Source organism: Somniosus microcephalus, chromosome 10 (genome assembly GCF_052327205.1).
Source record: "Somniosus microcephalus isolate GS21.2 chromosome 10, FLI_Smic_1.0, whole genome shotgun sequence".
NCBI lineage: Eukaryota > Metazoa > Chordata > Chondrichthyes > Squaliformes > Somniosidae > Somniosus > Somniosus microcephalus.
This window is the reverse complement of record NC_140996.1, coordinates 203,711,608-203,815,093: the sequence shown is the minus strand read 5'-3', so window position 1 is coordinate 203,815,093 and position 103,486 is coordinate 203,711,608. Positions and strand designations below refer to the sequence as shown.

The window sequence follows — 103,486 nt, the reverse complement described above, 5'->3', positions numbered from 1 at the left end:
ATAGCAGTTTTAATGCAACTGAGTAGCTTACTAGACCATTTTCGAGGGCAGTTAAAAGCCAACCACATTGAGCCCAATCATTGCCTTGGCTGAAGTAATTAACTCAGCACAGATCAGGGTTCAGACTTGGGACCTTCCAGTTAATATGACGTCTGCTTAGCTCAGTTGAAGGGTGCACACCCAAAATATAATTTTTAAAAATTCATTCTTGGGATCTGGGCGTTGCTGGCAAGGCCAGCATTTATTGCCCATCCCTACTTGCCCTTGAGAAAGTGGTGGTGAGCTGCCTTCTTGAACTGCTGCAGTCTGTGTGGTGAAGGTACTCCCACAGTGCTGTGAGGTAGGGAGACATACATCAGCTCCTCATAAGGTTTCTTTTCTCATTAAAGATGCTGATTGATCTGCTTTGTATTTCTAACATTTTCTGTTTTTATTTCGGTGATAGTGCTTTTGCCTCTGAGTCAAAATTTGTGAGTTCAAACTCCACTCCAGAACTCAAGCATCTAATCTATGCTGACACTTCAGTACAGTACGCAGGGAGTGCTGTATTGTCAGAGGTACCCGTCTCTTGGATGAGACGCTAAACCAAAGTCCTGTCTTCCTGTTCAGGTGCGTATAAAAGATCCCATGGCACGATTTGAAGAAGAGGAGGGAATTCTTCTTATGTTCTAGCCAAAGTTCACCTCTTCACCAACATCAATAAAACAGATTAACTGGTCATTTTTCTCATTTGCTGTTTGGGGGACCTTGCTGTGTGTAAATTGGTTGCTATGTTTGCTTACAAAACTTCAGTGACTACACTTCAAGATAAAAACAATTTGGTTGTGAAGAGCTTTGTGACATCCTGAAGATTTGAAAGGTGTTATATAACTGCAAAGTCCTTCTTTCTTTACAACACGACACAGTGCAATTAGTTATAAAGATATCAGGAAGCCACATTTTCATACCAAAATGAACAAATCTCATTCCAATGAGTGACACTGGGAAAAAAAAGCTGATACTATAGGACTACTGATAGGTTCATAATCTGCCTTATGCATAATATTTCCCTTTTTTTAGTTCATACAATAGATGTATTTTATACAAAAGCAAAATGCTGCAGATGCTGGAAATCTGAAATAAAAACAGAAAATGCTGGAAACACTCAGCGGGTCAGGCAGCATCTGTGGAGAGAGAAACAGAGTTAACGTTTCAGGTCAATGACCTTTCGTCAGAACTGGAAGTTTGAGATGGAACAGGTTTTAAGCAGGTGGAGGGGCGGGGAACGGGGAAGGGGAGGAAAGAACAAAAGGGAAAGTCTGTAATAAGATGGAAGGTAAGAAAGATTAAATGACAAAAGGGGTGATGGTGCGAGGAAAAAGAGGCTGGTAATGGGACAATAAAAGAAACAAAAGATGGGTCTAGAGGAGCTGAAAATGACAAAAGCAGATGTATTTCATACTTTAGGTATCATTAGTAATTATGTGGCCATTTCCTAGTATGTGGCTAATGAATTGTCCTGTTAAGCCTCTTTCCTCCACAGATCATGCACAATTGATGGTCTCTCCCAAACTCTCAACCTCCATACAAAAAGTAAAGCCTTCATGGCCACAAGATAATTATAGAATAGCAAGATCTTTGGGCCTATCTTAGCTCATCCATCTAGAACCGTTGCTCTCAAACTGAGGTCGGGTCCGCGGTGACGTTCCAAGGGGTCTGCAAAAAAAGCGCAGTCATTAGTAGCACGTTCGGAAACCAGTGACTGTCCACTGCACACAGCCCTGTGCTACTGTACTGAACCCTGCACACACAGCCCTGTGCTGGTGTACTGAACCCTGCACACACAGCCCTGTGCTGGTGTACTGAACCCTGCACACACAGCCCTGTGCTGTCGTACTGAACCCTGCACACACAGCCCTGTGCTGCTGTACTGAACCCTGCACACACAGCCCTGTGCTACTGTACTGAACCCTGCACACACAGCCCTGTGCTGGTGTACTGAACCCTACACACACAGCCCTGTGCTGTCGTACTGAACCCTGCACACACAGCCCTGTGCTGGTGTACTGAACCCTACACACACAGCCCTGTGCTGTCGTACTGAACCCTGCACACACAGCCCTGTGCTGGTGTACTGAACCCTACACACACAGCCCTGTGCTGGTGTACTGAACCCTGCACACACAGCCCTGTGCTGCTGTACTGAACCCTGCACACACAGCCCTGTGCTGGTGTACTGAACCCTGCACACACAGCCCTGTGCTACTGTACTGAACCCTGCACACACAGCCCTGTGCTGGTGTACTGAACCCTGCACACACAGCCCTGTGCTGGTGTACTGAACCCTGCACACACAGCCCTGTGCTGGTGTACTGAACCCTGCACACACAGCCCTGTGCTGTCGTACTGAACCCTGCACACACAGCCCTGTGCTGCTGTACTGAACCCTGCACACACAGCCCTGTGCTACTGTACTGAACCCTGCACACACAGCCCTGTGCTGGTGTACTGAACCCTACACACACAGCCCTGTGCTGTCGTACTGAACCCTGCACACACAGCCCTGTGCTGGTGTACTGAACCCTACACACACAGCCCTGTGCTGTCGTACTGAACCCTGCACACACAGCCCTGTGCTGGTGTACTGAACCCTACACACACAGCCCTGTGCTGGTGTACTGAACCCTGCACACACAGCCCTGTGCTGCTGTACTGAACCCTGCACACACAGCCCTGTGCTGGTGTACTGAACCCTGCACACACAGCCCTGTGCTACTGTACTGAACCCTGCACACACAGCCCTGTGCTACTGTACTGAACCCTGCACACACAGCCCTGTGCTGGTGTACTGAACCCTGCACACACAGCCCTGTACTGTCGTACTGAACCCTGCACACACAGCCCTGTGCTGGTGTACTGAACCCTACACACACAGCCCTGTGCTACTGTACTGAACCCTGCACACACAGCCCTGTGCTGCTGTACTGAACCCTGCACATACAGCCCTATGCTACTGTACTGAACCCTGCACACACAGCCCTGTGCTGGTGTACTGAACCCTACACACACAGCCCTGTGCTACTGTACTGAACCCTGCACACACAGCCCTGTGCTGCTGTACTGAACCCTACACACACAGCCCTATGCTACTGTACTGAACCCTACACACACAGCCCTGTGTGTCATACTGAACCCTGCACACACAGCCCCGTGCTGCTGTACTGAACCCTGCACACACAGCCCTATGCTACTGTACTGAACCCTGCACACACAGCCCTGTGCTGCTGTACTGAACCCTGCACACACAGCCCTGTGCTGCGTGATGTGCCTCAATAAATCCGAGACTCGATGTTAGCGAAACAAAACAAGGCTTTTATTGACTTAGAAGGTAACACACAGAGGAGAGGTATCTTCCATCCAGAGGTCTGCCGTACTGGATGTGATGCAGGCTGGGCCAGCTTACATAGGGGCCAGGTATGGGCGGAGCCCTACACACAGTACAATACAATGGTGAGGAAACGGAACTGAGGTAAGGGAAATGAAACTGAAACCAACCACAGTCACAGGCAGAGAATACCAATGAGTGATGAATGGAATATTTCATCACATTCACCCCTTCTATAGATTTAGTCTGTTCGGGGGTTTGATAGTCCTCTGCGACCGGCGTGGCTGTTGTGGTGCCGCGGGTGTCGGCTGGGTGTCCCCGGTGGCCTCCTGGGTCTCTGCCGGGGGTGCCGCCAGGGTTGTTGAAGGGGTAGTTGGTGGGGGTACCGTTGGTCGATGTTCTTCCGGGGGTGATGAAAGAGTAGTGGGTGGGTAAGAGTTGCTGTGATCGTTGTTGCTGCTGTTGTCGTGGTTGTTGTCGTTACCGGCTGGGGCGACGTCTTTTATGGACACGGTGTCCTCCCTTCCGTCGGCGTGCCGGACATACGCGTATTGGGGGTTGGTGTTAAGTCTGTGTGTTCTAGTTATTGTTAATAAGAATCACTGCACACAGACCACAAGAGTAAATTCAACAGGTCTTTACTAGTCGGCGGTCAGGCTGAACTGCCCAATAAATCATTACACAGCACTTATATACCGGTGTGGTCACCACCGGTATTACAGTATACAGCAGCCAAGATAAAGTAGTGCATCTCTTAAAATAGTTCTCTTAAAGGTGGAACGGTTACATACACCACAATCCTCCCTTTTTAGCTTAACAGTATATATTCCCCATTAAACATAACATAATAACATATATACACAACTTCATGTAAAACAGTTCACAGATTCAGTCTCTGAGGAGGCCTCCTGATCCGAGACGGATAACGCCTTTCAGGGGTCTCTGGTTCTCGTTGCTGGGGTGACTCATCTAGTTGATCCCCTATGGATAGGACATCATCATCAGGTATATTCACTTCTGAGGTAGATGCTTCAGGTTCACTAACTTCCTCCACGGTTGTCTCTGTCGTAACCATGGGCTCGACCCTTGTTCTCGATCCCACCAGTTGGTCAGCATGACGTCGCATTACATTTTCACCAACATCTACCGTGTACATCAGGGGTCCTTGTCTGGCCCGAATTGTTCCAGATTGCCATTTCTCGTTTTTATAGTCCCTGGCTAACACCGGTTGTCCTATTTCAAAACTCCGAGTGGGCTTGTTATTGATATGCTGGAACTGTTTGTTTTCGACTTCCCTCCGCACATTTGGTTTTAACAAGTCCAACCTGGACCGCAACCTCCTGTTATAGAACATCATGGCAGGACTTTGGTTTGTTGTTGCATGGGTGGCGTTTCGATATGCCAGTAGGAAATTGTCCACCTTGTGTTGCAGTGGAATCTGATCTTTGCTCATGGCCTTTATTGCCTTTTTGAACGTCTGTACAAACCTCTCGGCCAGCCCATTCGTAGCTGGATGATATGGGGCAGAGGTATAATGTTTCACCCCATTCTTCTTCAGGAATTTCTGGAATTCCTCTGACATGAACTGTGGTCCGTTGTCTGAACATATTTGCTCTGGCAATCCATTTCTTGCAAATATCGTTCTTAGCACCGCGATCGTCTTCTCCGAGGTAGTGGTAGTCATTTTAATCACTTCTGGCCATTTAGAATGTGCGTCCACCGCAATTAAAAACATGGAATCCATGAATGGACCAGCAAAGTCAATATGTACACATTGCCATGGGGTTGAAGGCCATTCCCATGGATGCAGCGGTGCAATTGGAGGTGCATTTTGGACTTTTTGGCACCCTGAGCAGCTTTTCGTCAGGTCCTCTATCTGTTGGTCGATACCCGGCCACCACACATAAGCCCTAGCAAGGCTTTTCATCTTGACTCCCCCCAGATGACCTTCATGTAGTTCTTTTAGAACTCTCTCTCTTAACTTAGGAGGGATAATCACCCTTGTTCCATACATCAATGTTCCCTGACAGATGGACAGCTGTTCTCGTCTTGCTGAGAATGCCGGTAACAGTGGATCACCATGGGCTGGCCATCCCTTTACTGTCAATTCGTAGACCCGGGACAGTGTCGGGTCATTCCTAGTCTCCCTTTCAATATTTGCATTGGTGACAGGTAAACATTCGATGATGGTCGAGTGAAATAACTCCACCGGGTCAACCGTCGGTGCCTCCTCCTCAGTAGGTAGTGGCAGGCGCGACAGCCCATCAGCATTACCATGCTGCTTTGTACCTTTGAATTCTATCTGATATTGATGTGCCCCTAGGAAAAGGGACCATCTCTGGAGCCTCTGTGCTGTCATCACCGAAACACCCTTCTTAGGGTTAAAAATGGATACCAACGGCTGGTGGTCTGTCAGCAGTGTAAACTTCTGGCCCTGCAGGTAATGATTAAACTTCTTTACTCCCCACACAAGGCTGAGAGCCTCCCTATCTATCTGAGCATAGTTGTGCTCAGCGGAGGTCAATGATCTGGATGCAAATGCGACTGGCCTTTCCAAGCCATTTGGCAACTTGTGTGAGAGTACTGCTCCAATACCATAAGGAGAAGCATCACAAGCTAAACGAATAGGTAGCGTTGGGTTGAAGTGAGCCAACACTTCCTCTGAGGTGATCAATGCCTTGCTTTTGTGAAAGCCCTTCTTACAGTCCTCGCTCCACTTCCATGGTACTTCTTTCTGCAAAAGAGCGTTCAGCGGGTGCAGCACCGTGGATAGATTTGGCAGAAACTTATGGTAATAGTTAATCAACCCTAGGAACGACCTCAACTGGGATACATTTTCCGGAGCGGGAGCCTTCACAACAGCTTCGATCTTGTCAGGTGACTTGTGCAGCCCTCCTGGTCAATGACATGACCATAGTACGAGATCCGTTTCTGAAAGAACTCACATTTCTGGCGATTAACCCGAAGTCCATATTCCTTCAATCTGGTGAGCACCAGTTTCAAATTTGCAAGGTGTTCCTCATCGTCATCTCCTGTAATCAGGATATCATCCAAGTAACATTGAGTGCTTGGAATTCCCTGTAATACCTGCTCCATGGCCCTCTGCCAAATTGCTGGAGCCGAAGCCACTCCAAAAACCAGCCTATTATATCGATACAAGCCTCTGTGCGTGTTGATTGTGAGATACTGGCGCGACTCTTCCTCAACTTCCATCTGTAAGTACGCTTGCGCCAGGTCTATCTTGGTGAAGTGTTTCCCGCCAGACAATGAAGCAAAGATATCCTCAATCCGCGGAAGCGGATATTGCACCGTGTGAAGCACCGGATTAACCGTGATCTTGAAGTCTCCACAGATGCGGACCTTCCCCGGTTCCCCTTGCTTGTTACTCGATGAACGCTTCATGACGGGAACAATGGGCGTGGCCCACTCACTCCAGTCCACCTTAGACAGTACTCCTGAACGTTCTAGCCCTTCCAGCTCAGCTTCCACAGCAGGTCGTATCGCATAAGGTACCGGTCTGGCTTTGAAAAATTTTGGGGTTGCATGTTCTGCAATCTTGATTTTTGCCGTAATTCCTCTCAGTGTTCCCAGTCCCTGTTGGAACACCTCTTTATCCTCATCCAATATTCTGGACAATCGTTCAGGTTTGACATCTTTTTTTCCGGAATCTACCGTTATTGCTTTTAGGGAGTGCCAGTCCATATTTATTTTCCTGATCCACTCCCGTACAAGAAGTGGTGAACCTCCCTCAGGTAGTACATATAAGTCCATTCCTTGGTGTTCTTTGCCCTTGTGTACCACCTTGACTTTTATCTTTCCGATGGGGTATACTCTTTGCCCCGTGTATGTCTGCAATACTATCTCCGTATCCCGTAGGGGAATATGTGTGAATAACCTTTTGTAATCTTGCTTATTCATGACCGTCAACGCCGATCCGGTGTCCAATTCCATCTTCACTTGGACTCCTGCTATCTGAAGTGTGACCCAGATAGTTTGTAGGTCAGCTTCCTTACTCACATTGTGAATTCTCAGACTACCCAGTTCCTTGCTGTTGGAGTCTGAATCCGAATTCTGTTCATCCGAACTCTTCTCAGCCACCTTATGTACCTTTCTGCACTTTTCCTGCGGTGACTTTTTGTTGCTGGTCTTCTTTCCTGACCGGCATACTTTAGCTATGTGACCAAGCTTGCCACATTTTCTACATTCCTGATTTTTAAACCAGCATTGGTTCTGATCGTGTGTTGTCTTTCCACAACGATAACATTTCGCTGTACCCAAAGCCATTTGATCTATGCTGAGTACCGCTGCCTTCAGCTGCATTTCCGCAGTGCCTCTCGCTGCGGCTTCGTGCGATGCTGCAATAGTGACAGCCTTATCAAGTGTAAGATCATTCTCTTCAAGCAGCCGCTTTTGTGTTCCTTCTTTCGACAATCCACACACGAATTTGTCTCTCAGTGCCTCTGTCAGTCTTTCCCCAAACTGACAGTATTTCGCTAGCTTACGCAGTTCAATTAAATACTCCGCGTTGCTTTCCTCTTTCAGTTGCGTTCTCGCATAAAATTTAAATCGTTCCGCTAACATCAGCGGTGTGAGGTTCAAATGATTTCTCAGGACAGCAACAATATTAGCGAAAGCCTGATCCGCCGGTTTAGCTGGTGATAGAAGATGCTTCAATAGCCCGTATGTCTTCGCACCCATTGAGTTTAGTAAGGTTAGTGCTTTATCTTCATCTGATATTTTATTTGCCTTACAATAAATCTCTATGCGTTCTACATACGTGGCCCAATCTTCAACATCGGGATCGAAATCGTTGATGTTACCACGCTTAGGCATCCTCGCAATCTTCTTGAGAAACAAAAAGATTTTTTTTTTTTTTTCAAAATGGCGGTTTCCCGCGCTTGTCTTCTTCCCCCGCCTACGAAAATGGCGGCTTCCCGCGTTTGCCTTTCTCCCCCGCTGGCTGTAATGGCAATTGCCATATTGCTGCGTTCGCCCTCCCCAGCTGTTCTCAAATCGTGCCTCCCAGCCCCTCTTGCAGTCCGGTCCTTTCCCCCGGCTGCGGCTGAGTTCTCCGCGTTTTAAAAAAAAAAATTTATCCCGCGCCTCGCGGCCTCGGTAGCTGCCCGGCCTTTTTCCCCGGTCGCGGTCGAGCTCTCTCTCGACGCTGTTGCGTCTCCCAGCCCGCTTGCAGCCCGGTCTTTTACACCGGCTGCGTTTGCATTCACCGCGGCTCCCGTGCCTTACGCTGCCCCAGTCTCAGCGCCTCTGGCCCCGACTTCTGTCCGGCTCTTTTCCCCGGCCGTGGTCGAGTTCTCCGCCCTTATATCCTCCGTTTTTCCCTCCCCTACTTCACAGCCAACGTGGCCGACTTGCTGCTCGTCGCTGATCGGCTTACCCACCACCGTGATAGAAGGGATGATCACTGCCTGTTGCTGATGGAAGGCTTCGTGTCAGAATTCTTCCTTTGCTCTGCAGACCCGAGTCTTTTCTCAGCAGAATGATGAGGGCGGCTGCCTCTTCTCGACGCCCGTTAAACTGCCTTGGGTATATCTCTGCCGCAGGGTAAGATCGTCATCGTCGCCACTGTTAAGTCTATGTGTTCTAGTTATTGTTAATAAGAATCACTGCACACAGACCACAAGAGTAAATTCAACAGGTCTTTACTAGTCGGAGGTCAGGCTGAACTGCCCAATAAATCATTACACAGCACTTATATACCGGTGTGGTCACCACCGGTATTACAGTATACAGCAGCCAAGATAAAGTAGTGCATCTCTTAAAATAGTTCTCTTAAAGGTGGAACGGTTACATACACCACAGTTGGCGTGGAGTAGGTGCACTGACTCCACGAGAGGGTCCGTCTTGTGGCCCCTCACATGCCTTCGCACGAATACCGGACCCGGGGTGGAGAGCCATGACGGCATGGATACGCCTGAGGTGGATTTCCGGGGAAAGACAAACATTCGCTCATGAGGCGTGGCATTAGTGGCAGTACACAATAGCGACCGTATCGAATGGAGCACATCTGGGAGGACTTCCTGCCAGCGGGCGATAGGGAGGCCCTTGGTCCTTAGAGCTAGAGTGACTGCTTTCCATACTGTCCCGTTCTCTCGCTCCACTTGACCGTTACCCCGGGGGTTGTAGCTGGTGGTACGGCTTGTGGCGATCCCCCTGGACAGCATGTACTGGCGTAGCTCTTCACTCATGAAGGACGCCCCCCTATCCGTATGGATGTAGCTCGGCATACCGAACAGGCAGAACAGGCTGTTGAGGCATTTAATGACCGTGGCGCTGGTCCAGTCTGGGCAGGGGAGGGCGAATGGGAAACGGGAGTATTCGTCCACAATGTTCAGGAAGTAAACATTGCGGTCGACGGACGGGAGGGGGCCCTTGAAATCTAAGCTGAGCCGCTCAAAGGGCCGTGTAGCTTTGATTAAGTGGGCTCTATCTGGGCGGTAGAACCGAGGCTTGCATTCAGCGCAAGTGCGGCAGTTCCTGGTCAGAGACCGAACTTCCTCAATCGAGTAGGGTAAGTTGCAGGACTTTATGAAGTGGAACAGCCACGTGACCCCTGGGTGGCAGAGGTCGTTGTGGAGGGTCTGTAGCCGATCCCCGGTGGCGCTGGCACACATCCCTCGTGAGAGGGCGTCGGGGGATTCGTTAAGGGCCCCTGGCCGGTAAATGATGTCATAATCGAAGGTGGAGAGCTCGATCCGCCACCTAAGAATCTTATCATTTTTAATCTTCCCCCTCTGTTTATTATTGAACATAAATGCTACCGACCGCTGGTCGGTAAGTAGGGTGAAGCGTTTGCCGGCTAGGTAGTGGCGCCAGTGGCGCACTGCCTCCACGATGGCTTGGGCCTCCTTTTCCACGGAGGAGTGTCTGATCTCGGGCCCTTGGAAGGTCCTCGAGAAGAAAGCTACGGGCCGCCCCGCCTGGTTGAGGGTGGCCGCCAAGGCAAAGTCAGACGCATCACTTTCCACTTGAAAGGGAGTGTTCTCGTCCACTGCCTGTAGCGTGGCCCGCTCAATATCCTGCTTAATGCTTTTGAAGGCGGCGTGGGCCTCAGCAGGGAGCGGAAAAGAGGATGCTTTCAAGAGGGGGCGGGCTTTGTCGGAGTAGTTGGGGACCCATTGGGAATAATAAGAAAATAACCCCAGGCACCTTTTCAGGGCTTTGGGAGTGTTGGGCAGGGGCAGCTCCCGTAGGGGGCGCAATCGGTCGGGGTCTGGTCCGATTTCCCCATTCTCCACCACGCTGCCTAGTATGCAGAGGCGCGTGGTGTTGTAAACGCACTTGTCCTCGTTGTAGGTGAGGTTGAGTTTTTGTGCGGTTTTCAGGAACCTCTCGAGGTTCAAGTCGTGATCCTGCTGGTTGTGACCGCAGATGGTGACGTTGTCGTGGTAGGGGAAGGTTGCCTGCAAGTGGTGGTCATCGACCATGCGGTCCATCTCCCTCTGGAAGACCGAGACCCCATTCGTCACCCCAAAGGGGACTCTGAGGAATTGGTAGAGGCGTCCGTTCGCCTCGAAGGCGGTGTACGGGCGGTCCTCTGGTCTGATAGGGAGCTGGTGGTACGCTGACTTGAGGTCGATGGTGGAGAACACCCGGTATTGGGCGATTTGGTTCACCATTTCTGATATGCGGGGTAGCGGGTAGGCGTCTAGTTGGGTGTACCTGTTGATCGTTTGGCTATAGTTGATCACCATCCGTTTCTTCTCGCTACCCCTTACCACTACCACTTGGGCGCGCCACGGGCTGTTGCTGCGTTCAATAATGCGCTCTTTCAGGAGCCTGTCTACCTCGGTCGCGATAAACCGCCTGTCCTCCCAGCTGTACCTCCTGCTTTTGGTCGCTATTGGCCGACAGTTAGGGGTAAGGTTCGCGAATAGCGAAGGCGGCTTTACCTTCAGGGTAGCCAGACCGCACACTGTGAGGGGCAGCTGGGGCCCACCGTAATTGAGCGTGATGCTTTGGTGGTAGCACTGGAAATCCAGGCCCAAGATCACGCTCGCACATAGATTCTTCATGATTAGTACTTTAAAATTATCGTATACAGTTCCGTTAACAGACAATTGTACCGTGCAGTAACCCATAATGGTTGATGTCTGGGTTTTATCAGCCATAGAGATGGTACCCCAAGTAGGGACCACCTTTAGGGAGAGTTGTTGTGCCAGTTCAGGGTGGATAAAACTCTCCGTGCTTCCACTGTCAATTAAACATTTAACCCCGCACCCGTTTACCTCGATGTCCACCATTGATTTGGATAGCGGGTGCGGCCTGGTCTGGTCCACTGTGACCGATGCCACTGTAGAGCACTGATCGAGACAAGATGGCGTCCACGCTGTCTGCTCACAAGATGGCGGCACACTGCGGTACTGAACCCTGCACACACAGCCCTGTGCTGCCGTACTGAACCCTGCACACACAGCCCTGTGCTGCCGTACTGAACCCTGCACACACAAACCTGTACTGTCGTACTGAACCCTGCACACAGCCCTGTGTGTCATACTGAACCCTGCACACACAGCCCTGTGCTGGTGTACTGAACCCTACACACACAGCCCTGTGCTGTCGTACTGAACCCTGCAGACACAGCCCTGTACTGTCGTACTGAACCCTGCATACACAGCCCTCTGCTGGTGTACTGAACCCTGCACACACAGCCCTGTGCTGCTGTACTGAACCCTACATACACAGCCCTGTGCTGTCGTACTGAACCCTGCACACACAACCCTGTGTGTCATACTGAACCCTGCACACACAGCCCTGTGCTACTGTACTGATCCCTGCACACAGCCCCGTGTGTCATACTGAACCCTGCACACACAGCCCTGTGCTGGTGTACTGAATCCTGCACACACAGCCCTGTGCTGCCGTACTGAACCCTGCACACACAGCCCTGTGCTGGTGTACTGAACCCTGCACACACAGCCCTGTGCTGCCGTACTGAACCCTGCACACACAGCCCTGTGCTGCCGTACTGAACCCTGCACACACAGCCCTGTGCTGGTGTACTGAACCCTGCACACACAGCCCTGTGCTGCCGTACTGAACCCTGCACACAGCCCTGTACTGTCATACTGAACCCTGCACACACAGCCCTGTGCTGGTGTGCTGAACCCTGCACACACAGCCCTGTGCTGCCGTACTGAACCCTGCACACAGCCCTGTACTGTCGTACTGAACCCTGCACACACAGCCCTGTGCTGGTGTACTGGACCCTGCACACACAGCCCTGTGCTGCCGTACTGAACCCTGCACACACAGCCCTGTGCTGCTGTACTGAACCCTGCACACACAGCCCTGTGCTGGTGTACTGAACCCTGCACACACAGCCCTGTACTGTCGTACTGAACCCTACACACACAGGCCTGTGCTGCCGTACTGAACCAAGCACACACAGCCCTGTGCTGCCGTACTGAACCCTGCACACAGCACTGTACTGTCATACTGAACCCTGCACACAGCCCTGTGCTGTCGTACTGAACCCGACACACACAGCCCTGTACTGTCGTACTGAACCCTGCACACACAGCCCTGTGCTGTCGTACTGAACCCTACACACACTGCCCTATGCTGCCGTACTGAACCGTGCACACACAGCCCTGTGCTGCCGTACTGAACCCTACACACACTGCCCTGTGCTGCCGTACTGAACCCTGCACACACAGCCCTGCACTGCTCTACTGAACCCTGCACACACAGCCCTGCACTGCCATACTGAACCCTGCACACACAGCCCTGCACTGCCGTACTGAACCCTGCACACACAGCCCTGCACTGCTGTACTGAACCCTGCACACACAGCCCTGCACTGCCGTACTGAACCCTGCACACACAGCCCTGTGCTGTTGTACTGAACCCTGCACACACAGCCCTGTGCTGCCGTACTGAACCCTGCACACACAGCCCTGTACTGTTGTACTGAACCCTGCACACACAGCCCTGTGCTGCAGTACTGAACCCTGCACACACAGCCCTGCACTGCCGTACTGAACCCTGCACACAGCCCTGCACTGCCGTACTGAACCCTGCACTTTTAACCATCACCGCACTCGCGTGCGAAAATCTCTAAGCCCTTGCCCACGTGCTGCTAATGATGACGTGATCCTCATCTAATTGCCACAAAATGCCTCATCAGTGATCCACTCTGAGGAGTACTTTCTGGTCACGTGCAGCCAGTTTGAACATGGCCCCGCCCCTCCCTCCGATGTGCATGATTGACGGGAAAAGAAAAAAAGATTTGACTACGACTGTAGGGAAATCTCAGCTTCCAAATGTATATCATATATAGTATTGTAGGAGTGCTTGAACTCCTAACGAAAGTACTGAGACTTAAGCCAGCAGTTAACCAAATGTGGTTTAATGCACTAGTAAAAGTTACAAACAAAAACGCAGGAGAAACTCTATACAGGTCTGTGCACCAACTGGTTCCACGAGGACAGAGAGGGAACGCCTCTCCCCTCTGACGTCATGACATCATCACGTTTCCCGCCGTTGGGAACGTCACGTGACCTGCGTGATGACGTCATCGCGCTGGATCGCCATTTTACCGAACCCGTGCTGTTTATACAGAGCAAACACTTAAAGGTAACAAGCCCCTGTTAAAGGCAATTATATACATTACTGCAAGAGTCTCTTGGTGGCTTTGCCACATACGTCCCCCCAGAATTGTCTTTAATAAGGAAAGTCAATCGCAGAGGAGGTCGGACAAGCCTGTTTGAACGACTCCTAAATTCCCGGAGAGGAAAACGCTGAGCAGCTGGTGAGCTGGAGGGGATAGCGGCCTGGTCAGGTGCGGCAGCAGCCAGTGGTCGACCCCTACGCGGTGGCTGAGCGGGCTCGACTGGCTGTTCAAGGTCCAAGTGCGCGGGCTTGAGGCGATCGACGGAGATGTGGTCTGGCCTACCCCCGAGGTCGACCAAAAAAGTCTTAGCCCCTGTCTGTAAAACCTGGAAAGGACCCGTATACGGAGGCTGGAGCGGGCTGCGATGGGCGTCTTGACGAACGAACACGAATTTGGCCTTCATCAACTCCACTGGAATGTGGGAGGCAGGAAAACCGTGTTGCGACGTCGGAACTGGCTGGAAGCACTGGGCCGCTTCCCGGTGGGCTTCCCGCTGAGTGGCTGCGGACCACGGCTGTGTAGGGGATTGCAGGAATTCGCCTGGTACCCGGAGCGGCTGACCGTAAACCATTTCCGCGGCCGAAGCCTGCAGGTCCTCCTTTGGTGCCGTGCGCAACCCCAGCATAACCCAAGGCAGTTTATCGACCCATGCCGCGTCCAGGAGGCTGGTCCTGAGCGACGCCTTCAATGAACGATGAAAACGCTCACACAGCCCATTCGCCTGCGGGTGGTAGGCCGTGGTGCGATGGAGTTTGGTGCCCAAGGCTGAGGCCACTGCGTTCCAAAGCTCAGATGAGAATTGTGGACCACGGTCGGACAAAACATCCATTGGAACCCCAAAGCGTGCTACCCATGACGAGATAAAGGCTCGAGCGACATCCGCAGAGGTGGTAGACATCAGGGGAACCACCTCTGGCCATCTCGTGGTGCGATCTACCATCGTCAGAAGGTGTGTGAAACCCCGCGACGGCGGGAGTGGCCCCACAAGGTCGACGTGGACGTGGTCGAACCGACGTTCCGGTACCTCGAAGGTGGCCAAGGGGGCCCTGATGTGTCATTGTACTTTGGCTCGTTGACAAACCACACATGTGTTCGCCCAGTCGCGGATGTCCTTGCGCATCCCTCTCCAGACGAATTTGGATGCTAGCAACTTCTGCGATGCCCTCATACCAGGATGCGAAAGTCCGTGTATGGCGTCGAAAACTTTCCGACGCCAGGTGGACGGAACAATCGGACGGGGGTCTCCCAAGGAGACGTCACAGAGTAAAGTGGTGCCCGCCGAATGGAACGGCACATCCTTCGGTTGAAGGCTGGCGGAGTCAGAACGAAAGGCTTGAGTGTCCGGGTCGGCAGCTTGGTCGGCCGCCATTCTCGCATAATCGATCCCCAACTGCACGGCTTGGACGGTGGCGCGGGAAAGGCAATCCGCTACCACGTTGTCCTTGCTGGCCACGTGCCGGATGTCGGTGGTAAATTCAGAAATAAATGTAAGCTGTCGCTGCTGTCGAGCCGACCACGGTTCGGCAGTCTTGGCCATCGCGAATGTCAGCGGTTTGTGGTCGACAAACGCAGTGAAGTGGCGCCCTTCGAGCAGAAAACGAAAATGGTGAATGGCCAAAAACAACGCTAACAGCTCCCTGTCAAAGGTACTGTACTGGCATTCGTGCCATCGCAGCTGGCGGCTAAAAAACGCCAGTGGTTGCCACATGTCATCGACCCATTGCTCTTGGACGGCCCCTATGGCGTAGTGCGACGCATCAGTCGTGAGAGCGAAGGTGGCTCCTGGCAGGGGGTGTGCCAACATTGTCGCATTCGCGAGGGCGGTCTTCGTGTCCCCGAAAGCGCAGTCCATTTCCGGCGTCCAAACTACGGGCTCCTTTCCCGGCTTCCCTCTGAGGGCCTCATGGAGTGGCCGCATGAGCTGTGCAGCCCTGGGAACAAAACGATGGTAAAAATTTACCATACCCAGGAACTCCTGGAGTGCCTTCATGGACTGCGGCCGCGGGAATGCGGCGATCACCTCCACCTTAGCCCGAAGCGGCATTGCCCCCTCTGAAGTGATGCGGTGGCCTAAGAAGTCGATTTGCTGCAGGCCGAACTGGCATTTGGCCGGGTTGACAATGAGGCCGTGCTGCTGAAGGCGACGAAAGAGAATGCGCAGATGCTTGAGATGGTCCTCCTTTGTGGCACTGGCGATCAGTATGTCATCCAGATAGACGAACAAAAATTTGAGATCCCGTAGCACCGAATCCATTAGGCGTTGGAATGCCTGCGCCGCGTTTTTAAGTCCGAAAGGCATGCGGAGGAACTCAAACAGGCCAAAAGGGGTGATGACTGCTGTCTTTTGGATGTCCTGGGGATGCACCGGTACCTGATGGTACCCACGGACGAGGTCGACCTTGGAGAAGATCGAATTCCCCGCCAAATGTGCGGAGAAATCCTGTATGTGCGGTATGGGGTACCGGTCGGGGGTCGTGACATCATTGAGGCGGCGGTAGTCACCGCAGGGCCGCCATCCACCCCCGGGCTTAGAGACGATGTGGAGAGGCGAGGACCAGGGACTATTTGACCGGCGAATAATCCCCAACTTTTCCATGGCGGCGAACTCCGCCTTAGCAGCTGCGAGCTTGCTGGGCTCTAGCCGCCGTGTCCTGGCGTAGACGGGAGAGCCGGTTGTCGTTATATGGTGCTCCACCCTATGTTTGGCGGTCGAAGCCGAGAAGGTGGGCTTAGTCAGCTCTGGAAAGTCCTCGAGGAGGCGAGAGAAAACGTCGGAGGGTGGCCGAGCGCAGGAGACCGAGTGCGGTGCGACCGTGCCGCGCACACAGGGAATACAGTCGAACGTGGTGGCGTGAACGAGCCGACGATTTTTTAAATCAACCAACAGGCCGTTGGCGCATAAAAAGTCGGCGCCTAGGAGTACCTGTGAAATTTTGGCGGTGACGAAGTCCCATATAAAGCGTTGGCCACTGAAGCAGACCTGGACCCGCCGTGTCCCGCAAGTATGAATCGCACCCCCGTTGGCAGCTTGGAGGGGAGAACCACGCCTGCCGGACTGAAGGTCGAGGACTGACGCGGGAAGGATACCGCACTGCGCCCCTGTGTCGCACAAAAAACGACGGCCTGAGATGGAGTCGGTTAAATAAAGTAGTTTCCCGGAATCGCCGACCGCCATCGTGGCTGCGGGGCACACCCCGGATCCGGTGCTCTTGACGCGCAGTTGCTTGTTCGGTGTTTTGGGCACGAAACTGCAAGGCGGACGGCAGCTTCTGGCCTTCACGCCAAACCGAGCGTGGTAATAACAGAAACCGGTTGTTGGAGACGTCGAGGCAGGGCCATTTGGGGCGGGGCGTCTCGCAATGGCGCAGTATTGTTGTCGGACCGCGTATATTTTATCCGCCTCTTCGACGAGCGCTATGCAATCCCCGGCGTCCGATCTGGCGAGGGCCGCCTGCACCTGTTCGGGCAGTTGACTGAGGAACAGTTCGCGGAACAGGAAATATTGCGGTTCAGACCCCAGGAGAGTGAGCATCTGGCTCATCAACTCCGAAGGTTTGGAGTCTCCTAACCCGGGCAGCGTGAGTAGGCGGCGTGCGCGCTCTGCCTTCGTAAGGCCGAATACCTGCATTAGCCGTGCCTTAATGGCGACATACTTGTCGGTGGCCGGGGGGTTCTCCAGTAGGCTGATGATCCCCGACGCCGTCGAGCTGTCGAGTGCGGAGACCGCGTAAAGATAACGGGTCTGATCCTGCACGACGTTGCGGAGCTCGAACTGCGCCTCTGCTTGTACGAACCAGGAGGCCGCCTGTTGTTCCCAAAATTGGGGGAGCTTCAAAGCCACTGCGTTGGCTTCCATCATGGCCCTGCATTCCGTTTCCGCCGCGAAGAATGTCCGCGAGGATTCGGGGTCACCAATGTAGGAGTGCTTGAACTCCTAACGAAAGTACTGAGACTGAAACTAGCAGTTAACCAAACGTGGTTTAATGCACTAGTAAAAGTTACAAACAAAAACGCAGGAGAAACTCTATACAGGTCTGTACACCAACTGGTTCCACGAGGACAGAGAGGGAATGCCTCTCCCCTCTGACGTCATCACGTTTCCCGCCGTTGGGAACGTCACGTGACCTGCGTGATGACGTCATCGCGCTGGATCGCCATTTTACCGAACCCGTGCTGTTTATACAGAGCAAACACTTAAAGGTAACAAGCCCCTGTTAAAGGCAATTATATACATTACTGCAAGAGTCTCTTGGTGGCTTTGCCACAGTATTAGAATTACATTTGAGATGGGGGGGACTTGATTACTAATCCATTTGAAAGGGGGTCCTTCATGCAAAAAAGTTTGAGAATCACTGATCTAGTAAAACCTGCAGTCTCTCCAGGATGCAACTGTTTCTCATAACTCCAAGGTTTTCACTCCCACTAGTCTACCTGGAAATCCATTCTAAATGTTAATAACTCTTTACATGAAGAACTTCATGACACATCAGGCCTAAGTTTGCTTTGTGCCAATTTCAATCATGCCCCCTTGTCCTACTCTCAAGGATAACTTTTGAGTCGTGCTCCACCAAAACTTCTGAGAATCTTGGGGCTATGGTCACCACAGACTCCTCTGATGCTGCTGCTCCTTCTGCCATTTTAAATCTTTTGTGCTCTACCTTTCACTTCTTCTCTCCTTCTCAGGCGGGTTTCTGAGCTTCTGGACCTGTAAGCTGCATTGGCCATTTAACTGCTGCAGCTAAACCCTATTTCCCTCCCTCCCACTGGTGAAGCAGCAGTTGGGAGCAAGATTCCCGCTTTAAACCTGTTTTGCATATCAAATTAGGCCCCCTTCTCCGGGGAAAATGCTGTTGGCTGCCGACAGGGTCACGAGGGCAGACCATGTTTCCAATGGGCTCAGGAAAATCTTGGATAGCCTCTCTATCCTGAGTAATTTACATATCAAACCACCTGGCCTGGATCCGCAGACCATCTGTCTCTAGCCTTCCATTCTCACTTATGATAAGAAAAGGCAGCTTTCATTTTAACTAGACATTTCAAAACTGTACAATATGAATTACAGCAATCTCCCTATCTGTCATACCTACCGCTCCCACTTGTACTTTCAAAAGTTCTGTTATGTGAGCAGTGTTAATTTAAATGTACATTGTTGTAGCACAATTCTAACAGGCCAAGTACACATTTGGGCTGGATTATCTATCCATTCAGCCCAATGTCTTGGAACGTGACAGCCTTTTCCAGGACTGGTATTACCTGAATGGTATCAGCCTGAACAAAAGTAGTCCATTGGGTGTATACAGATGCTGAAGTGGTAGCTGTTATGCTTGGATAGGAAATAGTGCCAGATTGTTTATAACATAGTTTTCTTGATTGCCAGCAAATAAGTAGATACAGCGGGACTTAAACTGCACTGCATTTGCATTTTTTAATCACTGAAAGTACAGCAGCTGGTATATCTGCCCCCACAGATTGATAAACAGGAAAATATAATCTTCACAGCAGCTGATGCATAGATCCGAACTTCAGTCAGACCAGAGAAGCAATCCTTCGAAACTGTTATCACATTTCCATATGCAAAACATATGCTTTTCTTTAGCTCAGATACATTTTTCTTCAGTGATTCAACCAATTAATCCTCAGGGATGTACAAAGGAATAGCTGAACCTTGTTGGACCAGGCTATTTTTCAATGTATAACACTGCTATCCATATTTGATCAGTAGAAGGACAAGAACATTTAATTTCAGCAATAAACATCCACATTTACTGCATGGGGTATGTTTTTGTTCCAAAATTATATTTGGTTTCTTTTTCTAATGCAGTGTTGTCCAAAATTGCATGTGGCTAATTGAAAACCCAAATGCGGTAATAGACATAGTTATTGAACACATGATCTCAATACTCATTCGCACAGTGTATGCATGTGTACTTTAACCTTTGTGTGCATTAGATGTGAGCAGTGTTAATTTAAATGTACATTGTTGTAGCACAATTCTAACAGGTCAAGTACATATTTGGGCTGGATTATCTATCCATTCAGCCCAATGTCTTGGAACGGGACAGCCTTTTCCTAAATCGGTACGGCGCAAGCAGAGTGTGCGCGAGTGTTTTTTGATCATCGTGTGTGCTTTGCTCTCTTGGTGACTTGGCTTATTGGTTATCTGCTAAAATGGTGTGCACCACAGGTGAAAACGCCGGATATCGGCACCATGAAAACACCGGCAGTATTGTATGGGGAGGGGAGCCGTCAGCAGGGTGAGCTCGACCAATTCAGAATAACCACTCCAAGTCAGCGGAGGAAAGCAAATCCAACCCATAACTAGCAGCTTCAATTGGGCATGTCATGCCAAATAGGGTGCGTCTTGATGTGCAAGACAACATTCTCAGCAATTACTCTGATGAAGTCAAAGTACTGCTTGCAACTATTGGACAAAAACCTAGAAGTCGCACTAAGATATGCTGTCTGATAAATTCATGCCAGAATTGCAAACTTTGGTGAAGGAGATTTGCACCGAATGGTGGTCGATGTTTGTTAAGTAAATATATATACAGGAGCAGGAGTCGGCTATTGTGTCTGATTCACCATCCAATTAGATTAGGGCTGATCTGCACCTCAACTCCATTTACCTGCCTTTGTTCCATATCCCATGATACCCTTACTGATCTAAAAATGAAAATTTCAATTGGCCCAGCATCCAGCACCTTTTGGGGGAGCAAGTTCCAGATTTTTAATACCCTTTTTGTAAAAAGTTGCTTCCTGATTTCATTGAAGCATCACTTTGCTCACTTTTCAATTCCAACCCCCTTGAGACAAGGGACAACATTCCATTAGCCTTCTTTAATACTTTTTGTGCAGGTGCACTAGCTTTTAGTGATACATGGGACATCTAAATCCTTTTGCTCCTCCACAGCTCCTAGTCTCTCAACATTAAGAAATTATTCCAATTTGTTTTTCTTGGATCAGTAGATGACCTTGCACTTTCCCCCACTGAACTCCATCCCATCTTCCTCTCAAACCTAATTTCAAATTCAGTCATATTATGGTCACTATTTGCAAGATGTTCCTTACCGTCAAGATGTTAACTAATTCTGTGAAGTGCATTTAACTGCATTGTGTGGAAGGTGTTCTACTAAAATTATTGCATGTGGCTAAAACAGTATCACTGTAGCAAAGCCTGTGGCTAGTCTGCGAAACAGTTCTAACATACAGCCAGAAATCTCAAATGCCAATTTCTCACTGCAATGTAATGCTCATTTCAGGGAGTAACATTATAAAGGAGCATTTCAGGTTATTATTTAGCATTTGTAGCTCTGTAAAGTGTGAAACTACACTGATTGACTACTACTCTACTAATGCTTATATTAAAGCACATTGTTGGGACATTGTGTAGGCAGCATTACCTTTTTGTGAATACATTACGGTGATGTACTGAGAACGTAATGTATGTGTTCGGGCAACACCAGCTCAAATATGGCTCAAAACAGAACTGGAAGCCTACACACAAATGGAATTGTAAAGTTGATAAAAATTAGCCAAATTCTGGCCATATGAACCCTTCAAGGTTGCAATTTAATCTCAGCGTTCAGATAATAATTGTAAACTATTCCATTTTTAGGATGTCACTTGAGCCCTTTGACTACTTTATTCAATTGTATCCATTTTCCTTCATACACCCATTTCTATACAATAGAACAAGTGAAACTAGGAGTCAGCTGGTTATGTACAACTTTTAAAAACAGGATATACAGGATTTTATTGTTGCAAGTGGAAGGCCAAAGATCTAATCCAATTTATTGCACATTGCTCATCCCCCTCCATTAGTATTCGTGCCTTTCAGACATCCTAATCAGGTTCACATTCAGGAAACAATGAAATGGCTGCCTGTGAATTAAGAGTGAACAATTTCAAGACCGAATATCTCTATGGCTGTCTGATTTTTACTAAGTAAATTAGATTACAAAATATTTTAGAATTTTTTAATTAAAAACATATTACACAATTCAAGTACACTAGTTTTAGCTGCTTGCTCATAAATCCTTGAAACAATGTTTATTACATATTATTTTCAATCACAGCTCCCCGAGGTCACCGCCGCCTCGGGCCTGGCTGATAAGCTCGGAGCCAAAATGGTCACCTCCTTTAGATTTCTTCTCAATTCATCTGTGCTATCAGTCCTTCTAATTCCGGTCGAGCCTTGAACCGGGCATTGAAATCAGCTTCAGTGTGCTGTGAAAACAGTGAAATGCAATTAATATCTGCCATGTGAAAAATCTGCATTGCATTTTGGAGATCAAGATTAGAGGTGGCATCACTCCTTAATAGAAGATCTGGAACATCATCCTGTTCACAACTGAATATTCTGGAACATTTTTTCAGTTTTTAATTTTTTTTCCCCCCTTAAAAATATTCTGTTCATAAATGATGCATGGTATTAATGAGAAAATATTTCAACCGTTTTGTTCAAATCAGTGAATTGAGTAATTTTAATTTTGCTGCAGCAATTCTACTGCTAATCAAAATAAGTAGTGTTCAAAAAATTAAACAAAAATAAATCATTTGTCTACTTTAATTCCACAAATCCAGCACTGGATAAATTATTGTCAAGCTCCGGGTGCGTATAGCTCGGTTCAAATTCCTTCATCCACATAGTCATAGAGTCATACAGCACAGAAAGAGGCCTTTCGCCCATCGTGTCCGCGCCGGCCATCAAGCCCCATCTATTCTAATCCCATTTTCCAGCACTTGGTCCGTAGCCTTGTATGCTCTGGCGTTTCAAGTGCTCATCTAAATGCTTCTTGAATGTTGTGAGGGTTCCTGCCTCTACCACCCTTTCAGGCAGTGAGTTCCAAATTCCAACCAACCTCTGGGTGAAAAAGTTTTTCCTCAAATCCCCTCTAAACCGCCTGCCCCTTACCTTGCAACTATGTCGCCTGGTTATTGACCCCTTTACAAAGGGGAAAAGTTCCTTTCTATCTACCCTATCTATGCCCCTCATAATTTTGTACACCTCAATCAGGTCCCCCCTCAGCCTTCTCTGCTCTAAGGAAAACAACCCCAGCCTGTCCAGTCTCTCTTCATAGCTGAAGCGCACCAGCCCAGGTAACGTCCTGGTGAATCTCCTCTGCACCCTCTCCAATGCAATCGTATCCTTCCTATAGTGTGGCGACCAGACCTGCACACAGTATTCCAGCTGTGGCCTAACTAGCGTTTTGTACAGCTCCATCATAATCTCCCTGCTCTTATATTCTATGCCTCGGTTAATGAAGGCAAGTAGTCCCATATGCCTTTTTAACCACCTTATCTACCTGTCCTGCTGCCTTCAGGGATCTATGTACATGCACACCAAGGTCCCTCTGATCCTCTATCCTTCCTAGGATCCTACCATTCATTGTGTATTCCCTTGCCTTGTTAGTCCTCCCAAAATGCATCACCTCACACTTTTCAGGGTTAAATTCCATTTGCCACTGTTCTACCCATCTAACCAACCCATCTATATCGTCCTGCAGCCTGAGGCTTTCCTCCTCACTATTTACCACTCCACCAATTTTTGTGTCATCTGCGAACTTACTGATCATACCTCCTACATTCATATCTAAATCATTAATATACACTACAAACAGCAAAGGACCCAGCACCGATCCCTGCGGTACACCACTGGACACAGGCTTCCAGTCACAAAAACAGCCTTTGACCATCACCCTCTGCCTCCTGCCACTAAGCCAATTTTGGATTCAATGTGCCAAATTGCCCTGGATCCCATGGGCTCTTACCTTCTTGACCAGTCTCCCATGTGGGACTTTGTCAAAAGCCTTACTGAAGTCCATGTAGACTACATCAACTGCGCTACCCTCATCCACACACCTAGTCACCCCCTCGAAAAATTCAATCAAATTGATCAGACATGATCTCTCCCATGCTGACTATCCCTAATTAATCCCTGCCTCTCCAAGTGGTGACTAATTCTGCCCCTCAGAATTTTTTCCAATAATTTCCCTACCCACTGATGTTAGGCTCACTGGCATGTAATTCCCTGGTTTATCCCTACTACCCTTCTTGAACAATGGTACTATGTTAGCTGTTCTCCAGTCCTCTGGCACCTCCCCTGTGGCCAGAGAGGTTCTGAAAATTTGTGTCGGAGCCCCTGCAATCTCCTCCCTTGCCTCACACAGCAGACTGGGATACATCCCGTCAGAGCCTGGGGATTTATCCACTTTTAAGCCCGCTAAAACCGCTAGTACCTCCTCCCTCTCAATACTAATTTGTTCAAGTATATCACAATCCCCCTGCCTGATTTCTATGCCTACATCATCCTTCTCCATAGTGAACACAGATGCAAAATATTCATTTAAAACCTCACCTACATCTTCCGGCTCTACACACAGGTTGCCACTTTGGTCCCTAATGGGTCCTACTCTTTTCCCTGGTTATCCTCTTGCCCTTAATATGCTTATAAAACACCTTGGGATTTTCCTTTATTTTGCCCGCCAGTGTTTTTTCATGCCCCCTCTTCGCTCTCCTAATTTCTTTTTTAAGTACCCCCCTGCAGTTTCTATACTCCTCTAGGGCTTCCACTGTTTTTAGTCCAGGGTTCCCTGGGCTTGTTGGTCCCACCATTGACCTTTACGGGAACATGTTGGCGTTATACTCTCTCTATTTCCTTTCTGAAAGACTCCCATTGCTCTGATGTGGATTTTCCTACAAATAGCTGATCCCAGGCCATTTTGGCCAGATCCTGTCGTATCATATTAAAATCGGCCTTCTCCCAATTTAGAACCTTTATTTCTGGTCCATCTTTGTCCTTTTCCATGACTACCTTAAATCTCACCAAAGTGCTCTCCTACTGACACATCTACCATTGCCCGGCTACATTCCCTAGAATTAGGTCCAGTACCGCCCCCTCTCTTGTAGGACTTTCTACATGCTAGCTCAAAAAGCTCTCCTGGGTGTACTTTAAGAATTCCGCACCCTTTAAGCCTTTCACACTCTGACTATCCCAGTTAATATTGGGGAAGTTGAAATCCCCTACTATTATTACCCTATTATTTCTACACTTCTCTGAGATTTGCCTACATATCTGTTCCTCTATCTCCCCCTGACTGTTTGGGGGCCTATAGTACACTCCCAGCAAAGTGCTTGCCCCCTTTTTGTTTTTATTTCTACCCATATGGCCTCATTAGAGGAACCTGCTAAGATATAGAAACATAGACGATAGGAGCAGGAGTAGGCCATTTGGCCCCTCGAGCCTGCTCCGCCATTTAATGCGATCATGGCTGATCATCCAAATTCAGTACCCGGTCCCTGCTTTCTCCCCATACCCCTTGATCCCTTTAGCCTTAAGAAATATATCCAACTCCTTCTTGAATATATTTAATGTATTGGCCTGTACTGCCTTCTGTGGTAGAGAATTCCACAGGTTCACCACTCTCTGGGTGAAGAAATTCTTCCTCATTTCTGTCCTAAATGGCCTACCCCTTATCCTTAGACTGTGACCCCTGGTTCTGGACTCCCCGACCATCGGGAACATCCTTCCTGCATCTAGTCTGTCCAGTCCTGTCAGAATTTTATAAGTTTCAATGAGATCCCCTCTCATTCTTCTAAACTCCTGCGAGTACAAGCCCAATCGACCCAATCTCTCCTCATACGTCATTCCTGCCATCCCAGGTATCAGCCTGGTGAATCTTCGCTGAACTCCTTCCATGGCAAGAACATCCTTCCTCAGATAAGGCGACCAAAACTGCACACAATACTCAAGGTGTGGTCTCACCAAGGCCCTGTATAACTGCAGCAAGACATCCTTGTTCCTGTACTCAAACCCTCTCGCTACGAAGGCCAACATGCCATTTGCCTTCTTAACCACCTGCTGCACCTGCATGTTTACCTTCAGCGACTGGTGCACAAGGACACACGGGTCTCGTTGCACTTCCCCTTCTCCCAATCTATTGCCATTCAGATAATAATCTGCCTTCCTGTTTTTGCCACGAAAGTGGATAACCTCGCATTTATCCACATTATATTGCATCTGCCACGTTTTTGCTCAATCACCCAACCTGTCCAAATCATCCTGGAGTTTCTCGGCATCCTCCTCACAGCACACACGCCCACCCAGCTTTGTGCCGTCTGCAAATTTGGAGATATTACATCTAGTTCCCTTGCCTAGATCATTAATATATATTGTGAATAGCTGGGGTCCAAGGACCGATCCCTGCGGTACCCCACTAGTCACTGCCTGCCACTCGGAAAAAGACCCGTTTATTCCAACTCTTTGCTTTCTGTCTGCTAACCAGTTCTCTATCCAAGTCAATACCTTGCCCCCAATCCCATGTGCCTTAACTTTACACGCTAATCTCTTATGCGGGACCTTATCGAAAGCCTTCTGTAAGTCCAAATACACCACATCCACTGGTTCTCCCTTATCTATTTTACCAGTTACATCCTCAAAAAATTCCAGTAGATTAGTCAAGCATGATTTACCTTTTGTAAATCCATGTTGACTTTGTCCGATCCTGTCACTGTTTTCCAAGTGCTCTGCTATTACATCTTTTATAATGGACTCTAGCATTTTCCCCACTACCGATGTCTGTAATTCCCCGTTTTCTCTCTACCATCGTTTTTGAATAGTGGGGTAACATTAGCTACCCTCCAATCCATGGGTACTGTTCCAGATTCCATCCCTCCTTACAGCAGTAATTGACTCCTTGATTAATATTGTGACACCCCCTCCTCTTTTACACCCCCCTCTGTCTCGCCTGAAGAGTCTATACCCCGGAATATATGTCTTGGCGATGGGGAAAATAGTTTTGGTTCTTGTGATGTATAAAGCGTATTCAAGCCGTTTTCTTTCATGCTTGGGAACTCCTAGGTATGGAATAGAAGCGTTTTCTTCAGCCTGTTTGTAAAGTCCAGAACCAAGTTGTGAGGTGAAGTTGTGACAGAAAGTAGAAACAGCTGCAGGGAGAGAGAGGATTCCAGCCTACACTGACCTGCGACTCAACACCCTACAAAGAGAGCCAGCTTCGCAACAGGCACATCTCTCCCAAAGCCTCTCATAATGCCCTTGATTAAGCAGTTGGCGATGAATAAGCCTGGTACACAGCATTGGACTTGGATGTCAAGGTGGCTTGTCATGTTGCAAAGATTCTTCCACATTGCTGAAGGCAGGTATGTGTCATATAATTGATGAGGAAACTTAGGGACCTGGCACAACAGCTGCTGAAAGGGATTACCTAGAGGTTCAGTATGAGTCCAATTGCTCATATATACAGGGTTCAGTGCCCATCATGATTGGGTTGTAGCAAGGAAGCAATTGTTGCTGCAGCTTTGCACTTCCAACTCATGGAACCACCATTGCCTGTGGTATACTGTGTGTCCGTGCTGTGATCATGATGCTGGTAGAAATGCAATCAATAATTTCATGGTGAGTGGCACACCATGATGCTCATGATGAGTTTCTGGTGTCTTGGCTGCCTAGTGAAGGATTAAATCTGCATGTGAGCTGTGAAGTGACCAACTACAACTATCCTCCTTGGGAGAAGGCAAAAGGGATTTCTTTTGGGTTGAGGTGACTCAAAAACAACACTCATGACGATGGCAGTTTGAGGCTAAGTCAATGATTCATGTTCATGGATGACTGAGCCACCAGACTTGCTCAGTAATGGAACCTGAAGGGTTTTAGATCTGTCACTGGGGGCTGAGATTCTTTCCACTCTGCTCCAGATAACTCTAGAAACAAATAAGAGGGTGCTAAACAAGTAGCTGGAAGCTCTGTGCTAGTAAGCTGCAGGGTTTTTGCTAGCTAACCTACACACTTGAAGGGTCTCTAAGCTGTGTCAAACTGTGCATAAACTCTCACAACTTTAGTAAGTGAGGTGCATCTTTACTGGTGTGGAATTTTCAGTAGCCTTGTTGCCCAAGCATAGTGACTGGCTTCTAGTGTCAGACACCCAGCTGACCAGAGGGAAAAAATGTTTTATGAATCAATATAGGATGTTCCTCCAAAGTTGCAGGGAGTTTATCCAGTGAGTAATTGAACCACACAGATGAGGAACATCCCAAGTCTAATCTCAGCTCGGATGGCAGGAGTAGTCAGGTGGCCTCAGCATCTCTGCGTTAGGGAGGGAAAACTGACCAGGTTTCCTACTCCTGATCAGCATCTGGCAACCACTGTTGGAAGTGCATGTGCACATGGGGACTGGATTGGGCTCCTAGGCAATACGCCATGCAGTGAAATAGCCTACCAACACAATGTCAAGGGTTACAAATTAATCGTGGTTTGGGCAAGGTACTTTTGAACTACAGACGCTGTAGTTTTGTAAGCAACATGGCAGCCAATTTGTAAAAAGCAGGATCCCACAAACAGCAAATAAAATAGATGCCCAGTTTATCTGGTTTTGGTGCTGCTGGTTGAGGGAAGAATATTAGCCAGGACACTTCAAATAGTGCCAAGGAACTTCTATATCCACCCTGAAGATCCTTAACATCTGATCCGACAATGGTGCACTCCTTGAGTACTGCAATGAGACATCAGCCTACATCAAGTCCTGAATAATATAACATAATTTTAAAATTAATCTTTATTCGTGTGTGTGTGTGTGTGTGTGTGTGTGTGTGTGTGTGTGTGTGTGTGTGTGTTTTCACCATGATAGGCCCCTCCCCCTTCCTATGCTGCACATCATTTTTCAGCTGACAGTAATGGAAATGTTTCCAGGCTTCTGCATACAGGTAGACTATCCTTTATCCGAAAACCTTGGGACCAGCTGTGTTTCGGTTTTCAGAATTTTTTGGATTTCAGAAGGTTTTCTGACAACAAACACTTAGCAACAGCTTGTAAACACTCGGGCCCTGCCTTGGAAGCGTCTCTGAAGCTGTTGCTAAGCTACAGAGACTCTTTCCACAGCCTGACTGTTTAAAAAAATGCTAGTGGAAGAAAAAAAATACTAGGGGAAGAAAAAAAACCTAACAAAATGGCTGCTGATTTCTGCCGTTAGATCGAGGTTTCCGGCTCCCCCTGCTCCGTATCTGAATTCCTTGACTTAGCGGGGGTCTGGGGCTCGACTGCCGCCGCCAGTTGTGGGAAAGCCGGATATTGGCTGACTCCTACACTAAGCTGGCCCGCAAATCAGGTCGGGGGGGGGGAGGGGGGAGAAAAGACTATCGGACGGGCCGCTGTATTGTTGGGTTAACTCTCCCGGTACCACCTCCACACTGCCCGGCTCGGCCTGCAATCTCCTACCCAGGAGGGAACTCTGTGACCCTCTGCCCTGCTCACAGGGAAAGACAGAGCTCCCAGACCACTCCTGTCATGTTTGGCGCCACTCGGGTCATGTCGTGCGCACGACTTACGCTCCACGAAAAAACTTTCAGTTTTTAGAGGTTTTCGGAAGTGCGGATAAAGGATAGTCTACCTGTACTCTGTTTTGAAATTGAATCCTAGGAGATATGTTAAAACAGCCTTACTGTATGAGGGAGAGAAGCCAAAGTTCAATGGGGTGAACTGACTGTGTGGGGAATATTTTATTTTTAATTATTTGTTCTTGGGAGGTGGGCAACACTGGCAAGGCAGTATTTATTTCCCATCCTTACTTGCCCTGAGGGAATTAAGAGTCAACCACGTAATGTGGGACTGGAGTCATGTATAGGCAGGACCATGTGGGGTGTCAAATTCCATTCCCTGAAGGACATTATTAGGCATGAATCTGCTTACAATTCTGTGCAATAGCAAATTGGGAAACCCGCCTGCTGTGCCAGTAGGCTGCAGTTAAGCTGTTAAAATTCAAAATACAAGATAGTAACACAGAAGCTACTGATTCAATATGTGGCACATACCTCACAAGTACCAAGATAATTGCCCGTACATTCCGATGCCTACGGGTGTGTACACACCTGTAGGGACATCGGAAATGCCGGTTTCAGGCATGCGAAGCGCATGCGCTGAAAACCGGTATTTCCGATCTGTCAAGAATGCCCTAGAGAAAGGCCTCTGTGGACGGATAGTTCCGCTTTCTGGAGAACCTCCGGTCGCAGAAAACTCTTAGAAATCTTACGCCTGGTAAAAGCAGGCGTAAGACCTGCTTTTACCAGCATAAGAGTTGAAAAAAAGTTTTAAAAAAAGTTTCACTCATTTATAATTTTAAAATACTTTTAAAAAAGGTGAGTTGATTTTTTAGCCCAGCAAAAACCTTTAAATTATTTTTTTCAAAAAATTACATTTTTGTTTAAAATATTTAATTTATTGTAATTTTAGCTCATTTTAAAAATGTGATTTAAAAAAAAATTATTTAATGTTTCACTGTGTTCTTGTGGTGATCTCCATTCATAGGTCTATCTGTCAAAAGTATGAAGGGAGATTCCCTTCTGCTATTGACTGGCCTGGCCCACGTGATCCCAGGGACGCTTGCGAACTGCCTGCGCCTCTGGGATACGTGGGTCCTGCGCATTTCGACTGTGGAGAGGCCCTGGATCGGAAGTGCACGCACCTCGGGAGCACTCCGGTAAGTCCGGAGATTTTTTTCCCCCGATCGGAGGCATCCGCACGCAGAAAGCCTCCTATCGGAAATTACGGGCCAATGCTACATACATCATGTGATGAAATATTCCATTCATCACTGCCTGTGACTGTGGTCGGTTTCAGTTTCATTCCCCTTCCCCCAGCTCCGTTTCCTCACCATTGTATTGTATATTGGAATGTGTTGTGTGTAGGGCTCCGCCCATACCTGGCCCCTATGTAAGCAAGCTCAGTCTGGCCTCATATCCAGTACTGCAGCCCTCCGGATGGAAGATACCTCTCTCCACTACGTGTTACCTTCTAAGTTAATAAAAGCCTTGTTTTGTTTCGCTAACATCGAGTCTCGGAATTATTGAGGCACATCAATTTTATTAACTTATTTTTCAACACAATGGATCAACTCCTGAAACCCGAACGTTTGGATTTGGATCAGCATGCTCCGGACGCATCAGCACGCTTCGGACACTGGTTTATGTGTATGGAATTCTTCCTGGACAATTCCGCAGCCGTCAAAGACACTACGGACGCTGTGAGTATGAAACTCGGAATTCTGCGGAATTGGGTAAGCCACCGGGTTTACCCCCTCATCCAAGACGCCGACACGTACCTGGCCGCCTGCGACATCTTAAAGGCGCATTACCAGCAGCCTACAAATGAGGTGTATGCTAGGCATCTGCTCGCTACTCGCGCACAGCGACCTGGGGAATCGGTGGAGGAGTTTCTAGGCACCCTGAAAATGCTTGGCAAAGACTGCAAGTGCCGAGATGTAAAAGCCGCAGTGTACACTGACGAGCTTGTTCGCGATGCCTTTATCACAGGCCTCAGCTCCACTTACATCCGGCAAAGACTGCTGGAAAAAATGGGATTGGACCTGAAACAGGCTGCAGACACCGCGCGATCCCTGGATGTGGCCCAGAGAAACGCGGACGCCTACTCTTCAGCCCTCGCCGTCCACGCCGCCACGTGTGCACCAAGGGCGCCGCCATCTTGGAAGGCATCTTCCCCGCCCGGCAGCCCGACACCGTCGGGGCCCCGCTCTCCCCCCAGAAGCCCTACGACAGCCGCGACGTGTCGGGGACCCAACTGCTACTTCTGCGGGCAGCCAAAGCACACCAGAAACCTGTGCCCGGCGAAAGGCACCACCTGCTTTAAGTGCGGTAAGAAGGGGCACTTCGGGAAGGTGTGCAGAGGGAACCCCGCCGGAAAACCAACCGCCGGAAAACCCGCCACCGCCGCGTGCGCGCCGTGGGAGCGGCCATCTTGGACGCCATCTTGCCCGACCTCGTGGGGTCCGCCATCTTATGAGCAGACAGCGTGGACGCCATCTTGTCTCGATCAGGGCCCTACAGTGGCATCGGTCACAGTGGACCAGACCAGGCCGCACCCGCTATCCAAATCAATGGTGGACATCGAGGTAAACGGGTGCAGGGTTAAATGTTTAATTGACAGTGGAAGCACGGAGAGTTTTATCCACCCTGAACTGGCACAACAACTCTCCCTAAAGGTGGTCCCTACTCAGGGTACCATCTCTATGGCTGATAAAACCCAGACATCGACCATTCTGGGTTACTGCACGGTACAATTGTCCGTTAACGGAACTGTATATGATAATTTTAAAGTATTAATCATGAAGAATCTATGTGCGAGCGTGATCTTGGGCCTGGATTTCCAGTGCAACCACCAAAGCATCACGCTCAAGTACGGTGGGTCCCAGCCGCCCCTCACAGTGTGCGGTCTGGCTACCCTGAAGGTAAAGCCGCCTTCGCTATTCGCGAACCTTACCCCTAACTGTCGGCCAATAGCGACCAAAAGCAGGAGGTACAGCTGGGAGGACAGGCGGTTTATCGCGACCGAGGTAGACAGGCTCCTGAAAGAGCGCATTATTGAACGGAGCAACAGCCCGTGGCGCGCCCAAGTGGTAGTGGTAAGGGGTAGCGAGAAGAAACGGATGGTGATCGACTATAGCCAAACGATCAACAGGTATACCCAACTAGACGCCTACCCGCTACCCCGCATATCAGAAATGGTGAACCAAATCGCCCAATACCGGGTGTTCTCCACCATCGACCTTAAGTCAGCGTACCACCAGCTCCCTATCAGACCAGAGGACCGCCCGTACACCGCCTTCGAGGCGAACGGACGCCTCTACCAATTCCTCAGAGTCCCCTTTGGGGTGACGAATGGGGTCTCGGTCTTCCAGAGGGAGATGGACCGCATGGTCGATGACCACCACTTGCAGGCAACCTTCCCCTACCTCGACAACATCACCATCTGCGGTCACAACCAGCAGGATCACGACTCGAACCTCGAGAGGTTCCTGGAAACCGCACAAAAACTCAACCTCACCTACAATGAGGACAAGTGCGTTTTCAACACCACGCGCCTCTGCATACTAGGCAGCGTGGTGGAGAATGGGGAAATCGGACCAGACCCCGACCGATTGCGCCCCCTACGGGAGCTGCCCCTGCCCAACACTCCCAAAGCCCTGAAAAGGTGCCTGGGGTTATTTTCTTATTATTCCCAATGGGTCCCCAACTACTCCGACAAAGCCCGCCCCCTCTTGAAAGCATCCTCTTTTCCGCTCTCTGCTGAGGCCCACGCCGCCTTCAAAAGCATTAAGCAGGATATTGAGCGGGCCACGCTACAGGCAGTGGACGAGAACACTCAAATTCAAGTGGAAAGTGATGCGTCTGACTTCGCCTTGGCGGCCACCCTCAACCAGGCGGGGCGGCCCGTAGCTTTCTTCTCGAGGACCCTCCAAGGGCCCGAGATCAGACACTCCTCCGTGGAAAAGGAGGCCCAAGCCATCGTGGAGGCAGTGCGCCACTGGCGCCACTACCTAGCCGGCAAACGCTTCACCCTACTTACCGACCAGCGGTCGGTAGCGTTTATGTTCAATAATAAACAGAGGGGGAAGATTAAAAATGATAAGATTCTTAGGTGGCGGATCGAGCTCTCCACCTTCGAGTATGACATCATTTACCGGCCAGGGGCCCTTAACGAATCCCCTGACGCCCTCTCACGAGGGATGTGTGCCAGCGCCACCGGGGATCGGCTACAGACCCTCCACAACGACCTCTGCCACCCAGGGGTCACGCGGCTGTTCCACTTCATAAAGTCCCGTAACTTACCCTACTCGATTGAGGAAGTTCGGTCTCTGACCAGGAACTGCCGCACTTGCGCTGAGTGCAAGCCTCGGTTCTACCGCCCAGATAGAGCCCACTTAATCAAAGCTACACGGCCCTTTGAGCGGCTCAGCTTAGATTTCAAGGGCCCCCTCCCGTCCGTCGACCGCAATGTTTACTTCCTGAACATTGTGGATGAATACTCCCGGTTCCCATTCGCCTTCCCCTGCCCAGACATGACCAGCGCCAAGGTCATTAAATGCCTCAACAGCCTGTTCTGCCTGTTCGGTATGCCGAGCTACATCCATACGGATAGGGGGGCGTCCTTCATGAGTGAAGAGCTACGCCAGTACATGCTGTCCAGGGGGATCGCCACGAGCCGTACCACCAGCTACAACCCCCGGGGTAACGGCCAAGTGGAGCGAGAGAACGGGACAGTATGGAAAGCAGTCACTCTAGCTCTAAGGACCAAGGGCCTCCCTATCTCCCGCTGGCAGGAAGTCCTCTCGGATGTGCTCCATTCGATACGGTCGCTATTGTGTACTGCCACTAATGCCACGCCTCATGAACGAATGTTTGTCTTTCCCCGGAAATCCACCTCAGGCGTATCCATGCCGTCATGGCTCTCCACCCCAGGTCCGGTATTCGTGCGAAGGCATGTGAGGGGCCACAAGACGGACCCTCTCGTGGAGCCAGTGTACCTACTCCACGCCAACCCCCAATACGCATATGTCCGGCACGCCGACGGAAGGGAGGACACCGTGTCCATAAAAGACGTCGCCCCAGCCGGTAACGACAACAACCACGGCGATAGCAGCGACAACGATCGCAGCAACTCTTACCCACCCACTACTCTTTCATCACCCCCGGAAGAACATCGACCAACAGCACCCCCACCAACTACCCCTTCAACAACCCTGGCGGCACCCCCGGCAGAGACCCAGGAGGCTACCGGGGACACCCAGTCGACACCCGCGGCACCGCAAGAGCCACGTCGGTCGCAGAGGACTATCAAACCCCCGAACAGACTAAATCTATAGAAGGGGTGAATGTGATGAAATATTCCATTCATCACTGCCTGTGACTGTGGTCGGTTTCAGTTTCATTCCCCTTCCCCCAGCTCCGTTTCCTCACCATTGTATTGTATATTGGAATGTGTTGTGTGTAGGGCTCCGCCCATACCTGGCCCCTATGTAAGCAAGCTCAGTCTGGCCTCATATCCAGTACTGCAGCCATCCGGATGGAAGATACCTCTCTCCACTACGTGTTACCTTCTAAGTTAATAAAAGCCTTGTTTTGTTTCGCTAACATCGAGTCTCGGAATTATTGAGGCACATCACATCACAATAGCGTGACCCAAAGTCACAACATATATTTTGTATCATAAAATGGATGTAAATCTGAGAGGCTTCTAGGGTTCTTTAAAAAAAAAAAAAAAAAAAATTGCAAACATATTTACCAGTTAAGAGACAAACGCAATGTTTAAAGGGAACATTGCAACAGCTGTAATCTACTGTGTATCGAGATAAATTCCAACCCCAGAAATGGGGGCTGAAAGGGTTAACAAGAGAACTAGGTGCTACCTTGCTTCCCAGGGCAGTTACCATTTGCTTAAGAAACAAACACGTGACCAGTGCCACATCCAACAAATCAATATGGTGAACGTCAATTTGTTCAGCACTGCTCAAGTCACTTTACGCCATTCATCTCTTGCTTTTTGTCAGCAGGAATTTAACGACACAGCAAACTCAGAGGTCACAGAGAAGCACCTCTTTTTCCAAGGCTGCACTTTTTTGAAATATAACTCCCCTAACGGTTGCAACAATTCTGTAAAATGAGGATCATTATAGACACTAACAAGGATAAATCAAATTCTCTCCCAGTGAAAACTAAAAGACGTAGTCTGCAAATGATTAATTATAGTACAATAATAACAGCACGAGTCGACAAGGGCAAAGCACCGAATGTGGTAGACATGAACTTTCAGAAGGCCTTCGATAAGGTGGCATATAAGAGACTCATGACAAAGGTCAGGACAAATTGAGTTCGGACCAAGTTGCAGAACGGATTAAAAGATGAATACAAAACAGAAAACAGAGGGAAGTTTCTCAGACTGGCAGAGAGTGGGAAATGGTGTTCCACAGGGAACCATGCTGGGACCACTGTTGTTTACCATATATATAAATAAATGATTTGGACTCAGGAATTGGAGGTACGGTGTTGAAATTTGCAGATGATACGAATTTGGGAGTATAGCTAATAATGTGGAGGACTGCACCAAAATACAGGAATACATAAACAGGCTTGCAGTGTGGGTGGATAGATGGCAAATGAAATTCAATACAGGAAACTTTGGTTTATCCGGAGGTTGTATGTCCGGAAACCTCGATCTACCGGCAGAAATCAGGAGCCGTTTCGTTAGGTTTTTTTTCTTCTCGTGGCTTTGTTTTCAACAGTCGGGCTCTGGAAAGTCTCTCAGAAGCTGCTAAGCTACAGAGACGCTTCCAAGGTACGGGCCGACTGTTTACAAGCTGTTGCTAAGCAACAGTGTTTGTTGTCAGATACGGAGATGAAAACCTCTGTATGCTTCAACATTAACTTTGTATGTCCGGCAGTTTTGATAGATCGGCAACAGCTCGGTCCCGTCAGTGCCGGATATAACAAAGTTTCCTGTACACCAAAGTGTGAGATGGTTTATTCTGATAGAAGGAATAAGGAGACCACATCTTCCTTGGAAGAGAAGAAACTAAATGGGGTAGAGGAGCAAAGAGATCTGGGAATACAGATACATAAATCGCTAAAAGTAGCAACACAAGTTGATAGGGCCATAAAGAGTGCAAACAAAGTACTGGGGTTCATATCTAGAGGAATAGAATACAAAGGCAGGGAGGTAATGTTAAATTTATATAGAACTTTAGTTACAACACACTTAGAGTACCGAGAACAGTCTGGTCTCCATACTACAAAAAGGACATTGAAGCACTGGTGAACATACAGAGAAGATTTACTGGGCTGTTACCAGAATTGAGAGGATGCAACTACAGGAAACTTTGTGCTATCCGGCACCCACGGGACCGAGCTGCTGCCGTTGCCTCAAAACTGCCGTACTCTCCAGAGTTAATGTTGAGAGATACGGAGATTCTTATCTCCGTATTTGACAACAAACACTGTTGCTTAGCAACAGCTTCTAAACACTCGGGTGTGGCCTGCAAGCTCTGTAGATGAAGCTGTTGCTATAGCTACAGACCTTGTACAGCTTGACTGTTCAAACAAAGCAAAAAAAACAAACAAAAAGAATAAAAAACGGCTGCTGATTTTTGCCGGTGGCTCCAGATTGCCGGATAGCTCACCTCCGGATAGCACAAAGTTTCCTGTATCAAGAAAGATTGAGCAGACTGGGGCTCTTTTCTCTGGACAGACGACCAAGAGGCGACATGATAGAGGTTTTTAAAATTATGAAGGGGTTCATTGGGGTAGATGTGGAGAAACTATTTTTACTTGTGGACAAATCCAGGACAAGGGGGCATAAATATAAGATAGTCACTAACAGATCAAATGAAGAATTGAGGAGGAATTTCTTTACACAGAGAGTGGCGAGAATGTGGAACTCGCTGCCACATGGCATGGTTGAAGCAGAGAGCATTGATGCATACAAGAGGGAGCAGGGAATAGAGGGATACGGAGGCAGGGTGGAAGAGAAGTAAAACTGAGTGCGAGTCATCAAAGAGTGCTCTAAGTTTGGGTAAGTGTGAGAGTTCTTTAATTGTTATTTCTCTTTAAATCATTCTTGATAAGATTACTTAAGCAGTTTAAGTAAAGGGGAAAAGTTAAATATTTGGGATTCTGTTGGTTTAAGAAGAGTAAAACAAGGTTACACTGCAGGAGTAGTAAATTGGCACAGCAGGCAGTAGAAACCAGTTTTCTAACCAATCAGCAGGGGTGACTCATTTGGCTGTAAACAAACAAACAGTATAAAAAGACCAGTCCTAGTGCGAGCAAGCACTGAGTGCGAGTCATCAAAGAGTGCTCTGAGTTTGGGTAAGTGTGAGTTAGGTGCTCTTTTCAAACTTTAACTCTGTGGGTTGTAGTTAATAAGGCCTTTCTGGTGCAGAGTGACTGTTGGTAAACCATTTAACTGGTGTAACTGGAGGGATTGATTTAATTTAAATCCAATTAATTAAAGGGGATACTAGCATCTAAAATCGGGCAGAGGGTGTCCATAACTAACAATAAAAAATTTAATTAATTACATAGAATGGAGCAGGTGATGTGTTACTGTTGCGAGATGTGGGAGCCGGTGAACCCCATTGAGGCTCACGGTGATTACGTCTGTGACAAGTGTCTGCTGCTACAGGAACTCCAGCTCCGTGTTGATGAGCTGGAGTCTGAGCTTCAGACACTGCGACACATCAGGGAGGGGGAGAAGTACCTGGGCTCTGTGTATCAGGAGGTGGTCACACCTATGAAGTTAATTAATTCAGATGTAGCCCATGGTCAGGGACAGGACGGTGTGACTACGAGTGAGGCAGGTACAGGGATCTAGGAGGTAGTGTTGAAGGAGCCGCAGCCCTTGCTCTTGTCCAACAGGTTCGAGGTTCTTACTCCCTGTGGGGACAGGAGCAGGGACTGCAGGGAGGATGAGCAACCTGGCCACAGCACCGTGGAACAGGGGGCCATTCAAGAGGGGGGAGTAAATAGAAATGTTGTAGTGGTAGGGGATAGTATTATTAGGGGGATAGATAGAGTTCTCTGCAGCCGAGAGCGAGAGTCCCGAAAGCTGTGTTGCCTACCCGGTGCCAGGGTTAAGGACATCTCTTCTGGGCTGGAAAGAAACTTGCAGTGGGAGGGGGTGGATCCAGTTGTCGTGGTCCATGTTGGTACAAACGACGTAGATAGGACTAGGAAGCCGATTCTGTTAAAGGAGTATGAGCAGCTAGGGGTCAAATTAAAAAACAGAACCTCAAGGGTTTACCTGAGCCACGAGCGAATTTGGCTAGGACAAATAAAATTAGAGAGTTAAATGCGTGGCTCAAAGACTGGTGTGGGAGAAATGGGTTTTGCTTCCTGGGACACTGGCACCAGTACTGGGGCAGGAGGAAGCTGTTCCGTTGGGACGGGCTTCACTTGGCCAGTGCTGGGACTAGAGTCCTGGCGGATCATATAACTAGGGCTGTAGAGAGGGCTTTAAACTAATTAGTGGGGGGGGAGGTTCCTAGAGAGCAAATAATAAAAATGACAACAGAGAAGGTCATAGACTTAGGTAGCAGTGGGGAAATTAAAAACCAGAGCGTGTCAGGAAGGGGCATAAGGTATGGAGTAAAAGGTAAAGTAATAAAAAGGGCAAAAGCAGGAACTAAGTGTCACAAAACATATTTGAAAGTTCTCTATCTGAATGCACGTAGCATTCGTAACAAAATAGATGAGTTAATGGCACAAATAACTACATATGGGTATGATCTTGTGGCCATTACAGAAACATGGCTGCAGGGTGACAATGCCTGGGAATTAAACATACCAGGTTATTTAACGATCAGGAAGGACAGGCAGGAAGGAAGGGGAGGTGGGGTGGCTATGTTAATAAAGGAAGGAATCACTGTAATATAGAGAAATGATATTGGGTCAAAAGATCAGGATAATGAAACAGTTTGGGTGGAGGTAAGGAATAATAAGGGGAAAAAAACACTAGTGGGCATAGTCTATAGGCCTCCGAACAGTGGCAACTCTGTTGGACGGAGTATCAATCAGGAAATAGTTGAGGCTTGTAATAAGGGAACATCTATAATTATGGGGGATTTTAACTATCATATTAATTGGACAAATCAAATTGGGCAGGGCTGCCTTGAGGATGAGTTCATTGAGTGTATTAGGGATGGGTTTCTTGAGCAGTATGCAACTGAACCGACCAGGGGGCAAGCAACCTTAGATCTGGTCCTGTGTAACGAGACAGGATTAATTAAAAATGTCCTAGTAAAGGATCCCCTTGGAATGAGTGACCATAACATGGTTGAATTCCATATTCAATTAGAGGGTGAGAAGGTTGGATCTCAAACAAGCGTGCTAAGCTTGAATAAAGGAGACTATGAAGGTATGAGAGTGGAATTGAGTAGAGTGGATTGGGAAAATAGATTAAAGGGTAAGACGATACATGATCAGTGGTGTACATTTAAGGAGTTATTTTACAACTTCCAAAAAATATATATTCCACTGAGAAGAAAAGGGTGTAAAAGAAAAGACAGCCATCCGTGGCTAAGTAAAGAAATTAAGGATAGTATTCGACTAAAAACAAGGGCATATAAGGTAGCCAAATCTAGTGGGAGGATAGAGGATTGGGAAAACTTTAAAAGACAGCAAAAAATAACAAAAAGATTGATTAAGAAAGGGAAGATAGATTATGAAAGTAAATTAGCAAAGAATATAAAAACAGATAGTAAGAGTTTTTATAGTTATATAAAAAGAAAAAGGGTGGCTAAAGTAAATGTTGGTCCCTTGGAGGATGAGACCGGGAAATTCATGGTGGGAAATATGGAGATGGCAAAAACACTGAATGAATATTTTGTATCAGTCTTTACAGTAGAAGACACTAAGAATATCCCAACACTGGACAAACAGGGGGGGAGGAGCTAAACACTATCAAAATCACTAAGGAAGTGGTACTCGGTAAAATAAATGGGACTCAAGGCAGATAAATCACCTGGACCTGATGGCTTACATCCTAGGGTCTTGAGGGAAGTGGCGGTAGGGATTGTGGATGCATTGGTAATAATTTTCCAAAACTCCCTGGACTCAGCAAAGGTCCCGGCAGACTGGAAAACTGCTAATGTAACACCCTTATTTAAAAAGGGCAGTAGACAGAAGGCTGGAAACTATAGACCGGTTAGCCTAACATCTGTGGTAGGTAAAATTTTGGAGTCCATTATTAAGGAGACAGTAACAGGACATTTGGATAATCATAATTTAATAGGACAAAGTCAGCATGGTTTTATGAAGGGGAAGTCATGTTTGACAAATTTGCTGGAGTTCTTTGAGGAAGTAACATATAGGGTGGATAAAGGGGAACCAGTGGACGTAGTGCATTTAGACTTCCAAAAGGCATTTGACAAGGTGCCACACAAAAGATTATTGCTTAAGATAAAAAATCACGGGATTGGGGGTAATATTCTGGCATGGATAGAGGATTGGCTATCTAACAGAAGGCAGAGAGTTGGGATAAATGGTTCATTCTCAGACTGGCAATCAGTAACTAGTGGTGTTCCGCAGGGGTCAGTGCTGGGTCCCCAACTCTTTACAATCTATATTAACGATTTGGAGGAGGGGACCGAGTGTAACATATCAAAGTTTGCAGATGATACTAAGATGGGAGGGAAAGTAGTGAGTGAGGAGGACATAAAAAACCTGCAAGGGGACATAGACAGGCTAAGTAAGTGGGCAGAGATTTGGCAGATGGAATACAATACTGGAAAGTGTGAGGTTATGCACTTTGGCAGGAAAAATCGTAGAGCAAGTTATTATCTTAATGGCAAGAAACTGGAAAGTACTGAAGTACAAAGGGATCTAGGGGTCCTGGTGCACGAAACTCAAAAGGTTAGTATGCAGGTGCAGCAAGTGATTAAGAAGGCCAATGGAATGTTGGCTTTCATTGCTAGGGGGATAGAATATAAAAATAGGGAGGTATTGCTTCAGTTGTACAAGGTATTGGTGAGACCGCACCTGGAATACTGCGTACAGTTTTGGTGTCCATACTTAAGAAAAGACATACTTGCTCTCGAGTCAGTACAAAGAAGGTTCACTCGGTTAATCCTGGGGATGAGGGGATGGACATATGAGGAGAGGTTGAGTAGATTGGGACTCTACTCATTGGAGTTCAGAAGAATGAGAGGCGATCTTATTGAAACATATAAGATTGTGAAGGGGTTGGATCGGGTGGATGCGGGGAGGATGTTCCCGATGATGGGTGAAACTAGAACTAGGGGGCATAGTCTTAGAATAAGGGGCTGCTCTTTCAAAACTGAGATGAGGAGGAACTACTTCACTCAGAGGGTGGTAGGTCCATGGAATATGCTGCCCCAAAAAGCTGTCGAAGCTACATCATTACATAAATTTAAAACAGAAATAGACAGTTTCCTAGAAGTAAAGGGAATTAAGGGTTGCGGGGAGCGGGCAGGAATTTGGACATGAGTCTAGGTTCGGATCGGACATGGCCCTGTGGGTAGTGGAGCGGGCCCAGGGGCCATGTAGCCTGATCCTGCTCCTATTTCGTGTGTCTAATTCTGTTAGATTCAGGAGATGGTTCTGTGATAGTAGATTGGCGGTTAGGATCAGATCAGCCATGATCTTATTGAATGGCGGAGCAGGCTCGAGGGGCCGATTGGCCTACTCCTGCTCCTATTTCTTATGTTCTTATGTGGAGTATAAACACCAGAATAGACCAGTTGGGTGAAATGGCCTGTTTCTGTGCTGTAATTCTATGTAAATACATCACTACATTGTACTATATTATATGTACTATATTACCATAACAACACATTTTTCTTTCTCTTAAAACCAGATTGACCTACAGTGGGACAAGTCACATCTACGTCTCAGCATTATGGATAAATAACATATACAAATGACTAAATGAACAAACATAAACTAGAGGTAGCTAAGCCAGCTGTTTTCAAGATCAAGTTCAACTCAAGTTAAGCCAAGAGTTGGCTAACCTCTCTGAATCCAACTCAAGATCAATCAACTTAAAATCAAAGTGGCAGGCTCCGCTGCTGAGGAAGCTGGAAAAATGACAGGGGGCGATTTGGTTTGGTGGACCATGCACCCAGTCTGATCCACATTGACTCCCATCACACTGGGGCTAGTTTTAAAATCCTACACCCAATAGTCTGCAGCTCAGGGTTAAATTTAGCAGATCATTTACAATGTATCTTACCTAATTGTGCAGAGGAGAGTTCCATAATGATCAATGATGCAAGTATATAATTTTGTAATACAGGTTGAGCGTCCCGAATCCAACAACCTCGGGACCGAGGTCCAGCCAGTTTTTGGGTTTTTCCAGACTTCGGAACGTGTTTCTGATGTCCGAAGTCCGGAAACACCCGAGCCCAGGTTGCGATATTTCCGAAGTTTGGAAACGCCCGAGTCCAGGTTGCGATATTTCTGGACTTCGGACATCAGAAACACATGCCGAGTCCGAAATGCCTGGGCCCAGGTTGCGCTATTTCCGGTTTTTGGTAAGCCTCCCGCAGGGTGTCCGGATTCCAGACCCCTGCCACCAATCGTCCCAGAGTTCGGAACATTCCGGATTTGGGATGCTCAACCTGTATTGTCTTCCCCTACAAACTCTTTCTCAGTTTTTCATTTTTTTTTTTTTTTTTAGTGGGGCTAAGCAATTTTCCTTGTCATTCTGAAGGTTCTGACTCATGTTGGGGTATGGTTTCATAGGTACCGATTGCCACCTGGCACTTTGCTCAAGTAGCCATTCTTCATGTGTAAACCTCCACAGTATTGGTAGGCTATTCACCATGGGAAGCATCACAGCCAAGCCTAATCCAATCCTCACACACATGCATGTTTCAGCAGTGGTCACTGGGTAGCGACCAGGACCAGGAACCATGGCCGATTTTTTTTTTCACTTCCTTAACTCAGGGGAGTTGGGACCAATTTTGCACCCTGATCTACCACCCCAGTTAGTTAATCAAGAACAAGGCAGGAATTGAACTTGGGGATTTCTAGTCTGTATGGCTCAGCTACGCACCGCCTTCACCAACTAAGCTATTCAGGAAGCTTTAGTCGTCATTTTAACATACAGAAACTACACGAAAAAGGTTTATTCATCAGTATAGTGTCTACTGAAGTCTAAACTTTCTATGACATCTAATATGGAAATTTCTAGTGGAATTTTCAAAGTAGGTTGTTCCTGGAACTGAGTCAGCCCAAAAATTCTCAACACGGTCCCTATACCAAGAAATTCCTCATTGTCCCTTTCTCCCCCTTCAGCTTACATTCTCCGTTGTTCTTCTTCCAAACCATCTTTTAAGTATTAACAGTATTCTACTTAAAAAAAGATGGTGAAATAAGAGAGATGCAAATGTACCTTACTTTTTAGTAATATATATTGATGTTTACTAAGGCTGAAAGATCAAAAAGACAGTCAACTTCTGTATATATTAGAGGGTTCATTTCTTTTTCAAGCTTTCTAGGAGTCTTGCTTCAGTTTCTCTATTTTGAGCCCAGGTAAACAGCAAAGTTAGTTGTTTAAATAAATTAAAGGTGTTTCAGTAGCTGCACTTAAAAAGTATACAGCAGAATAAAAAATTATAAAACATATAAAGCTTACATAAGTGTACAGGGACCAGATGCCACCATGAGCTGAATGACGTTTTGTGTTCCCATCTCCTTGTGTTCTAAATAGTAACTGCAGCAATGCTAATTTCTGATAAGAACCAAACAGCAAAAAGCTGTTGCATTGAAAAGACAAAAACAGATCCCAACTGGTGTGTTAAAAGCCCAAGTGCATGACAATCAATGCCAGCTGGAGGACACCCTTGTGACTACCTCTTACTTAACATCAGTGCAGTGACCTTGTATAATTTCCCTCTGGATTAAATAATGGCTTCTGAGGCTCTACAATATAACCTTTCCATTGCTGATTATTCTTTAATGCTAGAAATCTACTGAACATGAAAGCTGTGAGAACTTCATATTGATAGTATTTTCACGACTCATATTTAAGACTAATCAATCAGGTTTCGCCATTCTGACGCTCTCCTTCTTAAATCTCTCTCCTGTTTTGTTGGGTTTCACACTTTGCGTTCTATTTCTCTTACTTTACTTCCCCCCCCTTTAGATTTCTGTTGCTTATTTTTTGTCTCATCCTCCTTCTTGGTTATTCTTTCCTTTACTATACTTTTTCAACTACAGGAAACTTTGTGCTATCCGGCACCGACGGGACCGAGCTGTTGCCGTCCCATCAAAACTGCCGGACAAACCAGCGCTAATGTTAAAACATACGGAGCTTTTGAGCTCCGTATCTAGCAACAAACCCTGTTGCTTAGCAACAGCTTCTAAACAGTTGGCTGTACCTTGCAAGCGTCTCTGTAGCTAAGCAACAGCTTCAGCGAGACCTTGCAGAGCTTGACTGGTGAAAAAAAAGCAACGAAAAGAAAAAAAACCTAACGAAACGGCTCCTGATTTTTGCCGGTGGATCGAGCATTCCGGACAGTTAACCTCCGGATAAACCAAAGTTTCCTGTAATGAACGTGCAACAGGCGGACCTGAAGAGGATTACAAATAGAATTGAGGAATCAAACGCAAGAAACATCAAATCTGACACTCAGTTGCTTGAAACACAAGAACTGGGGTGATATTAAAGTGCTCCACCACACTGTACTACAAATTAATCTGACGATCAATTGTGCCCAAAATCCAGACAAAATTGTGTGGGGGGGGGGGGGGGTGGTGGTGGGGGTGAGGGAGTATCAAGTAGAGGTCGGATACTTCAGCTCAGGGAGGAAAAACAGACATCCAGGGCCACTCTTCTGCCCCGCTAACTGCCTGGTGAAAAGCTCCTTTGGCCGAGACCTGGAGCAGGTTGTTTATCTCTCTCAACAGAGGAATGGCCGTGGGGAGGCTGAAAGAAGGGAGGAAATAAAACCTTGTGGGAATACCAGCAAAAGGGAAAACAAAATAAATCAACCTGAGAGAGAAAAAAGGCTGCATCAGGCTGGAAACAAAAGTTGCACATTGCTTGAACTACAAAATTAAATGGAGAATTGCACACGCCTGCTAAGTACAATTATTTCCAGCTGTGGCCATTTCATTTAAAACCTCAAGCTGGGTCACAGCCACATAGAATTTCTGTCTTGTGCTTAAAAATAGCTTACCCACAACTAAGGGATACATGAGGAAGAAGGGAATAGAGGGAAATGGGTGCAGGATGGCAAGAGATAATTCGAGCGGGAGGAGGTTTATGTGGAGTATAAACACTTGGCACAGCCCGGATATGCTAAATGGCCCGTTTCTGTGCTGCAGATTCTATGCACAAAATACTTTGATTAGACCTATTAATGTCAGAGACTTCTGTTGCTTTTGTTTTTTCTTAAACTACAGATGCAATATAAAAAGGAAAGAGCAGCTGTTCTTGCAGGTTAATTGGACCGTGCTGTGAAGTTTTCCAAAATGATCAGCTTTTGACACTTACCGCCTTGATGCACAGCTGTACACCTTCCGGCTGATTAGTTTGAAGGACTTCCACAACAATTGGAGCGAGAACTGAACTCAAACCACTAACCTGAAAATTTAAGACATAATTTTTTAAAAAACTGTACCGATTCACTTAACCTTTTCCACAATATATAATTATAAAATAAATCACACAGCATGCTACAAGGTCCCATTATGTATAAAGGATACCCCAGTCCTAGTTCAATCAGTGAAGTGCAGGAACAAGATTAATTTAGAAGGACCACTGCTGATCAGAGACTGTTGGCACTGCTCTCCATTGCATTATAAGTTCCAAAGGTTTGCACCTCATGTTGTTTACATGGAAACTACAGGTTAGCCGAGTAGTAGCTCGGGCACAGCACATTGTGAGCATGATGGCAACTAGCATGTAGATCCCACATCCGAGGACAGCAATCAGCAAAGCAATCAGAGTGTGGAACTATAGAGCCAAAATAGTAGAGCGCAAGTCATGCTCAAACATGTATAGTGCTCTCTTCAGACTGTATTGTGTCTTGTTCTGGCCATGGAAACATTTAAGCAGTGAAGGTCAGTCAAAGAAGAGCCATAAGCTAGTCCTTAGTGTCTGAGGTATGAAGAAAGACTGGGGAAACGGATTCAAAAGGGCTCAAGAGGTGACTACAATCTTTCGATATATCTGATAATAGCAGAATAAGATATCATTAAATTGTGAGAGCAGGACAAGGGGACACAAAGTTCTTCAGTCAAAATGTGGTTAATAGGTGGGCCTGGATTTTGTGGTCAGCGGCGATCGCCATTCATTACGCTTACAGCTGCCCACAGACTTTTCGTGGGCTTTTGCGTGGCAACTCCTGACGATTAGAGAGCCATTTCAGCGTGGCGCCCTCTACAGGGGATCTGGGACGAGTGTGAACAGGTCAAGCAACAGCATGTCTCCTCAACCAGATTGAAGAATCCTCACTGAGACATGCAGAGTCTAAACCAGGAAGTGCAAGTCAGAATATTTAATTCAATATAAAATCATGTACAGAAAACGAGAGAGGGGGAAAGAAAGAGGGAAAAAAAAGTTCTTATTTTAATTTTTATTTAAATCTCCACGAATAATTAAAATCTGAAGGAATGAGGCTCCACACTTTTAAAATTAAATTTTCAGTGCCAGAGAGGTTGTTTGTCAGTAATTAAGACTTATCACGTCATTAAAAATTCATTTACACTTGAATGGACAAACCCTAACTTTTTCTGGCGTGTTTAGTGGGTATCTAGTGGGTAAGTACACCAATTTCACGCCCTTCATGTGTTTGAATGCCAAGTCTCTCGGTGAGGTACCGGTCAGACAGCAACTTCTGTATTTCCGCGTTTAACTGTGCATGTGTGGCCGCCGGAAGTTGCTGTCCGATTTACTCCTTAATAATGTTAGCATCACCGTATTCCGACCGCAAAATCTGGGCCAGTGTCCTGGACACTGTAGGAGATGAAAACCCTGGAATCATTTAAGAAACAATTGGATGCTGAAATGAAGCATGGAACACTAAGGACATTCTGGATGGATCAACTGTAACAGGGTCTAATGGCCTTCCTCATCCATATTTAACTTGTCATATTGCAAATGTGCTAAAGCTGCGATGAATGACCTAACTGTGGTCTGTTTTAAATGGGAAGGGCTGTTCATAGAATGCAAGAGAGAACTGGATCTTGTATTTTCTTCATTACAGTAGGCATTTCACTCCTCTGCATTCAGTAGCCTCCATATTAAAAAAAAGTTAATATTTGCAGTTAGAACCAACTTGGATCTTAACTCTCCTCGTGCCAAGAGTGATATAACCGATTACTTAAAAAAATCCTATTAAACTTTGTTAAAATGAAATAAATAGCAGCTTGTTGAAGATACAACTTGTGCCAATGAGTGGTTGAACACAAAATTGTGCTTACAGTTTCCCACGTGGCATATTCCTGATGTCAGCAGTGCCAGATGAACTGCTTTCCCATAGGAAGAGGTTAAAAAAAAACATACATTATCTATTACTGTGAATCCACCAGCAGGCTGCTTGGGAGTGGCAATAGCACAGCATGGGAGCAAAATTCATTTCCATCTTGTGTGCTAGTAAAAAAAATGCATAGCATACGAGAAATTTTAAATGGGAAGTATGAGAAATATTTTTAGGGATGCAAGTGAAGAAACCTCACAATACCTGTACGATTCTCTCATGGGAACGAATAACACCTTCCACATTCATCTTAGTGCCCTGTTCCTGTAACACGGCGATCTCAGTGGATTTGGTAGGCACTGCATAGCTGTGAAAAAGAAAAGCAGAAGCACTTCTACATAGTACAGTATTTTAACGTTTCAATAAAACTGAACATTCAAAGTAATATTAGAACAGACATCAAAGGATAAATATTATCATTTACTCTCCAATTTTTGGGGGGAGAAGGGACAGAGTAAATGAAGACATGTATAAAGAATTTGTGCTTTTTGTTTAGGGGACAAGACTTGGAAAATAAATTCATGGTTTAATTTTTTAATGAGGTTAAAAGGAGAATCTTTTAACCCTTATCCGACACCCTGCTGGATCCATGACTCTCTCCCAATTCACCTACAACTGCACTGTCAGACTTCCAAATGCCAAGCCTTTGGCCCTCCATTTGCCACAATACTTCTGCAGCCATCAATATGCTCAACCACACCCTCAAACTCCATCTTTGTCCTAAACCCCTCCACTTCTCTCTCCTCCTTGAAGACCTTCCTTAAAATCCAAGGGGTCACACCTTCTTAATCTCTACTTCCTTGGCTCAGCCCCAGTTTTTTGATTACATTTTTCTGAAGTACTGTTGGACATTTATCGACGTTAAAGTCTATACAAATGCAAGTTGTTGCAGTTGACTGCAGACTGGTGATCCATTTAGCATTGTTTGCTACCTTTCCTCCACTTTGATCTTTAGTTGGTTGCAGAGCCTGTGGATGTACTGACTGTAGTGTTCCACAAGTGTCATGTCATAGCCGGTAAGTTGGATATTTAGGACACCATGCTCTGTGTCAGTGCCAGTCTTGAGCTGCTTCATCTGTAACTTCTCTCTTTTCTTTCGTGGCTGTTGGAAAAACAGTTTAAATTTTTGTGCAATTTACACCAAGATTTAAAGGCACTCAGATTCATGAAAGCCAAATGTGATTGGTGTAGAGGGACACTCCAAGCCTCCAACTGGTAGAACCACCATTTGATGAGATATTGTGTGCGTCCCCATGCTGTAATCAGGGAAGTTGTGGAAATGGGCTCTCACATTTTCTAAGAAGTTGTGCTGATCATCATGCCGCTTGCGAGGAGTTCCTGGTACATGCAGAGGGCTCACATCCACACTGGTCAGTTGTCTAATTACCAACCAGTAACTATGCTTCTTGCAGTGAGAGGTAAACTGCATCACTATGGGAGTTGAGTTAATTCCATGGTGGTGCACTTTGCTACTGAAGATTGGGTCAATCCTCTGATTCAGGCAGGTCCACAGTACTACAGGCCGGGCACAGCTGACGATTCACTAGTTGGCTCATTAATTGAATCGCTCATGGGGAACTACAAGTTTTCCCAAACAGCTCCAGATAACCCAGCAAGCCAATGGCCTATAGGTAGGGTAGTCATAGAAACATAGAAGATAGGAGCAGGAGTAGGCCATTCGGCCCCTCGAGCCTGCTCCGCCATTCAATGCGACCATGGCTGATCATCCAAATTCAGTACCGGGTCCCTGCTTTCTCCCCATACCCCTTGATCCCTTTAGCCTTAAGAAATATATCCAACTCCTTCTTGAATATATTTAATGAATTGGCCTCTACCGCCTTCTGTGGTAGAGAGTTCCACAGGTTCACCACTCTCTGGGTGAAGAAATTCCTCCTCATTTCTGTCCTAAATGGCCTACCCTTTATCCTTAGACTGTGTCCCCTGGTTCTGGACTCTCCGACCATCGGGAACATCCTTCCTGCATCTAGTCTGTCCAGTCCTGTCAGAATTTTATAAGTTTCAATGAGATCACCTCTCATTCTTCTAAACTCCAGCAAGTGCAAGCCCAATCGACCCAATCTCTCCTCATAAGTCATTCCTGCCATCCCAGGTATCAGCCTGGTGAATCTTCACTGAACTCCTTCCATGGCAAGAACATCCTTCCTCAAGATGTGGTCTCACCAAGACCCTGTACAACTCAAACCCTCTCGCTACGAAGGCCAACATACCATTTGCCTTCTTAACCGCCTGCTGCAACTGCATGCTTACCTTCAGCGACTGGTGCACAAGGACACCTAGGTCCCGTTGCACTTCCCCTTCTCCCAATCTATTGCCATTTAGATAATAATCTGCCTTCCTGTTTTTGCCACCAAAGTGGACAACCTCACATTTATCCACGTTATATTGCATCTGCCATGTTTCTGCCCAATCACCCAACACGTCCAAATCATCCTGGAGTTTCTTGACATCCTCCTCACAGCACATACGCCCACCCAGCTTTGTGTCGTCTGCAAATTTGGAGATATTACATCTAGTTCCCTTGTCTAGATCATTAATATATATTGTGAATAGCTGGGGTCCAAGGACCGACCCCTGCGGTACCCCACTAGTCACTGCTTGCCACTCAGAAAAGGACCCGTTTATTCCAACTCTTTGCTTTCTGTCTGCCAACCAGTTCTCTATCCAAGTCAATACCTTGCCCCCAATCCCATGTGCCTTAACTTTACACGCTAATCTCTTATGCGGGACCTTATCGAAAGCCTTTTGAAAGTCCAAATACACCACATCCACTGGTTCTCCCTTATCTATTTTACCAGTTACATCCTCAAAAAATTCCAGTAGATTAGTCAAGCACGATTGACCTTTTCTGAATCCATGTTGACTTTGTCCGATCCTGTCACTGTTTTCCAAGTGCTCTGCTATTACATCTTTTATAATGGACTCTAGCATTTTCCCACTACCGATGTCAGGCTTACCGGTCTGTAATTCCCCGTTTTCTTTCTACCACCTTTTTTGAATAGTGGGGTAACATTAGCTACCCTCCAATCCATGGGTACTGTTCCAGATTCCATCGAATGTTGGAAGATGATCAGCAATGCATCTACTATTTCTAGGGCCACTTCCTTAAGTACCCCAGGATGTAGATTATCAGGCCCTGGGGATTTATCGGCCTTCAATCCCATCAATTTCCCCAACACCATTTCCGTACAAATACTGATTTCTTTCAGTTCCTCCCTTTCATCAGACCCTATGTTCCCCGGCATCTCTGGGAGGTTATTTGTGTCCTCCTTTGTGAAGACAGAACCAAAATATGTATTTAGTTAGTCTGCCATTTCTTTGTTCCCTATTATAAATTCCCCTGATTCTGACTGCAAGGGACCTACGCTTGACTTCACCAATCTTTTTCTCTTCACATATCTACGAAAGCTTTTACAGTCAGTTTTTATGTTCCCTGAAAGCATACTCTCATATTCTATTTTCCCCCTCTTAATTAATCCCTTTGTTGAATCCTAAATTGCTCCCAATCCTCAGGATTATTGCTTTTTCTGGCCAATTTATATGTCCTCTCCTTGGATCTTATGCTATCCCTAATTTCCCTTGTTAGCCACAGTCGAGTCACCTTTTTTGTTTTATTTTTGTGCCAAACAGGGATGAACAAATTCTGTAGTTCATCCATTCGGTCTTTGAATGTTTGCCATTGCCTATCCACCGTCAACCCTTTGAGTGACATTCCCCAATCAATCCTACCCAACTCGCACCTCAGACCATTGTAGTTTCCTTTATTTAAATTTAGGACCCTAGTCTCTGAGTCGACTACTTCATTCTCCATCTTAATGAAGAATTCGATCATATTATGATCGCTCCGACCCAAGGGGCCTCGTACAACAAGATTGCTAATTAATCCTTTCTCGTTACATAATACCCAGTCTAAAATGGCCTGATCTCTGGTTGGTTCCTCGACATATTGGTCCAGGAAACCATCCCGTAAACACTCCAGGAATTCCTCCTCCACAGTATTGTTACTAATTTGGTTAGCCCAATCTATATGTAGATTAAAGTCACCCATGATGACTGCTGTGTCCTTATTGCACGCTTCTGTAATTTCCCTTTTAATGGTCCTGGCTGGTTAAACAACAGGAAGCTTGCTTGTAGTTTATGGAAGTAATTTGCGCAGTTTTAGCTGGTTAAACTCCAGCAGTACTACAGTTACACACTTGGAGGTCTCGAAGCCTTCACTCTTGTTAATCTGCAATTAAAGGCTCTGGAGTTCAAGAAGTGGAGCATGTCTATTTGGGGAGAAAGCATGTAATTCAGACTGAAAAGTGACATGATCTCTGCTTCAATCACTAACCCAGGTAGTGCATTCTACAGCCCCACAACCCTCCGTACAAAACAGTTTCTCCTGATCTTAAGAACATTTGTGGGTTTCTATGTGCATCAGGTGAGTAGGGTGTCTCTATATTGTTGAAGTTACAGGATTGTATTCAAATTGTCAACTGAACTAAGAAACCCAGATGTTGCAGAGTCTTGCAATCACAATGATCTTCAATGTTGCTACGTTACAGGCGCTATATAAATGGAAGCTGTTGTTGTTAGTACAAGCAGCATCAGGATATCTCGGGCTTGACTGGCAGCCCAGATGTCAATGTAACAGATTGCTCGCAACATAAATAATTATGGTCAAGTCATTTAGGAAACCGACACTATCAATGACAAACAACAGTCCAGAAAGAAAAATAAGGTTGTAAGAAGAGTTTGAACCGGAAAATCCTCACAGCAACATTTGGCTGGCATTGGGTTTTTAAACTGACATCTCCTGACTTGCATACAGGACCAATACTGACTTTACAGAGCCATCTGCTACTGACGTCAGCTCTATGGTTCTTCCTTGAGTTTAAGATGCAAAATGTCAAGTCTGAATGACAGTATGGTAAAGGAATTACAAGTGAGATTTCTATAGCACCCTCATGGCTCAGTAACTGCCCTTCCTGGTGTGGAACTGAGCCAGATAAACCAGGAAGGTTCCAGGTACAATCTCGGATTGGTGGGGAGTTAGATGATCACAGCCAGGCAGGTTCCCAGTGAAGAAGGTACTATACCATAATTGACCTCAACGCCTCAGGCTAGGGAAGGGAAACGTCAACAGTGTTCCTGCTCCTGATGGTCATTCAATGACTCCTGCATTTATATTTGTGGGCATTGGGTGAAAACAAATTAGATAGAAAATAACTTGCCAAAACTTAACCACAAATTAACTACCTGAGGCAGCCATACTCCCCCAACAAATATCAGTGCCTGTTTGTGGAACCTTGCTGTGCACAAATTGGCTGCCGCATTTCCTACATTACAACAACAACTTGTATTTATATAGCACCTTTAATGTAGTAAAACGTCCCAAGATGCTTCACAGGAGCGTTATAAAACAAAATTTGCCACCGAGCCACATAAGGAGAAATTAGGTCAGATCACCAAAAGCTTGGCCAAAGAGGTAGGTTTTAAGCAGCATCTTAAAGAGGAAAGTGAGGTAGAGAAGCAGAGAGGTTTAGGGAGGGAATTCCAGAGCTTAGGGCCTTGGCAGCTGAAGGCAAGACCACCAATGGTTGAGCGATTTAAAATCAGGGATGCTCAAGAGGCCCAAATTAGAGGAGCGTAGATATCTCGGAGGGTTGTGGGGCTGGAGGAGATTACAGAGATCGGGAGGGGCGAGGCCATGGAGGGATTTGAAAACAAGGATGATAATTTTAAAAATTGAGGTATTGCTTAACCGGGAGCCAATGTAGGTCAGCAAGCACGGGGGTGATGGGCGAACGGGACTTGGTGCGAGTTAGGACACAGGCAGCTGAGTTTTGGATGACCTCAAGTTTACATAGGGTGGAATGTGGAAGGCCAGCCAGGAATGCGTCAGATTAGACAAGTCTAGAGGTAACAAAGGCATGGATGAGGGTTTCAGCAGCAGACGAAATGAGTCAGGGGTGATATTAGAGGTGGAAATAGCAGGTCTTAGTTATGACACGGATGTGTGACAACAATGACTACACTTCAAAAGTACTTCATTGAGTTTTGGGACGTCCTGTGGTGACGAAAGGCATTATATGAATGCAAGTTCCTTCATTTGCAAGGAGAAGAGAATATTAGAGGGGCAAAATAAAGAGCCCACAATTGCTAAAGACAGTATGCAATTGAGCCACACAGCAGGTGCACTTGTGTGGATGTCAGGTGAAAACACAATCAGGCCCTCCATTTAAATTGAAATAACAACAGAAAATGCTGGAAAAACTCAGCAGGTCAGGCAACATCCATGGAGAGAAATTTGAGTTGCCGTTTTGGGTCGAACCCTTCTTCAAAACTGGAAAGAAAAGAAAATAGATCGAAGGCAGGGTTGCGATCGGACAAAAGAAGTGAAAGAAACAAAAGAAGTAAAAGAGACAATAAAAGGTATTAGAAGCTAGACGAGATGGTAATAGGCTGAGATTAGGTGTAAAGTGTACTGGCAGGGCAAGAGATAGTTGCCAGGTGTGAGAGAGAAACAAAAGGAAAAGGGGGGGGGGGGAGAAAAGGAGTGGAAAAATTACAAGAAAAAATGTAATAGGGGCCGAGGTTATGATCTGAAATTGTTGAACTCGATATTGAGTCCGGAAGGCTGCAGAGTGTCTAATCGGAAGATGAGGTGCTGTTCCTCGAGTTTACGTTGAGCTTCCGTGGAACAATACAAGAGGCCAAGGACGGTGAGGTCCGAGTGGGAATGGAGCGGTGAATTAAAGTGACAGGCGACCAGAAGCTCAGGGTCACCCTTACGGACTGAACGGAGGTGTTCCGCAAAGCGGTCACCCAATCTGTGTTTGGTCTCCCCAATGTAGAGGAGACCGCATCGTGAGCAGCGAATACAGTATACTAAATTGCGAGAAGTACAAGTAAATCGCTGTTTCACCTGGAAGGGGTGTTTGGGGCCCTGGACAGTGGGAAGGGGGGAGGTATAGGGGCAGGTGTTACATCTCCTCCGCTTGCACGGGAAGGTGCCAGGCGAAGGGGAAGGGCTGCTTGGGGTAATAGAGGAGTGGACTAGGGTGACTCGGAGGGAGCGGTCCCTACGGAATGCTGAAAGGGGAGGGGAGGGGAAGATACGTTTGGTGGTGGGATCACTTTGGAGGTAGCGGAAATGCCGGAGGATGATCCGTTGAATGTGGAGGCTGGTGGGGTGAAAGGTGAGGACAAGGGGAACCCTATCGTGGTTCCGGGAGGGAGGGGTAGGGGTGAGGGCAGAAGTGCGGGAGATAGAACTGACACGGTTGAGGGCAGTGTCAACCACGGTTGAGGGGAATCCTCGGTTGCGGAAAATGGAAGACATGTCTGAAGCACTGGTGTGGAAGGTGGCATCGTCGGAGCAGATACGGCGGAGACGGAGAAACTGGGAGAATGGAATAGAGTCCTTACAGGAAGCGGGGTGGGAGGAAGTGTAGTCCAGGTAGCTGTGGGAGTCAGTGAGCTTGTAGTGAATATTGGTCGATAACCTATCCCCAGAGATGGAGACGGAGAAGTCGAGGAAGGGAAGGGAAGAGTCAGAGATGGACCATGTGAAGGTGAGGGAAGGGTTGAAACTTTAAATTGCCAGTTGACAGTCACTGTCTAGGGTCACACAGGAAGGTGAAAATTTGAGCGAAGACCTGTAGGGCTGCCGGAGCGACTGTAAGAGTTAGATCCTTCGGGAGAGGAAGGGAGGAGGAGGCAGTAAATTAGGGAGGGGAAGGAGAGTAAGTCAGTACCTGATTTGAACAATACTAAATAGCTACCATAAAAATTATCTATTTCAAAACTAAGCCGATTAGAGAATTTTGCAATTAATCATCTCAGTACCATCTGTGCATTGAATTTAATCCAGACACGCAAACAAGATATTACTTACCACTTCTCTTGGCAGTAGGTATTTATACCTCCCAATCCCATGGGTGGGCATCGACCTGTAATGTCTCTTGCTGGCTAGGATATTACCTGTGTACGCAGAATGTAGAATTTATTTGATTAAAATATATTAGCAGGTCACACTCCTGAGATGTCCCATCTCCTGGTGGCAGTGCAGGGTCAATGCAAAAATGACACAAAGTAATTGAGCCCACTCTTTGAAGACCAACAATAACATTTTTTGTACAAAAAAAACCTAACAGGATTAGAATGTACTTGTTTAATTACATTTATCGAACATCCTTTGAGTCTGCACTTTTGTCTAGATTTACTTAGTAATAGTCAGCTGAAAAAATGTTATAGAAAATCATGTACAGATCATGTAAAGGAAAATATGTAGATGCTGAATAAAGGAAAGGATAAAAGGAAAACTTTAAACACTGAAAATCTGAACTATAAACAAAAAGATCCTGAAATGCACAACAGGTCAGTGTCTGAAAGGGAAAAAGGTAGGTTAATATTTGGATGGGACGTTTCATCAGAATTGAAAGGCCTTTAATGCATTTAGTGGGCCAACACAGTCCTGTCTTAAACAGATTTGTTATACAGGTACACTGTCCCTTATCCGAAAGCCTTGGGACCAGCTGAGTTTCGGTTTTCGGAATTTTTCGGATTTCAGAAGGTATTATAAGACTGGGAAATTTGTATTTAATATAAATTTTAAAAGTTCAGGCTACCTCTTGCGACTGTTCCGTGTCTCATTCCCCTTCCTGCTTCTCTGGAAAGCTGGATATTGGCTGACTCCTACTAAGCTGGCCCGCAAATCAGGTCGGGGGTCGGAGAAAAGAATATCGGACGGGCCGCGGTTCAGGTCGGGGGGGGGGGGGGGGGGGGGGTCCGGGTCGGGGGGGTCCGGGTCGGGGTCCGGGGGGGGGGGGGGGGGGGGGTGGTGTCGGGAGGGGGGTCCGGGGGGGGGGGGGGGAGAAAAGAATATCGGACGGGCTGTGGTTCGGTTCGGGTCGGGTCGGGGGGAGAAAAGAACATCGGACGGGCCGCTGCAGCTATCGGACGGGCCGCTGTATTGTTGGGTTCACTCTCCCGGTACCTCCTTCACACTGCCCGGCTCAGCCTGCAATCTCCTACCCAGGAGGGAACTCTGTGACCCTCTGCCCTGCTCAGCGTAAGTCGTGCGCCACTCTGGTCATGTCGTGCGCATGACTTACGCTGAACAAAAAAACTTTCAGTTTTTAGAGGTTTTCGGAAGTTCGGATAAAGGATAGTCTACCTGTAGTAATAAAAAAGCAAAATACTGCGGATGCTGGAAATCTGAAAGAAAACACTCAGCACGTCAGGCAGTATCTGTGGAGAGCGAGAAACGCAGTTAACGTTTCGGGTTGATGACCTTTCGTCAGAACTGATCAAAGGTCATCATTATAGTGTTACAGACACATAATACGGGCCAACGAAACAGGAGGGAGCATGATAGACCATCATACGATTCGTCAAACAATTCAAGCAAGTTAGCAATGTGAAATAAATTTCTACCAAAACAGGTCTGATGGCAGATAAGTTAACATTTTGAGTATGGGCCCATTATAAGAAAAAACTAGAGGGCAACTAAGCCTCTATATAGGATGGAGTGGTAGAACAGCAGGTGTCAGGCTCTCTGGCTCCTATCACAGAGGCACAAAAAAGGCAACAAATAAGAAAAGGGTGAAAACAACTTAATGCTGGAAGGGAATTAAATGAAAGGTAGATGTGAGAAACAGACAAGAAAATGGGGAAGACAGCAAAGGTTTAAAGCTGCTAAGGTCAGTGTTCAGAGCAGAGGGCTGCAGGGTGCCAAGGAGACTGAGGAAATACTGTTGCTGAAATGTGTGTTGAGCGTGATTGGAACAGTGCAGGAGGCCAGAGAGGGAACAGTGAGAGTGGAAATAGGAAGAGGGAAATTGAACTAGTGAGTCACAAGGAAGTCAGACAGAATGGTGCTGCTCATCAAATTGGTCACCCAACCTTCGTTTGGTCTCCCCAGTGTAAAGGAAATTGCGTTGTGGGGCACTGCAATTCTGAGGATAAATCAAACTGCGATCTCCATCCTACTAGCTTCCATGCAATGATAATTATTGAAATCTCAGTTCCACCAGATAGGCAGACCCACATCCAACAACCAGAGACTATGAAAACCTACAACTTTCGCCAATTCAAAAAATTCTGTTCTTTCTCACTCTCCTCCCTAAAGTTTCCCAATGTCACAAATCATTCCCGTTGTAACCTGCTCCAATGTCTTTGTTAATATTGCTAGCAAGCTGACCACTATGAAGAGCAGCCTAGTTTGATCCATCTCCCTGACACAGACTAGCCTCAATACATAGAAACATAGAAGATAGGAGCAGGAGTAGGCCATTCGGCCCCTCGAGCCTGCTCCGCCATTCAAGGAGATCATGGCTGATCATCCAAATTCAGTACCCTGTCCCTGCCTTCTCCCCATATCCCTTGATCCCTTTAGCCTCAAGAAATATATCCAACTCTTTCTTGAATATATTTAATGAACTGGCCTCCACCGCCCTCTGTGGCAGAGAATTCCACAGGTTCACCACTCTCTGGGTGAAGAAATTCCTCCTCATTTCAGCTGGTGTTAGACCTTTGCTGTGGAACTGGTAGATATAAAGCAGCACCAGGTCTCATAACAATAAACAAGTATACTCACAATCGTTAAATTAACTTAAAATGGGAGATTTAAAACAAACAAATTTAAAAGCTCAATGGTTGCATTCCTCAGATTTGAACCTTGCGTAGCCCAATAGGTTTTACACTGAAAATGCTTTTTTCATGTAAAATTAAATTTGAAACCTCAATTAGCTGGAGATAATGACGGAACACATACTGAGCATTATTTACATGAGTTGTTAATTAGTTCCTTAGCACTTATCTGAGTTCTTCTCACTGCGGTTCAGGTGCTGAGCTCTCACTCCAGAGAATACAACACATCTACAAGTGCATTATTGCAGTGACATTACTTTCACTCACTCTTTTCCCAAGAGTTAAATTCATCAGAAGTGAAATTAGCATCGAAGCAGTCAACTACCAGACATTAACATCACTGCTGCAACCACTGCAGTCTCATCTTGACAATAAAGCACTGACGGTTTACTCATTAAAAAAATTAACAGATCTTGGGTGACATCGCTCAATGTCAAAGGTTACACTGCTTGTGTCTGTGTCTCTCTCACACACACATATATAGGTACAGGAATCAGCCAGGTGTGGTTAAAACAACTACTTTTAAATCAGTCAGAGGTGGTTTTCCCAAGGCTAACCCATCACTGATCTCTGTCGCACAACGGCTCAGATTTAAATTTCTCATTCTTGTGCTTAAATCGATTCCAATTTATATTTCAGGGTACCTACAACTTGTAACATCAAACCTAGTTCTGCCCTTACATAACTTTCAAGCATGGCCCCGATCCTCCCCAGCCTATCTAGTTGAGATAATTGGTCCAAATGAACACTGCATTTCCCCCATCTACCATGTGTGTTACCTCCTTGAAGAATTCGTAGAGGTTTGTCAACCAGGAACATCCCCTTTTGAAATTTCTGCTGGCTGCTTCTAACTGTTTTCTTATTATCTAGATATACATGGTCATTTCATCTTTAATTAAAGACTCTAAAATTCTGTCTACCCCTGGCATGTAATTACCTGGCTTAGCTCTGTGTCCCTGTTTGAAAAATCTGGTCCCTGCATTAATTTTATAAACCTCGATCAAATCACCCGAGTCTAAGGGCTGGATTTTGCCAATGGGGAGCTTTTGGAGGCAGGACTCCCACTTGTCGGGTTTCAGTCCCGCCTCCATCAACTTCTGGCCAACCCACGCTATTTTCCCTTGATTGACCTTGTTAAGCCCACTCAGCGGGTTTAGCAGGCCAATTAAGGGAAAGCCGGTTACAGAGAACGTCAACGTATGACGTTTCATTTTTGACAGATGAATTGTCATCGTTTGACAGCTCTGTGAAGCTGTCAAACGCTGACATTCTCTGTAGTTTAATGAGTTCTTGAATTCAAGACCTCATCAAACCTCTTTCTTTTGTAGAAATTAGATGGTTGTTGCATTGGAGAATGGCAGTTAAGTGGCTGTAATCCCTTCCTGCCTCCAAGGAGACGGGACCCGGCACGGGTCGGCTACCCGCCTCCTGGCAAGATGGCACCCGCCCCCAAATTCTGCCATTTTCCCGGCGGTCCCGCCTCCCCAGGGCTGGCAAAATCACCCCCTAAGCGTTTCTAAAGTAAAAAGACCTAACTCGAAGTCTAGCTGGGTAAGTAAGGTGTTTTAGACTGGGAATTAATCTTGCCCTTCTGCACTCTTTCCAAAGCCTCAATATCCTGTGTGTGAGAAAACCAAAATTGACAGTGTTCTAATTGAGGCCTATCCAAGGTTTTATACAAGAACAAAATGCTTTGTTTTGTACTGAATTGTCTTGTGTATACAACCTAGAACCCTGTTTCCTTTGGTTATAGCCTCACAGCATTGGTGATGAACCTTTAGAGGGTGATGTACTACAACACCCAGATCTCCCTCTTTTACCACTGGCTTCGATTCTGTTCCCTGTAGGGCATATGTATATTTAGCATTAGACCTGCCCACATGTATAACACTACACTTTTCTAAGTTAAACATCATTTGCTAAACAAGCCCATTCCCCCAACATATTGAGATCTGTGTGGAGTAGTCGAGCATCCTTTACAGACCCAACACTCGCACATATCTTGATGTCATCTGAAAACTTGCAGACCATTCCCCAAACACCTACATCTAGGTCATTAATTAAAATAGTAAATAGCAACGGTGCTAATACCAATCTCCGCGGGACACTGCTGGTAACCGGTCACAAAGCAAATCCAAATCTATTGACAACAACTTTCTGCCTATGGGCATTCAGCTAATTCTCAATCTATCGGAGAAGATTATCACTAAGCCACTAGATTCCAACTTGTAGAAAAGCCTCTTGTGAAAAGCTTTTTGAAAGTCCAAGTAGACAACATCTACCAGGTTACATCCTATGTGACTGTGACCGTGGTAAACTATCCCTCCTCATCCTTCTCGACCGGTCTACATCCTTTGACGCAGTTGATCACACCAACCTCCTCCAACACCTCTCCTCCGTCGTCCAGCTGGGTGGGACTGCCCTCGCCTGCTTCCATTCTCATCTATCCAGTCGTAGCCAGAGAATCACCTGCAATGGCTTCTCTTTCCGCTCTCCGCACCGTTTCCTCTGGAGTCCCCCAAGGATCTATCCTTGGCCCCCTCCTATTTCTCAGCTACATGCTGTCCCTTCACGACATTATCTGAAAACACAACGTCAAGTTCCACATATACGTTGACGACACCCAGCTCTACTTCACCACCACTACCTATCTTGACCCTTCTACTGTCGCTGATTTGTCACGTTGTTTGTCCGACATCCAGTACTGGATGAGCAGAAAATTCCTCCAACTAAATATTGGGAAGACCGAAGCCATTGTCTTCGGTCCCCACCACAAATGTTGTTCCCTAGCCACTAACTCCATCCTTCTCCCTGGCTACTGTCTGAGGCTGAACCAGACCGTTCACAACCTTGGTGTCGTATTTGAACGAGATGAGTTTGTGACCACAGATTCATTCCATCACCAAGGCCGCTTACATCCACCTCATTAACATAGCCCGTATCTGCCCTGCCTCAGTTCATCTGTTGCTGAAACCTTCATCCATGGCTTTGTTACCTCTAGACTTGACTATTCCAATACTCTCCTGGCTGGCCACCCATCTACCACCCTCCATAAACTTGAGGCCATCCAAAACTCGGCGGCCCGTATTCTAACTCGCACCAAGTCCTGTTCACCCATTACCCCTGCACTCACTCTATTTTAAAATTCACATCCTTGTTTTCAAATCCCTCCATGGCATAGCCCCTCCCTATCTCTGTAATCTCCTCCAGCCCTACAACCCGCCGAGATCTGTGGTCGTCCAATTCTGGTCTCTTGCGCATCCCTGATTTTAAAATCGCTCCACCATTGGAGGCTGCGCCTTCAGCTTTCTCGGCCCCAAGCTCTGGAATTATCTTCAATAAACCTCTCCGCCTCTCTCTCCTCCTTTAAGGCGCTCCTTAAGACCTACCACTTTGACCAAGCTTTTGGTCATGTGTCCTAATAGCTCCTGTGGCTCGGTATCACATTTTGTTTGATAACACTCCTCTAAAGTGCCATGGGAAGTTTTACTATGTCAAAGGCACTATATAAATGCAATTTGTTGTTGTTGTTATTCTCAATCTTGCTGACTTCTTCAAAAAATTCAATCAAATTTGTAAGACATGATAAATCTTTTTCAGAAGCCGTGTTGGGTGTCCTTGATAAAACAGTCTCTACCCAAGTGGTTAAATCGGGCATCTCCAACGATACTGTTGAGCATCTTACCTATCACTGAAGTCAAGTTAATGGACCTATTGTTATCTGGTTCTGTCTTTTTTTAAATCGGAACTGCGTTGGCATCCTTCCAGTCTGAGGGAACAGTCCCCGACTCCAGCGAGCTATTAAAGATATGGGCAAGGGGCTCGCGCAGCACCTGTTCCATCTCTTTAAGGACCCTTGGGTGGCTTTCATCTGGGCCAGCAGCCCGATCTATTTTAGGGTTCCTTATTCTATCTTGGAGTATTACTGTGCTACCATATTACACCAACATGGGTTTTAACCCTACTTCCGCATTTTGTTTTAAATTGAGAAACATAGATGAAGGGACAGAGGCCATACTGCAGGACACCACCAACTTGAAGGGTAGAAAGAAGTTGAAGCGAATCAATAATAAAAGGTAACGTGATACCGCTTGGGCTTTGAAAGCCTATAGATTGTAAGAGGAAGGGAAGACTTAGAGAAGCAATGAGTTCCACAGTTCTGAGGCTTTGGGGAAGAATGAGTTACAGTGGGAGACATGGAGTGTTCCTAATGTGCTAGAAATCTTCATAGACTTAACATTAAATATGTCCAACCAATGCAGAACACCAATCAACAAAACCAACAACAGAACATTAAACTACATCACTAAAACAGGAGAACACAAATCAGAAGAAGCTGTGCCTAAACTGTATAGTGCGCTCGTCAGACTACAGCTTCAGTACTGTGCTCAGTTTTGGTTACCAAGAGACAAGGGAAGCAGTCAAGCACTGGAGACTGTGCAGAGAAGAGCCACAAAGCTGATCCTCAGTCTCAAGGATCTGAGTTATAACAAAAGACTGGAGAAATTTGGGATTTTCAACCTGGAAAGGAGGTGTCCAAGAGGTTTTCCTAGATGTTAGAAGTTAGTTAAGAGAAAGGAAAAGTCAGGTGGAAGATGACCAGCTGGTCCATCAAACCTGTCCCAATGAGTCATAATGCAACTTACCATGATGAATCACAGTGTTATTTTAATGCAAGGAGTCTTGCGAGTAAGGCACATGAATTGAAGGTGTTGATGAACACATGGGAGTATGATATTGCTGCAATCACAGAGACATGGTTGAGGGAGGGGCAGGACTGGCAGCTCAATATTCCAGGGTATAGAATCTTCAGGCGAGACAGAGGGGGGTGTAAAAGAGGGGGTGTCGCAATATTAATCAATGAGTCAATTACTGCTGTAAGGAGGGATGATATCTTAGCAGGTTCCTCTAATGAGGCCTTATGCGTAGAACTTAAAAACAAAAAGGGGGCAAGCACTTTGCTGGGAGTGTACTATAGGCCCCCAAACAGTCAGGGGGAGATAGAGGAACAGATATGTAGGCAAATCTCAGAGAAGTGCAGAAATAATAGGGTAATAATAGTAGGGGATTGCAACTTCCCCAATATTAACTGGGATAGTCAGAGTGTGAAAGGTTTAGAGGGTGCGGAATTCTTAAAGTGCATCCAGGAGAGCTTTTTGAGCCAGCATGTAGAAAGTCCTAGAAGAGAGGGGGCGATACTGGACCTAATTCTAGGGAATGCAGCTGGGCAAGTGATAGAAGTGTCAGTAGCAGAGCATTTTGGTGACAGTGACTATAATTCAGTGAGATTTAAGGTAGTCATGGAAAAGGACAAAAATGGATCGGAAATAAAGGTTATAAATTGGGGGAAGGCGATTTTAATATAAGGCAGGATCTGGCCAAAGTGGACTGGGATCAGCTGCTTGTAGGAAAATCCACATCAGAGCAGTGGGAGTCATTCAGAAAGGAAATAGAGAGAGTACAGCGCCAACATGTTCCAATAAAGGTCAAAGGTGGGACCAACAAGTCCAGGGAACCCTGGATGTCAAGGGATATACAAGAATGGATTAGGAAAAAAAGGGAGGCTTTTGGCAGATACAAAGGACTAAAAACAGTGGAAGCCCAAGAGGAGTATAGAAACTGCAGGGGGGTACTTAAAAGAGAAATTAGGAGAGCGAAGAGGGGGCATGAAAAAACACTGGCGGGCAATATAAAAGAAAATCCCAAGGTGTTTTATAAGTATATTAAGGGCAAGAGGATAACCAGGGAATGAGTAGGGCCCATTAGGGACCAAAGTGGCAATCTGTGGGTAGAGCCGGAAGATGTAGGTGAGGTTTTAAATGAATATTTTGCATCTGTGTTCACTATGGAGAAGGATGATGTAGGCATAGAAATCAGGCAGGGGGATTGTGATATACTTGAACAAATTAGTATTGAGAGAGAGGAGGTACTAGCGGTTTTAGCGGGCTTAAAAGTGGATAAATCCCCAGGCCCAGACGAGATGTATCCCAGTCTGCTGTGTGAGGCAAGGGAGGAGATTGCAGGGGCTCTGACACAAATTTTCAGAACCTCTCTGGCCACAGGGGAGGTGCAAGAGGACTGGAGGAGAGCTAACGTAGTACCATTATTCAAGAAGGGTAGTAGGGATAAACCAGGGAATTACAGGCCAGTGAGCCTAACATCAGTGGTAGGGAAATTATTGGAAAAAATTCTGAGGGACAGAATTAGTCTCCACTTGGAGAGGCGAGGATTAATCAAGGATAGTCAGCATGGCTTTGTCGGGGAGATCATGTCTAACCAATTTGATTGAATTTTTCGAGGGGGTGACTAGGTGCGTGAATGAGGGTAGTGCAGTTGATGTAGTCTATATGGACTTCAGTAAGGCTTTTGACAAAGTCCCACATGGGAGACTGGTCAAGAAGGTAAGAGCCCATGGGATCCAGGGCAATTTGGCACATTGGATCCAAAATTGGCTTAGTGGCAGGAGGCAGAGGGTGATGGTCGAAGGTTGTTTTTGTGACTGGAAGCCTGTGTTCAGTGGTGACCCGCAGGGATCGGTGCTGGGTCCTTTGCTGTTTGTAGTGTACATTAATGATTTAGATATGAATGTAGGAGGTATGATCAGTAAGTTCGCAGATGACATGAAAATTGGCGGAGTGGTAAATAGTGAGGAGGGAAGTCTCAGGCTACAGGACGATATAGACGGGTTGGTCAGATGGGCAGAACAGTGGCAAATGGAATTTAACTCTGAAAAGTGTGAGGTGATGCATCTTGGGAGAACTAACAAGGCAAGGGAATACACAATGAATGGTAAGACCCTAGGAAAGACAGAGGATAAACATAGAAGATAGGAGCAGGAGTAGGCCATTCGGCCCCTCGAGCCTGCTCCGCCATTTAATGAGATCATGGCTGATCATCCAAATTCAGTACCCTGTCCCTGCTTTCTCCCCATATCCCTTGATCCCTTTAGCCTTAAGAAATATATCTAACTCCTTCTTCAATATAGTTAATGAATTGGCCGCAACTGCCTTTTGTGGTAGAGAATTCCACAGGTTCACCACTCTCTGGGTGAAGAAATTCCTCCTCATCTCTGTCCTAAATGGCTTACCCCTTATCTTTAGACTGTGACCCCTGGTTCTGGACTCCCCCGCCATCAGGAACATCCTTCCTGCATCTAATCTGTCTAGTCCTGTTAGAATTTTATAAGTTTCAATGAGATCCCCTCTCATTCTTTTAAATTCCAGCGAATATGAGCCCAATCGACCCAATCTCTCCTCATACGTTATTCCTGCCATCCCAGGTATCAGTCTGGTGAATCTTCGCTGCACCCCCTCCACGGCAAGAATATCCTTCCTCAAATAAGGCGACCAAAACTACACACAATACTCGAGGTGTGTTCTCACCAAGGCCCTGTACAACTGCAGCAAGACATCCTTGCTCCTGTACTCGAATCCTCTCACTATGAAGGCCAACATACCATTTGCCTTCTTAACCGCCTGCTGCACCTGCATGCTTACCTTCAGCGACTGGTGCACAAGGACACCCAAGTCTCGTTGCACTTCCCCTTCTCCCAATCTATTGCCGTTCAGATAATAATCTACCTTCCTGTTTTTGCCACCAAAGTGGATAACCTCGCATTTATCCACATTATACTGCATCTGCCATGCATCTGCCCAATCACCCAACCTGTCCAAATCATACTGGAGTTTCTCGGCATCCTCCTCACAGCACACACGCCCACCCAGCTTTGTGTCGTTTGCAAACTTGGAGATATTACATCTAGTTCCCTTGTCTAGATCATTTATATATATTATGAATAGCTGGGGTCCTAGCACCGATCCCTGCGGTACCCCACTAGTTACTGCCTGCCACTCGGAAAAAGACCCGTTTATTCCAACTCTTTGCTTCCTGTCTGCCAACCAGTTCTCTATTCAAGTCAGTACCTTACCCCCAATCCCATGTGCCTTAACTTTACACGCTAATCTCTTGTGCGGGACCTTATCGAAAGCCTTCTGAAAGTCCAAATACACCACATCCACTGGTTCTCCCTTATCTATTCTACCAGTTACATCCTCAAAAAATTCCAGTAGATTAGTCAAGCACGATTTACCTTTTGTAAATCCATGTTGACTTTGTCCGATCCTGTCACTGTTTTCCAAGTGCTCTGCTATTACATCTTTTATAATGGACTCTAGCATTTTCCCACTACCGATGTCAGGCTTACCGGTCTGTAATTCCCCGTTTTCTCTCTACCATCGTTTTTGAATAGTGGGGTTACATTAGCTACCCTCCAATCCATGGGAACTTGGTGTGCATGTACATAGATCCCTGAAGGCAGCAGGACAGGTAAATAAGGTGGTTCAGAACGCATATGGGATACTTGCCTTCATTAGCCGAGGTATAGAATATAAGAGGTTATGATGGAGCTGTACAAAACGCTAGTTAGGCCACAGCTGGAATACTGTGTGCAGTTCTGGTCGCCACACTATGGGAAGGATGTGATTGCATTGGAGAGGGTGCAGAGGAGATTGACCAGGATGTTACTTGGGCTGGAGCGTTTCAGCTATGAAGAGAGACTGGACAGGCTGGGGTTGTTTTCCTTAGAGCAGAGAAGGCTGAGGGGGGGACCTGATTGAGGTGTACAAAATTATGAAGGGCATAGATAGGGTAGACAAAGAGGAACTTTTCCCCTTAGTAGAGGGGTCAATAACCAGGGGACATAGTTTCAAGGTAAGGGGCAGGGGGTTTAGAGGGGATTTGAGGAAAAACTTTTTCACCCAGAGGGTGGTTGGAATCTGGAACTCACTGCCTGAAAGAGTGGTAGAGGCAGGAACCCTCACAACATTCAAGAAGCATTTAGATAAGCACTTGAAACGCCATAGCATACAAGGCTACGGACCAAGTGCTGGAAAATGGGATTAGAATAGACAGGGCTTGATGGCCGGCGCAGACACGATGGGCCTCTTTCTGCGCTGTATAACTCTATTAAATGAGTACTTTGCATCTGTTTTCACAAAGGAAGCGGATGATGTGAAAGTTACACTAAAAGTGGAGACGGAAGTTATGGACAGGATAGTAATAGATAGAGAAGATGTACTAAAAAGATCAACATTACTGAAAGTTGGTAAGTCACGTGGTCCAGATGCAATGCATCCTAGGTTGCTGATTGAAGCAAAAAGGTAGAAATAGCAAAGGCATTGGTGAAAATCTTTCAATCATCACTGGATACAGGAGTAGTGCCAGAGGACTGGAGGGTTGCTAATGTTATGCCACAATTCAAGAAAGGGGAGAGGGATAAACCAGTAAACTACAGGCCAGTCAGCCTAACATCAGTGATGGGGAAGTTATTGGAAACCATCATCAGGGACAAAATAAACTTTCATTTGGAAAGGCATGGGTTAATCAAGGAGAGATAGCATGGATTGTTAAAGGCAAATCGTGACTGACTAACTTAATTGAATTATTTGATGAGGTAACACAGAAGGTTGATCAAGGTAGATGTTGTAAAAATGGACCTTCAGAAGGCATTTGACAAAATGCCACACAGGAGGCTTATTAAGAAGATGGAAGCCCATGGAATTAAGGGGAAAGTGGTGGTATGGATACAAAATTGGCTCAGTGACAGGAAACAAAGGGTGGTGGTGGATGGATGTTGTTCAGACTGGGAGGTGGTTTGCAATGGTGTTCCCCAAGGGTCAGTTTTGAGTCAATTACTCTTTCCAATTTTTATAAACGACCTAGATTCAGGTGCAGGGAGCAGCATTATAAAGTTTGCAGATGATACAAAACTTGGCAAATTAGTAGTTGGCGATGAGGATATTTATAGGCTTCAGGATGACATAAACAGGATGGTGAAATGGGCAGAAGCATGGCAGATGGTGTTCAATGCGGGGAAGCGTGAAGTGATGCACTGGTTAGGCCTCTGCTGGATTATTGTGGACAATTCTGGGCACCACACTTCAGGAAAGGTGTAAAGACTTTAGAAAGGGTACAGAGAAGGTTTACCAGGGATGAGGGACTTCAGTTATGAGGAGGGGCTGGAAAAGTTAGGACTGTTCTGCTTGGAACAGAGGTGACCTAATCGAGATTTTCAAGATGATGGGAGGTTTCGATAGAGAGAAGCTATTCCCTCTGGCGAGTGGGTCAATAACTAGAGGTCATAGATTCAAAATCATTGGCAAAGGATCTAGAGGGGAGATGAGGAAGAATGTTTTCACTCAGAGAGTTGTCGGGATCTGGAACGCTCTGCCTGAAAAGGTGGTGGAAGCTGATTCCATAAATAATTTTAAAAATGAGTTGGACAGGTATTGGAGGGTGTGGAACTTACAGGATTACGGACAAAAAGCAGGGGTGTGGGACTAAGCACGACTGCGCTTTCAAAGAGCCAGCACAGGCACAACGGGCCGAATGGCCTCCTCCTGTGCTGCAAGTTTCTATGATTCTATGAAATAGTCTATTCACAGAGACACAGTCTAGTCCCTTCATCATTTTAAACATTTCACTTAAATCTTCCCAAAACCTATGCATTTCTACAGTAAAAAGACCCAGTTCTCTAATTCGATCGTGCTAACCAAGGGTTTTAAACTTGGGATCATTCTAGTGGCCCTCCTTTTAACCTTTTCCAGGACGTCTATATCACCCGCCATGTGAGGAGACCAAAACTGAACACAGTATTCCAGATGAGGCCTAACTAAAGTCTTGTACAGGGACACTATAGTTCTTTGTTTATACTGAATTTCCTTGCAAAGCACCCTAGTACTCTATTTGACTCCACAATAGCCTCACAGCTATTAGCCGTGTGCCTTCAGAGACTTGTACTATACTGCCGAGGTCCTTTTCCCGCTCAACAGACTTCAATTCCGTACTTATTATATGGTATATACATGGCTTGACATTAGCCCTACCCACATGCATGACACTACACTTATCTACATTAAATGACAATGAAAGCCCATTTCCCTCATCGTATTTAGATCAGACTGCAGTCTTTTTCTCATCTAGGGGCTCAACACTAGCACATATCTTTCAGTCACCCGCGAACTTGTGGACAGTATCCGCGACACCATCGTCTAGATCATTAATATAGATCATGAAGAGCAGCAGTCCCAACACAGATCCCTGTGGGGCTTCACTAGTAACCACGCAGAACCACTTCCATTGATAACAACCCTCTGCCTGTGCGAACACAACCAATTCCCTATCCAATCCAGGACTCTATCTTATGAAGTAACATATTATGCAGCACCTTCTCAAAAGCTTTGTGAAAGTCTAAATAAATAATGTCAACAGGGCTACCTCATTCACCAAACTAGTTACCGCCTCAAAACAAAATTCAACCAGGTTGGTGAGACATGACTTTCTTTTCCAGAAGCCAGGTTGCGAGTCTCTAATAAAGCCTACCATGTCCAGGTGGTCATACAGGGCATCGCAACAACAAAAACTTTTATTTATATAAAGCCTTTAACATAAAACATCCCAAGGCGCTTCACAGGAGCGCTATCAAACAAAATTTGACACCGAGCCACATAAGGAGATATTAGGGCAGAGAGGTAGGTTTTAAGGAGTGTCTTAAAGGAGGAGAGAGGTAGAAAGGTGGAGAGGTTTAGGGAGGAAATTCCAGAGCTTAGGGTCTTGGCAGCTGAAGCCATGGCCGCCAATGGTAGAACGATTAAAATCGGGGGTGTTCAAGAGGCCAGAATTAGAGGAGCGCAGATATCTCGGAGGGTTGTGGGGCTGGAGGAGATTACAGAGATAGGGAGGGGCGAGGCCATGGAGGGATTTGAAATCAAGGATGAGAATTTTAAAATCGAAGCGTTGCTTAAACAGGATCTCCAACCAGAAGCCAGCCTGATTGACAGGCTTGGCTCTCTGTCGGGCGGGGAACGCTCTACCTGAAAAGGTGCTGGAAGCAGATTCCATAAATCAGAGGCCACAGCCGAGGAGCAGGTAAGTTTGTACTGCTGGTGTAGAGATCGCCGGGGGGAGGGGGTGCGGAGGTTACAGGTGATTTCTTCTAACAACTTTCCATTAATTGAAGTTAAGCTAATGGATCTATAATTTCCTGGTTCTGACTTAATGCCCTTTTTAAATATTGGCCTCCCTCCAATCCATGGGAACAATCCCAGTCTCTAATGAACTACCGTTTATATAAGCTAGCAGCTCACTCAACACCGCCCCCCACACCTTGCTTTGAACAACCTGGGGTGAATGCTGTCAGGCCCAGCAGCCCTAGTGATTGGAGACCTCTGTTTTCCTGGATTATATGTGCATTCACTTTGATATTCTCCACTTTAGTGTTAACTGCACGTTGCATTAATAGAAACAAAGGGCAATTTTAACCCCCTAAAATGGGTGAGTTTGGGTCGGGTGGGATGTAAAAATGTTTTGAATCTCAAACCTGAACCCAATCCACCTCGAACCCACCCACTTCCACTTTTAACAGAGGAGGGACGGGGGAGCGGGCAACCAACCCGCTCCAGGAGGAAGGTTGCTCATTTAGATATTTTAATGAGGCTGCGTTCCTCAGATTTTATCTCCATTTTAGGATTATCCCTGGCTGGCCGGGTTTCTCGTACCTCAGGAAACCCGGCAACTAAAGAGAGGCGAGGACTGCTGCGTGGAAGAGGTATCTACATTTCCAGCACTGCTTGTGGGGCAGGAGGAGCTTGAATGCTTCCCCCCATCCCTCCAAGCTAACCTGCTTCCCTCCCTGCGATCACCCGCCCATGCCCCCCATATAATCACCGACCCCCCACTCTGTCTCCGGCCCCATTCCATCATACCCCACCCTCCACCCCCCCCACAAGCCACCCTGTATCCCCCCCATTCCCCCTCTCCACCAACCCCCTCGTGATCTCTACCCCAGCAGCACAAACTTATCTGCTCCTGGGCTGCAGCCTCTGCTGCAGCGTTCCCCGCCTGACAGGGAGCCAAGCCCATCAATCAGGCTGGTTTCCGGGCAGGGATCCTGTTTAAAAAGGAAAACACACACGCTGTGGAGTCAAAACTAGACGGCATTCAGGGAAATCCAGACTTCCTCCCCCCACAACCACTTGGAAATACTGCCCCAGTAAATATCGGGGCCTAAGTATATACCGGAGTGAAGACTCATGCAAAGTAGTCATTTAACATTTTCCTGGGAATTAACTGGAATTTGACTTGCAATGTCCTGTAATGGCCCTATGAAGGCCTTTATTGCCTTTGAGCCCTAACATAAAATGTAAGTTCAGGACTGATGTGAGGAGATTCTCCTTTAACAAAGAATGATCAACATATCTTCCATGAAAAGTAATGAAGATGAAAATCTGTGAACTTTTAAAGAAATAATTGGACGCTGAAATGAGAGGATCTTTCTGGTGAATGAATTAAGACAGGCTGACATTCCTCATCCGTAACTATCTTGGGATCTTGCTATACTAAGCAGAGGTAAGATGCTTTCCCCAAGAAAAGTAAATGGAGTAAGAGTGAGAGTGTTCTACCAACAAATGCAAGGGATCATGGGCAGAAACTGGAAAGACTGTCTAACTTGGAGAAGTAGTGTGGCCCGAAAATCACCAGGGGGACATTAAGTAAATACATTGAAAGGTGTGAACTCTATTCCTAATAAACTGGATCCTTTTCGCGAGACAATATTTTGCAATAAATCAAATAAAGGCTTTCTAACCTGTAAACCACAAAGGAGGCGGTCTGAAGGAGGTCAACCTGAAAAAGACCAGTGAAATTCTATTTTTATGCTGCAAAAATACAGTTAATTTCTATTTTGAAAATCGGAAAAGTTTGATTTGAGGAAAATCTACCTTGCCAAGTTTAAAATCCTAACAGCTGAGAGGTAACTTGGAATTATAGTTCATAAACCAAATGGAAAGATATGGGGAGGTTTGCATTGTACAAAAAAGAGGGCAGTTGGTGTCACAAGCCTGCATCAACAAAAGATGCCTGCCCTTTCAAAGATAATAGATCACAGCTTATATAACCACAAATGTAAGAAGTCACACAACACCAGGTTATAGTCCAACAGCTTTTAAAGCTGTTGGACTATAACCTGGTGTTGTGTGACTTCTTACATTTGTCCACCCCAGTCCAACTCCGGCATCTCCACACCATATATAACCACAAGATAGACATATTCGGCCCAACCAATTAGAATAAAGAAAAACTTAAACTTCTCCTGCCCAAACCCAACCATCTCCAGTTACCCCATCCTGAAGACCATTTGTTGCTTGACATTCTTCCTGACATCTGTCCTAAACTTTCCTTTCACCAGTTTTAACCTATACCCTTGTTCTCATATCCTGGCATATCGTGGATGCAGTCAACATTCACGTGCAGCCTTTATGCAACCCAGCACATAAAATACAGGTAGGCCAAAAAACAGGGATCTTGCTGGTTCTTTGTAATATTAATTGAAAGCTTGAATTGGACGGATCACAATCTCAAAGAGTCCTTTCAACCCCGAGCTGAGCTTCCATCGCCATAATCTCTCCATCACAAAGCCGGCCTACTGCCACCTCCATAACATGGTCCACCTCCGTCCTTGCCTTAAATCACCTGCTTCTGAAACCTTCCGCCTTTGTCATCTCCAGACTTGACTATTCCAATGCACTCCCGGCTGGCCCGCCCATCCTCCATAAACATCAATTCATTCACCCTGCACCAAGTCCCATGCACTCATCACCTCTGTCCATGCTGACCTACATTGGCTTCCAGTTCTCTGAACGCCACAAATTTTATATTCTCATCCTCATGCTTAAATCCCTTCATGGCCTCGCCCTCCCTATTTCTGTAACCTTCTCCAGCCCTACAAGCCTCCGAGAACTCTGCGTTCCTCTGACTCGCCCCACTCCCCAAGCCCCAACATTGGCAGCCATGCCGACAGCCGTCTAAGCCCCAAGCTCTGGAATCACCATCCTAAACTTCTCTGCCTTTCTACCACCCGCCTTAAAGAACAGCTCATCCCCATCTAATATCTCCTCCTTTGGCTCGGCATCCATTTTGGTCTGTTTACATTCTGTGAAGTGCCTTGGGACGTTTCTGACGTAAAGGTGCAAATTGTAGTTTTCTATAATTTAAAAAAAATATGGTGCATTTAGCTTCTGTTGAGTCTATTGTTTCATTTCTTATTTTTGTAATTCATTTATCAAATACAGCAGTGTTGATGGGGCAATACACCTCCCTTAACTATACGAGAACACCACAATCACATTTTCAAGGTATTACTTGTTCTTCTGTGACTTTGCAGTTGAATGCATGGACGTGAATATGTCCTCCCTTCATTCAATGAAGTTTTAGGAGGAAAACATTGCACAGGACAAAACAATAAAATTAGTTGTTCAATGCCCTGTGCCCCAAACATGTAAAACTTAGCTCAAAACATCAAGCCTCGCTCTTAGGTGGAAGAAACACTGCATGGGGGAAATGGGATAGGAACTTCCTCCAGAAACTTAACTGGACCCAGAAACTTAACTGGACCAGCCACATAAATACTGTGGCTGCAAGAGCAGGTCAGAGTCTGGGTATTCTGTGGTGAGTGACTCACCTCCCAACTCCCCAAAACCTTTCCACCACCTACTGTACAAGGCACAAGTCAGGAGTGTGATGGCATACTCACCACTTGCCTGGATGAGTGCAGCTCCAACAACATTCAAGAAGCTCGACACCATCCAGAACATAGCAGCCCGCGTGATCGACACCCCATTCACCACCTTAAACGTTCACTCCCTCTACCATCGGCGCAATGTACCAGCTACAAGATGCACTGCAGCAACTCGTCAAGGATTCTTCGACAGCACCTCCCAAACCCCGACCTCCACCAACTAGAAGGACAAGGACTGCAGGCGCATGAGAACACCACCACCTCCAAGTCGCACACCATCCTGACTTGGATATATCGCTGTTCCTTCATTTTCGCTGGGTAAAAATCCTGAAACTCCCTCCCTAACAGCACTGTGGGAGTACCTTCACCACACAGACTGCAGCGGTTCAAGGCGGCTCACCACCACCTTCTCAAGGGCAATTAGGAATGGGCATTAAATGCTGGCCTTGCAGCGCCGCATAAATCCTGTGAATGAATAAAAGAAAACTTCCTCAGAGAGAATGATGGAGGACAATTTAACCCAGGCAATTCTCTCATATCTCCAAGCAGCTGCATGTCACACGGAGAGTTGGGAGCAAGGTGTTTGGTTGCTGTCTTAGCTATGAAACATACATGACACAAGAGAACAAGGACCTAAAAGAGGATGTAATAGAATAAATAAGTGATTCTGGTGCATATTGTTAAATCTTGTAGTGGATCTCATCCATTAATAAACCTCTAGAATGAAATTGTTTGATTTCAAAACTTGAATATTAAAACAAAAACATTAATCTTTACTCTATTCACGTCCACCCAACACTTTTTAAGGCGTTTGACATTAAAGACTCTGGAAAAATATGTCACTTACCAAACATTCCATTTCAAATATTATTATTTTTAAAGATTTTTTTAAAAAAATCCCTTATTGCAAAAATCAAGGTCTGCAAGCAGATTTGTTTAAAACAAACACTACTCTCTGCTACCGGTTCTTGTTAATCCCAGAGCCAAGGAATAGAGCCCAAGAGCAGCAACGTTTACTACATGTAAAACTTGCACAATTATAGAGTCTCGTCTTCATTATCAAAAAAAGGTAAGCACTTCTTAAAAAAAATTCTGATTTGACATTGGAGATTCTAGAACCAGGGGTCATAGTCTCAGGATAAGGGGTCGGCCATTTAGGACTGAGATGAGGAGAAATTTCTTCACTCAGACGGTTGTGAATCTTTGGAATTCTCTACCCCAGAGAGCTGTGGACTCTCAGTCGTTAAATATATTCAAGAATGAGATCAATAGACTTTTGGACACTAAGGGAATCAAAGGATATGGGGACAGAGTAGGAAAGTGGAGTGAAAGGTAGAAGATCAGCCATGATCTTACTGAATGGCACAGCAGGCTCGAGAGGCCGTGTGACCTACTCCTGCTCCTATTTCTTTCCTATTAGGTTAAAGGAAGAGGCCTATAATGCTGCTAAAAAGAGTAGTAAGCCTGAGGATTGGGAGGATTTTAGAATTCAGCAAAGGAGGACCAAGAAATTGATAAAGAAACGGAAAATAAAATGAGAGTAAACTAGCGAGAGACATAAAAACAGACTGTAAAAGCTTCTATAGGTATGTAAAAAGGAAAAGATTAGCGAAAGTAAATGTGGGTCCCTTACAGGCTGAGACAGAAGAAATTATAACGGGGCATAAGGAAGTGGCAGAGAAATTAAACAAATACTTTGGCCGCGGATTTCCCAGCGGAGGCGGGATGGTGGGGGGAGAGCTGGTTTACGGGTTCTGGTCCTGCTCCCGGCCAATCAACAGGAAGCGGGTCTGTTGACGTCATTTGATGACGCGTCATCAGCCGGTTTCCTTAAAGGGACCACGTCCACATGGAGTTTGACAGTTGTTCTGTCAGTGTTCTACAGCATTGAGGTGTTGCAAACACTGACAAGCACTGCACAAAGGTGGACGCTTGCACCCAGGCTCTCCAATGACTCCCTCCATTTGCTTATGGAGGAAGTCACAGCACGCATGGAGGTTTTCTTCCCTTCCAAGGGCGGAAGAGACCTCCCCAGGACACCAACGCAGCCTGGTTGCACACTGCACGAGGGCAAACGCAGGGATGTTGTCAGGGGTCCCTGGCTGCAGTAGCGCCAGCCTTTCAATGATCTCAATAGATCACGAAACGTTACTGCAAAGCCACACTCAAACTCACCTGCTGTGCCACTCAACACATCCCCACCACTCTGCCTTCCATACCCTTCTCCTGCACATCCTTACTCACACCAACTTACCTTGTACCTCCACCCAACCCTCTCTAACTACATTATCAGTTCCTCATCTCACTAGCCACCCCTCACACTCACCCTCATCCTACTACCAACTAACAACACACAAGGGTAGGCATTTGAGAGGTTTAGCCAGTGTCCATGTGAAGTTTCTGGTAATGTGTTGTCATACAATGAAATCTATTTTTTGAAAACTGCCTCTTATTGGACAGATCTGAGCGCACCTTGAGAAGTGTCTTACTGAGTTCCAGTGAATGTTCACACATAACTTCCCCCCCCCCCCAACTATAGTGATGAGTGTGCATGGAATGGCTTGGACATTAAAGGGATGCTTCACAGTGCTGGTGCCAACCTAGCGCATCATGTGGCAGCCAGGGTTAACAGCGTCAAGTGAAGTAAATCTGGCCATGGTGATGTCATCGCTGGCCTCCCGGGCATCAATGTTGTCAGGGGCAGATGCCCTGTGTCCAGTGCAGCATCAGGTAATGGCGGAGAAGGTTGGTGATGTTGTTGGTGAAGTTGGTGTGCCTGGTGATGTTGGTGTTGGGGCTGATCGTGGAAGGATTCGGAGGACCAAAGTCTGATTTTTTTCAAGGGCACCGATGTTGTTCCAAAGATGGCGGCTGCAGGTGAGATGACAGAAGCGATCTGTCAATGGTGAGAGAGGTTCTCCCAATGAGGTGGATCTGGACGTTCAGTTGGATATAAAAACTTGTAAGCTAAAGAAATAGGAGCAGGATTAGGCCACTTGGCCCCTCGAGCCTGCTCTGCCATTCAATAAGATCATGGCTGATCTTGGGCTCAAAGCCACTTCCCAGCCCGCTCCCCATAACCCTTCACTCCCTATCTTGCAAAAATCTGTCTATCTCCACCTTAAATGTATTTAATGACCCAGCCTCCACGGCTCTCTGGGGCAGAGAATTTCACAGATTTACGACCCTCCGAGAGAAGAAATTCCTCCTCATCTCAGTTCTAAAAGGGCGACCCTTTATTCTGAAACTATGCCCCCGAGTTCTAGATTTCCCCACGAGGGGAAACATCCTCTCTGCATCTACCTTGTCGAGCCCCCTCAGTATCTTATATGTTTCAATAAGATCACCTTGCACTCTTCTAAATTCCAATAAGCATAGGCCCAACCTGTTCAACCTTTCTTCATAAGTCAACCCCCTCATCCCAGGAATCAATCGTGTGAACCGTCTCTGAACTGCCTACTGAAATCTCTATATGTATTAAAAATGCAGTAACCAACATTTTCTGCGCTCTGAAATTGACCATCTGCAACATGGTATCCTTTACACCACTTTTGCAGCTGTCAGCTTATCAGAAACATCAGAGCAGACTCAAATCACGCCAGGGTGAGCTGGCGTTTTCCCCGAGCAGCAGGTAACCCGTGGGGGAGAACGTAAAATTGGAAGGAAGCCTCAAAATAGTTTAAATTGACTTTTAACAAGCCATTTAATGAGCTCAATTGTATCCCCCACCGCTTGGTGTCGGGTCAGTTCTCCGCTGACAGATGCGACACCTGGGAGACTCGCGTGGAGGCAGGTTGACAGCGGGTTTCCTACCCGCTGTCAATCTTTGCTATTTTGACAGCAGACCCATCTCCAAACCCGCCCTCTGAGCGCCGGCAAATTCGTGGCCTTTGTGTCTGTCTTCACGGAAGATGTATAAAACCACCCGGAAATAGTGGAGAACCAAGGGTCTAGTGAGAATGAGGAACTGAAAGAAATTAGTATTAGTGAGGGAATAGTACTGGAGAAATTAATGAGACTGAAAGTCGATAAATCCGCTCGAACTTATGGCCTATATCCTAGGGTTTTAAAAGAGGTGGCTATAGAGGTAGTGGATGCATTGGTTGTCATCTTCCAAAATTCCATAGATTCTGGAATGGTTCCCGCAAATTGAAAGGTAGTAAATGTAACCCCACTATTTAATAAAGGAGGGCGAGAGAAATCGGGGAACTATAGACCAGTTAGCCTAACATCAGTAGTAGGGAAAATGCTAGAATCTATTATTAAGGACATGGTAACAGGGCACTTAGAAAATAATAATAGGATTGGGCAGAGTCAACACGGATTTATGAAAGGGAAATCACGTTTGACAAATCTGTTAAGAGTTTTTTGAGGTTGAAACTAGTAGGATAGGTGAGGGGGAACCAGTGGATGTAGTGTATTTGGATTTTCAGAAGCATTCGATAAGGTGCCACACAAGAGGTTTTATAATAAAATTAGGGTTCATGGGATTGAGGGTAATATACTAGCATGGATTAAGGATTGGTTAACGGACAGAAAACAGAAAGTAGGAATAAACGGGTCATTTTCGGGTTGGGAGGCTGTAACTAGTGGGGTATCATAAGGATCAGTGCTTGGGCCTCAGCTATTTACAATCTATATCAATGATTTGAATGAGGGGACCAAATGTAATATATCCAAGTTTGCTGATGCTAGGCTAGGCGGGAATGTAAGTTGTGAGGAGGATGCAAGGAGGCTGCAAGGGGATATAGACAGGTTAAGCAAGTGGGCAAGAACATGGCAAATGGAATATAATGTGGAGAAATATGAAGTTATCCACTTTGGTAGGAAAAATAGAAAAGCAGAGTATTTTTTAAATGGTGAGAGATTGGGAAATGTTGGTGTTCAGCAGGACTGGGGTGTCCTTGTACACAAATCACTGAAAGTTAATATGCAGGTACAGCGAGCAATTAGGAAAGCAAATGGTATGTTGGTCTTTATTACAAAAGGATTTGAGTATAAGTGTAAAGATGTCTTACTGCAATTATATAGGGCCCTGGTGAGATCATACCTGGAGTATTGTGTACAATTTTAGTCTCCTTGCCTAAGGAAGGATATACTTGCCATAGAGGAAGTGCAACGAAGGTTCACCAGACTGATTCCTGGGATGGGGGGATTGTCCTATGAGGAGAGACTGAGTAGACTAGGTGTATATTCTCTAGAGTTCAGAAGAATGAGAGGTGATCTCATTGAAACATACAAAATTCTTACAGGGCTTGACAGGGTAAATGCAGGGAGGATGTTTCCCCTGGCTGCGGAGTCTAGAACCAGGGGTCACAGTCTCAGAATAAGGGGTCAGCCATTTAGGACTGAGATGAGGAGAAATTTCTTCACTCAGAGGGTGGTGAATCTTTGGAATTCTCTACCCCAGAGGGCTGTGGATGCTCAGTCGTTGAGTATATTCAAGACAGAGGTTGATAGATTTTTGGATATTAAGGGAATCAAGGGATCTGGGGATAGTGCGGGAAAGTGGAGTTGAGGTAGAAGGTCAGCCATGACCTTATTGAATGGCGGAGCAGGCTTGAAGGGCCGAATGGCCGACTCCTGCTCCTATTTCTTATGTTCATTGAACAGACATGTTTTCTTATTCAGCAATAAAATTAAAATAATTTCCTGTGAAACAGATCCAGGTACTCTTGGGGTGGGGTGGGGTGGGGTGGGGGTGGGGGAGGGAGAAGCACAACAAAGGTGGTACTATTTTGGGCAAATTGGTAAATTATGGGTTTCGCAACAAGTGCTTCCACTTTACAATCCTTACCTGAAGACTGTAGCAGCAGCTTGTTTTAAGAGCATTTCATTTCTTACACACAGGATCTGCAAGCAAGATGCGAGAGTATATGGTGAGAAATACAGTGAAAGTGAAATCAAAACTTTAACTGCCTTATCAATCTGAAACCAATTGCACTTATTAAAATGAATTAACCAGCCACAATTTGGTGTATCAGTTAGTATGAAATGGGAAATAAAATTAGTTAAAGAAAAAGAAGGAGTTTTCTTTCCTTGCCAATTTCTCTCCTCCCCTTCTCTCCCGAAGGTATTACTTCCTAGCTGGGGTAGAGATCCATGGGCAGCAGTCACCCCAAGTACTTTAATCAAGTGTCCATTATTTATACATGAGCCTTGGCAGTCTATTCAACTCTGGCTGTCATCACACTCAAGTCCACTCCAGTGCTCACCCATTATCAACATACACTTCCAGCAAAGTGCTACAGAGCGCTTAATAGCAGGAACCCTGGTTGAATTTTCTATCCCAAATTATTGTTAAGCACTGAGGCCAGTTGTAGCACCTTTACTGCTCCCCAGCAGAGACCCGAAATCTTCCTGCTCTGTACGGTGCAATTACTCATTGAGATAAATTCAGAGCCATCAGATAAGTAAAGAGTTGATCTATTTGTGAAAGTTAGGCAATTCAAAACAATGAGATTTTATTACGCAAGAAAAAATAAACAATGACGACTGATTGAAAACCTCTTCTAAAGAAATGTGTTGGAATTATGCTGTGCACCGAGAAACAAGACCTGTCATGTGTCATGCATTCGGAGTAAGGCTCACTCATTCTGGTGAAATATAATCTATTTTGTTCTATGTCAGGCCTTAAAAAATACTACACATATAGTTGCTATTTTTGAATGGGTTGTCTGGAAATATCGTATAAACTGTATGCCACTCAACCCTGTCTTATATGATGTACATACATTAACGTTCTTAAGATAGTGAATTTTCATCAGCAGCAAATCAGAGAAGTCAAGACCTGGTTTATTTTTCTGTTTCTTTCTGGACTTGACAAAAAGGATTTCACGGAAAAAATGAGCAGAATCGCAGAACACCAGTAAAGATCGCCTCATTCCCCCATCCCATTAAATAAAAAAGATAAAACTGAGTGAGGATGAACCAGTGGCTTTGCTTATAACCTAACCTTAGCTCTTCTGTATGTTTAAATAGGGTTGGAATGTGTGGCATTCCGCACCATTTTCAGAAGTTGTTGCCAACGCTGAGAATAATACCCAAACCTAAGCCCAGCCCTGCCCTGCCCTGCCCCCCATCTCTCACACACACTGGAGGTTCAGGCTGTGTATTTACAGGACTGAGATTGACTGATATACACTGCAACCACCTCAGGGTTACAGGGAACCTTCACGTAAAATAATAATTGTTTTGCTATAAATCACCTTCGTTAGAACAGGATTCATGGCTGAGACCGTTTAAATAAAATTACAGCTTTACAGCTCCAGATCCTGCACACAAACCTCTCCCGGAAACCCGCTCCGAAATCTCCCACCGCACCATCAAACCCCGAGAACATGCGTTCCGGGTCCAGCGCAAGTCGCAAAATGCTTTTAGATAAAAAATAAAATGTAACAAAAAAGAATTATCTATTTAAGGGAGTCATTTAATTGAATAGTAAGAAGTAAATAAATATGTTGGACAAGAGATTTTTTAGGGGGAGGAAACACACTTATTTTAGATAGATATGTTTGTTCTTTTGTTGAAATTATAGTGGGGGGAGAAGAGCAACCAAACCTATTAATATTCAATTACGTCCAACGAAAACCATTGCTTTTGTGAAAAAAATTAATAATTTCTGCATGTATCTTTTTAAAGAAAAGTAGCTTATTCATTTAATGAGTTGAATCTATTATTGTTTATCTATTATATAATTCATTGTATATCCATTATAAGGGAGTGGCCATCTGGTTATTTTGAGACATGAACATCAGACAAGAAAATTCTATTTTTTGGCTGCCTCATTTAAAATAGGCAGTTTGCAGAAAACGCCTAGGTGGACTCACATATTATGGTGCATTCCTACATGCATGTGCAGAACAATTTCTGCAACTTATATTCAAATAAAGCAGGTAAATGATCAGTATTTAGTGCAAAACAATATAGGTTACAGTAATTAAAAACGTACTATTCTCAACGGATGACATGGCCTAAGCGTTCGCCGACACCAAAAGCGCCTTAGCCAACGCGACTATGCTGGCGCACCCGCTGCCAGGAGCCACCATCGCCCTCACCACCGACGCATCTACTACGCAGTCGGTGCTGTGCAACAGCAGTGGGTGAACGGGACGTGGCAGCCGTTGGCGTTCTTCAGCCGTCAACTACGGCAGAACGAGAGAGCATACAGCACGTTCGACCGGGAGTTGCTCGCCCTTTTTCTGGCCATCCGCCATTTTCGGTTCCTTCTGGAAGGACGTCCTTTCACCGCTTTTGTGGACCATAAGCCGCTGACCTTTGCAATGTCCAAGACCGCCGAACCGTGGTCAGCCTGACAGCAGTGTCAACTGACCTACATATCCGAATTCACCACGGATATACGGCACATGGCCGGTAAGGACAACCTGGTGGCAGACTGCCTCTCCCGCGCGATCATCAATATGGTTCATTTGGGCATCGACTACGCCCTCATGGCAGCGGACCAAGCCTCAGACCTGGAAGTCCAAGCTTACCGAATGGCCATCACTGGCCTCCAGTTGGCCGACGTCAAGTTCCATTCGGCAGGTACCACGCTGTTGTGTGACGTCTCCGTAAAGGATCCTCGCCCTGTCGTGCCGGTCGTCTGGTGCCGCAAAGTGTTCGACGCCATACATGGGTTGTCACACCCTGGAATGAAGGCCTCTCAGAAACTGATGTCAGCGAAATTTGTATGGCATGGCATGCATAAAGATGTCCGCGACTGGGCCAACACCTGCATGGTCTGCCAAAAGGCCAAGGTACAGCGCCACATCAAAGCTCCGTTGGCCGCCTTCACAGTTCCGAAGCGACGTTTTGACCACGTCAACGTGGACCTGGTAGGACCACTCCCACCCTCCCATGGTTTTTCACACATCCTGACCATGGTTGACCGCACCACCAAATGGCCGGAGGCGGTCCCCCTCTCATCCACTACTTCGGCGGACGTGGCCAGGGCGTTCATTTCCTCCTGGATCGCTCGTTTCGGAGTACCCGCCGATATTTCGTCAGACAGGGGACCGCAGTTTTCCTCCGAATTCTGGAATGCAGTGGCCCAAGGACTCGGTGTCAAATTACACCGCACCACAGCCTACCACCCACGGGCGAATGGCCTCTGCGAACGCTTCCACCGGTCAATGAAGGCCGCCCTGAGAGCCAGCCTCCAGGACGCTGGATGGGCAGACAAGCTACCGTGGGTCCTGTTGGGCCTTCGCACGGCCCCCAAAGAAGACCTTCACTCTTCATCAGCGGAGCTTGTGTATAGTCAGCCGCTGCGGGTCCCAGGGGACTTCCTACCAACATCGACGGAGCAATGGTCCACGTCTGCCCAGCTTGCTAGTCACCAAGAGGTGGCCAGATGTTTCGCACCGGTGCCCACTTCGCACCACGGGCCGCAGAGGTCACACGTTCCCACGGAGCTTCACAAGGCGGAATACGTTTTTATTCGCCATGACGCACATAGGGATCCGCTCAAGGCCCCATATACCGTGTTGGAAGCAGGGGACAAAACCTTCACGGTGGATGTCGGTGGTAAACCGGACCACATTTCGGTCGACCGCTTAAAGCCAGCACATTTGGACCTCGACCGTCCCGTCGAGACAGCACAACCGCCGAGACGGGGTCAGCCACCCGTCATCGTTACGGCAGACCAATGCGACCACCCGCCAGACCGCCAGCCGCCCAGCAGCCTCCGCCTCTAGAGTACAGGAGTCATTCTGACAGGCTCGTCAGACCCCCTCACCGTTTGACTTTGTCCGTTAAAGCGAATTCTGGGGGGGCGCATGTGGCAGAACCACTGAATGACTCTGGCTAACTGTATATAATTCTCTTTAACGATGTTCTAACACCAGCCTAAACCTGTACCATTGTGTTAGGCATTACTGTGTTTTGTATATAGAGTTTGCATGTACGGGGCGTGGCCCCTTTAAGAGCGCGGGCAAACGCGATGATGTCACGTCGCAAACCACGGGACTGCCCAGTCAGTCCTCGTGGCATCTCCTTTGAGTAAAGACCTGTTTGATTGTTCTCTTGTGTCGATCTCCGTTATTCGTAGGAATTCGTTAATTCCTACAACTTCATGCATGTTGAAAGGCTACCATGAAGTAAAACTAGCCCAGCCTACTGGATGTAGAGTGACTAGTCTCCGTGGCCTTGCCTCTCCTTATCTCTATAATCTCCTACAACCCTCCAAGATATCTGCGCTCCTCCAATTCTGGCCTCTTGAGAATCCCCAATTTTAATCGCTCCACGATTGGCGGCTGTGCCTTCAGCTGCCAAGGCACTAAGTTCTAGAATTCACTCCCTAAATCTCTCTACCTCTCTTTCCTCCTTTAAGATGCTACTTAAAACCTACCTCTTTGACCAAGCTTTTGGTCATCGGCCCTAATATGATTGGTGATTGGTGGTGAGTATTTCTTTTCTCTTAGGACTGAGGGCTAAGTTACAGTAAAGACCTATAGCATATAACTACATTTATTTTAGTAAATTTAATGAATTTAACAAGATTATTACCTAGTTTACCTAGATTAAAAACTATAAATAGACGATTGATATTGACGTAATTAATTAAATAAAATACAATAGAGATGGCAGGGCAGGTGAAGTGTTGCAGCTGTAGCATGTGGGAGCTGGTGGACCCCAGTGTGATCCAGGGCGACCACATCTGCAGTAAGTGTCTGCAGCTCGAGGAACTTCGGCTCAGAGTTGATGGGCTGGAGTCTGAGTTGCAGACATTGCGATACATCACGGAGGGAAAAAGCTACCTGGACACTTTGTTCCAGGAGGCAGTCACACCCCTTAGGTTAAATACTTCAGATTTGGCTCATGGTCAGGGATAGGAGTATGTGACTGTGAGTGAGGCAGGTATGGGGATCCAGAATCAAATCAAATCAAATCAAATCAACTTTTATTGTCATTGTTAGTGCACAAGTGCAGTACAACGAAATGTAGGCTTGCGGCTCCCAAGAGTGTACAATTTGGATTAGGACACTTAAACATTTCAACATACATTTGTACATATATATTAGCATAAATATGACCATAATAAAGTGCATCGGCAGATGTGCAGGCTTTAGTGTTTATTTGTGGAGTTCAGTAGGATGACAGCCCTGGGAAAGAAGCTGTTCCTAAATCTGGTCGTACGGGTGCGAATGCATCTGTAGCGTCTTCCAGATGGTAGGAGGGCGAACAGACTGTGGCTGGGGTGGGTAGGGTCTTTGATGATGGTCCGTGCCCTCCGTAGGCAGCGTTTCTGATATATATGTTCTATGGTCGGTAGCCGGGTGCCGGTAATGCGTTGGGCAGTTTTGACTACCCGCTGCAGGACTTTCCGGTCATGGGAGCTACAGCCGCCGTACCATACCGTGATACAGTTTGTCAGGATGCTCTCTATAGTGCAGCGGTAGAAGTTAGAGAGGATCGGGGGTGACAGATTACATCCCTTCAGCCTCCTCAAGAAATATAGGCGCTGCTGGGCCTCCTTCACCAGAGAGGAGGTGTTGAGGGACCAGGAGAGGTCTTCCGTGATGTGGACTCCGAGGAACTTAAAGCTGGCCACCCTTTCCACCTCCGCCCCATTGATGTGGATGGGGGTGTGACTTCCGCCTTTGGACTTCCTGAAGTCCACGATTATTTCCTTTGTTTTCTTGGTGTTAAGGGCCAGGTTGTTGTCGGCGCACCACTTCACGAGATGCTGGACCTCCTCCCTGTAGGCTGACTCATCGTTGTTGGTGATCTGGCCTACTACTGTGGTGTCATCTGCAAACTTGATGATGGTGTTGGAACCATTAACAGCCACACAGTCGTGGGTGAAGAGGGAGTAGAGGAGGGGGCTCAGCACACATCCTTGTGGGGCCCCCGTGTTCAGGGTCAGGTGGGGGGAGGTGTGGTTGCCTAATTTAACAGACTGGGGTCTGTTTGTTAGGACAGGAGGAGCCTCAGCCCTTGCACTTGTCCAACAGTTACAAGGTTCTTACAACCTGTGTGGACGAGAGCAGGGACTGCAGGGAGGATGAGCAAACTGACCACAGCATCGTGGTACAGGGGCCATTCAAGTGGGGCATGTAAAAAGGAATGTCGTAGTGGTAGGAGACAGTATAGTTAGGGGGATAGATACTATTCTCTGCAGCAGAGAGCGTGAGTCCCGAAGGCTGTGTTGCCTACCCAGTGCCAGGGTTAAGGACATCTCCTTGGGGCTGGAGAGGAACTTGGAGTGGGAGGGGAAGGCTCCAGTTGTCGTGGTCCACGTAGGTACCAACGACATAGGTAAGACTAAGAAAGAGGTTCTGCTGCAGGAGTATGAGCAGCTAGGGGCTAAATTAAAAAGCAGAACCACAAAGGTAATTATCTCTGGATTACTTCCTAAGCCACAAGCAAATTGGCATAGGGTCAATAAGATCAAAGATTTGAATGCATGGCTCAAGGATTGGTGTGGGAGAAATGGGTTTCGGGGCACTGGCACCAGTACTGGGGAAAGAGGGAGCTGTTTTGTTGGGACAGCCTTCACTTGAACCATGCTGGGACCAGTGTCCTGGCGAATTGAATAACTAAGGCTGTAGATAGGGCTTTAATCTAAATAGTGGGGGGGAGGGTTCAAGCAAGGAGAAATTTAGGAAGTTAAAGAGAAAGGACAGGGCAATAGTGCAGGGTAGCGATATAGGCAATGAAAACTGGAGTGTGACAAGAAGGGACAGAGCGTACAAACATAAGAGTGCATCAGCAAATAAGGTCAGAGTAGGGAAAAATAATAAAATGACAAAATTAAAGGCTCTTTATCTGAATGCACACAGCATTCACAACAAGATAGATGAATTGATGGCACAAATAGAAATAAATGGGTATGATCTAATAGCCAACACAGTGATGTGGTTGCAATGTGACCAAGGCTGGGAACTGAATATTCAGGGTATTTGACATTTTGGAAGGATAGACAGAAAGGAAAAGGAGGTGGGGTAGTTCTGTTAATAAAGGATGAGATCAGTACAATGATGAGAAATGATCTTGGCTCGGAAGTTCCAAATGTAGAATCAATTTGGGTGGAGGTAAGAAATAGTAAGGGAAATAAGGCACTGGTGGGAGTAGTCTGTAGGCCCCCTAACAGTAGCTACACTATAGGACAGAGTATAAGTCAAGAAATAATGGGGGCTTGTAAGAAAGGTACTGCAATAATCTGGGCGAATTTAATCTTCATATAGATTGGACAAATCAAATTGGCAAAAGCAGCCTTGAGGATGAGTTCATAGAGTGTATTCGGGACAGTTTCTTGGAACAATACATTGTGGAACCAACCAGGGAACAGGCTATTTTAGATCTGGTAATGTGTAATGAAACGGGATTAATTAATGATATCATAGTAAAGGATCTTCATGGGAAGAGTGATCATATCATGATAGAATTCCGCATTCAGTTTGAAGGTGAGAAACTTGGGCCTGAAACTAGAGTATTAAACTTAAATGAAGGCAATTACAAAGGTAGGAGGAGAGCGTTAGCTAAAGTGGACTGGGAAAATTGATTAGAAGGTAAGACGCTAGAAAAGCAATGGCAGACACAACAAAGATATATTTCAGTGAGAAAGAAAGACTCGAAGAGAAGGATGAACCAACCATGGCTAACCAAGGAAGTTAAGGATAGTATCAAATTGAAAGAAAAGGCATACAATGTTGCAAAGATTAGTGGTAGGCCAGAAGATTGGGAAAATTTTAGAAACCAGCAAAGGATGGCTAAAAACATAATAAAGAGTGAGAAAATAGCTTATGAGAATAAACTAGCAAGAAATAGCTAAAGTAAACATTGGTCCCTTAGAGGATGAGACTGGGGAAATAATAATGGGAAAGAAGGAAATGGCAGAGGCATTGAACAAATATTTTGTATCTGTCTTCACAGTAGAGGACACTAAAAACATCCCAGTAATAGTAGAAAATCAAGGGGCAAAAGGGAGGGACGAACTTAAACAATCACTATCACTAGAGAAAAAGTGCTAGGCAAACTTATGGTCTAAAGGCTGACAAGTCCCCTGGACCTGATGGCCTGCATCCTAGGGTCTTAAAAGAAGTGGCTACAGAGATAGTGGATGCATTGGTTGTAATCTTCCAAAATTCCCTTGACTCTGAAAAAGTCCCAGCGGATTGGAAAACCGCAATGTAACATCCTTATTCAAAAAAGGAGAGAGACAGAAAGCAGGAAACTATAGGCCAGTTAGCCTAACATCTGTCATTGGCAAAATGCTTGAAACTATTATTAAGGAAGTAGTAGCAGGACATTTAGAAAATCAAAATACAATCAAACAGAGTCAACATGGTTTTATAAAAGGGAAATCGTGTTTGACAAATCTATTAGAGTTCTTTGAGGAGGTAACGAGCAGGGTGGATAAAGGGGAACCAGTAGATGTAGTGTATTTGGATTTCCAAAAGGCATTCAACAAGGTGCCACATAAAAGGTTACTGCATAAGATAAGAGCTCATAGTGTTGTGGGTAATATATTAGCATGGATAGAGGATTGGCTAACTAACAGAAAACAGAGAGTCGGGATAAATGGGTCATTTTCAGGATGGCAATCTGTAACTGGTGGGGTGCCACAGGGATCAGTGCTGGGGCCTCAACTATTTTCAATCTATATTAATGACTTGGATGAAGGAAGCAAGTGTATTATAGCCAAATTTGCGGGCCATACAAAGATAGGTGGGTGAGCAAGTTATGAGGAGGACATAAAGAGTCTGCAAAGGGATATAGATAGGTTAAGTGAGTTGGCAAGAATTTGGCAGATGGAATATAATGTGGGAAAATGTGAAGTTATCCACTTTGGTCGGAAGAATAGAAAAGAAAGATATTATTTAAATGGAGAAAGACTACAGAATGCAGCAGTACAGAGGGATTTGGGTGTCCTCATACATGAAATACAAAAAGTTAGCATGCAGGAGCAGCAAGTAATTAGGAAGGCAAATGGAATGTTGGCCTTTATTTCAAGGGGGATAGAGTATAAAAGTAGGGAAGTCTTGCTACAACTGTACAGGACGCTGGTGAGACCACACCTAGAGTACTGCGTACAGTTTTGGTCCCCTTATTTAAGGAGGGATATATTTGCATTGGAGGCAGTTCAGAGAAGGTTCACTAGGTTGATTCCTGGGATGGAAGGGATGTCTTATGAGGAAAGGTTGAGCAGGTTGGGCCTATACTCATTGGAGTTTAGAAGAATGAGAGGTGATCTTATTGAAGCATACAAGATTCTGAGGAGGTTGGACAGGGTAGATGCTGAGAGAATGTTTCCCCTCGTGGGGGAATCTAGAACGAGGGGACTTAGTCTCAGAATAAGGGGACGCCTATTTAAGATGGAGATGAGGAGGAATTTCTTCTCTCAGAGGGTTGTGAATCTTTGGAATTCTTTACCCCAGAGAGCTGTGGAAGCGGAGTCATTGACTATATTCAAGGCTGAGATAGACAGATTTTTGAGCAACAGGGGTGTCGAGGGTTATGGGGAACAGGCAGGAAAGTGGAGATGAGGCCAAAATAAGATCAGCCACGATCTCATTAAATGGCGGAGCACACTCAAGGGGCCGAATGGCCTGCTTCTGCTCCTATTTCTTATGTTCTAATATCTCCTTATGCGTCAAATTTTGTTTGATAACGCTCCTGTGAAACACCTTGGGACGTTTTACTATGTTAAAGGTGCTATATAAATGCAAGATGTCGTTGTTGACTAGTTGAGCTCAAATAATTCCAGATATACCCCTAATCAGAGACTTCTGACCACAGAGCTGTCAATAAAAGACACTACCATCCCAGGACATGTAAGGATTCCGAGGGGCTTCCTTTAAACTGGTTTAAGGTAATCTACCTGGCCAGCAGTCTTTTTGCTGCTGCACTCTAAACCAATTTACAAACAGTGGTTTCGAATCGCCACCCCTCCTTTAGTTCTGAGTGGAGGAACTTATAATTAATGATATTAAAACGGAACACGTGGTTTGGATGAGAGAAAAAAATCAAGCTTTATTAACTAAAAGAAACTATAATCACAATATCAAACTATCCCACACGAACACAGTAAAATTGTAAAACTATATATCAAGGGGGTACAAACGGCAAAAACGAGGGATACAATGGCTACAATGTATTTAAACAATCTTAGCAATTCCCTTAAATCACCATCCCCCCTTAACTCCTGCTAGGTTGCCTTGTGTGGAGTCAGAAACTCTGCCGACATGTGGTCCAGCGAAGAGAGAGAGAGAGAGCGAGAGAGAGAGAGCTCACCTATCGTCCCAGGAAGTCAAGAGAGTCAAGCGTCAAGAGAGCGAGCTGGCTGCTCAGCCCTTTTTTTATACCTGGTGAGCCCCTCACATCCTGCCTTGCAAGGGCTGTGTGCAAAATTAACCCCAAAGCTGTGATAGGCTAACTCAAAGTGGTTAGATTGAGTTAATGTGATTTTCAGAGCTCCCTGTGCTGAAACAAAAGGGAGATACATCTGCTCTATTGTCCAGTACTGGGTGATTTAAAATCCTTTCAAATGTTAACGCTTCCCATTTAAGATACAAAAAGTCTCTTCAGCAGTTTAGATGTCCTTTGGATCCACTCGACATACAAACAAATGCTAATAGCATTCAATTGCTTTGTAAACAAAGCATTGTCCTTGTCTTCGGCCATGTGGTGACAGCCATTTTATCCCTGGAAATTTAAAAGCACATTGCTCAGGGATCCTTTAATCAAAAACATGAATCTTCAGAACTGTAAATTATTGCGAATTCTTACAGACACTTGAGCTGAGTCAGAGGATTTCATCAACCATTTTCAAGATTCTGTGAAGACATGTCAGATGACTGAACCCAGCACAAGTTGCCTCACCCATGCAGCAGCTGGTTTTATATCTTGCTGTTGCACCTGGTCTCTGCGGCTCCCAAAACAATTACCCCCCTCCCCCTCCATCTGCCAACCATTTTGGGTGCATTTTTTACTTACATCTTGCCTCTCCATGTATACCCACTTCCCCAGCATATCTGAGGCACAGCAGGCTGAATTTATAATGGTACTAATATATTTAAAGCCTTCTAGACTCTATTGCTATGATATTGTTTGTAATCAATACCATTACCCCTCTTCCCTTCCTTATCCTGCCTGAAAATGTCCAATCTAGGTATATCTGATTGCCATTGCTGACCCAGCTGCAGCCACTTTTCAATTACTGCTATTGTGGTTTATTTAGAAATGGCATGACGCCCTTCTATGACCGGTGGGCACCGCAGAACATAGACGATTTAATTGACAGAGTTAATAGTATTATTTCATTTTAATGTAAGCTTCTTTACTTTTGATTCAACTTTTCATTCAGAACATTATATTAGTGGTGCCTCCTTAGATGAGACGGCAATTGTAGAACTGTTTTTCCGATTTGTGACCCTGGAGTGACCCAGTGCCATCTTTACTGGTTCAGTTAAATCTAGGTATAACACCTGTGCACACCCATTTCCAATGCATTGTGTAGAGGAAGACAAGGCAGAGATGTAAATTAAGATTACAAGAGCTTGAAGTGATGTCATTCTGGCCTCGATGTCTATTACCTCCCCCAACGTTGGTCACAGAGCATGTGCTAACATTGCCTGCATAAAATGAGCGCTCTCAGCTGCTAGTTTGTATCTGAAATTCACAGTTGCTTAAAGAGGCATTAACTTGTGGCTAGCATGTCAATCTCTGAGCAGTTTATGAGACTGAAACTGATAATGTTTGTAGCTGCGATAAGGCTATCAAGTGCAATGCTCCATCTCACCCTCAGCAAGCTCCCCGCTGGAGTGGAGCTAATCTACATCCGTCGCCTCCAGTCCAGATCCAAGGTCGTCCCATCCTCTGTCGTCGAATTACAGAATGCAGACGACGCTTGCGTCTGCGCACACTCTGAGGCCGAACTCCAAACCATTGTCAACACCTTCACTGAAGCATACGAGAGCATAGGCCTTATACTAAACATCCGTAAGACAAAGGTCCTCTACCAACCTGCCCCCGCCACACAGTACTGCCCCCCGATTATCAAAATCCATGACGAGGCCTTGGACAACGTGGACCACTTTCCATACCTCAGGAGCCTACTGTCAACAAGGGCAGATGTCGATGATGAAGTCCAACACCGCCTTCAGTGTACCAGTGCAGCCTTCGGTCGCCTGAGGAAGAGAGTGTTTGAAGACCAGGACCTCAAACCCAGCACCAAGCTCATGGTCTAGAGAGCAGTAGTGATACCCGTCTTCCTGTATGCTTCAGAGACATGGATCATGTACAGTAGGCACCTCAAATAACTGGAGAGGTACCACCAACGTTGCCTCCACAAGATCCTGCAAATCCATTGGCAGGATAGGTGCACCAATGCCTGTGTTCTCGCTCAGGCCAACATCCCCAGCATCGAAGCTTTGACCACGCTCGATCAGCTCCGATGGTCAATAAGGAGTCTCCATTCATCATGTTCCATACTTGACGAATCTAACAGTTCAGTATCAATCTCTCTGGTGGCTTGCGAGTCCTTTGTGAATGTCTAACAGTAAAGTCCCTGCTTGTTTGTGGTGAAGCCACCAGCTGCTCCTGAGCAGTGCTCAGAGTATCTGACTCTGCAACGATGGTTTCCTCTTGACGAATAGGTTCCTGTGGAATTGTCTCTGTCCCTGGTGGTGGCACTACAGATGCCCTTGGATAACTGGGGGCAACCCTGTCTTCAGTCATTGCATCTGGAACCTTCATTTCAATTTCCCCTTGTCTGGGAAGTATCTGATCTACATGTCTGCGTACTACCCTACCATCTCCCAACATGACCTTGTATGATACTGGACCTGTCATTGAGTCTATGAAGCCAGGAATCCACTTTGGTCCATAACTGAAATTCCAAAACTTCGGCTCTTTGTTCTTTTGTCATGGTTTTCTTTTTGTTTGTTTTGTCTGTTTTCCATTTTCCTTTTTAGGTCTGGGTGGACAAGGTCAAGAGTGGAGTGTAGTCTACGACCTAATAACATCTCAGCAGGAGAGAGTCCTGTGGTGGATTGAGGTGTTATTCTGTAGCTGAACAGAACCCATGACACTTTGGCTGCTAAACTCCCTTCTGCACTTTTTTTCATCAGCTCCTTAAATGTTTGTACGGCTCTCTCCGCAAGTCCATTCGAGGACGGATGATATGGAGCCGAGGTCACCTGCACTATGCCATTTTTTCTCAAGAACTCTTTTGTCTCTGTTCTCACAAAACAAGTGGCATTGTCACTCACCACGATCTCCGGCAGCCCTTGATTACTGAAGCTCCGACGCAGGCAGTCTTTCGTAGTAGTGGTGGAAGCAGAATTTACAGGATAAACATCCATCCATTTGGAATGTGCACCAATGATTATGAGGAACATCTTCCCCATGAATGGACCTGCATAATCTAAGTGCAATCTTCTCCATGGTTTATCCGGCCACTCCCAGGGGTGGAGAGGAGCCGCTGCTGGTGCCTTCCGGTGTTCCTGACAAGTGCTGCATGTCTTGACTAGATTTTCTATCTCCTCATCTAACTTTGGCCACCACAAGTAACTCCTAGCCAAGGCTTTCATACGCGAGACCCCAGGATGACACTGATGTAGTTGCTCTAGGATAGAATGTCGTGCTGGATGTGGAATAATCACTCGTGCTCCCCACAACGCGCAACCATCCTGCACACTCAGCTCTGTTTTCCTGACACTGTAGGGTGTGAAGTCAACCCTTTCCGGATGCTGTGGCCATCCCCTCACCACATATTCTCGAACTCTAGACAGGACTGGATCTTTACCTGTCCATGTTCTTACTTGCTCTGCAGTCACAAGTGCCGTGACCGTGTCCTCCAACATCAAAACTCTGTCCTCTGGAGCTGCACGGATAGGTGTGCCTGGCAGTGGAAGACGGCTCAAGGCATCTGCATTCCCATGGTACTTGCCCGCCTTGTAGACAATGACATACTCATATGCCCTCAACGTCACTGCCCACCTCTGGATCCGGGGTGACACCATCTGTGGAACTGCTTTCATTTCATTGAAAAGAGAGAGAAGAGGTTTATGATCGGTGCATATGGTGAACTTCCTGCCATATATGTACTTGTGGAACCTCTGTAACCCAAACATTACTGCTAACCCCTCTTTGTCTAACTGGGAATAGTTTTTTTCCGCTGGTGTTAGAGTTCGGGACATAAACCCTATTGGTCTTTCAGTTCCATCTTCCATGCAGTGTGAAAGAACTGCCCCCACCCCGTAAGGTGAAGCATCACAAGAGAGAATGATGTCTTTCTCTGCATTGTAGTGAACCAGCACATCCGACGACAGCATCAGTTTCTTGGACTGTTCAAATGAAACCCCCTGCTCCTCTCCCCACTGCCACTGTGTCTCCTTGTGCAGTAGTTTGTGAAGAGGTGCTAACACAGTTGACAAGTTTGGTAAAAACCTGTTATAATAGTTCAGCAGTCCCAGGTAAGCTTTTAACTCAGCCACATTTGTAGGAGCAGGGGCATCCTGCAGTGCTTGTACCTTCTCCTTGAGTGGATGGAGCCCGGTGGCGTCCACTCTGTGTCCCAGGAACACTGCCTCATTCCCCAGGAAAGTGCACTTACTCCTCTTGAGCCAGAACCCTGCCCTCTCCAATCTCTGTAGTACCTCTCTCAGAGCACTCAGATGCTCCTGGTCGGTTCTTCCCATCACCAGAATGTCATCCAGATAGATGGAAACATGTGGAATCCCTTGCAGTACACCTTCGATTGTCCTCTGGAAGATAGCTGGACTAGATGAGACACCAAACGGTAAGCGGTTATATGTAAACAAGCCCTTGTGTGTATTTATGGTGACATACTTCTTTGATTCGTCATCCAGTGTAATCTGCAAGTAGGCATGACTCATATCCAACTTTGTGAATTTCTTTCCTCCAGCCAGGTTTGCAAAGAGATCCTTTGTTTTGGGAATAGGATACTGCTCTAGTTTGGACACCTGATTGACAGTCAATTTATAGTCTCCACAGAGTCTTACCGAACTGTCCGGTTTTAAAACAGGTACTATGGGAGCTGCCCATTCTGAACATTTCACCAGCTCCAGTATGTTCTCTCTCAATAGACGGTCAAGCTCAGCCTCTACCTTTGGCTTCATGGCATAAGGCACAGGTCGTTGTTTAAAAAACCTTGGCGGTGCCTCCTTGTCTACATAAATCTTAGCTGGGGGCCATTAAATGTGCCAAGTTCCTCCTTGAACACATTCTCATGTTCACGCAACACTTCTTGCAAAGTCAACTGTTTACCCGCATCTATTTGATGTACTGCTCCCTAGTCTAATTTAAGTTCTTTTATCCAGCCCCGACCGAACAGGTTTGGTCCAGTACCTGATACTATAACTACGGGTAGCTGTTCTACTGTGTCCCTGTGTTGCACAGTTACATTAGCTGTACCTAATGTTGCTACTCATTCACCTGTATATGTTTTAAGATGCAGGGAGCAAGGCTTTAACTCTGGAACTTTTGCATGGTTCCACAATTTTGAGTACTCTGCCTTGTTCATTATGGTCACGCCGCACCCTGTATCCACTTCAAAGTTCACCTTCGAGTCATTTACTGTCAGTTGCAATGTGATAGGAGTCACTTTTGGAATGTTCTCTAACATGCTATACATTATGAACATGTCCTCTTCTTCCTCAGCTTCCCCACTGATGTGGTGTGCTCCATGTTTTTTCACTTCTCTCCCTTGGTTTTGCTGTCTTCCCCCTTTTGGTTTGGATTCCTCCACAGGTGATTTCGCCCTGCAAGCTCGTTTTATGTGTCCTTGTTTCCCACACTTGTAGCACTTTTCCTCCAGAAACCGGCATTCACTCGCCAGGTGATCGCCCTTGCATCTATAACATGCCTTCACATGCTCACGTTGTGGTTTCTGACGCATGTTCAACTTGTGCACAACAACCTGACCTGCAACTTGCGTAGCATTAGCCCTGTCTGAACCCTGTATTTCTTTTAAATCTCGGTTCGCTGTCTCTATGGCTTGAGCAAGTTCCAATGCTTTTACATAAGTAAGCCCAGTCTCGGATAATAATCTACGCTGCATTCGGTCGTCCATAATTCCGCAAACTAGCCTATCTCGCAGCATTTCCTTCAGGTTGTTCCCATAATTGCAATCTTGTGCTAATTTACGCAACACCACTACATAGTCCATTATGCTCTCTTCCTCTTTCCTGTTCCTTGAATTAAACTTGAACCACTGTACAATCTCACTAGGCTTAGGGTTGAAATGTTCTTTTAGCAAAGCCACTAATTCAACAAATGATTTGTCTCCAGGCTTTTCAGGACTGAGCAGATTCTTCATCAAACTGTAGGTTTGGCTTCCCACTGAACTAAGCAGAATGGCTTTCCTTTTTCCAGCATCATTTATTTCATTTGCTTCAAAAAAATAACCCACACTTCACAGTATTCTTCCCAGGTTTGTGCTTGAATATCAAAAGCGGAAACCGTTCCTACCGTGGCAGCCATGCTCTCTTCCAGCTTGTAGCTAACTTTAGCTCATGATTTTGTTGTTTAAACGTCCTGGCAGACTTTTCTTCTTTATGCAGGGTCCTTTAGTTGCCTCGTCGCCAAATGTGATAAATCCAGAAAGTGGAACAAGGAACTCAAAGAGGCTAGATGTTAGAATTAACACGAGTACTTTATTAACAACTGGGAAACACATTTACAGACAGCCTGCATCAGCATCCTGGCATTCCACCTTGTGCTGACCTTGACAGGAAGCAAACCTCTGACCTTAACAGGAAGCAAACCTCTGACCTTAGCAGCAGCATTGGCTACAGCACCACCTGGTGGATAACCTTAATCATAACATCCCAGATTACTATAGTCTGATTACTATCCAGTGACCATGGCTCTATACCTGTGTGGACATCAATTGAGGACAAGATCAGACTTTACTTTGATTCCTGCTCCTCCCTCCCACACAATCTGCCCCACTTGCTTGCTCCTGTCCAAATTAATTTATTGTGTGCAGTTTTGGTCACCTTATCTGAGGAAGGATGTTCTTGCCATGGAAGGAGTTCAGCGAAGATTCACCAGGCTGATACCCGGGATGGCAGGAATGACGTATGAGGAGAGGTTGGGTCGATTGGGCTTATACTCGCTGGAGTTTAGAAGAATGAGAGGGGATCTCATTGAAACTTATAAAATTCTGACAGGACTGGACAGACTAGATGCAGGAAGGATGTTCCCGATGGCCAGGGAGTCCAGAACCAGGGGTCACAGTCTAAGGATAAGGGGTAAGCCATTTAGGACAGAAATGAGGAGGAATTTCTTCACCCAGAGAGTGGTGAACCTGTGGAATTCTCTATCACAGAAGGCAGTAGAGGCCAATTCATTAAATATATTCAAGAAGGAGTTGGCTAAAGGGATCAAGGGGTATGGGGAGAAAGCAGGGACAGGGTACTGAATTTGGATGATCAGCCATGATCGCATTGTATGGCGGAGCAGGCTCAAGGGGCCAAATGGCCTACTCCTGCTCCTATCTTCTATGTTTCTATGTTTCGGGGCTGCTGGTGTTTGTGAAGTAAGTCAACATGAGTCGCTGTCGCGAGCTGAAGGGGAAGGGCAGAAACTTGGCAGTGTCTTAAAATATGAAAAGTCTTCTGTGGAAAGATGAGGATGCAATAGACATGCACTTAAGAATATTAAATAGACAGCAGAGGGCTGGTAATTTAACATTTTGTGTCTTTTAATCTTTATTTACTGTTTGGCATTTCTTGTCACTGTTCAAATTTCTCTTGGAGTTAATTTGTATAAATAAGAATCCTTATTTTAAGATTCTGGGGGTTGTTATGATGTCAAGGTTAAAGGTGACTGGATACCTCAGGCCAACCAAACAAGATGATGTCACTTGTTTTTGTCTTCCATGGCAGGGCTGTGGGGAGAGGCAATCAGCTAAACCTGTCACATAGCAGCCAAAAGGGGCTGCTTGGAGTGCCAGCTCTTTTGACAGTGTGTGGAAGAATTAACACAGTCTTACCCTATCAGTGCAATACCAATAGAAAAATGAACAGTTACAAGGAGTACTATATAATAGACAATAAAGATTTATATTTATATTTTAAAATGAGGGTCTACTGAACAAATTTTCAAACTAGTGTCCAGAAGGGATGGCAGTGAGTCCACAAGGACAGCAGTTTTCTATTAGTAGATGCTAGTATTTTGTCTGTATTTTTTGACTTACAAGTATGTTTATCTGCTTTTGATCTATACTAATAAAATACATTTTCTGCAACGATAGCACTGTTTTCCTTAAGATAAGTGGCACTGTCTTTCAGAAGTTATGAGGGAGGAATCCAGAAATATGCTACTATATGCATAAGGTGTACTAGAGGGTTGAAAGTCAGAATCTACTTGGTTAGAATTAAGGAACAATAGAGGAGCTATTACGATGCTGGGTGTACACTATAGGCCACTAAAGAGTGGGAAGGAGATAGAGGAGCAAATTTGCAGGCAAATTACAGAAAGATGCAAGAACGTTAGAGTAGTGATAATGGGGGACTTCCATTACCCTAATACAGATACAGCAAAGGCTATGGGCCCAGCAACATCCTGGCTATCGTGCTGAAGACTTGTGCTCCAGAACTAGCCGCACCTCTAGCCTCTATCCGACAATGTGGAAAACTGCCCAAGAGTGTCCTGTCCACAAAAAGCAGGACAAATCCAATCCGACCAATTACCACCCCATCAGTCTACTCTCAATCATAAGCAAAGTGATGGAAGGTGTCTGCAACAGTGCTATCAAGCGGCACTTACTCACCAATAACCTGCTCACTGATGCCCAGTTTGGGTTCCGCCAAGACTATTCGGCTCCCGACCTCATTACAGCCTAGGTCCAAACATGGACAAAGGAGCTGAATTCAAGAAATGAGGTGAGAGTAACTGCCCTTGACATCAAGGCAGCATTTGACCAAGCCTGGTATCAAGGAGCCCTAGTAAAACTGAAGTCAATAGGAATCGGGGAGAAAACTCTCCACTGGCTGGAGTCATACCTAGCACAAAGGAAGATGGTTGTGGTTGAAGGTCAATCATCACAGCTCCAGGACAACGCTGCAGGAGTCCCTCAGGGCAGTGTCCGAGACCCAACCATCTTCAGCTGCTTCATCAATGACCTTCCCTCCATCATAAGATCAGAAATGGGGATGTTCGCTGATGACTGCATAATGTTCATGTGCCATTCAGAACTCCTCAGATAATGAAGCAGTCAATGCCCGCGTGCGACAAGACCTGGACGACATTCAGGCTTGGGCTGATAAGTGGCAGGTAACATTTGCGCCACAGAAGTGCCAGGCAATGACTATCTCCAACAAGTGAGAGTCTAACCACCGCCCCTTGACATTCAACGGCATTACCATCACCGAAACCCCCACCATCAACATCCTGGAGGTCACCATTGACCAGAAACTTAACTGGACCAGCCACATAAATACTGTGGCAACAAGAGCAGGTCAGAGGCTAGGTATTCTGTGGCGAGTGTCTCACCTCCTGACTCCCCAAAGCCTTTCCACCATCTGCAAGGCACAAGTAAGGAGTGTGATGGAATACTCGCCACTTGCCTGGATGAATGCAGTTCCAACAACACTCAAGAAGCTCAACACCATCCAGGACAAAGCAGCCCGCTTGATTGGCACCTCATCCACCACCATAAACATTCACTCCCTCCACCACCGGCGTACAATGGCTGCAGTGTGTACCATCTACAAGATGCACTGCAGCAACTCACCAAGGCTTCTTTGGCAGCACCTCCCAAACCCGCGACCTCTTCCACCTGGAAGGACAAGGGCAGCAGGCACATGGGAACACCACCACCTCCAAGTTCCCCTCCAAGTCACACACCATCCTTACTTAGGAGTATATCGCCGTTCCTTCATCATCGCTGGGTCAAAATCCTGGAACTCCCTCCCTAACAGCACTGTGGGAGTATCTTCACCACATGGACTGCAGCGGTTCAAGAAGGTGGCTCACCACCACCTTCTCAAGGGCAATTAGGGATGGGCAATTAATGCTGGCCTTGCCAGCGACACCCACATTCCATAAACAAATTAAAAAAAAGACTGGGGAAATAACAGTGTAAAGGGTAAAGAAAGGGAGGAATTCCTGAAATGTGTACAAGAGAACTTTCTTGATCAATGTTTCCAGCCTAACAAGAAAGGAAGCAGTGCGGGATCTAATTCTGGGGAATGAAGTGGGGCAAGTGGAGCATGTTTCAGTGGGAGAACATTTGGGAAACATTGATCATAATATCATTAGGTTTAGAGTAGTTATGGAAAAGGACAAGGAAAAATCAAATGTGAAAATATTTAGTTGGGGGAGGGTTAATTTCAGTGAGTTGAAAAGCAATCTGGCCCAGGTGGATTGGAATAAAAGATTGATAGGTAAAACAGTAAATGAGCAATGGGAGGCTTTCAAAGAGGAGATAGTTTGGGTACAGACTAGACGCATTCCCAAATGGGAAATGGAAAGGTAGGACATCCAAAGCTAGAGCTCCATGGATGACTAAAAATACTGTATAGAGATTTAAATGAAACAGAAAAAGGAGGCTTGGGATAAATGTTGGGTACATAATTCAGTAGAGAACCAAGCTGAATACAAAAAGGACAGGGGCGAACTGAAAAAGGAACTAAGAGGGGCAAAGAGAGTGTATGAGAATAGATTAGCGGGCAATATAAAAGTAAACCTAAAAGTGGTTTCATCAACAGAAATAGTGAAAGGGTAGTCAAAGGAAGGGTGAGGCGAACTAGGGACCAAAAAGGAGATCTCCTTGTGGAGGCAGAGGGCATGGCTAAGGTAATAAATGAGTATTCTGCATCTAAAGAAGAGGATGCTGCCAATGTCACAGTAAAGGAGGAGGTAGTAGAGAAATTGGATAGGATAAAAATAGAAAAAAAGGAGGTGCTAAAAAGGTTGGCAGCGCTCAAAGTAGAAAAGTTCATTTGGGATACTTCCTAGGTTACTGAGGGAAATAAGGTGGTAATTGCAGAGGCTCTGGCCACAATCTTTCAATCCTCCTTGGATATGCCAGAGGACCGAAGGATTGCAAATGTTACACCCGTGTTCAAAAAAGGGGAGAAGGATTAACCCAACAACTGCAGGCCAGTCAGCCTAACATTTAGAGACATTAATCAGGGACAAAATTAATTGGCACTTGGAAAAATATTGGAGCCGCCGGGAATCCCACACTTCAACATTAAAAATAGGGATTAGGCTAAAAACTGCCTGTTAACTACCTGTTAACAGGCAGTTAATTGGCACTAATCCCCTCCCCGCCTTGGGGAGGCGGGTCCCAGTGCGGGGTGGGTACCCGCCTCCTTTGAAACTAGCATGGAGGCAGGTTGGGGGCGGGACGGGTTCGTGCACCCCCCCGCCCCGATTTTGGGATTTTAACCCCCACACGCCTCCAATCCCGCCTCCACGGCCCAATGAAAATCCTGCCCTATGCTTCTATTTATAAAGCCAAGGATCCCGTATGCCTTTTTAACAGCCTTCTCAACTTGGCCTGCCACCTTCAAAGACTTGTGTACGTACATCCCCAGGTCTCTCCATTCCTGCACCCACTTTAACGTTGTACCATTTAGTTTATACTGCCTCTCTTCATTCTTCCTACCAAAACTAATCACTTCACACATCTTTGTGTTAAATTTCATCTGCCATGTGTCTGCCCATTTCACCAATCTGTCTATGGCCTCCTGAAGTCTGTTACTATCTTCCTCATTGTATACTACATTTCCGAGTTTCATGTCATCTGCCCTGTATACCCAAGTCCAGGTCATTAATATATCTCAAAAAGAGCAGTGGTCCTAATACCATCCCCTGGGGACACGATTGAACGCTTCCCTCCAGTCTCAAAAACAACCAGTACTCTCTGCTTTCTGCCTCTTAGCCAATTTTGTATCCATGCTGCCACTGCCCTTTAATCTCATGGGCTTCAATTTTTCTAACAATTCTATTATGTGGTACTTTATCAAACACCTTTTGGAAGTCCATATACACAACATCAGCAAAATGATGGAAGGTGTCGTCGACAGTGCTATCAAGCAATACTTACTCACCAATATAACAACAGAAAATGCTGGAAACACTCAGCAGGCCAGGCAACATCCGTGGAGAGAAATTAAGAGTCGACGTTTCGGGTCGAAACCCTTTTTCAAAACTGGAAAGGAAATAAAATAGATCGAAGGCAGCCCAGTTCCAAACCACGCCAAGTTAGAGGAGGCGGACCGTCGGGATGAAGGATTTGGAGGGGTCGAGATGTCCGGTGTTCAGGTGAGTGATGGGTGCATGAGTGCAAAGGTAAGTGTGTTTGGTGTGTGTAAAGTGTTTAAAGAAGTTTTACATACCTTTACTTACCTTTACAGCCTTCCTTCCTTCAGGTCTCGGGAGTCCCTCATCTCACCGGCACAGAAAGCAGAATGGCTGCGAGCTGTCAAAAATTGCAGCATTCAGCTTTCTGTTCCGGGCAGATCCTAAATCATCCTGAGGAAGGAATTAACTTAGAATACAGATTGTCAGTGTTTAACAGCTTCAAACAGCCGTGAAACGCTGATATTTCATCTGTCAAAAGGTCTTGACAGATGAAATATCAATCTGTGACGTCACCTGTTGCCAGGTGGCCCTTAATTGGCCTGCTGAGCCCGCTGGGCAGGCTCAACAAGGTCAATCAAGTCAAAATCGCGTGGGTTGGCTAGAACTCGATGGAGGCGGGACTACAACCCCGAAAGTTGTAGTCCCGCCTCCTACCCGCCTCCTCAATGAAAATCCAGCCCATAGAGTATAAAAGCAAGGAAGTTATGCTAAACCTTTATAAAATGCTGGTTAGGTCCCAACTGGAATATTGTGGCCAATTCTGGGCACCACACTTTAGGAAGGATGTCAAGGCCTCAGAGAGGGTGCAGAGGAGAATTACTAGAATGGTACCAGGGATAATTTGTGTTGATTTTTGTCTGTACGCTTCTGTGAAGTGTCTTGGGATGTTTTTCTACATTAAAGGCACCATATAAAATGCAAGTTGTTGTTGTTGCTGATATGTACAATGAATATTTTATTGAACCACCATAACAAACCTGTGTTATACAAAATCATTAGACGTATACATTGACAATTCTGAAATATTTTTATAACTTCTTCCTTTTTAATCTATAATCTGCATGTATTGGGATCAAAACAGCAGAATACCGCTTACTTCTGTTAGTGTTCTTTTAAACACTGAAATGCTTGTGCAAGCTAACTTGAAAGTCTGACTATGGGGAAAAATCTTACTTATTCCACCATGAGCAAAACTGCTCATGTTTAACTTATCATCCTTTAACAGGGGCTTAGTGGTCAATAACAGCCACATTTTTTTGATTTGGTGGGGTTACCTTAGAAACCATGGGGCCGATTTTCCCACTGGAGGCGAGATGGAGGCAGTTTTCGGTTTGGGTGGGTTTGAAACCCGCCTCCACTGGTAGTTTTCAAAAAATTGAGATTTTCCCCTG

At 46.1% G+C, this 103,486-nt stretch overlaps 1 protein-coding gene across 3 annotated transcripts; it reads right to left on the bottom strand.

Annotated features, from left to right (window-relative positions):
• Positions 1-21,705: 21,705 nt before the first annotated feature.
• Positions 21,706-81,353, bottom strand: mrpl48 (mitochondrial ribosomal protein L48). Of its 3 annotated transcripts, none has more exons than XM_085999462.1 (8): positions 81,314-81,353; positions 79,825-79,880; positions 72,099-72,136; positions 55,701-55,786; positions 48,733-48,902; positions 48,005-48,107; positions 45,814-45,903; positions 21,706-22,223 (listed from the first exon to the last, which is right to left on the bottom strand). In XM_085999462.1, the coding sequence occupies exons 2-8, from the start codon at positions 79,857-79,859 to the stop codon at positions 22,149-22,151; spliced, it is 597 nt and encodes a 198-aa protein (XP_085855588.1). In that variant the 5' UTR covers positions 79,860-79,880; positions 81,314-81,353; the 3' UTR covers positions 21,706-22,148. The 3 variants fall into 3 exon arrangements, with proteins under 3 accessions (XP_085855588.1, XP_085855587.1, XP_085855589.1); XM_085999461.1 differs by having other exon boundaries at positions 81,236-81,344; XM_085999463.1 differs by lacking the exon at positions 45,814-45,903 and having other exon boundaries at positions 81,236-81,347.
• Between the last annotated feature and the right edge of the window lie 22,133 nt (positions 81,354-103,486).

Coding starts and splice junctions, on each gene's coding strand:
- mrpl48 (XM_085999461.1), bottom strand. CDS start 81,256: ATGAATCCTGTTCTAACGAAG. Junction 79,881..81,235: donor TGAATCCTGTTCTAACGAAG/GTGATTTATAGC, acceptor TCTTGCTTGCAG/ATCCTGTGTGTAAGAAATGA. Junction 22,224..45,813: donor TACAGCTGTGCATCAAGGCG/GTAAGTGTCAAA, acceptor CTGTTTTCACAG/CACACTGAAGCTGATTTCAA.